The 144,179-nt window shown below is 39.2% G+C and overlaps 1 protein-coding gene across 1 annotated transcript; it reads right to left on the bottom strand.

Annotated features, from left to right (window-relative positions):
• Window positions 1–44,075: 44,075 nt before the first annotated feature.
• On the bottom strand, window positions 44,076–113,836 carry LOC149797370 (uncharacterized). Its single transcript, XM_089960403.1, has 2 exons — window positions 113,596–113,836; window positions 44,076–45,412 (listed from the first exon to the last, which is right to left on the bottom strand). Exon 2 carries the CDS (start codon window positions 45,389–45,391, stop codon window positions 44,279–44,281), a length of 1,113 nt encoding a protein of 370 aa, XP_089816529.1. The 5' UTR covers window positions 45,392–45,412; window positions 113,596–113,836; the 3' UTR covers window positions 44,076–44,278.
• Window positions 113,837–144,179: the final 30,343 nt, after the last annotated feature.

The following is a 144,179-nucleotide window of genomic DNA, read 5'->3' as shown; positions in this document are numbered from 1 at the left end:
CCACTGGATTAATTATTGTGGGTGTGATTTTGCTGAGCGTACATGTTTGTACTGTCCTTAGTTAGTGCCGTTTCATTCATAATCTGAGCTCGCTAATACACTCGATAGGGGCTCTCTTCATTCATTGTATATAACCATTTCATTGTATATAACCATTTCATTGTATGTATGTTATATGTATATCCTCTAAACTTGGTAGATTGCGGTGGCAAGCTACGAGTTTAATGAGGACTGTGCTGTCCTTGTGCTGTCCTTAGTTAGTGCCGTTTCATTCATAATCTGAGCTCGCTAATACACTCGATAGGGGCTCTTCATTCATTGTATATATGTTATATGTATATCCTCTAAGCTTGGTAGATTGCGGTGGCAAGCTACGAGTTTAATGAGGACTGTGCTGTCCTTAGTTAGTTATATGTTATATGTATATCCTCTAAACTTGGTAGATTGCGGTGGCAAGCTACGAGTTTAATGAGGGTTGTGCTGTCCTCCCTCTTGGGCCTCTAGACCGTTGTTTGGCGGGTTAGGGGCTCTCGTAGAGGGAATATTTGCCTAATGAACTTGGTAGATTGCGGTGGCAAGCTACGAGTTCTTGGCTGTGCTGTCCCTGAAACATCCCGACGAACTCGCTAATACACTCGATAGGTGTTCTAGGGATATTTTTTTTATTTTAAAGATTTATATATTATATAATGAACCATGAAAATATCAATGATGTAATTGTCGCTATTAAAAAATTAAAAAAAGATGGAATTAATATATCTGATGAACTTAATCCTGAAAAAATAGTTTCTGACTTTGAGATTTTACAAGAACGTAAAACCATGGGGACACACACACTATCATCTGAATACAGGCTCATGAAACGGATTCAATCGGCAATGTTTCAGTCGCTAGCTACCGTAGAAGATGATCATGTGAAGGAGTTCGTTCCTCTTTCTACCGCCGTAGAAAGAATTAAGTCGTTATTATCCCACGAGTATGAGGCAAAGAAAACGATTAGTACTCGCATAAGACTATTAAGAAAAATTATGTCAGAGAGTAACCCCGTTACTGATGAAACGATCCAAGGTAACTTCGTTACTGGTGATAATGAAAATGAAAGTTTTGGTAACTGGGGTCCAAGTCAACGCTGACCACGTGTATTGGTAGTCAAAATCAAGAAAGTTCTAACCTTGTCAAATTTGTTCCTAATAAATTTTATTTATTATAAATTTTATTTTTACTGAGGATTTATTTTTTTTTACTAAAATCAAGAAAAATGCACAAATTACTTGATTCTGACGGGGTAGTTGGTAGTCAAAATCAAAGAAAAATGCACGAATTACTTGATTTCTGACGGGGTAGTTGGTAGTCAAAATCAGGAAAATTGAGCAATTTCGTTGTATTTTAGTAAAAAAAAAATAAAAATCTCAGTAAAAATAATATTATTAATAAATAAAATTAATTTATAATAAATAAAATTTATTAGGAACAATTTGACAAGGTTAGAACTTTCTTGATTTTGACGGGGTAGTTGGTAGTCAAAATCAAGTAGTTCGTGCATTTTTATGTTTCTGAGGGGGTAGTTGGTAGTCAAAATCAAGTAGTTCGTGCATTTTTATGTTTCTGAGGGGGTAGTTGATAGTCAAAATCAAGTAATTTGTACAATTTCAGTAAAAATCAGGAAAATTAATAAATATTATTTTTTTTATTTTTTTAAGTTGATCGAATTTGATTCTGATCTCTGTTACAAATGTTCTTCTAACTGTTAAGAAATCCTCGCTTGTAAAACCCTCCTCCACATGAAGATCTACAACAAAAGTCCTTACGACAAAAGTCTTACGACGGAAGTCTTAGGACAGAAATCCTTAAGATTTCACATACAGATTTATTACAAGCTCTTCTTCACGTATGTCAATCAAGCGATTAAGGTGGTCTGTGAGTTTAAAATTGATTCGTGTTAACATATTATTGTGACACCGTAAATACACGGGATTAGTTGGTTCTTGCACGATTAAATTTCCAGGGGGAACTTGTGGTGTGAACGTGTATAGGATGTATCCTTGTTGAGCCTGATTTGATCTTCCGAGATCTATTTGATAGCTGCCATCGATTACGTCACAAACCAGATTGACCGCGACCGTCGGTGTTATATTAACGATCCGCGGGGATACGTGTCTTCCGCCGCCATGTGGATCATTATCATGTCTAAGAACAACTGCTAATGGTGCTAGTTTTTTCCACGCATCGAGTATTTTAGGAAAAAACTCATCAATGACATCATTGACAGATTTTCTTAACTCGGTTACACTATACCCCGGGAATTTATAATTCGGTACATCGGCTTCTGTTAATTTATATTTTTCTAACCATTTATATGCATCAAATTTTTTAAATGATCCTAAACTAACCATCGCTTGAACTATTCGGTTATTAAAATATTCCATATCTGATATAAGCTGATTTAATATTTCCACACGCGTGATGATTTTTTCACGCGATGACGCTGATATGTCAAACATATGTTCGTTAAAATATTGATTCAGTTGATCTAGTTGTTTTTTACATTTTTGATTGATTTCCTGAAAATATATAATAATATCACTCCGATCAAAACCCAAAACATGTCCTGTTTCCCCCTCCCGACTTAGAAAAATCCATGCCTCCACGGGAGTATGAAAGAGAAAATGGCTAAATATTAATTTATTTTTAAAAACACGTAGTTTTTCCCCGTATGATGGATTAATTTCATGATATGATTGTCTATCCGTGACATAATCAGACTTTTTCGGTTCTGGTGGTCCTTCATGCACCGGGGGAACATCCGGCCATCCTAGCACGGATCTGATTGAAGATTGATAAATATCAACGGCATAATCAGGCGAGTTTATTTCAACCGTCGAGGACAACGTCGGCTCATGAACGTTTATTGATATTTTTGATTCCTTTCCCGTTATTGATTTTATTCTACGCGCAAATTCCTCACTGATATCTTCAATCTGGTAACTGCCGGTTGGTATTCCAACAACAACCCAGTCAGGTGTTCCATCGGATTTATTTTTACTAGCAAATACAAGCGAATTATTTGCTGGTGTACCATTAAATGATTTTGATCTGATATTTGGCCAGCTGTAATATACTCGTAATTGTGCTAGTGCTATTTCTTTTACTGGAATTGCAATAGGAAAATTAACACTAAATTCAGGATTAATTGAACTTACCGAGATCATCGTTATCTTTGGCGGAGTTGTGTTGGTCACGATCTGCTGGAGTAATTCTGTCATTATTGATACTTGTATCTTTAATACCTTCATCGTATATTTTGGTCATCATTGAAAATTCGAAATCAGATATAATTCCATCACTGAGACTCGCTGATAACAACGAGGATAATTTCGAGTATGCTACCGTCGCTGTATGTAATTTTATTTTGTAATCGGATAATTTTTCGTTCGTACAAGTACATATTTTTTTTCTGATGATACCAAGCACACCTGCAATAGTTGTTGCTGCTGAAATACAAATAGTTACAGCTACTGGTGCCATCGTTGTCAACGCTGATAATATTACACCGGTTGCAGCAACAACAGCGGATACTGAATAAACAATCACATCAACGATAACCAATCGTCGTCGATATTTTTTTACTTTTACTGTATATTGATCAACTTGATCTTTTAGCGTCGCCTGCCATTCACGCGCTTGATTGTATCTGTATTGTGCACCGTCCATATATATTTTTATGCAGTAACCAATTGAGGTGTTTCAGCTACAAATTCCAAACACCACCAGTAAGATGTTGCGGTTAATGTCTTATCATCTGCATCCAGGATAAATATTTCTTCGGTTCCGCTATTTAATACAACAGATACAACCCCGGAAAACCTGTCGGTGGAATGACGCCATGGAAACATTGTAAATATTTTAAATTTTGCAGCACTAAACACAGATAGCCTGTACACGCCAGTGACTGTTGCGGTATATTTGATAGTATTATTTTGCTGCGACCATGTTGCAAATCCCGATGATACCGTGCATACGATGTTTGTAATATGCCCGGGAGTTATTGCAGCTGAAATTTTAATCAAATTGGTTTTACTGATAATCTCAGGAATTCCCGCTACGATGTCTAGTTGTGTTCGTTTGATCGTGTCTAGGTTACTTTTGATATCAGAAAGTTTTATATCGATGACGGAAGGAGTTCCAAAGAACTTATTTATGGCATCATCGGTTTTCTGAAAATTTCTTCGAAGCCTTGTAAAACCGGTTACGTGAACATCATATTCGGCCCGTAGCGTGGATAGTTTTCCATCCACGTCGTCGACGTATAGTTTGTTTGCGACGTCGTTGTCAGATTTTGGAGCTGTTACAGCTACTATTTTGTTCCCGCTCATGTTGAGTTCACCTGTCATTGTATCACCGGTGTTTCTCACGCGATTAGCAACACTTCTTGCAATTTCATCTCTGATGGTTTTAAGTGACATACTTGAATCTCTGATTTTGCCGCTATCAGTAAACACGGGAATATTATCTGCAACTGCACCGAGTACTCGCCGGACTATATCATTCCATTTGATATTGCTGGTTTTTAGTTTACCATATCGATCTTGAAAAATAACAACTTCATCTGGGTCAACTCCAGCAAGGTTCATAATATCAGCGAGGTCATCTTTAGTCGCATACTTTGACAGATCAACGTCGGATTTTATTTTCTTACTAGTAGAAGATCTTCCGTAAATATCAACCATTATAATAAGATCCGTTGTTTAAAATGCTTTACGCGCAACATATCGGTTGCTTGTATAATCGTGCACGACTTTATGTGGCGGCTTGGATGATTTTGATATAGCGTCGAGTACATTAATTACTTCACGGCCGCATATTGACGGATCTGTCATTGTTTGTGTGGGTAGCGTTGAATACCAAACTTTGTAACCAAAAGTTGTTGCGTGGAGTGGTGCGACATACTTGATAAATTCAACAGGTGGAGCTAACCCGTACGAATCAAAATAAACAATTCCACGTGGATCAACCGCGTATGATACCCAATGAGTACCAGGTCCGGAACGTTTGTCAAGATTAATAATACCTGTTTCTAGTTTGTTTGGTTGTTTCGGTAATTGATCTCGCATAAAAACACCTCTAAAGGCGGATATTTTTAATTTTTTAGCAGCATCAAGTAAATCAAAATTTGATGCTGGAACGTCTAACGAAATGATCCTGGAAGCCTTAGGCCTCTCCCCCAACGAGATCCCGGTAATCTTAGACCGCGTCCCTTTTTTTTGTTATATCGTCCACCAGTAACTTTTTCGAAAACTTTTTTTACCCGCCGCTCCAGCAACACCTCCAGCAACACCTAACGCGGCCGCTTTTGCTAAGGCTGGAGCAGCTGCAGCTATTAATGCCGGAATGGCCGCAAGAAATGGAAATATACCACCCGTTTTAACCATGTCTTTGATGGCGCTCGGGGAGAGATGGAATTGAACTCCAGTTTTTGATTCTAGAGCTTTATTGAAATGTTTAATCTGATTATTTGTCAGCGATAATTTGTTTGGACCACCACCAATCTGATCTCGTTTTAGTGATATTTTAGTTCCGCATTTGTTGGCGGTTTTTGATTGAAGCTTTTTTACCTGACCCGGGGTCAGAGTAACATTAACATGACCATACGACATTTTTATATAAAATATATTTTTCTAAAAAGCACGATTAAAGATTTTCCACCGGTGCATCAACGACCCTCATTCGACCACTGCCACCTTCAAGTAGCATGGCCTTGTCGCTAAGTATGACCGCGATCGCTCTGTAAAAGGCACCAGCACCTGGCGGGGCAGTAACATGAGCTCGAAAGTGTATATCAACAACAGATTGTTTGGATAAATCAAGATGTTCTAATGAAAAATAATAAATCGGATATAGACCTGTAAAATCTAGTTGTGATATTTGCAAACCAGTATCTATATTTTGATTACGTCCCATGAATGACATTAAACGATGATATGCGCGCGCTACATGATTTTGTGCATAATTTAACAATATATCCTCGGATGGTTCTTGATGTCCATTTATCCGTAAAGAAACTTCACTAACTCCAAAGTTGTCAAATATCATATGTGAACGTTCTTGATTATTTATCCGGTCATTATTTTGTAGTGCAATAAAAATATGTCGTGGTGCAGAAACACCCTGTTGTGATGCTATATTCCATGTAAATAAACCATTAATATTGCTTTGAGCAGCATCTGTGGTTACTGTTAACCATGATAGCAATGATTTACCGCCTTGATCCATAAAAGATAGTAATTTTTGTTCCTCAGTAATAGATGGAGTCATTACTGGCATCCACAATGAAAGTTTTGATATATTTACTTTACCAGCATCAGCAACACCAGCACCTCGCCAGATTGCATCATTATCATTACCTTTTCTTACGAGCACAATTGTGTGTTTAGCTCCAAAGATGACTTTTCTAACATTTCTGCAAAATCCAAAGATGTGAGATAATGGAATTGCACACGAAAAATTTCTATCACCTCCCGACAGCGCTGATCGGCGTGTTGCAAATCCTAGGTTGTAAGTCGCACTAACACTTTTTATAATATCAAAAGCAGCACCCGGTCTGTCTTCGTGTTCAAAATCAGCTGGTTGTGGATTAACTGCAGTATCTTGATCTGCTCGTAACTTAATATACTGAACATGATCAGCGTTGTTGGTAATATCCTTAGCAAACATCATTGTTGGACCAGCTGATCTTGTAAAGTCGTCAGAATATCTCGCCAGACCAATTATTGTTGTAGCAACATCAACATCCTTCTGAATTGATTCAATATTTTTTCCATCAATCATGTATGTGGCGCTATCAAACAACGCCATAATCCCGTTGTTGACAAAACCAACACGCAAATTAGCAGCATATGGCGTATTAGCTACAACATTCGTTACAAGTGTACCTTCTACTTCAATAAACGCTTCAGCGGGCAAGAAATATCTACTTGTATCATGAACCTGTAATTCGATTCTCCCCTGATGATTTGGTTGTCTTGCGTCATAAGAATAAAATTGATAATCACGTACTGACTCGTACTTAAGGACAGGTGCCTCCATATCAAATGCTGGGTCTGATTCGCGCCTGAACATTTTATTATAGTTACCATTTTTCCAAATGATGATCATCGTCGACGAAAACCGCCCCCTGCTATTAAATTTGCTGTTATATTTTTTTCTGCTTCTTCAGATATCGCCGCTAGTTTTTGATTTGCAGCCTGATTTATTATTTTACTTACGTCTGCAGGCATCACCTCAGTACTTGCCAGTTTCACCGGTGGTTGTTGTTTTCGTCGCAATAATCGTGCTAATCTTTCTTTGATCGCCGAGAACGCCTTACCAGCAACATTGACATTTGCACCAGGAGCTTTATCACGAACAATATCAATAGCCTTCATCGATAATTGTTTTGCGACGGGTGCTACTTTTGGAGCTATCCTCGTGAATAATCCTCGAATGACATCACCAAGTCCATTTCCGTAAATAACACTATAGATTGGTAATCGTGAGTTTACCGCTCTAACCTGTGTGGGTTTACGATGATTATCATGCACAATCATCTTATTTTATTTACCATTTATCTAACAACTAGTCATCAACGAGCTCATCAATAAGTTCTCGGTAAACGCCGATATCCATGATACCACCTTGAAATAGTCGCCGACAAATATCAGCTGCTTCATTGGTTATTTCTGGTGAATTATTTCCGGCACGTTTTCCTCCTATGAGAACCTCTAACCGTGACACGTCATTGATGATATTATCAGGACATAAACCAGATCCTGTTTTAGGTTCATCTTGGGGTGGTGGTTGCATTACCGGAGTAGGTACTTCAGTGGTGTCCGGGGGTGATTCACCTTCTCGAAATCCATGTGGTGAACCTGTCGGTGTAAATGTCATTTTCGGTGCAGAAATTTTCTTCGAGAAGGGTGATTTAAGTGACTCTTTAGCCTTTTTAATTTTCGACAACAACCTTTGCTGTGGCGAAGAAGATTGTTGTTGTTGTTCTATTTGTTGCAGAGGTGGAGGAAGCTGATACTGGGAGGACTCTCCTTGTTTTGGTTGTTCCCGTCCCCCTCTAAATCTTTCTACTTCTTCTTTAAGTCTTTTAAATTCTTGACCTCTAGCTTGTTTTTTATTGTAATATACGCGATATATCCATTTAATGAAATCATCATCAGTTGTTTTTCCATAAAAGGGTTTTAAAAAATTAGATTTATTAGATATATTTTTTGATATCAACTCAGGTAATCTCTCTCTTTCAGTGTTTCTAATTTCCTCAACAACTCCTTCGTTAAATCTTGCAATTAATCTTAAGCTCTCTTCTACTGTTTTGGGTTCAGATGCAAGTTTTTTTCTCACATCGGCGACTTCAGTACGAAGTTTTCCAATACCTTCAAGTATTTCCTCACCAACAGGTGGAGGCTGAGCCGCAGCTATATTAGTTGGAAGATTTCGTAAAATCTCCCTCGTCTGTTCAGTCAGCGCTGCAGTTTGTTTTGATACCGGAAGAAGATCTTCTTTGATGACAGTTCTAACTTTCTTAGTAGCTGCAGTGACGGGCTTAAACAGTTTTTTAGTGTCCTCTTCATACTCAACTTTTGCTTCTTGCTGCGCTTGCAGATTTTTTCTAAATGAGTCTCTGACAGGAAGAAATTTTTTAATTGTTTCTAATCGTTCTCGTGCTGTTCTTGCAGTATGAGATTCTGGATGTATCATTTTATTATAACATAATAATTTAATTAATATCAGCAGAAGAGGAATACAGAAGTTTGATGATATATTATAAACACAGAAAGAACATAAATCCAAAAATAGAAAAACCACCATCAGAACTTGAATATTACTTGAAACATAGAACAAATTCCGAAGATTCAGATGAAGATGAAACAGATGAAGATTCCCATGATTCAGATGATGATTCCCAATATTGATAGCAGCAGAGAGGGGCGTCTACGGTTCTGTTTGGGACAAACAATAATCGTAGACGTGGTAATTGACCTCTATGAGTGGTCACTATTTTTTTTGGCAAAACACAAGGGTGACCATTCCCCTAAGTGGTCTGTTCACCCTCTCTGCTGCTAAGTATCAGCTCACATTTATGAAGGTCATACATGAGAAGGGCATTGGCAGTTGACTAGAGTGACGCCAGAAATACAATATCTTAGTTTTTCTAATGATTGCGTGTCTCAGCCTGAATTATGATATTAACACAAGATAACCGCAAGATATCTTTCATTCGAGTATACAATTTCAGTACTGGCAGCCTCGTAACGCTTTATCCCTACGAATACCTGGAATCTGATCATGCGTGAGCAGTTCCATCTTTCTGCTTTAGAAGTTACATACACTAATGTATATTCAACTAGTTATATCCTCTGTCTTGGGAAAAGGGCGTGGACATTGAGTCTATTTATGGTCATTTAATGCCATTGGACTGGTTGTAATATTTCCTTTCTTAAAAACTTAATTACCATACGATTGTGGGCCACGCTATTTTTTAATTATGCCTGGAAAATCGCCCGAAATGTCTTTCCAGATACTGTCTAAAAGTTTGGTTTAAAGTTTTGCCTAATAAATCACTAACTGAACTGGTAAACGGTATGGTGGAAGTGACACAGGTGCTGCTCAGGAGATTTAGAAGTATAAAAGTCATGTGACTAGCTTGTACACAGGGCTAATATGTATTGCGTGTAAATAACTACAGTTTGCCTGACCCTAACAGTTGCACCAATTCGCCGATACTCATCACATGGTTACTATTCTCACCGCTGTTCCTCGTGCAGAAACAAAGTTGTTGTTGGGTTAAACATTTTTAACTAGTTTTCTGTTGTTCAAATAGTACTTGCTACATCTGCTTGGGTAGTCATTTTCTTCACACTCAATCACACAAACTCTCTCTGTCTCTCTCTGTCTCTCTCTCTCTCTCTCTCTCTATATATATATATATATAGAGAGAGAGAGAGAGAGAGAGAGAGAATCTACTGGTACCAAGACATCTCGCACGACCCCCATTTATCTAAGGTGCAACGGTATTTGAGGGCAATTGAATAGTATACTGTTCAATGTGTTAGTAACTGTCAATTCAGAATATTAAATGCGGTTAGGAGAAATTAGAGACAGCCAAGAATAGGATTACGAAATCATTGGCATACTGTATATTGTGATTCCGATACAACATATACAGATGATTATACTGTTAAGATCAGTGATTAAGATGAATTAGTTGGTGCATTTTTATTTGCAGACTCATCCAATACTTATAGGTTACTGCATTTGTATGGGAAAATATGAACGAGTTTTGGGATGGAATACTGCACGACCTTGGGAGTGAAGTATATCCTTCCGACAAAACGAGTTCATATTTTCCCATACAAATGCAGTAACCATTTTATTATATGCTCATTTTTTATGCTACCTAAGGTTTAATGATATAAACAAAATACACTACAAGAAACAACGTAAATGAATGAATGCCGTATTCCAAACTAAATACACAAGCGCAGATATGTCATTACACAATGACATCAGTATTAATGCGCACATAACTCCGTCCAGATAAATCTGAACTTAGTTGCGCGCTCGACATAACTTTCGAAAGAAAATGGCGTGTCTAGTTAAAAGTGAAATCTGCATGAATGCGCATTGCAGCAACTGTTCCATTTGATCTGGAATGAATATATTTTGGTATTTTGTTTCGATTCGACGAATGTTTGTGATTTTGGACTGGATTCATCTAGGCAAATTATACATGAAATACATCGGATTGAAGTGGCGCGGGAGAAGCGTGTTTACGTCTGCAAATGTGTTTCTGTTTCTGTCACTGAATGTTTGAAATCAAATGTGGGAAAAATATGAAGTCTTTCAATTGCAATTATCAAAAAGACGCTATTGGAATTTAATGCTTATTTTATTCTGAGTGCAGTAAGGAGGATGCAGTTGCACTTATCATCGAAATTAAGCACAATTTCGAAATGTGTAATCCAGATTGAAAACCTATGACATGGCTCATGTAATTCGGATTTGCAGAATTAAGAAAATATATTTTGAGGAAATTCAGGATGTAAAACTGGAGGTATATTTTATTTAGCCATTCTTACAACCAGCTAAAGAAGACACTATATGCCTTGTCACTTGTATGTTATTTGTAAGGACCTTATCTTCCGTCTTTTATATAATGTAGCAAGCTTTAATCCGTAACATTGTATCAACGCTGAATGTACAAAAACAATTTTTTGGCAATCCACGAAACATGTTTTAGTTCATTCAGAAACAAATTTAAACAACCACAACGTAAAGAGCCTCTTACGCGAGTGTACACGATTTGTTTACAAATCAAAAGTGCTGGCGTCTTCGTCCATTATTTATTTACAATAGAAAGTAGTTCCTTTATGCACGTGACCGCCATATGTGTATTGTCGCTCGCGTTCAGTATCGGGGAATACTGAACAATTCTGACAATGTAAAGTTAACGGGGAAAAATGAGCATATAATAAGAACCTCTTATAAGTTGATTAAACCAATGCACACCACGCTAATAGTTACTCCATCGTGGGAGCATATTTCTTTTCAGACAGCTTAACTGATGATATTAAGCAGAGTGATCATGCTGAATAAATAACCTATAGTTATCATCATAAGAACCTGCTTTACCATATAATACTAGGTTCGACAGTACAGATAAAACATTAGATTAATTGTGTTCTGAGTTCCGTAGCTGTCCAAGCACTTCAACTTTCCAGTCGACTGACCAAAGTACCTTCGAGATGCCCTTGGAAGTGTATGTGATATAATAATCACGTAATGAACTAGACTGGCTGACAAAAGTTCGAATTCTAGAACCATTACACCCAAAAGGAGGCTTTAGCAATATGTTTGAACGAACCGTATAAGCTACACGAACTTTATATTTATATGTCGTAAGAAAAGTGTAGCACGATCATATATATTATCATATTATATAATATTGATTTGTTAATTGTAATAAAGTGGAACGAAGCATGTACAGTATTATTCTTCGTGTGTTCTACCTCTTGAGTCGTTTTGGCAACCTTTTGTCAGGATTTCCAGTTCAAGTAGTTTGCTTTCCTTCTAGGGTGTTAAGGCCACCCTAATTAGCTTTTCAAGTTGTTTTGTTCAAGTTCCAGGACAATCATCGAGTACCAGAAGCTTATCAGCAAATTGGTAATTTATTTTAGCCATTGATTCTCCACTTTGCGAATGACCGTGTAGCCAGTCAGTCTCATAATAGTCTGAAAACATATGAGCTCAGAATTAATTCGTACCTCTCCCATTCATTAATATTTAAAATATATACATAAAGGTAACATTAAAGCCAATATATAATGGTGGTAAGGTAGATTGACAGTCAGGTAGAAGCAGGAAGACACGTTACACATTACAGGCGCATGAGCAGTCAGCATGACAGTACAATAAAGGGACATAAGTATAAATCATATATCTGTACCACTACATGTTTACAATACGTAGACCAATAGACATGTACATGGACAGAACGTTACATCCGAATAACAACAGGCAGAATGAGAGCCTATTACGTGAACACAAAGTTGAACAACATGCAATAATTTTGTCGGAATATATAAACATCCTTTATCATATAGCTTTCATAGAGAAATATGCAAACTAAAAAAAGCTGATACATAAAACATGCATAGATGTCAGAGAAATCTAGGTAGTGTACAAAGGTCACATATCAAGTAATCTCAATGAAATATTACTGAACTCAATTGTGGGAAAGCAAAGACAATGAACATATTGTACTATATATCTAAACATTGTCTACAAAGTATATTTTGCAACATACGGAAATGACTATTAAAGGAGTGATCAACCATAGGAAAATAAAATACGATTATGCCACCATTTTCTTACTGCACAAAGAAACAATTTATATTTTATAATGTAAAATGTGTGTTGTCAACTATAGTACAGTGATTAAATTTCATGAAATTAATAAAGGAAACAAATTAAATAAAATTATTGCCCAATGGGATATTTCAAAATATTTATCACTCAATATTTTGTTCACCACCAGCAGATTGGTTATCTCGCTTTGAACTAATTAGGGCCCGATATATCTAACATCCATACCAATGGGAATTACCTTGCATATTAACCTACAAACATAACACTTCAAGAAACGGCCTTGTGATCCTTTTCAGCGACGTATAATTCATCATTTGAACTTTGAGACTTTTACAGTCATATTCATGCTGAGTTGCACGAAAAATATTTTTCTTAATTTAATTACATTTAATTTATATTTAATTATATTTATTAACTTATTAGAACAATTTATGAATTTTTTCCATTCATCATATCGATGAAGTAAGGTATACTTTGTTTTACCATTGGTCAGATTGATAGGATGAGTGTTTAATACGAATAAAATCGTGATTTATTAAACTGAATAAATTGTTCTACCTGCAAGCTTGAAGTGCACATTGGAAGTTTAGATAGGACGGATCATGCTTAGATATCGACTTTTGTTTTACAAAGAAACTGTGTGCTGCAGTTAAGAAAGTGATTCGTTATGTCAAATGTGTCTATTATTAGAATTTTCCCCCTATGCCTTCTATTAACTTAGCTGATTACATTTAGTTCGTATCACTTATTACTCCTGGGAAGTCATGATTTTCCACCTCTTGCAAAATGCGTTTTATATCCTTAGAAAGCTTGAATGTTGTACTGCCTCAGTAGAGTGAACTAGATAATATTCTCATTAGATTGTATTTTCAGGCTATATAAAAGGCTCCTCTTGAAAAACAAGCTCTTATTGTATGATTTTCTGTTACATAAAAGACCCTCTTTCCCATCTTTTTCCATTTTCTAACAACTTCTTGAATAGTTGAATTTTATATTGAAAAAAAAATCAAGCACCACTTTAAGCAAATTGTTCACGTAATAGATTTTAGTTTCAAATACGTTTTAATTTTGAGAAATTAAAGTACTTTAAAACAGAGGGAAAATTTTTAAACGAAGTTACCGTGGTATACCCCATTCAGCGTGCAGCGAGATGACATACTATCGTAGCCACCAACTTGCTAGCGAAGTGTTCGTCGCATAGGCCTTAGGCACGTCATTTCGTCATATTGAGACAGATGAATTGAAAACCTTGCTTCTGGGTTGATTTTAGCTAGTTGAATAAGACGAGACTCGCTGATTCCCATGTCTTGCCATTGATTGAAGATATCTTTGATATGTTGGCTGGATCAAAATAGTTTGCTGTACTAGATTTGAAGTCACAGTATTATAAGTTTGAAGCAGCGAATCCAGTTAAGAGAAAATAAACATTTACAGAGGATCCACTACGATTCTATCAGTTTGAGAAGCTATCAATGGGACTCTTTAATATACCATATACATACCAGAGATTCGCCGAGGCTTGCAACAGAGACATGCATGTGACATTCTGGTGAACAGATGTCTGGAAATGACCCTGAAAAGGATTTGGGAATGAGGCTTGATTTTATCTTTGAAGATCTGCAGATTTTTAAAAAAGGTGCAGATTATTCAAGAAAAATGTATATTATGTTTGTCATGTTGAAGAAGAGCCAGATGATCAGGCACACCCATTCAAAGTTTCAAAAGATCCTGCACTCGCCAGCTCCTCATTTCCTACACAAATTAGTCAGTTCCTTGGATTGGTTGGCTATTAATGCGTTGTGTAGAAAGCGAGGAAGATAACCAGACCATTATTTCAATTGATTTCAATCGCGCGTTAACAGTTTATAAAATATCGAAAGGAGATTCAATGCAGGCAGTGAAAGCGAGCAGAGGAGACAAGCACATGAGAATATTTTCCACAGCTGTGTGACGACCTCTCTTCACCACTTGTTCTAGAATCTGTTGACAATGAGCAACAATTTGAGCTGTACAGAAGCCAGCCATGCTAGTCTCGGCGCAGTTCAATAAATTATGGAGCGATTGATCTTGCAAGCAGATAGTTAATATAGCATGCGCGAAACTACTGAGCTCCTCGACTGGAGTTTGTCGCTTTAGTGTGGGTACTCACGGAGAAATAATCTGACTACTTTTATGGACGGTGCTTCAATTTGTGCACTGACAACAACCCCTTCCAGTGTGTTTTACATCAGCCAAACTTGGTTCAATGGGCCATTGATATTTGGCCCTCCTAGCTGAGTACGATTTTGTCATCATTTACAGACCAAGATATGAAAACTTGGATGTTGATAGTCTCTCTCGCTTGTTCTGTTGGGAAAACAAAATTGGCAGCAAAGGTCTGAAAACTAATATCAAAGACACCATACATGGTCTCTGCAATTTAACTTTTGCCCAGTCATTTGTGGAATGACTTGTCTGTCAGCAAATATTGTTGATGATATTAAGTGAGTCCTCATCTATCAAGATAGGTATAGATTAATCCAGACGACGGTGTGATCAGTCACAATAACAATCCGTCGGTTCCAGATGACACCAGGTTTGATAGTACCAATAACACTACTGATGCTAAGCAATTAAGCTCTGATCTGCGTAGAATTCCGTACCTGTCGCAGCAGATCGGCCTTCACCCGCTTGACTAAGCACATTCATGTATGAACTCTGGAGACAATCTGATGTCCTAATCAGGTCATGAACAAGAGTGGCTGAGAGTTCGAGACATCTAGACATTGAACTCAGAAGAAGGCCTTAGAGTATGAGTGAAACAATTGCAAAAGCAATTATTTCAGAAATGGCAGACTCCTAAATAATGAGAGTGCCATTTATGTGTGGGCAAAATCAGAAATTTGATCGTTGTATATAATATTCATATTTTATTCTCAATAAGTATGTCTTGGTTCGTTCTACCCATTAAGTCAGTTACGCTACCAAGAGCCATCATTGCCTTTTCAAGTGGTTTTGTTTTCCTTCTAGGCAGTTAAGCAGCAATGCTTACCTGTTCAAGCAATTATGTTTAAAGTAGAAGACAAGTAATAACCAACTTTCTCATTGGTCAGTTTAAAATTATTCACATATTTTTCTCAATAAATTCATTTATTAGTTTGTGCAAAACATCCGTCATTCTGATAAATTGTTTCCTGAGGTGTTCTGATGGTAATTGTGTTTTGCAATGTAAATTTTTTATTATTATTCTTTTGTTATTCGTAATATGTACATTTTTTGTATTCAGATACAAGATGTTAGGCATAAAGTATACAATCACTTTAAATTACTCCTTTTGATACTGTGCGATATTGCTCAGTCATTTCTTTGTGACAATGCGAAAAAAATTGTTTTTCTTCTACAACATCTAGAATTAACCAGACCTACCCCAAAACCGAAGCGAAAGAGCACGTCTTAAACTTTGGTAGGCCAACTGACACGGATGGATTCATTTGATCTTTACAACATTAAATAATAATGGTGTGGGTAGAGAGTTTAAGGCATTCTCACAACCTTCATTCAATATTCAATAAATCGTAAATGAGACGAGGTACAAAATGGCTATCTACCGCACGTTCTTAACACTATCGCAATATTGGTGGTTTCAGGAACACCTAAATAATATTTGCAAACGTTATATTGCAAACTTTCAATATTTATCCTAAATTAATAACCCCAAATTTCTGACCCATGGCAAGCAGCTGGTTCTATCAAAATTTTGTTTTAAAACACATCCTCTACGCAAAAACAGTCAAAACTTTTTTGATAATTCAAAATTCTTGTAGTTACTTTCTTTCCCTGACCCGCTAGTATGTGCTTTAATTTTGTTAACACTAATTTAAGGGTGAAATATATACCCATATATTTGTAGTAACCCAAACATTCCATACGTCTTTCTTTGAAAACCCAAACTTCTGCTTGCGGTCGACGAAGATTACTTAATTGTTCAAATCAGAAGTATGACGAGACCGTTCAAGAGGATTAGTTCAAGAAATGTTTTACTTGGTTTTGTTCAGAATGGCGTTTTACGGCAAAAAAACACATAAACGTTATTCACTGGGGTTAAAGGCTTTTTCCAGTTAATACCGCTAAACCAATGAACGAATTTGAATAACTTTGTGCCAATCGCATGGCCTCAAGCCGGCGAAGTATCTTTCAAATGTCTGTCATATCAACTTTCGATGGTACGTGAGATGCCTATCATATGCTTGTCTCAGAGATTAAGCCATGAAAGTCACAAAGTAATCGCTTTTGTAACAGGATTTGACTTGAATCGATGCCTGGATTAAATGACAACACAACACAATGTGATGAAAGATTGAAGTTTATGAAATGAATTGATAAATATATGTATATTCTCTACAACATATACAGCGATTCTTTCACGCTCTAAACACATGACTCATTCAACTGCTTCACACATACATTTGTTATATGTGAATGAATTCGTGACTTTATGAAACCTTAAGACATAAAAACCAAATGTGATTCATATATTCAAAAATTGTAGACACACGATACAGTAAAACCAAAATGTGATTCATATAATCTCATGCAATGAAGGTAACTCAATTGTACTCGAATGTACTGAATTGAAACACATGTTCCATGTCCTCAATTGAAACAAACATGTTAAATTGTGCTAAACATAATGGTATCAAACATGACTCATCACTCATGATATCATTTGTACAGCATGTGCGATTCATAACAACGTATGACTCATTCAAATACTTGTAAACCTGGTAGACGAGAAATTCTGACCTGGATCACATGCCCATTGTCAACTCGTACCTTCTCCAGAATTCTTGGGTTAGCCCACACTTGCATTGGCCACACACCTCTTCATGAATCCACCAATCGCACAAGTATACAGATCATCACTTCCGTCATGGTATGGCCTTGATTGTCGCACATGCTTCCATCCCCATGCAGACAGACATACAAACCGTCAGACCGACAGCCAGATACACACACAGCTAAAATAGAACCAAACTGGTCGTAATAACAGGTATGGAATTATAAGTTATAAACACATGTTACTAATTAAATTCTTACTATCAACTTGTAACAGTACAAAAGTTCATAATGTTTTAAATACGCGTATTGATAAAGGCAACAATTCACGCAATGTCATTAAAACTGAACATGCTTCACATATTTAAAAATAAAATACAATTTAACACTTACCCCTAAAGCTGTATAATGAAATAGAGAGCATACACTCATTGACAAGATCCCAAACGACCAATGTGTCAATTAGAATAGAAATTTGCCTTATATCTACTGGAGAAAGAATATTAGCAAGGGTAAAATACCTGTGCTTACCATGCTTTTGTGTCTCACGCCATGAGCGATCTACGACGAGATACATGCTAGTTCCGTCACTTAACTAGAAAAAAACAGTTATCCACCCTAGTTAACGTTGTACGCATGTACAACGAAAATGATCAAGTCGTTCTAAGGCAAAACCAAGTTATTTTTTGCCTTATTCTGAGACAAATTTCACATGGTAAAACTGTTAATTACTCATTAAATAAGCTATGGTTCCTTGGGTTGTACAATCCTACTTGGATTACTGTAACAATTCTAGAACTAATAGATAGATCACAACTCAAACTTCCGGGAAAGCGCATTTAGTTCAAAACCTATTCGGCCACGAGACCGGTTACACTGGTGATATATATATATATATATATATATATATATATATATATATATATATATATATATATATATGCAAGTACAAAAAATTATCAATTCGTTCTCTGCTGTGAATCGAACCAAGGAATCAGCATGTTACTGCACAGAGTGCCTGACACCTATTTTCATTCTTTCAACTAAACACACAAAGCGATGTATCATTAACACAACGTCATGCTTGCGCCTAGGATGGGTTTCTGTTATGAAAATACTTCCCGCACTTGCTAATTAGAAACTTGTTCTATGTCCATTTAAATAAATGACTTTCTTTATTCTCCTTGTAATACACTAATATCAACTTTTTATGTGGCAATGCGGTGTTGTCTGACAGGTTACAGTTATTGCTCTCATGAACTATCTTATTTCCTCAGTATTTCTGAGATTAAAAGTCATTTTGATATTTTCGGTAACTCTAATATATGAATCATGACAATCGGTCAAATGGAAATACTATGCAAATAGGATAATGTGACTGGGTGGGACATGATGCTACATGTCTGCGGCATGATGCCCCAGTGCTAGACATCACTATAAACTGCCACACTGCAGACATCGTAGCGATATGACTGAACAATTGCTAAAGCTACGTTAAAAATCCAAATCACACAAACACACACACACATCAAATACTATAAAATACACTAATCTTATGGTGGACATGTATTACGTGTTCCGAGATGCCGGGGATGATAACATTCGTAAAGTTTTCTCCAGATATGATTAATCACCACCAGTTGCTCAACGCCATTGGTTCATACCTTCCGCAAAACCTACTTCAAATATGCTTCAAAATGAAAATGTCACTGGGTATCTTTTCTTCATGAATCAGAAGAATAATATGCAATGTTTGGGAATGAGTGTCTCTTAATTATATTTTTTGGAATGGCTCATTGATGACATTTGGTTTAGAGCTCTACACCCGTCTCATCTTTGTGGCTTTTCACAAGTCACGAGTTAACACCGAGTTCTACATCCACAGTTCCTGTAAAGATCGCCGAATAAAAACGTTTGACTATGTAGTATCACCTGTTGGTCAACTATTCAAAATCTGATTGACCGTTGACCAATCGCAAGAAACGCAATGTGAAACATAACGTAATCATATCACGTCCACTTGCAATGTTTTCATTGCACCAAACTGATGATCAAGGCGACATAAGACAAATGCGGGTATCATATCATATTAATCTAATACCAAGCCATGGAGGGCACACTTTATTGAATGTCCTTAAAGCGTACGTCATGTTTCAGTCATTCTCCTGTTCTCACCATGAAAGTAAGTCAGCATATGTACTTTGTATAAAACTGCTCAAATAGACGTATTTTCCTCAATACAATACCCGCACTTGGGAGAAGTAGACGGTTAAGGGTTTGGAGTTTCAACTCGGGGATGGGGTTGGGAAAGGAATGTGCTGTTCCTTCAGCCATTATTACATCTGTAAGTGTACTGATTGTAGAGGGGAAGAAAAAAATGCAGTTATTGTCTGTGAATTTAGCATGGGAAAATTTCTTATTGTCCTGCATGCCGACTACCAATCCAACATAATGCAAGACATTATTTTGTTAAGAGACTTTTTATATGAAGTGGTGGGTGTGGTAAGTTGGGTAATTTAAAAAGTAACGGTATAGTGATATGCGACAAGGTAAACAAATCAGCTGAGGAACTCACTCCAATAATCCAGAACCCTTTATTTGCTATAAGTCATGAAATAAAAATGTAGGAAATTAATAGCAATGGAATATAATTACAGAGTTATCCGGATTTCGGTGAGTTATTCGGGTTTCTGTAGATGTCAATGAATGATGCAGTGAAGTTGTTGTTGTTGTTGTTCTAGGGTTTAACGCCATTTTTCAGCTTAAGATAGGCTATATATAGCTGCCAGTATAACTGGTGGTGGAAGAACCCTGGAAAACCCAGGGAAGAACCCACGAGAAGCTACTGGCAGGCTTTCCCACGTACCCACGCTAGTCGAGCCTTGGACTTGCAGTGAAGTAAGAACATCGGGATTCAACAGAACATCTGATAAGTCTTTGTTAACTGAATACTGCATGAAAACTTCCATTTGCATGCTCAGTAGTAAATCATACATTTAAAATTAAGTATCCCTAAGCATCGATTATATTTATACTGAATGCTTTTCCAACCACTTTATTCTCTACCTCCCCCCCCCCAATTTTTAATAAAAATGGATTTACACAATTTGAAAGATCGACCAGTGTGGAAATTCTGAAGATGGATTTTCCATCATCTGATGAAGAACATTCACCCATGCATTCAGGAAATTCTGTGTTAAATAGCAGAAGTGGGATGAAATAAAAAGATGAAGTGTGCTTACTATTTGCAAATAGAGTAACAAAAGACTTGCACGACACTAATCAACGTGTGATCTAACGATACGATTCAAGCAAGTTTTCAAAAGTGACCTGGTTAGTGGTTGATACAGTATACCAAGAAGTACATCTTTCTGAAATTCAGTATGAGTTCTGTAGAATAGCGTTGGCTTTTAGTGTGTTTATAATGGATAGGTTATAGTTCTTGTCAGCAGGACGAACTGTTTCATACAAAGTAATATTTATGTGCTGGCAAGAAACTAACATTTAGCAGCCAAGTCTATTTTAAGGTGTTTTAATTACTACAAGGACTCCAATTATAACTTACTGGTCAATGAATGGAAAAAAGACTTTAATTCAACAACAATGCTGTGATTGGTGAAATATGCTACTGATATATGTGAAATTATTTTGCTGAGCGTCTTCTGCTGAGGTATAACTTATTTAAGTCCAACAAGACTTTATATGGTAAAGACCATTTTTACAACGCTCTTATGGGCTTTATGTGTTGGCAATATTAATGAGAGTGGATAAACCAAGAGCTTGGATGATAATGTCTTAAACCAATCAGCCACCAGGGGCCTGTTTATAGTGGTCTCATGCACTGGGGTCTGAGTCATCACGATGCAGACATGTGGCATGATATCTCTCTCAGTCACGTTATCCTGTCACTATCCCGTCACACTAGAGCAGCCTGAGAAAATAGTAGTCTTGTAAATAAATAAATAAATAAATATATATATATATATATATATATATATATATATATATATATATATATATATATGCATCTCTTGTTATGGAAAATAATTTTAGGAAAGGAAATTATTGTGCCTTAATTCTCATTTTCCATTATTAATTTTATATCTAGGCCTGTGCACTCTGTACATAGTGACTAATCTGGATTTCATTTTGATGATAAACCTACATTTGATAATTGTGAGAAGGTAATTGTGAGAAGATAGTAGACATACAATCAAGAATGGAAACAGATAATTCAAGAAAATAATTTATTTTGACTCAATTATTTCCCTATTTGAAGAAATATATATTGTAGATGCTTAGAATTATGACAACGACTCGCCTATACGTATGGTTTTATGTACATGCAAGTAATAAAACAAATATAATATGATTTGAAATATTTTATAAACTTTTTATTTTACACTGAAACAGTAAAGACAACAACATCTGAATACAAACAGAAAATGAAATCATGCAATGAAATAGATTTTAAATATAATTATTACAGAGACTGTTATTTGCTTTTTTTTTCATTTCCTCCTTAATACTTAATACAAGACCTCTTACCATGTGAAACAAGTCTTAATTTAAATACAAAAGCTCAAATACCAAAAATGCAACTTCTTTCTATATAAAGTTTAAATATGGTTGCAATGAAATCAATGGTGTTTACAAATACGATATAACTCATCAGAGGCTGTCCAGGTGTGTAGGATTGTTTCTTTAAATCTTTGAAAAACCTTTGGGATACATTGGGGGACAATGGAGGTGGGAGACTAGTAAAATGTTATTGAAAAGCAGGACATCTTCTATGGACAGCAACTTATCTACTTAAAAAAACCCATTATTAAAGCACATGCTGAATGGAATGATAGCAAATAATGAAGAATGCAGTACAACTTGCCATTCATAAAAATCACTGTTGTAGACATGAATGACAGATATTGTATGCACTTGTAGGCTGGGAAAAAGCCTTTCATAGAGTGTCCAGGGAAGCCATATTATGGTGGCTGTGACAAAAAGCCATCCCTAAATATTTATAATGGTAATATTGGAGTACAGTTCCTGCATTCATTATGTATATACTTTTTAAGCTTAATTCCTCAAATATTCATTTGCAAACACGCAATGTAACTTTTATTGCATTACTGTGTAGAGGTTTAAAGTCTATAGAGCAGTTTAAAGCCAAATACTGTTGTCACGGAATTGTATGAATCCTTTAATTTATTAAATATATGTACTAGGGTTTCTTTTTTTGTGTACAACGATACCCGAGGGTGATTTATGTATATTGTACAATATTTCGAAATAGTGAGTTCGGTTCAACCTATGTCGCACGTGCGAAGTGCTTTCAATGGGAAAAAAGAATGCTTCCAGCGCGCATACAATGTATGACGACTGCGGCTGTGTATAAATGCCTCAACGTAAGATTAAATTTTGACATTACGGAACGTCTTGTAAGTGAGCGCTCTACTATAGTGATGCAGGAATTAATCTGTGTCTATCATAGCAGACATAATGTCGGGTTTTGCGGACGGTCCTGACCCGTAAGCAAGGTTGATCTCAAATTGATTCATTAATACTTCTAAGGGGTACAAAACGCAAAACAAACAAACTACTTAACCATACGGAATAACGATTCAAGACACGGAAAATCTGGACCAACACAACTATACATGGACAAGACATTCTAAAATAACGACATTCGTTAAAGAATACTATGGTACTTCGTCTGAACTATACCCTGCTTAGCTCTGACTATGTAACGGAGACATCCCCCAGAAAACTCAAAATAAAGGAGGAAAATATTGGTACCCACAAAACAAACCAAAGGAAAGAAGAACATATTGGATAACACTTTTGATGGATTACTTTCAAAATTGCCATGGGATTAACATATTAATTAGAACATCATAAATATTTACTACCAACTTGTGATTATTCACATTTCATATCGATTTAATTACTTTAAAATTGCCGAAGCAAGACCTTGCTAAATACTAGTATTTGCAGTTTAAAACACAGCCAATAATTTGATTATAAATATTAATTACAACAACATATTTTGGGGCCCCGAGTGGCCGAGTGGTCTAAAGCGCTCTCCGTTACGGATCACTGCAAACTCACCTCTGTCTGCGTGGGTTCGAGTCTAGGATTCGGCTAATGTGGGTATGTGAGAAAGCTTGCCGGTAGCTTCTCGTGGGTCGGTGGTTCTTCCTGGGGTTTTCCCGGGTTCTTCCTCCACCATTAATACTGGCCGCCATGCGTAGCCTATCGTGTGCTGAAAAATGGCGTTAAACCCCACAACAACAACAACAACAACGACATATTTTTACTACCAACTAGTGATTTTCACAATTCAGCTAGATTGAATTACTTTTAATTTGCCGAAGCAAGACTTACTATTTACTATTATCGGCAATACTTACTATTTTATTTTATTTTGATAACGAACTTTAATAATCTGAATATACTTTAAAATCTTGGAAGGGAATAATTCTCTATTCTTGATTTTTGGCTTTCATCATGCAACTAAGTACTACTGATTGACAGTATAAAACGATCTAACAACAGCCACAGTATGCTAAGGCATATACAATAAATAGAACACCAGTAATCCTATTTACCTAACAGTCACAGTATGCTAAGGCATATAGAATAACTTGAACACCAGTAATACTATTTACTTAACAGCCACAGTATGCTAAGGCATATAGAATAACTAGAACACCAGTAATACTATGCACCACATGCAATGACCAAACAAACTCAAGCACTTAAACACTTTATTATTTTTCAAACGCTAAATATTTTATTTTCGGCTTTAAATACTTATTCAAAATTTTCTTTGACACAAATAGGTTTAGATAAGAACGTACATCTATAATGAATTTGACCTAGACAGTGTCGTCTTTACATCTAAAGGGGGAGCAACTACAGCACAAGACACATCACTGCACAACACAAGACAAAACGAATTTGGCAGAGTCAATTTAAAACAAGTAACCACCAACAACAAAAGGAAAGGAACCCCTCCCTTGGACATAATAGTCCTAAGGGAAGATAGTACTATCCTAAGTTCAACCGAGGGTGGTTAGAGATCGGGCCCATTGCCAGCCAAGGCACAGGGAAGACAGAATAACTACGTAAGCATTATTTGGATAACGGAAAACTCTATTATTTGACAAACAAAACATAGAATAACCCTAACTAAATTACACTTGTTTTATTATTAATTTTCTTCATTTGACACGTATACTTATGCCATCAAAAGGGTTTACAGGGAGACACTCACCACATAGCACGTTTGGAAAACCAGGGTGTCATTTCTAAGTCCGGACCAGCAAATATGCTGAGGTGTGGCTAAGAGGTGTCAACAACTACTTTGAAGACTTGCACATCTTTAGCTGTAGTGGTATGTGAATTATTAATTTCTTGTGTATAAGTTATAACTATTGTATTACCACGTTTATCTGTGCATGTTTGCTATGTAGCTTTCGGCTTACGTAGTGAAATGCAAATATTTTCTATTCTGGTTTGTGACTTAGCAAAAGATTTATATTAGCAATATAAAGCTGCATTTTTAAGAAACGTTTAGTACCGTAGAATTCTTGTCGGGCACAGTTAGGTTTACTTCTGAACATGTTTGTTCTTTTGTAATTATTGTGCCGATAATGTAATCTGTATAACTTACCGAACATAACTTAATTACATTTTATCATATATGCCAGTGTCATGCATAGTGAACGGTGTTAGATGTATTTTCAGCTGATCCGAGTGACCAGAGTCATTGGAGTGATACGAGTACCAGCTGCAGAGCTAACCACAGAAGTTGACCATAGCAGCTGTGAAGCTGAACCATAGCAGCCGTAGAGCTGAATAAACAGTGTTACTGGTCGAGTAGCAGGTGATAGGGCGTCGCTGACCGAGATTGGCGGGCGCTGACTGCTTGATTGACCAACGGCGTGATTGGCCAGTGTGGCTGGTAGCCGATTGTGCTGGTGACGGAGTAACTCCATACATGTAATCTTTTAGGCGTGGGCTAATTTTTTGGGTTTGTTGTTGTTGTTGTTGTTGGGTTTAACGCCATTTTTCAGCACACGATAGGCTATGCATGGCGGCCAGTATTAATGGTGGCGGAAGAACCCTGGAAAACCCCGGGAAGAACCACCGACCCACGAGAAGCTACTGGCAAGCTTTCTCACATACCCACATTGGCCGAATCCTAGACTCGAACCCACGCAGACAGAGGTGAGATGGCAGTGATCCGTAACGGAGAGCGCTTTAGACCACTCGGCCACTCGGGGCCCCTTTGGGGTTTGTAAAAACCAGTGTGTTTTTGGGACTGTAAAGATAATTTGTATATATGTCACTTTTGTTTACATATTTTCAATTATTTGAGTGAATACATTTTACTATATGAGTAAAATGCTACATTTCTTTACTAGTTGAATAAAACACATAATTCTTTCGTTGTGAATTATTCACCCCTTGTGCTTTTACTGAGTAAAGCCATTTATTCGTATTTTCATTATTATATTTTCATTATTAAGTCCGTGAGGTTTATGTTAATTGATCCAATATTTGGATCATATACAAGCACATATTGATGATAATTAATTGCTTGTTCGTGTCGTTTGTTATTAAACATTGTATGTGCATCACCATCAAAAGTGTTCTGTTGTAAATCCGAAATCCCACCAGTTTATCTCTTTACAATTGTATGCTTACTGAAACAATTTACACTTACAAGGAGTGTACCTCAAAAAGTTTAATATGTACCCACGTTTTTTTCTCCATAGGTACATTATACCATTATTTAAAGTTCAGGTGGAACCCTTAACACTTACACTGTTCTTACATTAAAGAACTGTCAAGTTTGTGACTGCAAAATTACTTGCAGTCACGATTAGAAAATCTCAATGGCAATGTTTGGACTGAATACAGAAAATATATACATTTCAAAACATGTTAAACTAGATAAGTAAATTATGAAACAACAACGTACATGTTTTATACACAATGGCTTTTTGTTACCAAAATGAACAATTTTTCATGGAAATTCATCAGACTAAATTTTTACCACGAAACGTCGGTCATTTGGATGGCATTTGTCTAGAAAATGAATAAATTAAATTTATGGTATCCAAAAGTGGTTTACTGTTGCAAAGGCAACATGATTTCATGCCTGTTTATATTGTTCACTTTGTGACATAGAAGGATGAACACATCTACTACCCATTGTTTTGTGCTTTAGGCAACTACTTTCTACTCAGCAAGCCGCCAAAATCATTTATGTGAGTACTCTTTGGATAACAATTAGTACCCATGGTTTGGTGTATGTTCATGTTTCATATATTTATGAACATATATACAGATTTAGTGCCTTTTGCTAATTACTGACACAAGTACAAGATAAAAGGCATGCACATATGATAATCTAATTATTTAAATAGTGGAGTTTTTTCCCCTCCCCCCAAATTCTTTCAAATTTAGCTTATTCACTATATGTTCCATATTTGTAAGCTTTGCGTTTAAGACTGTTCCATGTAAACATACATGGTACTCAGGGAAGGCAGTTAAAAAAATATATGCCAGGGTACATTGATTTCACACATTTCATATTATAATGAAAAAATTCTAAACTGCATCTATAGGGTGAGTATTTCACTTTGAAAGTGCCTTGCTGGGTCCCATGTATGTTTTACTTGAACAGCCCATAATATTGCTGCCATCATTTAAGTTTAATCGGCAATCAGAAGCAATCTGTAATATGTTTTTTACATTTCCCTTACTTTTTTACCAAGCTGAAATAATAAGCAACATCTTAACCATTACTCATTAACACAATCATGTACAATACAGTTAGATCAGACGCCCTTGCTAAACAAGAAAGGTAAAAAAGAATGCAAAATATACCTGTATTAATTGCTCTTGCAACAGAGCAACATTATAACATTAGTAAACCAGTACTGCTTTGTTAATAGTGATATCATGGGAACAGCAGAAAGTATGGTCAGAAATGTACATCCCTTTTATTATTACTGTATAATGAATTAGCAATACAAATAACATGTTTAGTACTAATAATTGGTGATTCTAGAGAATTAGTGCTGTTGAAGATGAAGAATTCCGCTTGTGCTCTGACAGACTTAGTAGAGGTCACATTCTCTGTGTAAATCTGCAATCTGTAGCAGGTACATGGATTTCAGTGGAGCATAACCTTGCTCTTCTGAATCATGAGAATGACATTCAGCTCTGGATCTGAAAGATACACACTTTCAGTGAGGAATTATCATTAAGGAAAAACCGAATTTGTACAGGATTTCTTTTTAATTTACAAAGGTTACTAAAAAGAGATACAATAATACAGACCTCTGGTTCCGAACCTAAAATCACATTTTAAGGATTTTATTACACTGTTTTGATTAGCTAATTATTTATTCGTTTTTCTCCCATTTAGCAGCATTTTGTCAAAGAGGTAAAAGTGAGGATGAAATTTAACGAGAAATTTGTTTATTGAAATAGCTGATGTTTATTTGTTGATGCTGTTTCTTACATTTAAGGTTCTGATTTTGACAGAAGAACGTTTGAAACATTGAAAACAGCCAGCAGACCAATACTACTACCTGCACAGACCTTCTGGGTTTGAAGAATTATGGTTGAGGAAAACAAATTTGTTTTAATCATCTGCTGTGGAGAGGAAAGTTGATGTAGCTGCCTGGCCATGGAATCAGCTGAATCTAAATTATGCATTTTTAACCCCCAAAGTGTGAACATGAGTACACCTAATTTGTGTTCACTTTCTCAGATGACAGAAGATTTTCATCTTTGAATATATGAAATTTCATTAACACCATAAAAGCCAACTCAGGACAGTAATTGCAAGTTAATGCCAAACTGCCAGTCTGTGACTTTTTTGCATGTTTTGTGACTTACAAAAATAATGACGTATGTTATTTATTTACAAAAGCAGAGATCCCTGAACAAGTCAACAGTATATTTTATCCTTGGAACTGCTTTTCTTCAAATAAATTTCTAAGTAACAGCTGAATAAGTGACTTATTACAATCTGACTGAAATAAATAAAAGCAATTTATATTCGGTGTATATTTCTCTATAAAAATGTTTTGATGTACTTAATGTCATACCCCCTATACACATTTTAGTCATCACACTTTGTCTTTTGACATGAATAGTTGAAGTTGAAAAAGAAAAATCACTGGATGTATATGTACATGTATGCTTTGTATTATTTCCTTGTGGACACTTAGAAGGAGGATGTCTAATTGCCCCCTCCCCCCCCATTTCCAGTTTCATTTGGATATGACGTAGAAAAAAATATGTTTAAATTCTATTTCCCATATTTAATTCCTAACAAATAGAATTTTTCTTCATAAAAAACCATATCTCTCCCTGCCACTCTTGTGGTAGGTACCGAGATCATTGGTAAGGCTATAACTTAGTTCAATTTGACCAACAAGGCCTCATGATGCCAATTCATACCACTGAAATGTGTGATCTTAAATATGTTCATATAAGCTATTCCACAAATAGTTGTCAAAATGTGTAAGGCATTTGAAAGTTACAGCCTAGACAAGACTGGATTAAGCAACTCTTAACTGCAGCTACGACAATGACATTAAATGTTTCCGGGTGGGAGACTATGCAACAAATGGCCTTATTCATGCGAATAATGCTACCAAATATTTGTAAAAACCAGCATGTCATTGAAAAGTTACGACTGAAACAAGCCAACGGCAAGCTTAATTTGACCTTGCACATAATGGAACATGGGCATCCAAAGCTCAGACTTGCATGTGAGGTGATATAAATAATTCCACCAAATATTGCAAACCCATCCGAAAATTGGCTTCTTTTGACTTTTGACCTTAATGATATCATCAATAGTGGGCATGAATATTTATTGACACTTTGACTTTAAGATGAATATCAAATACCAAATTACTTAGGACCATATCATCATTTTAGAGCTATGACCTGGATAGGTAAGTATGACAGCTGGACAGACAGCAAAGGATAAAATAATGTATTTCCCCAGAAAGGCGGAATGGACGGGTGAAAATAATGGCATTGAAGCAAGATGATTTTATTTAGCAAACAGAACATGCATTCCTCTTTTTCTTAAATTCTATGAAGGAATGAAGCGTTGAAAGATTTTTTCAGATCATTCCAACAGAGTTTTTCTTTTACAAATATCTTAATAAATGGAACAGTAATGGCAATAAACATTTCAGATGAAATGTTACTTATTAGGAATTGTTATGTTAATAGATTTTAATGTGGCTCTCATCAAGAAAAGGAACAATATTTATTTTCTGCAAAATTGCAGCAACTTTTTTCCACTTTTAGAAACATTTTGGTGAAATTTATAACAGATATAGAGTTTAGTGAAATGCATCAAAGTGTGCTAAAAATCAATTTTATGCTGCCAAATAATAAATAAATAACTATATCACTCTTTAATGACTAGTAAACAATTCATACACTGACAATAGTAATATTTGTGTGTCAGAGCATGGAAGAACTATAGCAGTTTCACTTACATTTAGCTATGCAACTCAATCAACAGTTTATTATTCATAAACAGTTATATCTATCGTATCTACCATGTATGTTGGGACACCATAAATTAATTCTGAATGTAAATTGTTGTGCACTGTATGTTCTGGGACACGTAGTTTCTTTTCTAGTTTTAGGTTATGAGCACATTTTAAATCATTTGAAAATTGCATGTCGGAAAATGTACTCCAACTTAAATTTTTATGTAAAAAAAATATAAAACTGTGTATTTGTGATAATTTGTTAAACTCTACTGCAGCATCATCGCATAAATCCAATCCTTCTCCTGCACACATATGATCTATTCTTTCAGTGCACGGATATCTTTGTAGCTTTCGCATACTGTGAAAATTTATTGTTGGAGGCAACCCATCTCCTTAAGCGGAAACTGCAAGGACTAAAGTCATTTTTTAAAGATCTCCACCATTCGTGCTAATTCTCATCCTTTCAACCCCGATCTTATTGACAGTCCATCCAGGAATGAGATCAAAGCACACTAAAATTTCATCCATATTGAAGATCATATTGTTTGCGAAATCATCATCTTCTCTTCTGGCCTTCACAAATTCACAGAATGATTTTATTTTCCCATATTCTTCTATGTGACTCTAGGTCATCGATGTCTATGCACGAAATACTATATTGTGTTACTTTAAAAATTGTTTCATTGTTTCATTTCCAAAATTCCTGTGAATACTGGTCAAAAGTAAGCTGAGTTAGCTTCCCTATGTGGACCGACTTTGTAAATTAAAAATAATAAATCAGCACGCGTAAAAGAATCTACAGTCGGCTTACACGGTTGGCTTGCTTTGAAACAATAACCGTTTCATTGATATCCTTTAAAAAATAATTGGCTTGAAAGTATCCAAAGTTGGCTTCCTTGGTCAGCTTGCTTTGCAATAAAAAGTAACCTTTGTCTTTGATATCCTGTCGGCAAGTTGAAACAATGAGGTTACTGCTCCTGCCAGTTGTGTTTATTCACCACCTGGGCTTCTATTTGTTTGGCATCTAGAGTCATAATTAATACAAATAGGAATTGATTTGTGTGGTTAAATAGTATACACATCATCATCATTTTTATTTCGTGCTAATTCTCATCCTTTCAACCCCGATCTTATTGACAGTCCATCCAGGAATGAGATCAAAGCACACTAAAATTTCATCCATATTGAAGATCATATTGTTTGCGAAATCATCATCTTCTCTTCTGGCCTTCACAAATTCACAGAATGATTTTATTTTCCCATATTCTTCTATGTGACTCTAGGTCATCGATGTCTATGCACGAAATACTATATTGTGTTACTTTAAAAATTGTTTCATTGTTTCATTTCCAAAATTCCTGTGAATACTGGTCAAAAGTAAGCTGAGTTAGCTTCCCTATGTGGACCGACTTTGTAAATTAAAAATAATAAATCAGCACGCGTAAAAGAATCTACAGTCGGCTTACACGGTTGGCTTGCTTTGAAACAATAACCGTTTCATTGATATCCTTTAAAAAATAATTGGCTTGAAAGTATCCAAAGTTGGCTTCCTTGGTCAGCTTGCTTTGCAATAAAAAGTAACCTTTGTCTTTGATATCCTGTCGGCAAGTTGAAACAATGAGGTTACTGCTCCTGCCAGTTGTGTTTATTCACCACCTGGGCTTCTATTTGTTTGGCATCTAGAGTCATAATTAATACAAATAGGAATTGATTTGTGTGGTTAAATAGTATACACATCATCATCATTTTTATTTCCTTGCATGGGCGATTACATGATATAAGAATGCATCATCTGAATACAATCGTTAAATAAGTATTTGTAAAAATTTTTTTAGAATCTTAAAAATTCTAACACTATATCATTCAACAAAGTGTTCGTCAACTGCATAAGTTGCAAGTTTCAGGACCTTATTTTCAGAAGATAGCTGCACACTGCATGACAAAGTATGCTGCATACAGGACGAAGAGCTTGGAGTTTTCTTTGTCGATTACACCTGATGGTAACCTCATCCATGAATGGCACATACTTTCAAGCAATCATTTCATTTTTTCGCCCTCGTTTGTGATTTTGTTGGATCCAGTTTTCAGTTGGATAACACATTCAGACCTTGAAGTACAACTAAACACAATTCGTTTATCTATGTTCATGTCAGTGAACAAGTGTCTTGTGTAATCTGATGTAAGTGATAATCCTACAACGTGGATGTCTACGCTACATATATGGGGACTGTAGATACATTTTCTTAAATGGACATGATGGAAAAAAGAATAAGTGATAACAATACAATGTTAATTTATTTCATTTTACTATCAAATAAGCATTTTGTTTATCATTTTAATTGCAACATGGGGGGGGGGGCAAATTAAACACAAATTATTTCTTTTCTTTAGTCTTGGAACATATTACGTAGGCGTAAAAATGTTTCGCCATAAGGTCTAGTGCGGTGGAAAATAATTTATTTTCATCAATATATACGGTTTTTTATTAAAACTGTTAAAGTCAAGTAGCACTAATTTATAGTAATATTGGTAAACAACGAAGCCTCTGCAATACCAATAATGATAAATGTTCTCCGTGTATATGTTCGAAATAGATCATCAGTTTATTAGAACCACCCCAATTTCTATCTAAAATGCTGAGAAATGTTGTAGATTTTTGTATATGTTACAGTTTAATATTTCGATTACATAACACAGAGACAAAAGGTCTCTAATAAATATATACTTTGTAATGAAGCAACATTGAACACTGATAAAATGAACTTATTTATTTTCTTCAGTAGTTTAAACTATAAAAATTGATGTTAGAAAGTAACTAAATTCAAGCTGCTGTCAATAATGCTAATTATATTGCTATTGAGACAGATGAAGTCTATAACTTGTATAATCTTGTTTCAGACCAAAACGTTTTAACTGTATTCAAATACATGAAATTTGAGTCTTATCCATAGAACTGAACATGAATGATTGCAGTGAAAGTGTGCATTGTCCAGTGTGTTCAAGAAACAAAAATCTTAACATCCAAACACCACTTGTCATTCTGATTAACTTACCCCAAAAATCTACTGTAGTCTGGTAACGCAGCATTTACATTTGACTTTGATGATATAATCCTTCTGGAATTGCCCACTGCCTTTAAGCGATCACTGAACAAATGAACACCTTGTATCCCAATGGTGGAGACAAAAAGGAATCAAAACCTACATATCTTACATACTTTATTTCACCGACATAAAGCAGAGGTCACATTTAATAGCTTAAAGAGGTACCAAGTCTATTTGTAGCTATCAGAAAAACCAGGTGATTACTGTTTACATCTGAGTTAACATTAAGTGAGTACTCAGAATTCAGTCCCTACCTTTCTTTACACTGACCACCCTCCTGCTGGCTCAATAATGTAATCATATTGTTTCTTTATTGGCTGGAAAGAATTTTAGTTACTCTTTGTAACAGTGTCGTTTTGGTACAGTTGTCTTTAACTTGGAAGCTATATAATTCAAAATGGCCATCCATAGCTTAAGGAAATGAAAATGTATAATTCTTTATGACAAATTAAAATATTTTCATTCTATTACACAATGAATAATATTTCTCCTTTTATACATTAGTGTATAGCATATATGTAATAAGATATGGCAGACAACTTTAGATAGCTTTGTCTCTCTTATGTAGAGTAATGGGATAGTCGGTCACGTACATATAATTCTAGAATTCTGGTATGGATACTGATACCTGATAGAGTCATCTTTGATATATTAAATGGAAAATATACATTTGCTGTATCACATATCGCAGCTTGTTCTTAGCCTCGGACTCATCTAGAAAACTTTATCAGAGGAATGGTCATGTGAACATCTTTCGACTATCAGGTTACGCGGCCTATTTCTAAAAGTCCATATAATTACCAAAATAAGCCTAAATCTACAAGTACTCTGCAAAAAAAGTTAATAAAAAGAGGGGGAAATAGTTATAATGTAGAATGATATTTCATGCACAAATGAACTATTATGACGGTAAAACATTTTAACAAAACATCGATTCAATAACTTTACCTAAGAACATTTACCTTGGCGATAACAGTATTGTGATAATGATGTTAGGGGTTGTCCATAAGGCTCATATGCAAAAACATTGGTCATTTATTTGTACCCTCTTTCCCTTTACTCATTCATGGATTCCATGCTATTCTAAATATAAATTTCGAAGTCTTTTCCACTTTTATTTTTCCAAGGATGAAATTAATTTTTTTCATGGTTAAAATATGACCATTAGTGAATTGAATTAAAGAACATTTTTGGATTATAAAACATGCATTTTCAGAATCTGAAGATGTTTCTTTCTAAATACCCTCCAAAAAGCATGCCTCAAAAGATAATCATGTGCAAAACCACAAAATGAGTCACACGAAAACATCTGACTATATTCCTATAAATTGGCATTTAAAGCCATCTCAATGTACAGAATACAAATTCTAAATTTACTTTGCTGACCTGCATTATGTTGCTACGTGGAAACAACATAATGAGCATAAATGATTTTGTTCCATTTCAAAACTTTAATTCCAAAGAATTCTAGAGCAAAATATGTGCATGTTATACAAAGTAAACATTTCCTATCTCATTATAAAAAAAAACAAACAATAAATGCAAAATATTAGAATCTTGTCTTGTAACGAAAAACGTTTAACCCTGAATTTATGTGTGCCAATAAAATCTATTTTTCAACCAACCTAATCTCCGTAAGACGACTTGGTTAAAAATTCCATCATTTAAAGACATTCACAAATGGGTTGATTTAAATTTTGACAAAAGACCTTCAAAATTATATATTGTTATATAAACAAGGACTGAAGTTTCTGTAAAATCATCTTGTCTTATTGTAGTTCAATAGACCAGTCCAAAAACCCGCATTGATACACACACACACACACACACACACACACACACACACACACATATATATATATATATATATATATATATATATATATATATATATATATATGTAGAGAGAGAGAGAGAGAGAGAAAAGAGGACGACACTTTCCCATTTCACATGGGTTCTATTTAAGATCTGAAACCAACGCATCAAGCTACATGTCACTGTGATAGTTTTGCACCAAAGTTGAGCTCAGAGATTCGAAAGTTTTCTAATCTGGATTTCCTTCGAATATTACAAGCCCATTTTTCACATTTGGACATTTAGGATGGAGTGCGGTTTCAGAGCAATTAAATGTAAAATATTTGGAATCTTCCGCCACAAGATAGCTGACCAGCGGGCCTAGCAAATTTAAACTATGTTATATCGACTTATACTTGTATGAAATCGATAGGACAATAATTCATTTTCTAATAAATGGTAATTATTATAATCGTTGTCTTTAATCTGCTGACAGAATAGACAAAACTCGGTATAAATGAAACCTGACCATGTACTCACCATTTGCATTAATAGTCACATGACTTCACAACTCTCAAACAACGACATTGAAGTCCATTAATAACGCGATATCAACAATTAACTCATTTTTAATGTCGTTGTACAAACTTTCAATTATATTAAATGAAAGTCTGATACCTTTTGTAAAAACCAGAAAGAATATATAATTCTTAACATATTTATTGCGAGAACAACTACTTTAAACTTGGCCAGTCTGATTCCTCAAGCAGAGTAGTCTGGTTCCCTGCTTCGTAAGCTCCCTGCGTGAAAGAGCACATGTCAATGTGGTAGTAACGTGATACAACAAAACCATGAACGTTTTTCTAGGAATAAATAGAGAATTTTGTGCTCCTTCGTTTTTTATTTTTATTACAACCAGTACACGACTTTTCTTTAATATTTTTTCTACAATATTTGAAAATGACGGTTGTAAGATTCTGTGTGCTCGTACGACTAACAATCAAAATCGCTAGTAACAGCTAAAATTTCATCAACGCATTAGTTTTATCGTCTTTCAGCAGACTAAAGACATAACGATTCTAATACTTGCAATTTCTGAGAAAATAAATAGTTTTCATAACGATCTCATGCAGGTATAACTCGATTTAACAACGTATATGTTTGCTAGCCCATCCTCAAAGTGGCTATGCTTTAACGCCACCATGAAGGCTTCTTGTGATGCTAGACCAATTTTCATACCTTCCATATAAAAAATATTAAAAAAATACGGATATCGAACTGTCTGTGAAACAAAAAGTCTACAAGACGAATCTAATCCACTGAGCGTTTGGAATGTCTCAACAAATTAATTTATGGCAAGCACCCATATGACCATACTGCAGCCTCCTAATATTCTGGTTAGAACTCGATAAATTTAACTCACGATCAGTTCAGTTACGACTCAATTATGTAATTGTTTCGGGATTAAAGTCGTGGAATACAATTCCCGCGTTTTCCTGACTTTCCTCAATATTTGCAAAATTCAAGGACATTTCACGGTAGTGAATTTTTTATATAATTTTCCCCGACTTTTCCCCGATTTCCCGGTAGCGTGGGAACCATACTCATTGCATAGCATACATTCTTGTACCCCCTTGTATCTGTACATTGGTGAGTCACCACCCCCTTTCCAAGAATAGCTTGCACAATTGACTTTTAAAAGATGAAGTCATTAGTACAGTCATTAAAGCAGAGACTTCAATTAATAACATGTACAAAAACCTGTGAAAATGAAAGTATGAAAGTATTAACATCAACTATAATAGTAATACGTAGCTTGAATTTGACACATAAATCATAACAAATGCTTTTCTAAGGCAAATGTAAATTTAACACTGACAAAACTTTAATAGTCAAATATCAGCCATTGACTAAAATTATGATTTCAACCAATCAGATTGTGGGATATTGAAATATTATCAGCCTTGTCATCATTTGGAATGATTGGAGCTCAGTTTGTATCATCAGCTTTGATATCATCCAGATGATGAACTTTAACAGTTCTTTTCTTGGGTGACAATTGTTGTAAAGTGTGTGCGATCATGTGACATTTCACTTTGGACTAGGCTGAGTAAAAAATTTAAGACACCCTTCTGAATCTCATTATTATAAAAGTAAAGGACAATATTTGTCAAAAAGGCAATCTATGTGTCTGTTTGGTCATCCAAATACAATACACTGTCCCAGTCTGGCAATGTATAGTTTCACACATTCGCATGAGGCATCAGGGTCTGGAATGCATAATATATCGGAATCATGAGACAAAAAACGGTTCATGTCAGAAAATAAAGAGGGCAATACAACTACAACATATCACACTTCATAATTTTAAGTGGATATTGGCTCTACCTGACATGTCATACCAGCCACTCTGCATCTAACTCAGCCGCTGGTTATGTTTCTGACTTGACTACTCTTCATACACATTACCGTTATCTAGGAATATTGACCCCTAATGCTGCAGAACATACTTAACAGTCACCCTGCGGCATACACAGGCTAATGCGTTTTGAACTTTTTTCAAAACCTCCCACCTCCCCTCAGTGAATACATACTTTATGCACGACCTATTAGTGTTGCATGAAAAAATTAAGTGACAGAATGAACTAATCATGTCACTATCACAATATTTACCAGTACATCAATTATTATATAATATACAAGCGACAGCTCTGGTGGAATAGTGGTTAGAGTGTCCGCATTAGATGTGAGACGTCGACGGTTCGAAACCCGACCGATTCATAACAAAGACTTCTAAAAATGTTACAAACAGCTGCCCTAGTGGCCGGGTGGTCTAAAGCGCTCTCCGTTACGGATCACTGCCATCTCACCTCTGTCTGCGTGGATTCGAGTCTCAGATTCGGCCAATGTGGGTATGTGAGAAAGCTTGCCAGTAGCTTCTTGTGGTTCGGTGGTTCTTCCTGGGGTTTTCCCGGGTTCTCCCTCCACCATTAATACTGGCCGCCATGTATAGCCTATCGTGTGCTGAAAAATTGCGTTAAACCCTACAAACAACAACAACAACAACATAAAACTGCCTAATTTGGAGCTCAGCATTAAGAGGTGAGTGTTAGGACTGGTCGGCTTGGTGTCAGGATAATGTGTCTGGGTGGCACATGATACTACATATCTGCGGCATGATGCCCCAGTGCCATACATTACTATAAGCTGCCACACTGCATATATCGTAGCGATATGACATACAAATTATTAAAGCTAAGTTAAAAATCTAAAACACACACTATGATATACGGGCAACAATACATTTATATGGTCGTGTAATTTGCAAAAGTCTAACAGTAATGATTGTTGTTGTCACCAGACATTGATGACCACGGACAAAGGGTTATCATTCAACGTACCGCATCGTTTAAGCAGACCGCAAATGATCTGAAAACTTGTTTAGTTATGTCACATAATTTATGCGAATCAGATTATTAAGTTTTTGATTTAAAATGATTCAAAATTAGTTTTTTCTTTCCTTTTGTTTTGATTTTCTGTTCTCCACTATACGTGAGTGCTACGATATTTCAGGTCTTAAAGTCTGCAATCAGCAGGTAATTAAATAAAAACAATGACACTCATGATATAATTTAAGTCTGTTTGCTGTTGTTTGTATTAAAATGAATTTAATTTCCACTTTAAATCAGAGGACTGTGGGAAAAATAATAGACATAACAGTCCAAGTTATGAAAGGGTAGTTACTCTGATGTCGCAGTAAGACCAACAGCAACAAAAATAATCTGATGATGGCATATACTTGTCTTAATGTTGGAAACTTAATTATGCATGTGTTGCACAAAGTGTAATCAACTGGAAAAATGGATGCTACTTCTATGGCACTCAGTATGCCACCTGTACCCTACAGCAGCAGAAACGTATCAGAAAGATATAAAAAAATGCATTTGCATTTGTTGCTGAGAATGGACAATCAACATGAGCATGAAAGTACATATCAACCTAAGACTGTTTGAACAACAACCGGTATTCCAATGAAAAGTAATAAATCGTGCACAACACAGCTTTCACGTCAACGCCTGTTCAATGATAAAGCCACCAAAAAACGACATTAACAAGCTTCACATTTTAACTCTTATATGCTACCAAATATTCGATCTCCTAGTCCTTGACCAATACAGTAATCATGTGATCTAACTCATGTATAATATCACTGGACTTTATCAGACGACAAACTGGCTAAACACTTTGTTACATTGATAGCAATTTAAAGAAGATTCTATCTGAGAGCATGGGGTAAGGATATTATTTTGAAACAGTAGTATTCATAGGTTTATTTTTAAAATAGTGTACCCGTCAGCAATCCCCACATTTACAAAAAAAAAAAAAAAAAAACCTGGTCATGCAGAACTTATGATCATGTGGTGTATAGAAGTACACGATAAGTGGCGCTATAGAGAACAAATACCGAAAAGTTCAAATACTGAGATACCATAGAACCAATATCGTCGGAAGCTAGGCCACACTATATTGGTTTTTCATGTACCAGTCCTCAAAAAATAATAACGGTACTAAACTAATGTGGATCGGTCAAAAAGAAATGTAATTGCCAGTACCCAAAGAAAAGATAACTTAGTTCTTAGTAACGGTTTCAGTATACATACTACTACGAGTATTGCCGTGCATGTAAAATATTGCGATATTATTATTAAACCACGAAAACTGAGAACGGTAACAGTTGGGTATGGGGCGTGTACTGTATGGTTTAATTTCAATTCTAACTTAAAAAAGTATCTATTAAGAAATATAAACATACGAAGAATTGATAGTTACGGTTAAAATAATAATAATATAACTAATAGCGAAATAACCATGCAGTCCAACCAATCCACGTAAATTGAAAACACCACCAATGGCGGTCCAACTTCAGATAGTGCTTTAAAAATTATAATAGTAAAAAAAATAAAAAATAATAATCAGCTCTGAAATGAAACGTACAATGGATTATTAGAAATGGTTAAAGTACATACTAACGGTCAGATAACATAATACTAAACTGATAGGAGCACAATTCTCAATGTCAAAGCTATTTTTTAAAAACCACAATGTCCAATAAAAACCATCGTTTCTATCAAAGTCATTTGATTTTTTTTTCATAAATGAATTTATAATGACTGGCAGGATTTCTCAGATGTCCCAAGTGTTAGTATATGTGACTGTTGGTATATAAACCATAAGAAAACTCTTCAGCTCTGTGGCACACAGTTTTAAATTCTAAACATGCTCTTTTAGTCAATGAAACATGTAATGAATTTGCGACGGTGACATTTTATGCAATCAAGGTATGAAGGAAGAAAAACTTAGATTTTTTTCCTTCCTTATATATTAGATATAAACTATAACTCTGAATTTATTGATCATATAAATTTTTATTTAGTCCATATTCAAACTGCAGTTATTTTATAATAAAAAATATGATCGAAAATTTGATGCAGTTACATATACCATATATATTCGCCTATAAGACGAGTCCAACTGCAAACAACGTAGATCCAGATCTTCCGTGGCATAATGCGCATGCAGATGAGTGTTTATGGTGTTTTGCTCTACCGATTACTCTTAACAACTGCAAACTCCCACATCTGTCGGCATTATGTATGGCATGCATTTTAAAATAGAAAACTAGGGTAGCATAATAAGAAAATATACTTTTATAAAAATGTCAGTAATTTCAATCGGCTGACGCAAATGAGTGACTGAATCGAAAAATTCAAGACATTGTTTGTGAATAGCATTGTAAGGAATATAAAAATATACATATATGCTGAGATTGCATTTGCTTGACAATTTTGAATAATCTTCCATTGTCCCAAGCCTGCCACCCATTAGCTTGTCCTCATTAAGGTCTCCCTGGATAGTCTCGTATTTTGAAACCTCTCTAATATTTAAGGTAGAAGGCATGAGCCTAATTAGCATAAGCCTAGCGTTTATAAATTCACACAGAAGCTAAATCTGTAATGTTGTTTACATTTACTTTGAGTTAGGTTTGAAAATAGTTTGGCTTGTTTGGTGACTACCTGTCACAGACTAGCATTGGAGATTAATTGCGCAACTTGGGCTGGAAATGAATAGCCGACATGGCTTACGTATTATGATCTAGAGGTAAATAACTAAAAATCGATTGCTGATGAGCGATGAAATATATCATAATTTGTTACAGTACAAGTGAACGTTTATCATGCATACGGCACATACTGATTTTTTTAGCCGCCGTGTCATTGGAAAATATTCAAAATAGCTCTTTGCTGTCACAAATGAATGTAAAAGGAGCGGTTCAGAATCAAAGCCACCAGTTATATAAGGAATAAACCTGAATACCTCAGGCAAAGTCATAAGCATGCTTTCCACAAAGCTCATAAATTAGTTTTTATTTGTATCTTTAATGTAAAATTATGCTCATTTTTCTGTAGTTAGTCATTGTCGTACGAACATGCAGCAAAAACCCTCAAAAATTAAAAACTGTCAGATGAGACCTGAGACTGTGTAAGCTTCTATTTTTTGCAATGCATTCTCTACTAGAACATGGATCGATGTCAGGTTCTGGAGAAACGTGACTTCTCCAACATCTAGGCCACGTGCGTTTAAACAAAAATAAGCTCTTCTCCCCGAAAACTACATTGTTTGTTGTGCACAAATATGTGTCAGTTAAGTAAACAGAAAAATGACTTGTACAATGAATAGCAATCGCATATTGCCTGTGCTGTATTCACGAAGATGTTATGGAACACATCCGGGTATGTAGGCTATGACAATACTACTACTACTACTACTACCACTACTGCTACTACTATTACTACTACTACTAATCCTACTACTACTACTATTAATAATAATAAGAAGAAATAAAATTACATTTGTGAGGGTGGCACATTAAGTACAAAAACTAAATTTTGTTGTGGTCCTCAATTATTTACATATGTAAAAATATGTAAAAATATATTGTAGATGTGTGTACACAAAAGCAACAGAGTACGCATTCATCGCACGTGTGTACACAAACAAGCATGAGTGAACTGTTTTCATACACATACACAGCTATACAACTAGATTCATTATAAATTGGAAATGACCTGTTTCGACAATATCTGGATTGTTTCCATTGCATATCAGTACAACTCTGAAGACGATTAATAACATATCGATTTCATGAAGGCACAAAGACCAATGAAGATAAATAGCTGATAACTTTAAAAAATAAGAGAAATATACTCGAATAAACCAAATACTTGATTCCGTATGCCCAATTATGACAGTGGTATAATGGTGTTGTAGTTTTCCGTCCATGAGTGACATCTCTGTTAGGTATTCAGTCTGTGCAGGTGTTCATTTACTACGGGGTAGGGTGGGACATTGCATCTCTGTCTACTAGTATAGAATAGCAGCTGTTTAAAAAGAGCTGTATACTTTACAAATCCTTTTGCATAGATGTTGTATTCTTATGAGTAGCGTGAGTGTACTGGTTATTTTCTAACGAGAACTTTTTCTTTTGAGAAATGCTTGGATGATCTGACTTTTTGTCGGTTGGGATGAAAGTTGTTAACAATGTGAAGATTATCAGTAATATGTTCCAAGAAGAAAAAAAAATGAAAATGCTAACTTAAATACTGAACGCCAGACGAGGCTGTTATTTGTAACATTTTATAAGGAGGATTGGGAAAGAAAATAATCCCAGAATAACCAGGCTTGTCTACGCAGACAGCAATCCATGAATATAAGCCTTGTAGTTGAAAGTTTTATTTGTGGAGGTGTTAAAGCTAAACAGTGCAAAGGGAATATTATAAGTTTTATTGGGATATATATTCGATTACGTTTTCAAAGAAGAACTGGCCTAAAATGTGTTTGGTTGGTTTAGTACACAAGTTGATTATTTAGTACTTATGTTTACACACGCGTAAAGAATCCACATGCACACCATTCGGACCACAACATCTATTTCTGCCACTCAAAAGAATGCCTATCTTTTGTATTGGTGTAGTAATTTACAGAAAATCATACATTTCAGTGGCCATAAATTTCTCCGTAAAAATAAATTGCAATCTTTTTGGTTCATCTTGTGTCTTAAATAGTCTGTGTAATACGATTGGCAGTCTTTTTTAAAGTGCCCTTTCTTGTTTGGTGGTTGAACTCTGGCTTTGATTTGGGCATGCTTAGCATTATTTGGCGAAAGAGCAAAGCGAGTAATTAGGCATGGGTGCATGCTAGGAAGGCACGTTTGTGACCATAGGCACGCTAAGTTGTTTATAGTTTAGCCGCTCTGTCTGTCTCTCTCCCTAAATTCAAGTTAACCACGATTTCATCTTTAAATATACCTTAGATTAATATCTGATTGATCAATATATAATAAGCAAATGTGACTTCATTCCATGCAATGAGTTTATGATAAGTAGGATTGATTTCAAAGTTGCGAATGACTTGCAAAAAATACCCATTGTCTAAAGGAGGTATTTTATTAAGGTTTGAGCGCTTCATGATAATTTGTGAGGTATAAAAGAACGAAAACAACAACAAAACCGTAGGAAAAACAGCAAAAATATAAAAGTCAGTTTTATGAACTGCAAACACCATCACTGAAAATATCAACTGAACGAGAAAATGGCGTTCTAAATCTTTGCTTACCTGGTTTGATAAAAGAGTAATATCAAGTCAAGAACCGTAATAAATATAAGAAAATGAACGAAATAAAATCTTCACTGCCAATTGTTAATGCTAATTGTACCAGATAAAAAAAGCTTTAGAATTGTAGCATTTCTTTAATCAAACACATTTAACCGTGGCAGCGACATTTAATGTCTATTTTTAGCTTTAAGATTTCCGATTTAATACATAGAAACAATGACTAAATCTGTTTGATCTAAAGAGTTTCAGAATTATTTTATTCATAAGTGACATCAATGGAAAATGCAATTCTGTCCTTAAACACGTTTCACTGTACACGGTCCAGCACTGGGTGCAATCTTTTGTGTTGGCGGACTGCATAAATAACATATTATCATACTGAATTATTTATGTAGAACCCGAGGTGTAAGTTTTATTAGTATAAGCCTGTGTCTATTCGTCTTGCATGTAAAATTTTGCATCATGGAAGATCTCCGTGATAGGAAATGTTTTTCTTTTCCTTTTTGCAGACAGGGTTACATGAGCCCACCTATGATCAGTAAATGTAGCATTTGTGGGACCTCCCAAACCGTGCTTTTCTAACCTTTCGCATGCCCAGTTTTGTAAGTGAGTACGATTTTTCTTAGAACATAAGGTTTTCATTCCCTTTTTGATGCTAGGGTCTGAAGACGGCATGAAGTATTCAGGTGGTGCTAAATAAACTCCTTCGTTATCCGTTTTGTAGATGTGAGGATGTTCGGCTATATAGTTTCTGTACAGCATTGTAACGAATCTTGGCCCCGTGGAATCAAGTGTCTCTACAGCCACAAAGAACGAAGGAAGATTGTCTACCAAGATCTTCATGAAGGGGTGATGACGGCGACAAGCCATGAATGCATTACATGCCAGACCATAGAAATTACTATAATATATAGGATGGAGGTAGGGTTCTTGTGAGAGGACGCATGAGTATTTCCTCAAGATTGGATCGAGAGGACGGAGACTCACAATGTCAAGATCGGCATAAACTCCTCCATATTCATACAAAATCATGTATCGTACAGCATCAGCTCGCTGGAGATTACGCGGATAGTTGATGTAGAACGGTAGGATCTTTGGAAACATAACCTCCACAAACTTCATTGCTGTTTCATCTGTCCAGAACATATACACATAACTAGGGTGGTTTTCTTTCAATGAGGAGACGTACTTTCGGAAATCTTCTAAGATATTTTTGTCAATCCAGGTTTGGTGGATAGTTGTTTCTATTTTGAAAGATCCTTCAATCGGCAAGACTTCGGCTGAATTCTCATATGGCGGCGGGGTATCATGAAACCTGATGAATGTTTGTTCTTCCAAGATTACCTTCTCAGAAGCATATGATACTTTTATATTGCTAGACTCGCTTACGCTGGTCATATTATTGTGTCTTTTGTGTGCAAATACTTTCTGCAACTGTTGCTGGAATACATCGGCAATCAATAAAATGCCGTAATAGGAAATCAAGATTAAAACACAGACGAGCACTATCCTTTTAAGAATATTCCTTCTTATCATTACAGCCATTATTCTTGCTATTTAATCAATCTGAAATATAAAGCAATATTGAATAGTTAAGTTTCTTACCGAAATAAAACAACAGTTTTATTTCTTATATATATATATATATATATATATATATATATATATATATATATATATATATATATATATATAATTTTTCTCATTGTCAGTTTTGCAAATAGTCAGATAGAGGTATAGGTTTTTCGCTTTCCGTCCAGTTTAGGCAAGCTCTTTCACTCTCTCTCTGTCTCTGTATGTATGTATGTATGTATGTATGTATATATATATATATATATATATATATATATATATATATATATATATATATATATATATATATATATATATATATATAATTTGCAGAACTAAACACAAAATCAACTATATCCCCAGATCTTCAGGCAGATGTCAACATAATGGTTCGAAAATCATTATTAATTTAACTCTATTCCTGACATTTACCTGATTTACAAATAGTAAGAAAACATTGAATAAAGTAGGAAATATATAACGAAGCTTTAACTATTTGTTTGCTTTAACAGTACATTTGGACATGCCTGGTTTTTCAGCACTTTAGATGTCTCCAAAAAGAAGATTTAACTATTTGTTTGCTTTAACGATACGTTTGGACATGCCTAGTTTTTCAGCACTTTATATTTATCCCAAAAGAATATTTAACTATTTGGTTGCTTTAACAATACATTTGGACATTCCTGGTTATTCAGCGAATTTCAAGTTTTCAAGCCTGTATGTTGTGGTTTCTCTTGCCAGTATGTGAGCATCCTTTTGGTTTCTTTCTGGTCCCTTTTCATGGACACTTTTGGCTCTATTCTCGACATGTTCATTTGTTTGGGAGGCAAACCGTTTCGCCATATTGACATAGCAGGTTTTTTCCCATTGATATTACGTGGCGTCCTAATATAATACATATATGATTACATTAGGTTGACCTGTTAAAAAATACTGCAACTATTTTGAAAAATGTATTGGCTAATTAATTAATTAAATTTCATATAGATACAATGGAGGCGGTCTTTCTAATTACATTTCGCTTTGCGATTAATGCTGTTAGTACACCCAGTGAATTTCAAACCCCGTCCAAAATTCCGTACCTCTGTGTGAAGTGTAAATATCGAAACCTATGCATTTTCTTTGACCAGACAAAATATATATATACATATATACCACATATATATTCGTTTATTGGACAGGTTTTATATAATACCCTAGTATTATGTCCATTGTGATAAAAGTAAAGTAACTTTCTTTAATATATTTTTACCTTCCATGCACAATACCGATTGACATGATAATATAATAACTAAGCTAATGCTTATTAGAATTAATAATAATAGTGATAATACTAATACTAATAAACTTTAACGAAAACAACACATTAGGTCATAATTGGTCCATCTGCCACGTGGTCCTCAACTTTTGCAATTGGCTAGGTTAATAAGTATAAACAAAAAATACAAAATCATACACATAATCTGCATATCGCCCTTGCCCCAGTAATGAAACTACTCCTCTAAAAGTAGTTAATTACATTCTCTCTGCCTTGGATAGCGGAAAGATCACAGTCCTCACCCTCCTTGATTTGTCTGCAGCATTTGACACAATATACCATGCTATATTACTTCACTATCTACAGCATGTATTTGGCATTCATTATACAGCCTTACTGTGTTTCAAGTCCTACTTGGTCAACAGGACACAAATTGTGCCTGCAAATGGAATACACTCCAGCCCAGTTAATCTATTCTGTGGTGTTCCACAGGGGTGGTTCTTGGACACGTTCTTTTTGTTCTATACACTCAGCCGCTCTCAAGTGTAATAGATCATCATCCAGTGTCTCACCAATTGTACACTGATGCCACCCAAATATACAAATCTAGCCACCCTACTGAAGTTGATGCTACCATCCAAGGTGTAGAGAGGTGCATTTCTGATGTGAAATCATGGATGACTTGTAACAAGCTGCAGATGAATGATGATAAAACTGAGGCCATTCTAATCACAACACAAAGACTTTCTCATTTACATCCTTTACCTCAAACAATAAATATCAGCAACATCGACATTAAATTCACACACTCAGTAAGAAACCTAGGTGTTACTCTGGATAGTAATTGCATTGAACCAACATTCCATGAACATATGCAAGGCTGCATATCTTGAGCTGAGACGCATCAGCTCCATTGGCAAATATCTTTCTTTAAAACACTTGTGTGTTCATTAGTACTTTCAAGACTGGACTATTGTAACTCAGTTATGTCTGGTTCATCTCAATATCTACTCCAAAAACTTCAAAAAGTTCAAAACACAGCTGCTCGGATCATAATTACAGTACCACGGCCAGAGCACACCTCCCCGCTGCTCTGTAACCTTCACTGGCTATCCATTTGATCCAGAATCAAACACAAACATTGTTCTTTGTTCTACGTTTCACTGACTGACTCTAGTCCAACATACCTATCCGATCTCACCCATGTGTACACTTCAGCATGACACTTGCGCTCCTCTTCTGACAATCGTATACTCACTATTCCCACTATGAAATCAATGTCGTATGGACAGCGTTCTTTTGCATACCAGGGCCCAGCAACGTGGAATGAATTTCCCACTGAACTTAGACACAAAGATACAGTGATCACATTCAAGAGATCTCTCAAAACTCAATTATTTCGACTGCAAGAACAAACTTAAAGACTTAATAATGTTTCCAACCTTAAATATTCTCAGCATATTTTTTCTATGTATTCTAATTTCATGGTGTTTGTGTTTGTAATCATATCATTATATATGCTTTTTTATCTTATTGGTGTTGTCTAATTTTGTACAGCCCCTAGAGCTTCGAAAGATTAGGCGCTATACAAAGTCCTCCTCCTTATTATTATTATTATTATACACATCTTCACCTGGTCAATAAAGAATTTATTTAATGATATTTTAAAAGAAGCAAGGGAATTTGAATTACGTATCGTCAGTGGTAAGGAATGCCATACAGTAGGTGCTGATACAGTAAATCAGCTTTTTTAATAGTTGGTTTTCGACCACGGAATCTGGAGATCGTTGCTAGTCATCGATCGGGGATTACGCTCAGTGTTTGATGATCATAATTTAATAGGTGAAATATATAATCTGAAGAAAGATCGGTTAAAGACTTAACTGTAATGATTCCTTTAAAATAATGTGTATTAACGTGTATTAAATCGTTTGATGAGAACTGAGGATCCATGTAAGAGGTGATTTTTCATTCTCTTAGAGACTTGAAATGTTTGTCCAACATACTGCTGTTTTTACAGTTATCAAATCAATTACAACAGTTAATAAGAGTCAGTGTCTTAACTTAGAGAAAATAATTCCTTTGCATTAGACCTACTAAAATAGGTACCTAATGTAATATTTTTACATCGAGATCACCAGCGTAGGTTACATTTAGAGGATGAAATACATATACATTTTTTCATGCTAGTCCTGTTGAAAACAGAGGTCTTCTGTTAGCAAGAAATGCATGCTTTTGCAACGGCGGCTGTAGGGCTGTACGGACCTGTTGGTAAATGAAGACAATGTGCCATATAAATCTAATTTCTTTGCCACTGAATACATTCTGTAAAATATTCATAGGAAAATACACGTTCGTTTTCAAAATTACATTTATTTAAAAAATAATCTGCTTTAAAATAATCTGTTTTAAAGAAACTCCAAACTTTTCGGGTTCCTTAGCTTGCTGGTCCGGTGCGATTATATCTTTTGCATCTCGCTAAGGTCGGTGCTGTCGTTTTTAACAAAAATGGTTTCATGATGTTTTATTAAAGAAACTAATACGTGACAGAAACTTTATTCCATGTAAGCTGATGAAGGCTGGTACACGAACAACAAATATTACGAGATCTAACGGTCATAACATGGATTAGAATAGCGTAAATTATAGCTGCGAGTTAATGATTCGAATTAAAGGTATATGTTTCAAAATTGCATATGGCAGTTATATATGGATTGCTGATTGCAGTCATAATTAGAATTATGTTACCATTCATCACGACCGTTTGACATCATTTATTACTTTGGAGAGACCTTATTGATATCAGTATGATAACGTGAAGTGTGGAATTAATAGGAATATCGCGCAAAATATTGGCTGTTTCTAACTCTGCTGCAGTCAAAAATAATTTAATAAAAGTCATAACATCTCGGAGAAAACCAAGTAGTATACAAGTTCTGGTCAAATGTATTGACAAAAAAAAAAACAAAAAAAAAAAACAACTAGGTTTACTGTCAAAAGGTTTAGGGTTTGTAACGATGCGAAAAGTATTAAATAGGTGAGTATCTTTCGTACATTAAGGACTAGGAATGGAAAAGAGGTTCAGGTTAAGACAATACGAAATCGGAAAGGCCGATGAAATTAAGACATTACGGAATAGGAAAGGTGGAGGAGGTTAAGACATTACGGAATAGGAAATGCGGACAATGAGCTTAAGTCAGAAAGGAATGGTGAATCCGCATAACGTTAATAGAATACTGTGATGATTTAAATGTAAACAAAGAGGAAATTCAATTTGACAAATGCAGAAATCACAGTGACTGGACACCAGAAGTGGGTAGAGGTCGATGACTGGACACCGAGATCCCGCTATATCTATCTATCTATCTATCTATCTATCTATCTATCTATAGATATTGAAACAATCCTGACTACCTATCAGTTTATATTCTTATAAAGTGCGTTTGCACATATCATAAATGATGAGGATAATTATAATCTCCTTTTATTGTTCACGTTTCCTTCATGTGGAAAACTTGTACCTCTGTTTCAAATGCAAATAATAGTAACCGCAGTGACAGTTTTTGGAATAATACCCTTGTACAAAAGAAAGGTAATTTGTTACAATATGTAAATCCTACAACAAGGATTTATTTAAATAATACTGATCTGGGAAATTATTTTTGAAGCCCACTGAGAGACAAATAGGCAATATATCCATTGTTCTCCATGATTAAGGTAATACTCATGTAAGCTCATAATTGTTGTCACCAGTGTGATGAATCTGTTCTTCATGAATGTTGAATCTTTGTATAATTTATTGTGAAATAATTGCTTTTTTTGTCGTTTGAAATCGGACTCCATTTTTACTACCGTGTGTATTGGGCGTTCGGCTTTCCACTAGAAGGCCCTCAGGTTAATCTCTCCGAATTCATATTCATGAAAACTGTGTCATGAATTTCCCGAGTCTGTTACCAAAACCTATAAATAGAGATGAGATCCGCCGTTTTGGCAGTTGTGGTTCTATTGGACTCCAGTAAAGGTCTCAAGACCAAGCAAACCGAATTAAAGTCTGTTATCATCTCAACTGATAATTTCAAGTATTAATACAATAGCAAGGTAGACTAGTCGCTACTGATACGTTAAATTTAGTACTCATAATGGCTATAATGTTCCTCTGAATTTGTTTCTAAGTTTATTTCCTAGTTATATCAGAGAAAAGTTCCCATAGAAGATTTATCTGACGACACTGTCACTGTTTCGTCATCAACACTGCCGTCTGCTATCCATTGGAAATTTAGTTTTCCGATTGGCATTATTGAATTTCCTACTCATGTACATGTATCATTTTCAAATCACAAATTTCCATCCATTTTATAGTCGTTGCGTCATTTAGATATCGAAATAATATACCCGACACAACGACACACTTTATTGCTGCAAAACGACACACATTGTCGCATTCAACTCACTCGGCACACTATCGACATCGGGTTCCAGACTGTATCTCTCAAAACGACAAACTGTATCTCAGTCAACAAACATAATACACATTTAACATCTGGTTCCAGACTGTGCTTCGAACAATATTTACCATTGGACTATAAAACACAAACCTGGATCCGGTTCCGAACCTTGACTGAATGCACAAAAACATTACGGCTTCGTTATTATATGAACACATTTTGAAAACCATTGACTTATTTTTCTGTGCAAGATTAGTATGGAAATTTGGCTTGTCTGAGTTAGAGATTATGTGAATTAGGAAAAATGGGACATCTACGCTGATTTTCATGTGAAATTTACCACTGAAACTATTATTGTCATTTCAACATGCTTTATCACACATCTGTTCTGCGTATTTGTAAATAATAAATTTGTTCTGTGGTTGTAAGACAGTCCCCGTTTCAGTCCTAGATGTTCTAGACACAGTTTCAGAAAGTCAATAACTTTCCCTTCGAAACATGGTATTTGCAAACTGAGAGCACAGCCATAGAATCACACCAATGTATGAATTATGAGAGTACATAAATGGGAGAGTGGGACAAGCCACTGTTGCAGCAATGAAAGCAATTACCAGGTCCATATTGGCTATTTTTTTAACGATATCTTGGGTGTTTGAACAATGGACATGATAAATACATAACGATATTTGGGGTGTTTGCATACATGGTCTTGATAAGCGTATGACGATATTTGGGATATTTGGATCAAACTCATGGAATTTTACAGGCTAGCAAATTCAATATAACCAAAACCTCAAGTAGAGATGCATTATTCTTCTGGAAGGGAAATGATTCCTGGACACTGACAATCCTAGTCAAAAGCAGCAACAAAACCAGTGACGTACGGAAAAATGACGTTCAGGGCGTAGGTCAGAAATATCACCCTCTGCAGCTTATTTTAGGGCGTCGCCATCATCAAGGGCGGAATCACCAAATTTAAAAAACTATTATCAGCTTTTACCCCTCTTTCTCTTTCTTTCTTACTTTCCTTCCCTTTATATTTTCCTCTTTCCTTATTCCCCCCTTTCTTGCCGCCCATACAGAAGTGCCACCCCTTCAGAAGTGGGGCGATTCACCCCCCCCCCCTCATGCACCATATTCAGTACGCCAGTGATTAAAACAAACCTACATATCAAACCAACTGAGAACTACAGCACATATATCGCTATATTAACTCAGAATAAAATTAAAACGAATTTGCTAGGAGAAAGAAGGTTACATGAAGCATTGATGGTAACGATACGTAATTTGCAAAAGCAGAAATACCAGAGGAACAAATGTAAAGGGTTCATCTCTTAGATGGAAATTATCTTTTAAGGAATGGCGGAAAAAAGAGAACTATGTTCAACTTTTTATAACATTATGTAAAGGACTACCAAAATATACATGAAATATTAAAAGAAAGAGCTAAACATCTTCATTTATCGTAGTGACAAAAACATATTTTCACACATTCACCGCTTGTATTTTCATCTTGATAACCTGAGGGTCATTTGAGTTCACAAATTACACAATCTACTCTTTCACACGAAACAAGAAAATTTGTGTAAACCATGGGGGAAAGGAGTCTGCTATATGCAAATATGTGAAAAAATCCATTCATTGCTACTGAACGAACGGGAAAGAATACAGAATCCAAGCCATATAGATTATTAGACGCTGGGGCTTTTTTTCTGAGTTTTCTGTAAGAAATATGGATAACGGTTGTGTGTAGGAAAAACGGGAAAGGGTTTATCAAAGAGCGCAGCGAAACCTTTATAAGGGAGAACACAAATGATGGAACTGTTAAAATGAGCGATGTGTAATAGAGTACTTTTCTTTCTTTCAGAAATAAATTATAAATAATAAATTATGACACAAAAATGTTTAATCGGTTTATAAAGGTAAACAAACACATATAAGGGTTCATATATATGTATTACTTTGTTCACGCCTATAAAACTTACAGAAAAAAATTAACTTTTTATTTTGTAATACGATACTCATGCAGAATGTAAAACTATTGTATATTTAGCAAGCCATTTGTTTTAAAACGAGCTTTTAAAGTCAATACAAATTTAGCACCTTTGAAAATAGTTTACATTAATAAAAACACTATTTAAACAAGGAATGTTTACTTCCTAATTATTTGTGTTCCATAAACAAACAAACAAAAAAAGCCCAAAACAACTGGAAATGAAATAAATACAAAGTATCAACAACAAGCAAACCCACACTATTTTTAACTTATTGCTTGAAAAGAAGGTTGGGGTTTGGGGTTCAAAAGGGGGCACAAGGGATTTGCGACGCTGCGGAGAGGTATAACGTTTTGCCAAACAAAATACCATTTCTGCTATAATTGCAGTTTATATGATAAGCATATACAATACAGTTAAATGATCTAAACTATACAATTTGTTTTAATGAGTTTTAGTGTCAGCCTAGGATATCTGGGCAACTTCGGTAGATCGGTATCGCAAATCCCTACGCGTTTTATTAAATATTTCTTTCTTTTGATACCGAATCTCGAAATGGTGCATATATATATATATATATATATATATATATATATATATATATATATATATATATATATATATATATATATGACATGTAGGTTTGAGACAGAGAGAGAGAGAGAGAGAGAGAGAGAGACTAAAAGAAACATTTATTCAATTTCCACTAGGGTTCCTTATACAAAAAGCGAAAAACCTGTACCTCTCTTATGCGAAATGTGTAATGTGTGTAATGCCAAGAATGAGTGAAATAAGTAAATAAAGATAGTGCATGCTGTTTTGCTGATGCTGGGCTGAGATCGCTAGAACGATAAATAATAAATAGGATATCTCTGTCTCTCTGTCTGTCTGTCTCTCTCTCTCTCTCTCTCTCTCTCTCTCTCTCTCAAGTTAACAAATGGTTGTTCATGGAATAGGAGCTTTGTGGCTATGTCTTTCATGCTTAGAATGCAATATGCTTGACCCAGGATAGTTTTGATTCTTCATTGATTAGTCTAACAGCTCCATATTTTGTCATAATGGGTTATTACAGTAAAACCCCATTATGAGAACAGATAGCATTGATTACAATATAAAACATGCATTATGCTAAAATCTTAGTTGTAACTTTCACTGTGCTAAATTGTAACTTCTGCAATGTTATATATTTTTACAGTTTGGATGATTAATATATAATAAAATAAACTGTCATAATGCGATTAGGACAGTAAGGAATTGAACAATGACGCGGACAACTTTGTTGTGTGTAATGTTAACATGGAATTCTAAGGGATGGCAGCATTCCGGTATCGCGCACAACAAACTGAGTAAGAACTATTGGCATACATAACGATGCCATCTGAATAGTACATCTTACACACATATAAAAAAGAAAAGAAAATAACGCAGAAAAGAATATACAGTATATACTATTAGAAAATACATGCAGAGAATTACAGTGGTAACAGCTCCATAAACTCCAAAATTGGAATCTTCTATGTACTTCAACAAACTGCTGACGTGGCAATATATTATGAGAACGTGTCAAACAACTTTAACGTTATCTTAATATGGTAGAAAATCCTATTATTTATGAGACGTACATATTTTGCACAGATTAAGAGAAATGACGTCGCAGTTTCTGCTACTCTGCATGAACATTAATTGCGAGATGGCATATGGTTTTTGAAAAGACCGACGTTTAAGAAACTACAAGGAAGTTGAAGTCTTGTGTGCAGAATTTGTGAGGGTATCTCTAATTGACAATAATATGTTTTTGCCTTTTCTTAGTTCGTGCTTAAGTGTGATTTAAACCAGTAGAACGAATATTTGTTTAGATTTTCCAAAGACAGAATTTTCCATTCCGCAACACACTTTGGAAAATGAGCTCCGATATAGATATGTCCTAGCGAAGGGCGTTTGAAGATTTGTTATATTACATTCCTGCTGGGCAATTGGCAGAGACAAAGTCTGCATTTATCCTGGAGCCACGTCATTATTTATTTTAAATACATTATCGTTCTATATTTGTAGCGCCTTGTTGAAATTTTTTCTCATTTCGACTCATTTCGATTAGATTCCTCTAAGACTGTACAAAATATGTTACACTCAGAAACCGAACAGAAGGAATTGTGCTCCTTTTACAGTTATAACTTTGTTTTTAATGGATATCCCTTTGCAATCGCTTGACGTCAACGAGCAGATCTTCCAAGGTGGTCCATAAGTACATAATTACAACGAAGATGTTTGCAGGTACCCGAGCAGAGGCTAATAGTTGTTGTCAATATATCATCACCCCGTTTCATCAAAGGTCAATATCTTGAGATTCTGTTTTTTCTTCTTTTTTTTCTCGTTGATTTGGTTTGGCAAGTTACTGACTGACATTACTAATAAAATGTATGTAAAATGTCCTTTCATAACGCATTATCATGTTTCAATGTTTGCAATATTATACCTTCATTAATATTGGTCAGCCACATTATTTTAGCCAATATTACCGTTAATGAGCAGAGGGCTTGAAACAAGCTTAAGCTCAATCCGCTCTCTATATATAGTGTTGGATTTTATTTTCCGCGATGACGTCCGTAAATAAATACTGTTTCAATAAGAACTCAGATCAATGTAGCTATCAGTGTTCAATAGATTAAGATATTCATGAACATGCGTTGTCTTATATTGTGAATTATTGAATTCTACTTGTAAACGGAATTGATTTTGCCTGATGTCCTCATGGCTTATGTCAATCCATCGTAGGGCCATTCATTACCTATTTCCATTTTTACCTGCCTTAACTGCATTAACAATCATATCGGTTTAGGTGAGGTCGGGTGCAAAATATAGACTTGGCTAGATAAATCACATGAGGATAAAATGTCTTAGCTTCCACTATACTGTCTATACCGAGTTAAAATTATATTCGTATAATAATCTGGGATGGAGGAGGTAGGATGGGGTGGGGTGGGGTGGGGTGGGTGAGTGGGAATATATAATACTATTCCGAAGTATTTATGTAGTGTAATCTTGGCTATCTCAATCTATGTTCAGGGTATGATCTAGGCTATCCTGGATTATGCCCTCATATAGAATGGTTCTGGGAGAGTGGAGACAAGCTCGGTTGTACACTGGAGGTAGAAAAGCAACTTTTGGAGTAGTAAGCTGACAAAGGAAATATGCAGAATAAAGCCACTGTTCGGGCATCATAAGGTCATCTTGGATATCTCAGTTTTGCGCTTTTGGCATTTGTTTGTAAGACTAAGAGCTATGAGATTAATACACTCCCACCTCGTAAGGTCCAAATTTGTTATAATAATAATAATAATAATAATACTTAATAGTAACAGCAACAACAACGTTGGTGCTTTATAATAGCCACAGTTGTTTAATACAATAACAGTACTAATTACTGTTGTAAACACTGAACTAGTATGGGCCTAAATACTAAACTACACTCGACCTTTAAGTCCATCATAACTGTGCTAAGCTGATATGCTAGGGACACACCCATAAATGTGACACCTATTTAAATCAATAGGCACCCCCATTATTTCTTTTCTTTGGACCTTTATTATTGCTTAGCCATCAAGAAAGAACATAAGGAGAAGAGGAAAACAACAACAACAACAACAACAATGTATTCAATATAAAAGAGGATGCATGTATAAATAAGAATGCAACTGAAGTCACGTGTTATGAAAAGTTGAAATTCATGAAGTGATTCTAGATTTAAAGGTAGACAAAGCTAATGATAAACACACAATTATAATGAAACCATAACCCACACCACCATAGAATAAATTTAAATTAAGTAGGTAACATATCTGGATGTAAAGGACAAATATGTTTTAAAGAAGACAGGTGTACTGTAGATAGTGGGACCACTAGATAGACACAACCTTATAAGAATCTTCGAAAACAAGGACAAAACACAATTATAATAAATAATTACAGCTCCAAAATAAATATAGCATGCAGAAACACAGTACAGAAAGATGAAATATTATTCGCAAATATTAATAGTTTTATCTTAATTACATTAAGATGGACAACTAAAGAATTTGACCACAAATTACGAGAGTCCTTGCCAACAATATAAACCAGAGAAGAAATAAAAGGAGAAACTAACGAAGGAACAACAGGTGAATAAGAAAATAATCATATACTCAAAGGACGTACTAGAAGGGTACCTGGCAAGGCTTACTATACAATTTATAGCATAGACCGGTGAGCAAACAAGCATAAGGATTTAATGTTCCAGAGGAGTGGGTACAAGCCCCAATTAAATATATTTTACTCCCAATGGATGGTAACCAGAAAATTAAACAAATTAACCCTATTCAAAATTATTTTCTCAAAATTAAAAATAAAAGAAGACACTCATTAGTCACATACACTGCTGCTAGCAAACATATGTATTATATTAAAGCCTTTGATTTTCGGAACGGGGGTGGGAGTCACCTACTAAGTCTGCTAGCTTCGTCATGGCTTGAAATCTTGAGGTGTCCACAAATAAATGAAGATATAATGAAATACGTTACTAACGGTTATTATCGGGTAGAGATTAAGGGGTCGTGTAAAAATATCGCACTTTAGAGACTGCGCCAAAATACAATGTACGCAATCAATCAATAACAGGTCAACTATGCAAGCAGGGGACTCCAAGTGGCCGAGCGCTCACCTTTACGAATCACCACCATTTCACCTCTGTCTGCGTGGGTTCGAGTCCCGGACTCGGTCAATGTGGGTACGTAAGAAAGCTCGCCATTAGCTTCTCGTGGGTCGGTGGTTCTTTCCGGGCTTTTACATACATACATACATACATACATACATACATGCATGCATGCATGCATGCTGACAGACAGACAGACAGACATGCATGCATGCATGGATGCATACATACATACATACATACATACATGCATGCATATGAACAGATGGACGGAAGGATATATATATATATATATATATATATATATATATATATATAGATAGATAGATAGATAGATAGATAGATAGATAAAGGATGAAATATGCCAAGTTATACCTATGGTTTTCACATGTTTATTATACATCACGTTGTCTACTGCATTGGGAAAAGTCAATCTGATACATTTTTGATTGCTGAGATAACAGTAAAAAAAATGCATTAACTATTTATACCAATGACCTGTTATAAGTTTTAAAGATGTTTTTATTATATTTAGATTTGATTGTATCACTTTTAATATTTCGGTTTGTACATATCTTACTGGTTCTTATTTTAACAAATGAGGAAAGTAAAGAACGTGGGATCAGTACATATCACAGATAACACCTTTTATTATACGTTAGTTTTAAATCCAGTTGGTCAATGGTTCAATCTGAAACATGTGGAGCATAACATTATGTTATATTTATCGAAAAATATCTGTGCCCTCAAATGTCCTTATATTACCTTCAAGGTCATGTCGTCCTTATGTCACATTGTATTATATTAGCATTACCGGCATGTCATACTATGATTGTTCGAAATAAACTACAAGTAATTCAAAAAGGTGTTTGACCATTCATAAAAAATACTCAAATTCTGTGATTTTCCCCGTGGTAATTTAACTTTTCTTCGGTATAATAAAACAAAGAATGCTTCATTCAGATTTATTCTATATTAAAAGTCTGATATTGCCTTGTAACTCCATCAAAAAAGAATTACAATAGAAAATAGTTCTGTTGTTCCCTAATTAATTAGATGTATTAAAAAGTTTCTAAACTTGTGTACAATGTCAAATATGTACATATTGTGTACGATGATATATAAGCACACCTTGTGTACGATGGCATATATAGAAACTTGTGTGCAATGGCATACAAGTACGCATTGTGTACAATGATATATATGCACACCTTGTACACGGTGGCATATATCGAAACTTGTGTACGATGACATATATGTATACTTCATTATTTATGAGAGGCATCGATGTTATTCATATTTAAATTTATGATTATCTCCATTGCCAGGTATGGTTCAGTTATTTACCATGGCAAACGTATATCACTAACGCCTCATATTTTGCAACTAACGACCTAAAGCATGATTTTAATGCGTTAATTTATACTTTTAATGCGTTTAATCCTAGCCTGTTAAAGATGATTAACTATGCCTTATTAACATACACAAGATTGTGGACTCGATATAACTTCTGTTTTTTTCGTGTTAGATCTAAAGACTGAATAAAACTTCTTTGTTTACCGCGTTAGTGCTAGTGAATTACAAATATCGGCACTAAGGTATCAATTATAAATTATAAATTTGTTTAACAGGAGTAGTGAATAGGGTCACCCTAGGGACAATGGGAATTAGCATTACAGACACCCCTGGGTCACTCTGGGGACTATGTAAATTTAACATGGAGACAAATCGTGGGTCACTCTAGGGACAAGGGGAATTAGCATTACATGGGGAATAGAGTTTGGGTCTGTCTAGGGACAAGGGGAATTGAACATGGGGAATAGAGTTTGGGTCTGTCTAGGGACAAGGGGAATTTAACATGGGAGAAAAAATAAAATAAAAAAAAAATAAAAAAATGGGCTAAGCAATTGAAAGTCATTCTCTTTTCGAGAAATATGGGTGGCCCTGAAAAGGGCCTTTGGGTTTTTTCTTCTTTTTCTTCTAACTCCTTAACTTCTTCCACCATCCTCTTATTTTTTCCATCATTCCTTTCTTCTTCTTCTTTTCTGTTTCTGGCATCCAGTCCGGGTGACCCATGGCTCGGAACTTCTCTTGGATTTTCATCCAGTTAGCGTTTAATTTCTCTAGTTTTTCCTTTTTCTTTCTATTTTCTTCTTCTTTTCTTTCCTTTGACCACTTTTCTTTGATCTTCTTGACCTCTTCGGTCAGCACATTCCTCATTACTTCTTCCGCTTTCTTAAGCTTGTCTAAGCCCCACTTCACAAAAGACCAATCTGTCCATTCTACAATGTCTTCTAAAAAACACCTTACACTCGTCACATAAACTATCGCTTCTTTCAACTTACCCACTTTCACATACGGTGGGTTAATTAAACCTCTGATTCTCTTCTCCTCATCCTCTATCATTTCTTTTACAATATCGATGGTTAAGTGGAGGCTGGTTACTTGTCTTGAGACGAAGTCTTTTGTCACTGCATGCCTCCATTCCTGTTCAAGCCTTTCTGCTACATTCAATCCATCCATCATCCAATACCAACTTCCCATAAGGTTGTTATACAAAGCTGAAGCTGCTGGCATCTTCTTGTTTGCTTATTCCGTAGAATGGGCTCCAATGGCAAACACTGTTAGTTTTATACTTAAAGCGCGGACGTGATTGAAAACATCCCCCTAAGACATAAAATTGATCTTACCTAGATCATGACCAAACAACGCGCGGACGTGAAGGAAAATATACCCCTACTTTCTCATTTCATATAATAAAACCCAAACTATACTCTCCACATACGCAAAGAAACAATAAAGAAACCCATAATCTACTATTCACACAAACTTACGTGAACCGTTACAAACACAAACACTAACACACAAACACATACACTCGCACTATGAAAAAAGAGTTAGTGTTTATATTCACATTACTCTACCTACACACATTGGCAAATGGATAGTTATTTCTTTTCTAGAGTATTGGGTAGCCCTGAAAAGGGCTGTTTTTTTTGTTTGGAACTTCATGGACACCTGGTTAATGGTGGCACCTTCCAGGCCTGGCGCCACATACACATCTTGTTCCCCAGTTGCTTTTTACTTTTTTTGGGGAGAGAGCAGAGGCAGGATATGTGGCTTCAGAATCCCAATTTTCGGTGTCTGGGATTCTGAAATTTCTTCTTCTTCTCTCCTTTTCCTCCTCTTCTTTGTTTCTTCTCTCCTCCTCCTCTTCTTTGTATCTTCTCTCCGCCACTTCTTTGTATCTTCTCTCCTCCTCTTCTTTGTTTCTTCTTTCCTCCTGCTCTCTCATCCTTCCCTCTTCGACAATGGTCTCCGCGGCCAGTTCGTTCAACAGGCGCCTGGCATATTCCAGATGCACATGAAGTTCCAACAGTTTCGCCAGTCTCGTGTTCATTCTGGTGTTGATCAATCAACAAGGGTAGCTGAACTGCCGAACGAGTTTCAATTTATACTAAAAGTGCGGACGTGAAGGAAAACATCCCCCCTAAAAAACATAAAATTGATCTTACCTAGATCATGACCAAAAACAACGCGCGGACCTAAAAGAAACACTCACTTTTTTATACGTCCCATTCCTATTCTAAAAAAATTTTTTCATTAATCACTTCAATAGACTATTCACATACGCAAAGCAAAACAATCAAACCCCAAATCTACTCTCCCCACACCTCAAACAGCCAAAAAACCCCCCCAAAAACATCATCTTAATCTACTATCCACACCAACGTACGTGAGCACTTACAAACACACAATCTTATACACAAACACATACACTCACACTATTTAAAAAAGAGTTAGTGTTTATATTCACACTACTCTACCTACACACATTGGCAAATGGATGGTCATTTCTTTTCTAGAGTATTGGGGTAGCCCTGAAAAGGGCTGTTTTTTTTTTGTTTTTTTGTTTGCTATGGCAATCTTTTAGTTTCTAAGAATGCGATGTCCTCTGAGGATAGACTTTCTGGCGATAGGTCTGCTTCTTCGGAAAGAGAAGAAGAACTCTTTGGTGTCGATACGGCAATCGACAAAGCCTCTGTCAGGTTCAGGTTGCTGCTGCTGTTGTTGTTGCTGTTGCTGTTGCTGCTGTTGCTGCTGTCTCTGAAGTCTGTACTTCTCTGTCCATTCTTCTTTCTCCCTGTTCACTTCTTCTCTGAAGAGCTCTTCTATCAGGTCTTCAGTGACTTTTAGCATTCTCACATTCTCTATCTCTTCCGGCTTCGGTATCAGACTGTGTCTGACCCTATGCAAATTCACGTAGGCTTCGTTTAGCTTAGCTAGTTTGGAGCACATCTTCGTAGGAGGATGAGTCGACAATGGATGGTTAGACTGGAAACTTCCCCGGTTCTTAAAGTCAAAGCGCGGACTTGAAGGAAAACATCCCCCATACGGTTTTCAAGTCGCAACGTTCAATGAGTGTCATGAGAGGGATAGTAAGAAGTCAAAGAGCATGAATCAAACATTCTTATAGCCAAACAAAAGACAAAGGCATTTTTTTCAAAACACAACATTTTTTTTATTCAAAAATCACTTAACACTAACCAACAACAACTCTAGCATTTTTTTTAACAATAATCCAACCATATAACATCAAACAATTTTTCAAATCTTTAACAATTTTTTTTTAATCACAAACATTTTTTTTAATTCACACTCTACTTTAAACAGGGCTGACAACGTTGTGAATGAAATTGTGATTTCCACTGTTGGAAGTCATTAGACCATTGATGGACACCACGTTTCCTAGCTTGAGACAAAAGATAAGCATAATGGTCACAAAACCATCGATCTACTTGAAGAAGAACGAGGATCAAAATGAGTTACTAAATGTTCTAAGGAATAGCCCAGGCTGCGATGATGCAGAAAATACACACAGTACTGTCCACACACCAAGGAATCTGTGTCTTGTAATTTCACATTATTGAATCGGGTGGTTTGAGCATTTCTTCTCATAAAGTCAATGATATCGTCTTCCAAAGGGGGCAATCCGTACGAATCGAAATATTCCACACATCCTTCTTGAGGAAAGTAGACGGCTACCCAGTGGGTTCCTGGGAGATGACTGTCGTCCGTGTTGATCACGTAAGCTAGATGGTCTTGAGGTTTGCGATGAGGGAGTACATCTTTAGCACAGACGACAGGATTCCAAGAAGCCGCATACGAACTGTGGTTCAAAAGGTAATAAAGTTCCCAGGTATCCATGTTTTGTGTGTTGTTTTTTTTCTTTTCTTCACAGGTAATAATAAGTCATCAATTCGATCCTGACTTTTTGTTTGAAAATGTCTGACAAATAACCGTTTCTTCGTTGCGTCTCCTCACTCTGATTCAGGAGAGCTTCGATACGATGGATCTCTTGAGTGGTTAATGGTGGACAAGAATGTTCACGCAAGTCTTTATACCACTGGTGCCACACGTCTTCGTCCGAGATGAGACTCCAAGCTTCGTCCAGATACTCGTCCAATTTTTCTTCTTGACTCAGCATCAGGCATTTATCGTGTTGAATTTGACTGGGATGATCGTTTTGACATCCATAACACTCTTTCTTGATCAATTCCGTCATTTTTTCGACCAAGTGTTTGGCAAAACAGCAGACTAAATGGGCTTCTTGTTCTGGCCATCTCGACTTCATCAAAACTTCATCGCCTTTGTCTTGTGATTCTTCTTTTTCCACGGTCTCCTCCCATTCCATCTTCAAAGCTTCTCCACTAGGTAAAGAGGGATAACAGTCTTCCATGGTTTCTAGTAATCTAGAATGACTTCTCTCAAACTGTTGATTTCTATGGTATTGTCGAATTCTGCATACAGGATGACGTTCACTGTGTGCCCTGCTTCCAGTGGACACGCAAACTGAATTTCCACACGAATTTGGCCGGATTTTATAGGGTGGAAATGTCCCTCGTCGCTGCCTTGGTCTGGAGTGAAATCGAAAGCCCACAAAGCATAGCCTCCTTCATAATCATCGTACGTAATACCGTGACTGGTGTTGGTTCCTAACTGTCCGGTGGCTTCGTACAGGGATAAGTACGATCACAAGTAATTCTTCTGGGTAAAGTTAGGTTCGAAAGGTCGGGTACACAAGGTCTTGCCATCACGACTGACATTAATCTTGGACACATTGTAATGCTTAAACTCAAAAGGATTTTCATGGTAGGCTCCATTGAAGGCTGAATTCTTGACGATACCAACAATCAAACGTTTGGGTAACTGTCCTTGGAACAGATGATCTTCGATCATGGATCGCTGCCCAGAAAGAATGGTGAAGGTTTTCACTTCCACGCGACGTATCGGATACTTGGCGGTCGTTCTGCTCAACGTCTGACTGATGTCGTTACCTACTTTAGGTAACACTTCCACACGACGCACGTAGAGTCTGGCTTCTTGGATGATGGTTTTGTAAGTGGAACCATCAGCAGCCATCAAATGGAAAGCGGCACTGATGCGATTCAGTCTCAAGCGGACATCCACCCCGTTTAGCAAATACTTTTCTTGTAACCACATGTCCAAATGCAAGCGATCCATCAGTTCTAAACTACGACTTAGATGAATTTTCTTTCGTCTTTCTACAAATCCCGTTGGATTTTGAGCATCCACAGCAAGTGTAATACCGTTGAACTTAGTCGCTTGGTCAAGTTTCCATACCACGCAAGCATCCAGATGAGTGTTCTTGGCTTCTTTTCCGTACGTCAAGAGATTTTCCAGGTAGGCACGGTAAGGGTAAGTATCCATGCTGCTGCTGACCAGTTTGTTATTCAAGTACAAGTCCACTTCGCTAAACAAGGAATGCATGAAATTATTGACGGGAGCTACTACATCATCATTGTCTATGTTAGCGTTGGGTGGTTCGATCACTTTCACTTTCAAGTACAGGTAACTGCTATTCAGATCGATGTAATTTTCGGGTTGTCCTTTGATTTCAAACTCGATGGGAGCGGAATCCGTCAAAGAGGAGACGGAATGCAATTCCACCCATTGGGATTCTTGCATCGTCATCATGGTGGGTGGCATGGCAAACAGATCCAGTTCCGTCTTGGAACAAGCGCAAGACTCTCGGTGCATCATTTTTTTCCGTGTCTCAATACTTTAATAATCGAAAACGTCTAAGTCTCGAACGGTTCTTCTTTTCTTTGTCTTTCTAGCTTGAAGTCTGGTGAAAGGGTGTTTTCTTCGTCGTCTCTTTCTGCCTTGTCCTTGCTGAATGCTTGACTCGGTAGCGTGCAGGGTATTTATAGGTGTGTTTCGTCGGCCCAAAATGTCTTTGCCCGTTTGCAGCAAGACATTTTTGCTTGCCCTCATGATGGCTTCTTTAGGGTTTTGTTTGTCGATGATGACATTTTGGAGAAATTCTTTGCCTTGCGTCAGTGCCGCATCTTTCAAGGCGTGCAATCCACGTGTCAACATCGGTTTCAACACCGGGGCCACCGAACGAAAGGCTGATTTTAACATATCTCCTAAACCGTGTCCTCGCTGTCGAGCAACCCCTCGGTACACTGGATACATGACTTACGAGTCGTGAGAGAACCGTTTTCGAAAATGGAGTTTCACCGTGACTTTTCCTTTGGTGAATGCAATATTTTGTCCCAAATCTCCTTTTATAGTGATGTTGACCGTGTCCAAATACGACATGCTGACAGGCAAATAGTGAGGATGTACAAATTAGCGGTGGACGTGATAAGTGTTTCCACCTTCCTCGTCAGCGTTCGTGGCAGAATCCACTTTGAAAGGAATGACACGCAGTAACGGCACGGAGGTGTGTCCCACCACGTTGTACTCCACCACATCGGAATACGCGAACATCAAATTCAGTCCTTGGTTCAGTTCTACCGGGGTACGAAATAACTTGATAAAAGACTCGTTGTCGTAAATGATGGGTAATTCGTTTTTCTTCATCATGACCATTCTCATGTTCATGTCTCCGCCCAACATGTCATACAATTCTGGACAAAATAAGAAAGACAGGATTTTACTTCCGTCAAATCTCATTGAGAAGCGACGAGCTGCTTTGTGGTATTCCATGGTGACACTTTTTCTGACACTCTCCAAAGCTTTAAGAAACACGCTATTAAACCTGGTGTCTATGGTGCTGACCAAATGTTGACCACTAAAATAATAGCCTGGGGGAATGAACAAGTGGTAGGTCCACGTTTGATTTTGTGTACGGGTTTTCTTGTCATATTTGACATTCTTATCCAAGTACTCTTGCACTTGCCCGTCATGAACTTCCACATCAAATTTATTTTGATTGGGAAGGACATTGAGGACTTGAGTCGGGTGAACGATTTCCACTAAAGCCACTTCCCAATGGGCTGGGATGGCCTGAGGTAATTTGGCTGTGTAACAGCACAAAGTGTTGTTGAGAAACACCTCCATGGAACTGTCACTGGGTAAGGTTAAGTAAAATTGGTTTTGGTGACTCATAATTCCAGAGTTCTGTGGCTGTCCGAGGGGTTACTAGACGTCAGAGGCGTGTCTCCGCCCAAAATGGGGTTCTGGTTGTGGTTGTTGTTGGAGTAGTGACTGGCACTGGCACTGGACACAAGGTTCCCGTGGTTCCCGTTCGAGGAGAATTTCAGGGAGGGATTGGGAAGCAGGTAACCGATGCAACTGCTCAATAAAATGGTCCACAATTGTTTGTCTCCTTGTTGCAAACTCAGATTGGCAATGGCTGCCCCGATGACACAATACACAACGAAGATTTGCCAAAAAAAGACGATTTGCGTTTTAGGCACACGTTCTCCGCACCACACCCACAAGGGTTGTTTTTGTAAATCTTGCACAGAAGAACTAGGTGAAGGAGTGGTCGACGTAGCTGCGTCTGTGTGAAAGGGCATGATGGTCACTTCTTTTTATAGTCGATGACTTGCGAAGCGTCGATCCAAGAATCAAAACTGGGTGGATATCCTTTCCAACGTACTTTGACTTCTTTGACACGTCGTTTGCCCACTTTACGGGTTCTGCGTTCGAGAATGCTTTCGATGTCGTACACGTCGTCTTGTTTTTTGGTCACTCGTTGTAACTCGGGCAAATAAAACGTTCCTTTGAGCACTTCTCCGTTCATGTCTTCCAATTTATAGACAGCAGGATGACGGCCATGCACTCGTCCAGTGACGCGAAACAATTCGGTCGTCCAGTTAGGTAAGTAACCTTTGTCGAAAGTGCGTTTGGTTTTGCCAATGCGCACCCAATCTCCTACGGCCAACATTCCACTTTTCTTGGGGACAGCCCTCGTCGGGGACGTACCAAACAGGCGCTGAAACACCAGCACTTCGTTGTCGGGAGTCACGTCTTGCGGGGCACGTCGATGGTAAGATTGGTTGTACGCTTGCACCAGGTGCGGTAAGATGTCGATGTACTTCAGAGTGTGGTGATGCGTAAAATATTTCCACATGCGTTCTTTCAATGTGAGCTGAAAACGTTCCACGATGCTGGCTTTGGTTTCGGGATTCTCGGTGGTAAAAAAATGAATGTTACGTTTCTTTAGTTCTTTTTGGAAAGCTTGGTTCAGAAATTCGGTGCCTTTGTCCGTTTGCCATCGAAGAGGGTGACGACCGCTTTGTTTCAACACCCGTTGCAGGGCTCGCACTAACTCGCTACTCGATTTGGAAGTCAAGGGCACGACCCAGGCAAATTTGGAAAAGACGTCGATGACACAAAACAAATATTTGTAGCCACGATTGTAGCTGGCCAAATGAGAGACATCGGCTAAATCGGCTTGCCATTGATGATCGATGCCTTCCACTTGGGTGCGACTTCTGGCAAACTTGCGTCGAATGGGTTTGTGTAAAGTGTAGGTAGCTTGTTCTTGTAACCGTCATTGCACTTGAGGTAAACGGAGACTTTTCAGTCGAGTTTTGGCAGCACGATACAATTTTTGAACTCCTGCGTAACCTGCAGGATGGGAGGGATTGTAGTAAATGCTGGCTAAGACTTTTTCCATTTTTTTGGTGTGTTAATAAGTCACCCACTCTTCGGTGATGCTACTTTGGGTGGGTCGAAAGGGTGGTTTAGAAACGGATTTACGTGTCCGATGGGCCACGGGAGTAGAAGTCGAAGGTAGTGGTGGTGGAGGTGGCAATGAAATGGCTTTGGTTTTCTTTTCTTTTTTCACTTCTGGTTTCCCTTCTTTCTTTTTCACTTCTGTCGAAGGAGGAGTGGACATCATCTTTTTAACCCAAGCTTTCATTTCTTCTCGTTGGGGTGTGGGGGACGGGGTCAACAAGGATGCTGCAATCTTACTCGAAATGGGAGCTGCTGACGGTGTTTGAAACACTTCTCGCATCTCTTCTTCCTCAGGTCTTCGTGGGGTAGCATCTCTGGTGACCCCTGGGGATGGTAGTAGTGGTGGTGGTGGTGGTGGTAGTGATGATGGTGCTGGACTTTTCATCAAGGTCTTAAAATCTTTCAGAGTGGGTAGAGCTGTTTCGTCTAAAGCTTTCTGGTGAAAGAGTTTCAGTCGTTGCAAGAGTTGGCCGTACTTTTGCGATTTTTCTGTTTCGGACAAATCTTGGCGAGCCATCAAGGACTGCAGTTCGTGTTGTAACTGGGACATTTCGCTCAAATTGGGATTGGGAGGTAAATGCGGGGTGCGTTGTTCTTGCCACCGATGGTATTCCATCCATCGTTTGTAAGGCACTAAAGCTAGTTTTCGTCCTTCCATGGGGTTGTCAGGGGTCGATTCTGAGATCTTGGGACTTCCGAGGGCCTTTTTATCTTGCTCCCACCAGTCCTCCCAACATGGTTCCCAAGACTCCTTTCAGCAAGGGACCTAACAAGAGAGGTAAAATGCCTCCACGTTGGACCAACATCTTCTTCTTTTGACGAATGGGAATTTTCTTTTGAACCATTTGGCGAAGAACGTGACGATGTTTGCTTAAGCATTGTTTCTGGTGTTTGGACAAAGGGATCGTGCCTTTCAAGACGTTCAAACAACATTCGCACACGGTATCGATGACCTCTTAGGAGGCCGATTGGATGAGTTTTTTTCGTAGGGGTGGAGAAGCTTTGGACAGGACAGATAACATGTCCCCATGTTTGACTAAACGAGGAGGCAGTCCTTTCCTTTTCTTTCCTTGGGGTTTTCTGGAGGGTGACATCTTCAGGAGCACCAAAACACTGATACCCCCGACTTGGTCACAGACCTTTTTTATACTGGAACGCGTCGCCACTGATTGTCTTTACGTGTATCAGTTTGAGGACAGGCATGACACGTCATGCAGGGGTACGTAACGGACTAAATCGAGCCAGTTCTTGCTTGGACAAATCCAGTAAACTTTGTAACATGCCCGATCTTTCTTGAACTTTGATTTTGGGAGAAGGTACTTTGTGAGCAGCAGCCACTGCCACTAAATTGGAGGGTCCTGCCACTGGGGAAGTTCTTTTTGGGGTCATCAACGGAGATGTTCTTGGTGTGATCAACGTCTCCAAGTACTCTTCAGTTCTTGGTGTGATCAACGGAGAAGTGGATGAACGTGAGGCTGCCGGAGACGCGGTCACCGCCGTGTCAGGTCGTGGTTTGCGAGTGTAAAATTGCGTGCTGGCCGAAGTGCCTCTCTTGCGACTAGTTTTCTTTTGTGGACTTTTCTTTTTCTGGGGACTTTTTCTCTGCTTATTTTTCTGGGGGCTTCTTTTCTTTTTCCGGGGTGGTGTCTGGTAAGAGGAGGGTCCCGCCACTGGAGATGTTCTCCTTGGGGAGCTGGTCTTTTTCTTCTTCTTGGAGCTTCGTTTGACTTTTTTCTTGGGGAGAAGTTTGGGGGCATTAGGATCCCATCTTAAGAGAGAGCGAATGATGACCCCTCCTAGAGTACCGCTCCCTCCAGGTTTCAAAATGATTTGTTTTTTGGTTTGAGTGTCGATGCGGGGATCGGCCAGTTGGACCAAAGCGACTTTGTTTCGATCGAAAAAGCGTTTGGTTTGATGAGGAATCTGAATGATTCCTTGGAGTAATTGACGTGCCGTCACCGTGAACCATCGTAAGACTTCTTTGAGACTAGCTTCTAAGACACGAGCTCGTATTTGTGGATTTTTTTCTCGACTGATGCCATACAAGGCACGAATCAATTTGACGGGAAGATGCGACTGAAGGGACGTCATGTTCAAAATGTGTGAGACAGACGAAAAAGGGTCTGAGGTTTTTATAGATTTTTTTATGTGGAGTGAAATTAAGTCGATGACGGAGACGTGTACAGGACAGGCCCTCCGTCTTGGTACCAGTGGTGAAACAAGTGGGTACGAAATCGCAAATCTTCGGGGGTCGTAGGTTTCAAATCGACGAATAAATAGGCGTGTGGCGTTTGAGTGGCATCGTCGTACGCCTGAGTCAGCCAAGGCGTCCCTAACTGTTTGGCTAAGACTTGCACTTGCGATTTATCTCGAGGGCTTTTAAACAAGACCACGTAATGCGCATTGAGACTGATGGTGCGATGGGCTTTACTTTGTTGAAACAAATTTTGGGTGATGTAAACGACACTGGCATTACGGTGATGCCCTTTGCGCGTGAACCACAGTTTAATTTCTTCTTCGTCTTCTCCTAACATGTCGTCGAAAATGACCAAATGGGTTTGACGGGAGTCAGAGACGATGCCGTCGTCTTCTTTAGGAATGCCTTCCACAAACACGATGGAATCGCCTTGACTTTCTCGCAAGAGGCTGTACGCCGATTGCCACTCTTTGTAACACCACACGATCCGCTGAGGTGGCCGATCGATCAAATGATATTTATGTTCGATCAAACGTTTGACGAATTCGGTTTTGCCTGAACCGCTAGGTCCAGCAATGAGCATGTTAAAAGGATGACGAAGATACAAAGCCTCCCAACTGGCACGATCTAAGTGTTCGTCGATGACTTTGACAGTAGAGGAAGAGGGAGCAGAGACAGCAGAGGTAGCCATAGTGTGAGAAATGTCACTTGTGACACGAAAACAAACAAGACAAGAGTTTATATACTTTTTTCAGAACACGTTTATTGAATGTTTCAAACATGAACACGAAAGACAAAAATACATAAAAGCCAAAGGCTTAAGTACAAGGATAAAAGGCACATGATAACCATTATCGTGGAATAAACACAAGTGTCTGTACAACATGTTTTGGGTAATGTTCTAACCAGTTCTATAGTAGGGGGTAAGGTCACACAAGTGTCCTCCCGAAAGGGTCTTTTAGGCCTGTCCACGACAGTCCTGTCCTGGGTGACGGGTTCTTCTGGCACCGTCACTAACACGGGGTGAAAAGTAACTTTTTTCCTTGAACAACTCTCGTGCATACTGGGCCACTTCTTTGGTCCAAGCCTCAAAATCCCATTCTTTACAGGCACGGACATCTGTCCAATGGGGATGTAAGTCACAAGCTACACACACATCGTCATACACGTCTTGGGTACTTAAAAGTTGACGAATCTTTTTTTCCTGTTGAGGTCGAGAAGTATCCAGATGAAAACGCAAGGCTTTGAGTAAAAGGAGTCTTTCGTGACCATTTAAGGCCATTGGGGTGGTAAGTACTGATCGTAAAGAGTCCACAAGGAATCGGCTGGTAAACGAAATCCCAGAAAACAAGTCACTTAGACACACACCACTTGTCGACCCAAATTGAATGGATACAGTTCTTGTAATAATCGATGGTAATGATCCACGGTTTGAATATGGTCATTGAGTTCCTTCCACGGAATCTGTTCAATAATATGCGACATAATCCGTGGCATGGCAACCTGATTTTATAGTCTCTTTTTTTCGGAAGTTATAAAGGTAATTTCTAACTAGACATGTTCGTTCTCCAGTAAGGAATTTAAATGTTACATACTGTAACCGAAACGTCAGAGTTTGTCTAGATGTTTCGTCTTTCGCTAAGCAGATTCCATGTAACAAATGTTGGTAATTCTTTAACTCGTCTTCCTCAATACGTTGCAGTAAGTGAATCTCGAAGTAACCAAAATTACGAACGTCTAGTTCATCATCATTCACAAACTGAAAGTGTTCAACAAGGTCTGACCACTGAAAAAATTTCTGACGAATCAGTCCTCTTATACCATTCAGGTACCAGTGGTTAAAGATCTGGTGACGTAACGGATGCAATTGTTCTTTACGTTTGACTTGTATTTTGACCAGCTCTCGGTAAATCCTTTCTCTCAACTCCTCAGGCAAGCCCAAAATGTTCTCTTGTAAAGTATCCATAAGTATATACACTGTTTTTGGAATCCTTGGGTGGTTGCCAATAGCCTCGTTTACCTTTGAGCCTGATGTAATATCCACTCATAATCAGTCTTCTTATACTTTGGAACGGAGCATAATTTAAAAACGGTTCAATAACTTTGCGTTTGCGTTTCACTTGTATTTTGATCAGTTCTCGGTAAATGCGTTCTCTCAACTCCATAGGCAAGGCACGAATGTTCTCTAGCAAAGTATCCATGAATAGGTCACACTAAATCCTCTTTTGTCTGACAAAAGACATGTACTGTTTGCACAGACATGGTTTCAATTCATTGTCGAATCTAAATCGTTTAGTTACTAATTTACACGTTACAATTCGTTCAGAAGTTTCCTCTTTCACTAAGTTGACATTGTGTACAAGATGTTGGTAATTCGTTAACTCTTCCTCTGGAATTCGATGCAGTACGTTTACAATGTAGTAGATAGAATCGTCAATACCAAACCATTCCTTTTTAAAACCAGGGGGTCGTTGATCAATGTCTGTCCAATGGAACACTTTCAACTCAATCAGTCCTTGTATAGCATTCAGGTACCAGTGGTTCAAACACCGGTGACGTAACGGATGCAATTGTTCTTTACGTTTCACTTGTATTTTCACCAGCTCTCGGTAAATGCGTTCTCTCAACTCCACAGGCAAAGCACGAATGTTCTCCTGTAAAGTATCCATGAACAGATTATGGTGAGTTACTTCAATGTCTCGGTCCCACTAAGGGTAAGTAATGACAATTCGGTGACCATCGAGCATGTTCTACGTAGGCCGAATCTTGCGGTTCCCAGTGGTGAAGTGACACACCGCAACTGAAGCACTTGACTTTATCTCCTTCGCCCAAGTAGAAAAATCCGGCTCTGGCTAATTCTTCGGGAGTCGGGCCTCCCAGATACTTAGGCAATTTTCCTTTGAACGATTGAAGACGATTTTCAAAGTCGCAGTATTCCGACAAACGCACAGGAAACGAATATTCGTCTTTCACAGGTTCGTTTCGATGAGGGTTGAGTGACATGGGCAGGAGTTTGCTCAGGGCTGGATGACATCCGTAGGGGGGTAGACGTGAAGGTGAACATCCCCTTTAAAACGAAACCCAGTAAAATGTCCAAGAGGACGAGTGGCATCGCTTTCGCATCCCTCAGGTTTGACACGCACAGCATCACTTTCCATGATAGGGGTAGTGAGAACAAAGTTCCCATGATGCTTTACGGCATCGCTAAGGTCACAGCGTACAGCATTGTTCCCATCGCAAGGCTCACAATCGCATTCCACTTCCGAAGCCTCACAGTTGAATTGTGCCTTTCTAAACAACTTGTTGTGTGTTTCTCTGAAAGTATTCATCTTGTTCGCTCAGTCTTGGTAGTCCCAATGAACTATCGATCTTGACCATAGCCCCTTTTTATACTAGTCGCAATGCAGTCTCCAGCTTGTACATCTTTCCTTTTTATGTTTTTATGTCTTGTTCTGGAAGGTACCGTCTCTAAGGTACCGTCAACATTGTACCGTAGTGTGATGGGTGGAAAGGCCATAGAAAGGTAAGGGCAGTGCGGAGACCATCGAGTATGTTCCAGAATAGCTGAATCTTTATAGATACATAGATCCATTCGCAACTTCAGTCCGCAAGCGAAACACTGTACCTCGTATCCCAATCCTGACTCAGGTCCCAAGTAGACAAATCCTGTTCTAGCTAAAACATGCGAAGAAGGTAATCCTTCCCTATCCGTAGGCCATTTCTGAAACGTGTCCAATCGACGGGCACAATCACAATAGTCAGGTAAGAAGACTGGAAAATGGTAGGGTTTGAACTTGGAGTTCTCATCGGGTTTCTCACTCGATTCTTGCTGTGGCGAAGTCATCCTTCTAGCGGGTGACTATCCTCTTACAACCAATGTTTTATACCAACGTGTCCATACGGTAAGGTGAAATGATTGGGAAGTCGAACTCGCTTCTGGTACACGATTTGATAGACTTTTTCCAAGGGTCGACTGACGATGTGGTGAGTGGGTAAACGTACAATCTTGTTCGGTTGATAGGTGGTCACTTTAAAGTGTTCATCCTCTCCCGATTGCAAGGCTTCTTTCAATACCCCAAAGTTCACCACACGACTGGTGCGATAATTCAGAGTCAGTCCTTTCACTTTGCACGTCGTGTGCACTTCTCCTTGTTTGTCCCGGTATTCGTAGCCGTAATTTTTGGGACCGCCACTGACGAAACTTAGAATCTTGTCGTCGGGATGCTCGTCTCTCCAGGCTCCTAAACGGTCTCCTTCGATGTCAGGGTGCTGTTGACTCGGGTGATGAATGTAAATGCAGCTGTCCGTGTCAAAGTACAGGACGCGTTCCCCTAACAGTTCTAAAGCTTTGTACAATTTTAAGCGAGCATGAGCTGTCACGTAAGCCGCAATGATGACATTTCCAAAAGGGTCGTCTTGTACAAAGTCCAGATCTTCTTCGTAATTGACCAAGATCAAATCCTCACGAACGACGTCCACGTGTTTCATGTATCTGGTTTTGTCGTGAATCTGTCAAATATTCATTCTTGGGTAAACACGGTCGTTGTGCCATTTTACCCCACAAGCAATTTAACATCACTTTGGCAAACGATCGCCTGCCTTCGTTTTTCTCGATGTGGTCTAAAGAGATGCCTTCTTGTTCATAGTATTTCTCTTTGAATTGTATTTGGTCTTCGGGAGTGTGACACCAGGAAGGATAGCCGCTGGCTTCTTGTTTCAGTTTCAAAAAGGCATCCACGTAGTCAGCGAAAATGCCTTTCTGACTGGGGTCACCCTTGTGGTATTGTTGTGTCTTGGGAAAGTGGCAAATTTCGTACACTTCTAACAGTTGGTATCCCATGTCCAGAGCTTTGAACAATTCTACGCTGACCCAGGTTCCCGTCAAGGCACGTTCTTCCTGGGTGTGCTGACAAGGTTTGTCTTGGTTGCACGTTTCGGCACAAGTACGGCACAATGGAAACATCAGTTTGCCTTGACAATGGTGAGGTAAGACGGGATGGTACAAGTCCGTGGGCGGCAAAACTTTACACTTGATCAAGCCTTCGTATTGTCGAATGTTTTTCAGGTCGATGTGTTGCGTCAACAATTGCGGGTGCCCTACAGGAAAGCGACAATATTTGCACACGTAGGGATACAGCGAACACACGTTCAAGTATTTGATTTCTTCTCCTTTCTCTTCGTCGGCTTGGTACAGCAAACAGGTGGCATTGGTCCTTCCTCCGTAAAAACTATCCCTCAGGTTCAGCGGGTCCATGAACTTTTAACTTTCCACGAGGCGTTTAAACTCGGGATCGGTTTTCATACGGTGATCGTACTCGTGTTCCCACATTTCCACCACTTGGTATCCTTGCTGTTCTAACTTCAGGCATCGCTGACAAGTGGCCTGGTACAAGTCTTCCATGGTTCGTTGTAAAAACTGATTTTTAGTGCTACGATCAGGGTAACAGACGGGACATCCGTGAAATAAGCAACCGTTAAACTCGTACACGATCTTGGGGTTTTCTAAGTCCCAGCCATCGACCGAATACGTTCCGATGGTCTTTTCACCCCCTCCGTTGCAAGCATGCTGAATCCACTTGTCTTCCTTGTCGCACAAGTAATGTAACCAACGTATGGCTTTGACCGAGTATTGACGTTTGACATAGTGGGTCGTTTGAGGACTGATGACAGCTACGGTGTTTTCAGGCATGAATCGTTGTCGATACACTAAGGAACACGCTTGGGCAATGGTGCAAGCTTCTTTCAAAGGATCGACCCCTCCGTGTTCCATGAACAGTTCTCGAAATTTTCCACAACAACGCCGTAAAAGGTCCACCTCGGAACGACAATACTTTAGCATTTCTTCCTGAAAGTCGAAAGGGTCCGAGGCGTGAGCCTGGTACCAAGCGTAGAACGCTTCTCGTTGTTCGGTACGCATGTTGTCGGGGTCGTAATAGTGAGCCTCAGGTAAATGGGGTAGAACGGCGTGTTGATTGGCTTCCGTATTGAAAAAGTGTGGAAAGTACCCTTTAGCCATTTCTGTCGTTCCAAACGTTTTAGGCATTCGGCTCAAAGGCATGGCCAAATAGCTCATCGAATCTTTAAACTGTACTTGTCCCACTTGCATGAAAATGATTTTGGCTCCGTTCAAAGTCACTTTAGGACTCTCGGTGCCTTGTTCCGTATAGTATCTCAAAAGAAACTGTCCATCGTATCCGGAGAAATGGTGAGCCATCACCGTGACATGACGATGACAATCTCCGTAACGTTCGATATCCTCTTGGCTCCACGTCTTGTCGATGGGGTCTAAAACACATTGGGCAAAATCGGCTAACGTGTTCGGTCCCCGAAAGATTTTTTCACGCCCTCCGGGAATTTTAATGCAGTGAGGGCAATGACTGAAGATAGGTTCCTGAATGCACTTCCCGCACGCTCGATGAGCCACGCAGAAATTAGGAATGTGAATACCGGTCTCTTGCATGCATTCGAAATCGAAAAAGATGAAATTGCCTTTCTTCTTGTGACCGTCCTCTTTCTCTGGTGGAGGTTGGTATTTTTGCACATAGCATTGGTGTTCCAAGTCCACGATGTGGTGACAAATGTGACATTTTTTCTTTCCTCGACATACGTGTGCCTTGGCAGCATTGGTACATATGCCTTGTCCACACGTAGGGCACAATCTCAGGAGTTGACAAGCACATTTCTTCTGTGAACCTTGTGTCTTCTGATGTTGTTGGTAACAGGTAGGGCTGTCAAACTTGCGCAGCAAGTTGAACAAGGCACTGGTTCTTCGTTCAGACAGGGTGGAGAGGCCAAACATCCTGAGCATTTCAATCCACAATGCTTGTGTTGCTCTCGATTATTAAAACCATAATCACATTTCTCACAATAATAAACATATCCCAGGAATGCAGTGATACTGGTAATGGTATCGAAATGTTCATCGTGATAATAGACATGAATGTATTTTCCGTCCTTAAAATCTTGGCCTCGAAAGAACAGAGACCACGCATTTCTTGAGGGTGCACTTTCAAGGTGTATCGTGGAGCTAGGGCATCTTGCAATTTTTGCATCTCAGGAATGCCACAGGGTATGTCTTTGGACAGTCCGGCTTGTTGTAACAGGAGTTCTGCTTCGTTTCGTTGTTTGGCTCGGTTCGATTTTCGAATGTTCTCCCAGGTTCTTTTCCATTCTACCGTATCGTTCTTGTTGGCATAGGTTCGTCCCACCACGATGGCACGGGCTAAACACATCTGGTCTTGAGGGTTGTTAATTCGGACGAGACTTGTTTTGGTGTTGCGAAGGTCGTCCACCAATAACATCTTTCTTGTTCCAGTACCTTGAGGAGGAGAAACGTGGGTCATGTCCAGTGTGGCTTTACCATCGGTGATGTCAAACTGATCATTAGATTGTTGTACGTGTTGAATCTTGTCCATGACTTTGGAAGCGGTCAATTCTGCAGGGGTGCTAAACTCGATCCAAACAGGGGATTTCAAACCGTCGTGTTGTATGGAAAGTCTCAAGCGATCGTCTTCTTTGGGTTGACATTGTCGCTTGAGTGCGGTGAGCAAAGAATCCCACATCTCGGTGATGAACCCTTCTGCTTTCTCCAAGGGAACGTCGGCCTTGAAATCTTTAAACTTCACCGTGTAGGTGTAAGCCGTGGTTCTAAATTTTCTAGAGGAGCGCTTTTCCGTCTCTCGAATGGAATAGTATTTTTCAGGGTTGACTAAGGGTGGTGAACTTGGTTTAGAGGGTTCAAATTCTGGTTCACTCATGTCCTCTTCAAAATCACTGGCATGAATTTGTGCCAAGATTTCAGCCCTGGTACGAGGCGATAGATCACGTTTCTGCCTCTTACTTTCTTCTTCTTTCTTCTCGAATGAATAGGATCGTTTCATCTTAAGTGCAAAACGTCAAATGACTCAAGTTTAAACACCATAGACTAATTTATAGTCATGGCAGACCAGCGTATATAAAAGGGTGTGTGTCTTGTCCTTTCGCTATTCATTTCACTCTCAAGCCGAGCACAACGATGGAAGAGACTAGCCAAATCGAGCGTTTCGTCAGAGCTTTGGGAGGGGTCATTAGAAAATTCTCTTCAGACCAGCCCACGGACTACTCTCCTTCCTTTCGAGATAAAAGTCAAGATACTTGCTATATCTGTCAGAAGAAAGGGCATTGGTCTTCAGAGTGTCCAGACCGTCAAAAAAGAAAAAAAAGGGCTAAAAAAGACAAAAGTAAAGATACCTGTTATTATTGTCAAGAAAAAGGACATTGGTCTCCAGATTGCCCAAAAAAGAAACAAGAGGAGTCAGAAGAAAAGAGGAATTCTTCAGAAGAAGAGAGGGATTCTTCAGAGGAAGAGAGGGATTCTTCAGAGGAAGAAGAGGAAGAAAGAAGACAATTCTATTTACAAGAGGCAAAGAAACAGGAGAAGAAAAGAAGAAGGGAAGAAAATGAGGAGAAAGAAGAGGAAAAGACGGTGAAGAAATTCAAAAAAACAGAGAGACTAAACAAGGAAAAAGAAGAAGTCAATGAACTTTATATTAAAGTGTTATGTTGTGAATTGTGAATTGGATTGTAACAATGGATAAAAGAATAAATTAATGATATAAGGTAAGTGTCTTTGAGTTATGATTTTAAAATAAGAACGTACACTCACGCACTCATACAAAGACACGTACTATAGGGGTAAAATGGGTTGTTTTTTTGAGTTATTGGCAAATTGAAAGGCTATCTCTTTTCGAGAAATGTGGGTGGCCCTGAAAAGGGCCTTTTTTGGTGTAGGGGTGAGTTTAAGCAATCAACTTTAACTGCCTTAAGCCTTTGCCACGGCCAAGGCCTACTTCTGGACTGCGTAATGTTGATGATGATGATGATGATTGGGTTGAAATCACTAAGGGTGGTACGGTAGGCTTAGTCACAGGGTTAACGTGTTTAGCTCGGGAAGGTCGTATTCTCTTCGGTCGTAATAAAGAAGTCTGATACATTTATTTCAGACTTCTTAACTTCGCTAAAATGTCCAGCATTACCGTGACCGTTTGATTTTCACCCTCTTGTTTCTTTGCTGCTACTTCTTCTTGCTGTTGTTTTTTTCTTACCTCTTCTTCTTGCTGCTGCTGTGGGAGAAAAGCTTGTTCCGCTTCCTTTTGTCGTTCTATAAATTTCTCCAATTCTTCTTTCTGTCTCTGTCTAAAATTCTCCACTTGCGGTAATGAAGAAGGTAACGAAGGTTCCGGAACAAATTCTTGCGAGGTAAGAAAATCCACAAAATCCTATTTCACCTCTTCTGAAAGTAAGTCCGGGTTCCCTTGGGCGGTCTCCCCTGCTGGTGCACCCCAATGGATCGTTTTCTGAGTTTCCGTCATGTTGAATCACTGTCGCATAGATTGACTGCACACAAGCGCTAGCGAATCTATATAGACCACGTGACGTCACAGACTGTTCTCTTCGGATTGGATGCGGGCTGACTGAATTTTGTAACGCGTGTTCGGATTGGTGAATGAACTCAATCCGTTTCAATCCTTCCTCTACCTATAAATAAGCGCAGTTCACTGCATTGATTCACCTGTTCTCGTCGCTTCAAGATGTGGACCACAGTCGAATCATCCACCCTTGTGTCTTCCATGATGTTTAGGACGGACATACTCATGTATGTCCGGTCCAAGTGGACCGTTGTCGACAAGTCAGACACTAGTCTGTGGATACGAAGAGTGTACGTAGAAAGACAAGGTTGCCTCAAGAGGACACTGATTTATGGCCCTCGAGTAAGACGCAGCTTGAGGACAAGAAGATGCCGCAGATGCCTTTATGTTAATGGATACATTAACATAAACCCAAAGGCCCTTTTCAGGGCCACGCATATTTCTCAAAAAGAGAATGACTTTCAGTTGCGTAGCCCATTTTTTAAAATTTTTTTTTATTTTATTTTTTCTCCCATGTTCAATTCCCCTTGTCCCTAGACAGACCCAAACTCTATTCCCCATGTTCAATTCCTATTGTCCCTAGGGTGACGCTATTCACTACTAACAGGTGACACGTATGTTTTAATGTGTTAAAAGTATACTCTAACGCGTTATAATTCTAACACCAACACACACCCACACGCATATATATATATATATATATATATATATATATATATATATATATATATATATATATATATATATATATATATATATATATATATATATATATATATATATATATATATATATATATATATATATATATATATATATATATATATATTAATTGTTTATGCATAGGCAAGTTTCACTATTATAATCTTTTGAGATCACGGCGTACCACTCTTTTTCTGCGTCTCTACAGTTAATAAGTGCGTGGCGCTGGTTGTTTCGATTGTAAATCTAACGTTTACAAAAGGCAGCCATGGCTACACTCAATCCAAGATCGAACACACACACACACACTCACATGCATACATACACACACAACATACATACCTACATACATACATGCATGCATGCATGCATGCATGCATACATACATACATACATACATACATACATACATACATGCATACATACATACATACATACATACATACATACGTACATACATACATACATACATACATACATACATACATACATACATACATACATACATACATACATACATACATACATACATACATACACACATACATACATACTGTAATAAATATGGAGTATGCATATTTGGTTATAGCGCCCCGTTTTAAGGAATTCTTAGATTTGTGTGACTACTTGTGTGATTATTGGAATTCGGCGCAATGGAAATATTCCTAGCCTGAAATAATTAGCCAATTATTAGGAGCAAACGTCACGGAGTGAAGTGTTAGTGAGTTTACATGATGCCATGGTTCACTAGTAGTGAATTCCCGCCAAAACCGAATGAATGTCCCTGAGTAAGATAGTCCATATTAAAATCTAGTGGTGTACATTAGTGGTGGATTGCAGTGGCAGTATTTACGGTAGGAAACCAGTAAATTACACACGGGAATACATAAGAAGGGACTTGGCAGATACCGTTTATGTCGACATGGGGGCAAATGTGGTGTAGTTATATTGGTGAAATGTGCCTGTAAAGCATACATTGACTTGCCTAAGGTGGCGGAGTTAAAATGGTCCCCATTGTTAGGAGATACTCGTATATTTTCTAAGGCGTGATCGGTTGGCGGTACGGAAATATGATGAAGATAAACCATGCAGATGTACGGTTGATAGGTATTTGGCAAGTTATTTTATCTGTGGTCTTACATTAATTAGAGTAAAATTTAGGTATAGAATGGACACGCCGGGCTTTCTAATTTACAACTGAAGTTGTATAGAAGTCTTTGGAAAGTTGGGGTAAACTTTTGACTTCTAGCGAGAATCGCGCCAGGGTCTGACAACCGCTCGGTCAAGTCAATACCCCTGTGCGTGTAACAATACATGCATACATACATTCATACACGCATACATACATGCATACGTACATAAATGCATGCATACATGCATGCATACATGCATACATACATACATACATACATACATACATAGCGAGTATGAATGGTTTAAACTTTTTATTAAACTTGTGTTAAGATTAACGCATGTACTATACGTCTAAGGGTTTCAAAGGTGGAAAATCACACATATATAGGCAAAACACGTTCAAAATGAAAAAAAGTAAAGTTTAGATCTTTGCCTGCAAATTTTTTATTAATCTCCAAAAGAAAAGTCAGATAATGATTCTGAGATCTGAGTTTGAATGTCTGGGAGTTATTCGGCTTAAATAAATTTCAACTGAAAAAATTGGCAAGAGTAGTTGCATTAAAGTGGGTACATGTGTGTGCAACAGAGAGAGAGAGAGAGAGAGAGAGAGAGAGAGAGAGAGTAGTGGTATTTTAGGACTTAGTTTTAAGAACATTGGGGACATATTTATTTCATGCTAAATTGTTTAAAACCCAAGAAAGCATTAACAGAATACGATGTATTGGGCAAGGTCATAAAGGAAACACGCAAAAGATCGGTAGAAGCGATGACACAAGATAAAATGTATTTAGTCTTGCCAACATACCCTGTATTTAGTCTCGTCAAAGTTAGCATACTCGTATATCAAATTTAAATGTGATTGAATGAAGGTACTTCCTGCTTGTTTTATAAGTACGTTGACTACCAGTCACATAGCCTTACATGAAACACGATACCTTTTGTTTCGGATGGCATGGTGACTTAACGACCTACGTGATTTAACCATTTAAACCCTCTGATGGGAAAAAGGGTCAATGACAAAAACTGCTACTTGTTTTCCTCACTGCTTTTGTTGCTTAACCAATCTCTGTTTAAAATCTTTGCCGATTGTTCTTCGCCTTCTCAATTCATTTTTTTCCTAGATACCCAACCTCATGTTTCGACCTCAAATTCCAGGTGTTTATTGCTAAATTTAGTTGCATATGTATTGCGTTTCTAACCACGAAAATGAACCCTTTTCGTTTTGCTCAATTGCAGGAGATGTTGGTGGAGATATTAAATGAGTGGTTAAAGAGAGAAAGAGAGAATGAGTTAATAAATGAGTGAATGCTTTAGTGGGTGGGTGAATTAATCGCATTGCACGGGTGATAATTTGTTTCTAGTTTGTTAGATTGAAATGTATGATACTAAAATTTCTCATAACAAAATTCCTTCAAGAGCGGAACAAAATACCATAATCTGATGAAACCTTGTTGGTTCTTAAATTTGTAAATGAAGTTGACTAGGATGCAGAAAATCAGAGATTAGGCTGCTAATAGGTGCACCTATTTTGTCTTAAGAGAAAACTAATGTCGTTTGCATTTTTCGATAAAATTTATGATGGAATTTTCTTTATGAGGGAGAATTGTAATTTTTGTGCACATTTCTGACAGATTCTCCCGCCATATACTACATATTTTTAGAACGATCAATGTAATTGCTAAGGTGGATTTTATGCTGAGAAGATTTATATTTTTGGTGAATATTCTATGCATATATCGATCATAGGTGAAAGAGATAAAATCTTTTTAACTGAAAGGGTTATATCTTAATGCGAATAGTTTTGTTTTGCATAAACATTTCCAGCAGTTTATCAGGTGATGTTACAATAACCCTATTTTCATAGTCTATGCAATTGTCTTCAGATATATTAAAATGGGAAGTATTCAGAAGAAACAGTCGCATTATTTACTGCAAGATACAAAAAGCATTTCTTTGAAAGATCCGAACTTTAATTGATTTGAGAAATTTCCTAATCTTTAACTATGAAGCAACCAACATTTAACAAAATGAAAATATATTCCTGGAATATTTATTAACTCCGGGTCCGCACAATTATTCTGCATATTGCTTTCATTGAGAAAACATGTCATCGTGATTGCAGACGATAAATTACGTATCACAATGACTGACATATGAATTGAACACCTGAATGATCGCCTGTCAATCTTAAATGACCATTAGAGAAAGACCAATAGTACACCACATGAAATACAGCGTTTTTTGTCTTACATCTTTTAGGGGCGGATCCAAAATTTGTTTTGTGGGATAGAAAGACAAAGAGTTGTCCTGAATTCCCTACTCTCTGATTTTCAATCTATAAATGCTGGAATTTCTGAATGACTGTTCCTTACACCATTATTGTTTTTAAAGTATATATAAATGATATCGTAAATTATATACAATCATCATTACCAATATTCACAGTTGATACTAAACTATATATATAGTTGAAAATCCAAATGAGACTGGCAAAATATTAAATTTTGACATTCAAAAATTACAGGACTGGTCACAACATGTAAATAAAATTCAAAGTACCATCCTAGACTGCAGCTGTCCAGTAAATATATTCAAGAAGTACTCCAACATAAGCACTTAGGAATTTTATTGTATTGTGATATCGCATGGCAAGCCCATGTCAAGCATTGGTCTGAAAAGGCTTGGGAGAAATAAATATTATTACAAATTTGAAATATAGAGTGGATCGCTTGTCCTTGGAAAGAATGTATACGTCTTTAATACTTCCCGTGTTTGACTACACTGACTGTATTTTGGATAATTGTCCTATGCAAGAAAAATAATCATCGAAAAACAAATTTAAGGCTATGAGAATAGTCACAGGTGCTACCAAGAGTGTGGCTCAGACACTATTATATTAGGGAACCGAGTGGGATAGCAGGAATCATCGAAATTATAAACATAAATTAATTCATTTCTTTAAAATGTAAAATGCTTCTGGTCCAAATTACTTCATCCTTTTGTTGTTAAAAATGATACTTACACCACTCGATCATCGAATACTAATCAGACCTCTTTTGTGCCGAACGACACTTTATCAAAATTCAGTTTTGTTTTCCACAATTTTCAATCGTGGAACACGTTGCCGAGTGAAATCTCAAACAACCATTCATTCAAAATTTTCAAATAGGACAAACATAAAACTCCCTCGTAGTATTTTGTTGGTGATCGGGTTGTTACGACTCTATGGTCTTAAATTTAGTAACAGAATAGAGCAAACACTAGCAAGTTATGTAAAATTCAAAAAATAATTTATTTCCGTGGAAGATGAAGCAAATATTTAAATGAACTTACAGTATTGTAAATTAAATCCCACATAATCATAAAATGTTATCTCAAGTCGAAACGTATGAAGTTCCAATTGAATTCCAGTGGTATTCCAAATAAGTTCCAATATTGAATGTGTTGATGTGCATGAAGTCTCGAACGTGATAATATGTCAATGCTTTGGAGTGTGATGATGTACTCACAATCTTTTGATGTATCAAAATAATACATTCTAAAATGTCCTTGTCTGAATTAACTCTAATTCCAAATAATGTTTTCGTCCAAGAATATTATTGATGAGCACTTTGTATTTACAGTGAATAATATTTGAAATTAAATAAATCCATCGAAATGAAGAACTTAGCACAACAATAACACTGATTTTCCTTGAAAATATTAAGGCAATAATAAGTAATTCCTTAAGTACACTATATCATATAACAATCTAAGAAATAGAATAGAACCAGGACAAGGGCCAAATTTCATTTCTAGAACATTCTAAGTTGTCAACAAGATAAGGTCTATTACTAAAATTATAATGAAGAACATGACAAACATCAGGTACACCAGGTTTTCCATACCAATGTCCTATACTCAGATTAAGATAAACACCTCCATTAATAATGATACTAATATTTAATCTATAATCACATAGAATTATTATCTATGTATTATGTTGTTTACAAAAACAATATCCATACTAAGGTACACAGTGAACTTAATTTTGGACTGAGGTCAGTTACAAAATACAATTATACATAGTATATAACTATAGAGAAAAATCACACAAAACAATTAAAATTAAATATACATAACGTAATAAAAAGATAAATAAGGGTGATTAATAATACGAATGTTCGTTGAAATATTCAAAATAAAAGGATTGCACATCAGGTAAATTTTTCAATAAATGTTAACTTACTTCAAGAAATTTAAAATATAAGTCATATTTACGGTATCAAAATGTTCCATCATGCGCTGAAGATTGTAGTAATGATCGCATGTATGATGTAAATCGAAGAAACTATCGGTCATAAAGTAATCACAGTGTAAAGGTCATTGCATGAAGCTCACTTGGGCGGGTCCTCGCCTTTCAAGATGTAGGAGTGGGTTCTATAAGTATGGCCTATTCTGATTCTTGAAATAATTACGGATGCATCTGTAGGAAATAGGCCTATCGCCCAGGACTGGTTGATCGCAAGGAGTTTGTTATTTATAGCATCATTCCATAGTGACTGCCACTTACCAAATAAAAGATATTTTGATACTAGGTTTCAAACCAGCGTATGGTATATAAAAATCAGATGTTTGCAGAGATATGGTATATAAAAATCAGATGTTTCCAGATATAGGACCTTTTGTGAGTACCGGCTGCTTTTTCATTTCCTTCAGTATCGACGTGGCTGGGTTACCAACAGTATACTATATTGTGAGAGATACAGTGCTTACCCGAGTTACTCAAAGTAGTAGCAAACACTGACGGAGGTGCTGATAGGAAAGTCGTTTTCAACCTATAAAAAAAAACTTTATTCGATCGATACTGGACTACGTTAAGTTGTCTACAGTTCAGACAACAAGTCTTACTTAAAGATGCTCGACCCGATTCGCCAGAAAGCATTGCGACTTGTTCTGGGAGTATTCATTACATCTCCGTGTGAAAGCCGTTTGGCTAAAGCGATTGAGGCATCTCTATCACATCGTAGAGAAATACTATGTATACAATAAGACCTAAAATTAAGATATATCCCTTTGAACCCAGACCGCTTCGGTGGCCTAGTAGTTAGAGCGTCCGCCCCGGATGCGGGAGGTCGTGGGTTCGAACCCCGGCCGAGTCATACCAAAAGCTTCTAAAAATAGTACTTACAGCTTCCTCGCTGGGTGCTCATCATTAAGAAGCTAGTATTAGGACTGGTCGGACTGGTGTGAGGATAATGTGACTGGGTGGGACATAATGCTACATGTCTGCGGCATAATGCCCCAGTGTTAGACATCACTTTAAACTGCCACACTGCAGACATCAAGGCGATATGACTGGAAAATTGTTAAAACTACGTTAAATTTCTAGATCACACACACACACACACACACACACACACACACACACACACACACCGTTTGAACCCTGCTTTGCTATTGTATTTCAACCCAAATACAAAACACTATACCAAAACAAGCCAAATGACATACCTACCAATGGAATTAAAATATATCCGTGCCTTGATAATACAAAATTTAACCTTTCAAAGATCCAAAAGTTACCCTTTTCTGAAACAACTCCATGGATAATCAAACAACTCAAAGTAATTTTATAGCTACATTAGTAGTATATAGGGACACTAGAGCGACAATGGGAATTAGCATTACAGACCCCCCCCCCCCCGGGCAAATATAGCGACAATGGAAATTTAACATGGAGAAAAATCGTGGGCAAATATAGCGACAAGGGGAATTTAACATGGAGAAAAAAAATCGTGGGCCACTCTAGCGACAAGGGGAATTGAACATGGGGGGGGGGGGAAATAAAGTGTGGGTCTATCTAGGGACAAGTGGGAATTGAACATGGGATTTTTTTTTTAAAAAAGGGGTAGGCAATGGAAAGTCATTCTCTTTTCGAGAAATGTGGGTGGCCCTGAAAAGGGCCTTTGGGTTTATGTTAATGTATCCATTAACATAAAGGGCATCTGCGGCATCTTCTTGTCCTCAAGCTGCGTCTTACTCGAAGGCCATAAATCTGTGTCCTCTTGAGGCAACCTTGTCTTTCTACGTACACTCTTCGTATCCACAGACTGGTGTCTGACTTGTCGACAACGGTCCACTTGGACCGGACATGCATGAGCATGTCCGTCCTAAACATCATGGAAGACACAAGGGTGGATGATTCGACTGTGGTCCACATCTTGAAGCGACGAGAACAGGTGAATCAATGCAGTGAACTGCGCTTATTTATAGGTAGAGGAAGGATTGAAACGGATTGAGTTCATTCACCAATCCGAACACGCGTTACAAAATTCAGTCAGCCCGCATCCAATCCGAAGAGAGCAGTCTGTAACGTCACGTGGTCTATATAGATTCGCAAGCGCTTGTGTACAGTCAATCTATGCGACAGTGATTCAACATGACAGAAACTCAGAAAACGATCCATTGGGGTGCACCAGCAGGGGAGACTGCCCAAGGGAACCCGGACTTACTTTCAGAAGAGGTGAATTGGGATTTTGTGGATTTTCTTACCTCGCAAGAATTTGTTCCGGAACCTTCGTTACCTTCTTTGTTACCCCAAGTGGAGAATTTTAGACAGAGACAGAAAGAAGAATTGGAGAAATTTATACAACGACAAAAGGAAGCGGAACAAGCTTTTCTCCTACAGCAGCAGCAGCAAGAAGAAGAGGTAAGAAAAAAACAACAACAACAACAGCAAGAAGAAGTAGCAGCAAATTAACAAGAGGGTGAAAATCAAACGGTTACGGTACTGTTGGACATTTTAGCGGAGTTAAGAAGTCTGAAACAAATGTATCAGACTTCTTTATTACGACCGAAGAGAATACGACCTTCCCGAGCTTTAACCGACATTGCAGAAGAATCTATCCCCAAGTCCTCAGCAAACTGTAAAAGAACCCTAAAACCTTGGCTCACTAAGGAATGTAAGGAAGCCATACGGCAACGCCGAGAAGCCTTGAAAAAATTTAACAATCATCCGACGCCCGAGAATTTAAGTAAATATCGTATTCTCCGGGCCAAAGCTCGCCGCACAATCAAAGAAAGTAAACGAGCATCATGGATGAAATATGTTTCCTCTTTAAACTCTCGTTCCTCAATTAAGAAAGTTTGGGACACGATCCGAAAAATAAACGGAAAGAGAAAACACAATTCTTTCCGACATCTAAAAGTGAACAATAACAATCTTAGCTCAAAACGTGACATAGCAAATGTTCTTGCTGATACATTCTCTAAAAATTCGTCATCATCTAATTATTCCGAAGCCTTCCAAAAATTGAAAACTCAAAAAGAAAAGTCACGTTTAAAATTCACATCCAACAACTCGGAAAGCTACAACCAGCTGTTTTCACTATCAGAACTTATGGAGGCTTTAGACAAGGCCCATGATACTTCCGCTGGGCCTGACAAAATACATTACCAGTTTTTAAAACATCTTCCAGAATCATCTTTAACATCTCTTTTAAAACTCTTCAATGATTTATGGATTACTGGTAACCTACCTAAAATATGGAAAGAAGCAACAGTAATACCAGTTCCCAAACCCGGTAAAGATAGTGAAGATCCTACCAACTATCGACCTATTGCACTCACAAGCTGCATGTGCAAAACAATGGAACGAATGATCAATTCTCGGCTTGTATGGTACCTGGAAACTAACAATTTAATATCTCCTTTCCAAAGTGGCTTTCGTTATGGACGGAGCACCAACGATCATCTGGTTAGACTAGAAACATTCATTCGCGATGCATTTATCAAGAAAGAACATTTAGTAGCGGTTTTCTTTGATTTAGAAAAGGCCTATGACACAACATGGAAGTACGGGATACTAAAAGACCTGCACGATCTAGGTCTAAAAGGCCGTCTGCCCTCTTTCATATCCAACTTCCTCTCCGACAGAGAATTCAAGGTACGAGTGGGCTGTACTCTCTCAGATTTGCACGAGCAAGAGATGGGTGTGCCCCAGGGCAGTATTTTATCTGTGACACTTTTCAATATCAAAATTAATAACATCACCAAGTGTTTGACTCCTGGTGTGGATTGCTCACTATATGTTGATGATTTTCTCATATGTTATCGGTCAAAGCACATGCATACAATTGAAAGACAACTACAGCAAAATATCAACAAGATTCAAAATTGGTCTAGTACGAACGGTTTCAAATTCTCGAAATCAAAAACTGTATGTATGCATTTCTGTCAATTACGACGACACTACGATGAACCTAAACTCACGCTGGACGGAACACCTATTCCAGTTGTTGAGGAAACAAAATTTTTGGGTATTATCTTTGACAGAAAACTGACCTTTATTCCACACCTAAAAAACTTGAAAGCCAAATGCTTAAAAGCACTTGACCTACTTAAAGTAGTAGCACACACTGACTGGGGTGCTGATAGAAAAGTCATCCTGAATTTATATAGAACGTTTATTCGCTCCAAACTAGACTATGGTTGCGTTGTGTATGGTTCTGCCAGAAAATCGTATCTTAAAATGCTTGATCCAATTCATCATCAGGGAATAAGACTGGCTCTGGGAGCATTTAAAACATCCCCGTGTGAAAGCCTTCTAGCTGAGGCGAATGAACCACCGTTATCGCATCGCAGAGAAATGCTTTCAGCACAGTATGCTCTCAAATTAAAATCAAACCCTCTGAATCCTGCTTTTTCGGCTGTTTTTCAACCCAAATACAAAACTTTATACGAAAATAAACCAAACGCCATACCTTCCTTTGGCATTAGAATATCATCCAGCCTTGACACTACAAATATAGATCTTTCAAAAATTCAGAAAACATCCATCTCCGAAACACCACCCTGGCTAATTAAACAACCAAAAGTACGTTTTACGCTACACCATAGAAAAAAATCCGAAACAAACCCTTCTATCTTCCACAACTCTTACCATGAACTCCTCACCGAATTTAAAAACTACACGAGAATTTGCACTGATGGATCAAAGGATGAGGAAAAGGCTGCTGCAGCCTTTGTTTGTGGAAATCACACAACGCAAGTTCGCTTACCAAATGGAGCATCAATTTTTACAGCCGAAATCAGAGCAATAGACCTTGCTCTGCAACATATAGAAAAGAATCGTATTTCAAACTGTATCATCTTCTCCGACTCGCTATCAGTACTTCAGTCACTACACAATAGAAAACTGGAGAACCCATTATTGAAAAACATACTCGTAAAAAATACCGAGCTGAGTGTCTCCCACAATATAATATACTGTTGGTTACCTAGCCACATTGGTATTAAAGGTAACGAAAAAGCAGATCGCGCTGCTAAAATGGCCCTTTCTCAAGAACCATCTGATTTTAAAATACCATATACAGATTTTAAACCTTGTATCAGAAAGTTCTTACGTCAGAAGTGGCAGGCATCATGGAATGATGCTGTAAATAACAAACTTCATGCAATCAAACCAACTCTAGGAGAATGGACTCCTTCCTACAGAACCATTCGTAGGGAGGAGGTAGTCATTGCAAGAATCCGAATTGGTCATACTTATATCACCCACACCCACATACTAAAAGGTGAAGACCCACCAGAGTGCGTTTCTTGCAATGAACCATTCACTGTCAAGCACTTTATGATAGAGTGCTTTGACCTACAACCTACGCGCGATCGTTATTACGTTGTGCATGATATGAAAGAACTTTTTGATAATATAAACATCACTCGTATTATCGAGTTCTTGAAAGCCGTAAATATTTACTCTAAACTCTGACTTTTATGCTATCACCTTGTGCAGTTTTATGCAATATACATTCCGTCCCATTTTAATACCTATTCATCTTTTTTACATCTCCCGTTGATCGGGAAGCTTTATTTTGCACCGTTACCATCTTACCGTTTTTAATTTCAACCATTTGTTCTTTTATATCGCTGGTCGATGTAGAACCTTTTATAAGTTTTAAAAGATCATACAAGTAACACTTTGTTTGGAGCTAAATAGCCTAAGAGTGCTGATGCGCCGTTAAAAAAAAAAACAATCAATCAATCAACCTTCCCGAGCTAAACACGTTAACCCTGTGACTAAGCCTACCGTACCACCCTTAGTGATTTCAACCCAATCATCAACATTACGCAGTCCAGAAGTAGGCCTTGGCCGTGGCAAAGGCTTAAGGCAGTTAAAGTTGATTGCTTGAACTCACCCCTGCACCAAAATAAAAAGGCCCTTTTCAGGGCCACCCACATTTCTCGAAAAGAAATACAATTTCAATTGCCAATAACTCAAAAAAACCAACCCATTTTACCCCCTATAGTACGTGTCTTTGTATGAGTGCGTGAGTGTAGCTTCTTATTTTAAAATCAAAACTCAGAGACACTTACCTTATATCATTAATTTATTCTTTTATCCATTGTTACAATCCAATTCACAATTCACAACACAACACTTTAATAAAAAGTTCATTGACTTCTTCTGTCTCCTTGTTTAGTCTCTCTGTTTTTCAAATTTCTTCACCGTCACACTCTTTTCCGCTTCTTCCTCCTCACTTTTTTCCCTTCTTCTTTTCTTCTCCTGTTTCTTTTTCTTCACCTGTCTGCTTTCTTCCTCTGAAAAATCCCTCTCTTCTTCCGAAGAATCCCTCTCTTCTTCTGAAGAATTCCTCTTTTCTTCTGACTCCTCTTGTTTCTTTTTTGGGCAATCTGGAGACCAATGTCCTTTTTCTTGACAATAATAACAGGTATCTTGACTTTTGTCTTTTTTAGCCCCTGTTTTTTTCTTTTTTGACGGTCTGGACACTCTGAAGACCAATGCCCTTTCTTCTGACAGATATAGCAAGTATCTTGACTTTTATCTCGAAAGGAAGGAGAGTAGTCCGTGGGCTGGTCTGAAGAGAATTTTCTAATGACCCCTCCCAAAGCTCTGACGAAACGTTCGATTTGGTTAGTCTCTTCCTTCGTTCTGCTCGGCTTGAGAGTGAAATGAATAGTGAAAGGACAAGACACACACCCTTTTATATACGCTGGTCTGCCATGACTATAAATTAGTCTATGGTGTTTACACTTGAGTCATTTGACGTTTTTCTCTCAAGATGAAACGATCCTATTCATTCGAGAAGAAAGAAGAAGAAGAAAGTAAGAGGCAGAAACGTGATCTATCGCCTCGTACCAGAGCTGAAGTCTTGGCACAAATTCATGCCAGTGATTTTGAAGAGGACATGAGTGAACCAGAATCCGAACCCTCTAAACCAAGTTCACCACCCTTAGCCAACCCTGAAAAATACTATTCCATTCGAGAGACGGAAAAGCGCTCCTCTAGAAAATTTAGAACCACGGCTTACAAATACACGGTGAAGTTTAAAGATTTCAAGGCTGAAGTACCGTTAGAGAAAGCAGAATGGTTCATCACTGGGGTGTGGGATTCTTTGCTCACCGCACTCAAGCGACAATGTCAACCCAAAGAAGACGATCGCTTGAGACTTTCCATACAACACGACGGTTTGAAATCCCCTGTTTGGATCGAGTTTAGCAGCCCTGCAGAATTGACCGCTTCCAAAGTCATGGACAAGATTCAACACGTGCAACAATCCAATGACCAGTTTGACATCACCGATGGAAAAGCCACACTGGACATGACCCACGTCTCTCCTCCTCAAGGGACCGGACGCAAAAAGATGTTATTGGTGAACGAGCTTCGCAGCATTAAGCGTAGCCTTGTCCAAATTCACAATCCTCAAGACCAGATGTGTTTAGCTCGAGCCATCGTGGTGGGACGAACCTATGCCAACAAGAACGACACGACAGAATGGAAAAGAGCCTGGAAAACTATTCAACGATCCGATCAAGCCAAACAGCGAAACGAAGCAGAACTCCTGTTACAACAAGCCGGACTGTCCAAAGACACACCCTGTGGCATTCCTGAGATGCAAAAATTGCAAGATGCCATAGCTCCACGATACACCTTGAAAGTGCACCCTCAAGAAGTGCGCGGACCTCTGTTGTTTCGAGGCCAAGACTTTAAGGACGGAAAATACATTCATGTCTATTATCACGATGAACATTTCGATACCATTACCAGTATCACCGGATTCCTGGGATACAGTTATTACTGTGACAAATGTGACCATGGTTATAATAATCGAGAGTAACACAAGCATTGTGGATTGAAATGCTCAGGATGTTTGGTCTCTTCACCCTGTCTGAGCGAAGGACCAGTGCCTTGTTCAACTTGTCTGCGCACGTTTGTCAGCCCTACCTGTTACCAACAACATCTGAAGACGCAAGGTTAACAGCAGAAATGTGCTTGTCAACTCCTGAGATTGTGCCCTACGTGTGGACAAGGCATATGTACCAATGCTGCCAAGGCACACGTATGTTCAGGAAAGAAAAAATGTCACATTTGTCACCACATCGTGGACTTGGAACACCAATGCTATGTGCAAAAATACCAACCCCTACCAGAGAAAGAGGACGGTCACAAGAAGAAAGGCAATTTCATTTTTTTCGATTTCGAATGCATGCAAGAGACCGGCATTCACATTCCTAATTTCTGCGTGGCTCATCAAGCGTGCGAGAAGTGCATTCAAGAACCTATCTTCAGTCATTGCTCTCACTGCAGCAAGATTCCTGGAGGGCGTGAAAAAATCTTTCGGGGACCGAACACGTTAGCCGATTTTGCCCAATGGGTCTTAGACCCCATCGACAAGACGTGGAGCCAAGAGGACATCGAACGTTACGGAGATTGTCATCGTCATGCCACGGTGATGGCTCACAATTTCTCCGGATACGATGGACAGTTTCTTCTCAGATACTATACGGAACATGGCACCGAACGTCCTAAAGTGACTTTGAACGGAGCCAAAATCATTTTCATGCAAGTGGGACAAGTACAGTTAAAAGATTCGATGAGCTATTTGGCCATGCCTTTGAGTCGAATGCCTAAACGTTTGGAATGACAGAAATGGCTAAAGGGTACTTTCCACACTTTTTCAATACGGAAGCCAATCAACACGCCGTTCTACCCCATTTACCTGAGGCTCACTATTACGACCCTGACAACATGCGTGCCGAACAACGAGAAGCTTTCTACGCTTGGTACCAGGCTCACGCCTCGGATCCTTTCGACTTTCAGGAAGAAATGCTAAAGTATTGTCGTTCCGACGTGGACATTTTACGGCGTTGCTGTGGAAAATTTCGAGAACTGTTCATGGAACACGGAGGGGTCGATCCTTTGAAAGAAGCTTGCACCATTGCCAAAGCGTGTTCCTTAGTGTATCGACAACGATTCATGCCTGAAAACACCGTGGCTGTCATCAGCCCTCAAACGACCAACTTTGTCAAACGTCAATACTCGGTCAAAGCCCTACGTTGGTTACATTACTTGTGCGACAAGGAAGACAAGTGGATTCAGCATGCTCGCAACGGAGGGGGTGAAAAGACCATCGGAACGTATTCGGTCGATGGCTGGGACTTAGAAAACCACAAGATCGTGTACGAATTTAACGGCTGCTTATTTCACGGATGTCCCGTCTGTTACCCTGACCGTAGCACTAAAAATCAGTTTTTACAACGAACCATGGAAGACTTGTACCAGGACACATGTCAGCGGCGCCTAAAGTTGGAACAGCAAGGATACCAAGTGGTGGAAATGTGGGAACACGAGTACGAAGACCGTATGAAAACCGATCCCGAGTTTAAACGCCTCGTGGAAAGTTACCAGTTCATGGACCCGCTGAACCCGAGGGATAGTTTGTACGGAGGAAAGACCAATGCCACCTGTTTGCTGTACCAAGCCGACGAAGAGAAAGGAGAAGAAATCAAATACTTGGACGTGTGTTCGCTGTATCCCTACGTGTGCAAATATTGTCGCTTTCCTGTAGGGCACCCACAATTGCTGACGGAACACATCGACCTGAAAAACATTCGTCAATACGAAGGCTTGATCAAGTGTAAAGTTTTGCCTCCCACGAACCTATACCATCCCGTCTTACCTCACCATTGCCAAGACAAACTGATGTTTCCTTTGTGCCGTACTTGTGCCGAAAGGTGCAACCAAGACCAGCCTTGCCATCACACCCAGGAAGAACGCGCCTTGACGGGAACCTGGGTCAGCGTAGAATTGTTCAAAGCTCTGGACATGGGATACCAACTGTTAGAAGTGTACGAAATTTGCCACTTTCCCAAGACACAACAATACCACAAGCGTGACCCCACTCAGAAAGGCATTTTCGCCGACTACGTGGATGCCTTTTTGAAACTGAAGCAAGAAGCCAGCGGCTATCCGTCCTGGTGTCACACTCCCGAAGACCAAATACAATTCAAAGAGAAATACTATGAACAAGAAGGCATCTCTTTAGACCACATCGAGAAAAACGAAGGCAGGCGATCGTTTGCCAAAGTGATGTTAAATTGCTTGTGGGGTAAAATGGCACAACGACCGTGTTTACCCAAGACGGAATATTTGACAGAACCTTCCCGCTACTTCCAGATGATTCACGACAAAACCAAATACATGAAACACGTGGACGTCGTTCGCGAGGATTTGATCTTGGTCAATTACGAAGAAGATCTGGACTTTGTACAAGACGACCCTTTTGGAAATGTCATCATTGCGGCTTACGTGACAGCCCATGCTCGCTTAAAATTGTACGAAGCTTTAGAACTGTTAAGAGAACGCGTCCTGTACTTTGACATGGACAGTTGCATTTACATCCATCACCCGAGTCAACAGCACCCTAACATCGAAGGAGACCGTTTAGGAGCCTGGACAGACGAGCATCCCGACGACAAGATTCTAAGTTTCGTCAGTGGCGGTCCCAAAAATTACGGCTACGAATATCGGGACCCACAAGGAGAAGTGCACACGACGTGCAAAGTGAAAGGACTGACTTTGAATTATCGTACCAGTCGTGTGGTCAACTTTGGGGTATTGAAAGAAGCCTTGCAATCGGGAGAGGATGGAAACTTTAAAGTGACCACCTATCAACCGAACAAGATTGTACGTTTACCCACTCATCACATCGTCAGTCGACCCTTGGAAAAAGTTTATCAAATCGTGTACCAGAAGCGAGTGCGACTACCCAACCACTTTACTTTGCCGTATGGACACGTTGGTATAAAACATTGGTTGTAAGAGGATAGTTACCCACGAGAAAGATGACTTCGCCACAGCAAGAATCGAGTGAGAAACCCGATGAGAACTCCAAGTCAAACCCTACCATTTTCCAGTCTTCTTACCTGACTATTGTGATTGTGCCCGTCGATTGGACACGTTTCAGAAATGGCCTACGGATAGGGAAGGATTACCTTCTTCGCATGTTTTAGCTAGAACAGGATTTGTCTACTTGGGACCTGAGTCAGGATTGGGATACGAGGTACAGTGTTTCGCTTGCGGACTGAAGTTACGAATGGATCTATGTATCTATAAAGATTCAGCTATTCTGGAACATACTCGATGGTCTCCGCTCTGCCCTTACCTTTCTATGGCCTTTCCACCCATCACACTACGGTACAATGTTGACGGTACCTTAGAGACGGTACCTTCCAGAACAGGACATAAAAAACGTAAAAAAGGAAAGATGTACAAGCTGGAGACTGCATTGCGACTAGTATAAAAAGGCGCTATGGTCAAGATCGATAGTTCATTGGGACTACCAAGACCGAGCGAACAAGATGAATACTTCCAGAGAAACACAAAACAAGTTGTTTAGAAAGGCACAATTCAAGTGTGAGGCTTCTGAAGTGGAATGCGATTGTGAGCCTTGCGATGGGTACGATGCTGTACGTTGTGACCTTAGCGATGCCGTAAAGCATCATGGGAACTTTAGTGTCACTACCCCTATTATGGAAAGGGATGCTGTGCGTGTCCAACCTGAGGGATGCGAAAGCGATGCCGCTCGTCCTCTTGGACATTTTACTGGGTTTCGTTTTAAAGGGGAATGTTCACCTTCACGTCTACCCCCCTACGGATGTCATCCAGCCCTGAGCAAACTTCTGTTCATATCACCCAACCTTCATCGAAACGAACCTGTGAAAGACGAATATTCGTTTCTTGTGCGTTTGTCGGAATACTGCGACTTTGAAAATCGTCTTCAATCGTTCAAAGGAAAATGGCCTAAGTATCTGGGAGGACCGACCCCCGAAGAATTAGCCAGAAACGGATTTTTCTACTTGGGCGAAGGAGATAAAGTCAAGTGCTTCAGTTGCGGTGTGTCACTTCATTACTGGGAACCGCAAGATTCGGCCTACGTAGAACATGCTCGATGGTCACCGAATTGTCATTACTTACCCTTAGTGGGACCGAGACATTGAAGTAACTTACCATAATCTGTTCATGGATACTTTACAAGAGAACATTCGTGCTTTGCCTGTGGAGTTGAGAGAACGCATTTACCGAGAGCTGGTGAAAATACAAGTGAAACGTAAAGAACAATTGCATCCGTTACGTCACCGGTGTTTGAACCACTGGTACCTGAATGCTTTACAAGGACTGATTGAGTTGAAAGAGTTCCATTGGACAGACATTGATCAACGACCCCCTGGTTTTAAAAAGGAATGGTTTGGTATTGACGATTCTCTCTACTACATTGTAAACGTACTGCATCGAATTCCAGAGAAAGAGTTAACGAATTACCAACATCTTGAACACAATGTCAACTTGGTGAAAGAGGAAACTTCTGAACGAATTGTAACGTGTAAATTAGTAACTAAACGATTTAGATTCGACAATGAATTGAAACCATGTCTGTGCAAACAGTACATGTCTTTTGTCAGACCAAAGAGGATTTAGCATGACCTATTCATGGATACTTTACAAGAGAACATTCGTGCTTTGCCTGTGGAGTTGAGAGAACGCATTTACCGAGAACTGATCAAAATACAAGTGAAACGCAAACTCAAAGTTATTGAACCGTTTTTAAATTATGCTCTGTTTCAAAGTATAAGAAGACTGATTATGAGTGGATATTACACCAGGCACAAAGGTAAACGAGGCTATTGGCCACCACCCAAGGATTCCAAAAACAGTGTATATACTTATGGATGCTTTACAAGAGAACATTTTGGGCTTGCCTGAGGAGTTGAGAGAAAGGATTTACCGAGAGCTGGTGAAAATACAAGTCAAACGTAAAGAACAATTGCATCCGTTACGTCACCAGATCTTTAACCACTGGTACCTGAATGGTATAAAAGAACTGATTCGTCAGAAATTGTTTCAGTGGTCAGACATTGTTGAAAATTTTGAGGTCGCCAATGATCGACATGTTCATAATTTTGGTTACTTCGAGACTCACCTAGTGCAACGCATTGAGGAAGACAAATTAAAGGATTACAAACATATTTTACGTGGAATCTACTTAACGGAAGAAGAAACTCCTAAACGAAGTTTGAAGTTTAGGTTACAGTTTGGAGCATTTAAATTTCCTACTGGAGAACGAAGATGTCTGGCTAGAAAGTACGTGTATTGCATCCGAAAAAAAGAGAATATAAAGACAGGCTGTCATGCCGAGGTTTTTAGCACATGTAATCCAACAGATTCCGTGAAAGGAACTCAATGACCATATTCAAACCGTGGATCATTACCATCGATTATTACGAGAACTGTATCCATTCAATTGGGGTCGACAAGTGGTGTGTGTCTTAGTGACTTGTTTTCTGGGATTTCGTTTACCAGCCGATTCTTTGTGGACTCTTTACGATCAGTACTTACCACATCCCCCATGGCCTTAAATGGTCACGAAAAACTCTTTTTGCTCAAAGCTTTACGTTTTCATCTGGATACTTCTCGACCTCTACGGGAAAAAAAGATTCGTCAACTTTTAGCTACCCAAGACGTGTATGACGATGTGTGTGTAGCTTGGGACTTACATCCCCATTGGACAGATGTCCGTGCCTGGAAAGAATGGGATTTTGAGGCTTGGACCCAAGAAGTGGCCCAGTATGCACGAGAGTTGTTCAAGGAAAAAAGTTACTTTTCAACCCGTGTTAGTGACGGTGCCAGAAGAACCCGTCACCCAGGACGGGACTGTCGTGGACATGCCTGAAAGACCCTTTCAGGAGGACACTTGTGTGACCTTACCTCCTACTATAGAACTGGTTAGAACATTACCCAAAACATGTTGTTGTACAGACACTTGTGTTTATTCCACGTTAATGGTTATCATGAGCCTTTTATTCTTGTACTTAAGCCTTTGGCTTTTATGTATTTTTGTCTTTCGTATTCATGTTTGAAACATTCATTAAACGTGTTCTGAAAAAAGTATATAAACTCTCGTCTTGTTTGTTTTCGTGTCACAAGTGACATTTCTCACACTATGGCTACCTCTGCTGTCTCTACTCCCTCTTCCTCTATTGTCAAAGTCATCGACGAACACTTAGATCGTGCCAGTTGGGAGGCTTTGTATCTTCGCCATCCCTTTAACATGATCATTGATGGACCTAGCGGTTCAGGCAAAACCGAATTCGTCAAACGTTTGATCGAACATAAATATCATTTGATCGATCGGCCACCTCAACGGATCGTGTGGTGTTACAAAGAGTGGCAATCGACGTACAGCCTCTTGCGAGAAAGTCAAGGCGATTCCATCGTGTTTGTGGAAGGCATTCCTAAAGAAGACGACGGCATCATCTCTGACTCCCGTCTAACCCATTTGGTCATTTTCGACGACATGTTAGGAGAAGACGAAGAAGAAATTAAACTGTGGTTCACGCGCAAAGGGCATCACCGTAATGCCAGTGTCGTTTACATCACCCAAAATTTGTTTCAACAAAGTAAAGCCCATCGCACCATCAGTCTCAATGCGCATTACGTGGTCTTGTTTAAAAGCCCTCGAGATAAATCGCAAGTGCAAGTCTTAGCCAAACAGTTAGGGACGCCTTGGCTGACTCAGGCGTACGACGATGCCACTCAAACGCCACACGCCTATTTACTCGTCGATTTGAAACCTACGACCCCCGAAGATTTGCGATTTCGTACCCACTTGTTTCACCACTGGTGCCAAGACGGAGGGCCTGTCCTGTACACGTCTCCGTCATCGACTTAATTTCACTCCACATAAAAAAATCTATAAAAACCTCAGACCCTTTTCGTCTGTCTCACACAGTGTGAACATGACGTCCCTTCAGTCGCATCTTCCCGTCAAATTGATTCGTGCCGTGTATGGCATCAGTCGAGAAAAAAATCCACAAATACGAGCTCGTGTCTTAGAAGCTAGTCTCAAAGAAGTCTTACGATGGTTCACGGTGACGGCACGTCAATTACTCCAAGGAATCATTCAGATTCCTCATCAAACCAAACGCTTTTTCGATCGAAACAAAGTCGCTTTGGTCCAACTGGCCGATCCCCGCATCGACACTCAAACCAAAAAACAAATCATTTTGAAACCTGGAGGGAGCGGTACTTTAGGAGGGGTCATCATTCGCTCTCTCTTAAGATGGGATCCTAATGCCCCCAAAGTTCTCCCCAAGAAAAAAGTCAAACGAAGCTCCAAGAAGAAGAAGAAAAAGACCAGGTCCCCAAGAAGAAGAACTTCTCCAGTGGCGGGACCCTCCTCTTACCAGACACCACCCCGGAAAAAGAAAAGAAGCCCCCAGAAAAAGAAACAGAGAAAAAGTCCCCAGAAAAAGAAAAGTCCACAGAAGAAAACTAGTCGCAAGAGAGGCACTTCGGCCAGGACGCAACTTTACACTCGCAAACCACGTCCTGCCACGGCGGTGACACAGTCACCGGCAGCCTCACGTTCATCCACTTCTCCATTGATGACACCAAGAACTGAAGAGTACTTGGAGACGTTGATCACACCAAGAACTTCTCCGTTGATGACCCCAAAAAGAACTTCCCCAGTGGCAGGACCCTCCAATTTAGCGGCAGTGGCTGCTGCTCACAAAGTACCTTCTCCCAAAATCAAAGTCCAAGAAAGATCGGGCATGTTACAAAGTTTACTGGATTTGTCCAAGCAAGAAGTGGCTCGATTTAGTCCGTTGCGTACCCCTGCACGACGTGTCATGCCTGTCCTCAAACTGATACGACGTAAAGACAATCAGTGGCGACGCGTTCCAGTATAAAAAAGGTCTGTGACCAAGTAGGGTATCAGTGTTTTTTGGTGTTCCTGAAGACTCAAAGATGTCACCCTCTAGAAAACCCCAAGGAAAGAAAAGGAAAGGACTGCATTCTCGTTTAGTCAAACATGGGGACATGTTATCTGTCCTGTCCAAAGCTTCTTCACCTCTACGAAAAAAACTCATTCAATCAGCCTCCAAAGAGGTCATCGATACCGTGTGCGAATGTTGTTTGAACGTCTTGAAAGGCACGATCCCTTTGTCCAAACACCAGAAACAATGCTTAGGTAAACATCGTCACGTTCTTCGCCAAATTGTTCAAAAGAAAATTCCCATTCGTCAAAAGATGAAGATGTTAGTCCAACGTGGAGGCATTTTACCCCTCTTGTTAGGTCCCTTACTGAAAGGAGTCTTGGGAACCATGTTGGGAGGACTGAATCGACCCCTGACAACCCCATGGAAGGACGAAAACTAGCTTTAGTACCTTACAAACGATGGATGGAATACCATCGGTGGCAAGAACAACGTACCCCGCATTTACCTCCCAATCCCCATTTGAGCGAGATGTCCCAGTTACAACACGAATTGCAGTCCTTGATGGATCGCCAAGATTTGTCCGAAACAGAAAAATCGCAAAAGTACGGTCAACTTTTGCAACGACTGCAACTCTTTCACCAGAAAGCTTTAGACGAAACAGCTCTACCCACTCTGAAAGATTTTAAGACCTTGATGAAAAGTCCAGCACCATCACCAGTACCAGTACCAGTACCACCACTACCAGTGACCAAGACAGAAAAAGGAAAAGAAGAAGAAGAAGGGTTTCAAACTCCACCAGAAAAAGTACGCAAGTTAACAACACCACCTACCTCCAGAATTGGATGGATTAAAAAGATGATGGCCACCCCTTCTTCATCACAAGAGAAAAAGAAAGTGAAGACGGAAGTGAAGACAGAAGTGAAACAAGAGCCGATATCCCCCGCTCAGACATCCTCCTTTTCAACACCTATTGCCGGTCGCACACGCAAAGCATTGCAATCCAAGAAAGTACCCCAAGAGAAAAAGAGTAGCATCCTCCAAGAGTGGGTGCCTTATTAACACACCAACCAACCAACACAAAAAAGAAAAAAATGGAAAAAGTCTTAGCCAACATTTACTACGATCCCTCGCATCCTGCAGGTTACGCAGGAGTTCAAAAATTGTATCGTGCTGCCAAAACTCGACTGAAAAGTCTCCGTTTACCTCAGATGCAACGATGGTTACAAGAACAAGCTACCTACACTTTACACAAACCCATTCGACGCAAGTTTGCCAGAAGTCGCACCCGAGTGGAAGGCATCGATCATCAATGGCAAGCCGATTAAGCCGATGTCTCTCATTTGGCCAGCTAAAATCGTGGCTACAAATATTTGTTTTGTGTCATCGACGCCTTTTCCAAATTTGCCTGGGTCGTGCCCTTGACTTCCAAATCGATCAGCGAGTTAGTGCGAGCCCTGCAACGGGTGTTGAAACAAAGCGGTCGTCACCCTCTTCGATGGCAAACGGACAAAGGCACCGAATTTCTAAACCAAGCTTTCCAAAAAGAATTAAAGAAACGTGACATTCATTTTTTTACCACCGAGAATCCCGAAACCAAAGCGAGCATCGTGGAACGTTTTCAACGGACTTTGAAAGAACGCATGTGGAAATATTTTACGCATCACCACACTCTGAAGTACATCGACATCTTACCGCACCTGGTGCAAGCGTACAACCAATCTTACCATCGACGTGCCCCGCAAGACGTGACTCCCGACAACGAAGTGCTGGTGTTTGAGCGCCTGTTTGGTACGTCCCCGACGAGGGCTGTCCCCAAGAAAAGTGGTGAGTTGGCCGTAGGAGATTGGGTGCGCATTGGCAAAACCAAACGCACTTTCGACAAAGGTTACTTACCTAACTGGACGACCGAATTGTTTCGTGTCACTGGACGAATGCATGGCCGTCATCCTACCGTCTATAAATTGGAAGACATGAACGGAGAAGTGCTCAAAGGAACGTTTTATTTGTCCGAGTTACAACGTGTCACCAAAAAAGAAGACGTGTACGACATCGAAAGCATTCTTGAACGCAGAACCCGTAAAGTGGGTAAACGACGTGTCAAAGAAGTCAAAGTACGTTGGAAAGGATATCCACCCAGTTTTGATTCTTGGATCGACGCTTCGCAAGTCATCGACTATAAAAAGAAGTGACCATCATGCCCTTTCACACAGATGCAGCTACGTCGACCACTCCTCCTTCACCTAGTTCTTCTGTGCAAGATTTACAAAAACAAACTTTGTGGGTGTGGTGCGGAGAACGTGTGCCTAAAACGCAAATCGTCTTTTTCTGCCAAATCTTCGTGGTGTATTGTGTTATCGGGGCAGCCATTGCCAATTTGAGTTTGCAACAAGGAGACAAACAATTGTGGACCATTTTATTGAGCAGTTGCATCGGTTACCTGCTTCCCAATCCCTCCCTGAAATTCTCTTCGAACGGGAACCACGGGAACCTTGTGTCCAGTGCCAGTGCCAGTCACCACTCCAACAACAACAACCACAATCAGAACCCCATTTTGGGCGGAGACACGCCTCTGACGTCCAGTAAGCCCTCGGACACCCACAGAACTCTGGAATTATGAGTCACCAAAACCAATTTTACTTAACCTTACCCAGTGACAGTTCCATGGAGGTGTTTCCCCACAACACGTTGTGCTGTTACACAGCCAAATTACCTCAGGCCATCCCTTTAGATCACGAAGCCCATTGGGATGTGGCTTTAGTGGAAATCATTCACCCAACCCAAGTCCTCAATGTCCTTCCCAATCAAAATTTTTTTGATGTGGAAGTTTATGACGAGCAAATGCAACAGTACTTGGATACCCATGGCAAATATGACAAGAAAACCCGTTCACAAAACCAAAAGTACACCACCTATCACTTGTTCATTCCCCCAGGCTATTATTTTAGCGGTCAACATTTGGTCAGCACCATTACCTCCAGGTTTAATGTCGTGTTTCTGAAAGCTTTGGAGAGTGTCAAAAAAAGTGTCACCCTGGAATACCACAAAACAGCTCGTCGCTTCTTGATGAAATTTGACGGGAGTAAAATCCTGTCCATTTTATTTTGTTCTGAATTGTTTGACATGTTGGGCGGAGACATGGACATGAGAATGGCCATGATCAAGAAAAACGAATTACCCATCGTTTACGACAACGAGTCTTTTAGCAAGTTATTTCGTGCCCCGGTAGAAATGAACCAAGGACTGAATTTGATGTTTGTGTACTCCGATGTGGTGGAGTACAACGTGGTGGGACACACCTCTGTACCGTTACTGCGTGTCATTCCTTTCAAAGTGGATTCTGCCACGAACGCTGACGAGGAAGGTGGAAACACTTACCACGTTCACCGCGAATTTGTCCATCCTCACTATTTGCCTGTCAGTAAGTCTTATTTGGACACGGTCAACATTGCTATAAAAGGAGATTTGGGACAAAATATTCCATTCACCAAAGGAAAGGTCACGGTGAAACTCCATTTTCGAAAACGGTTTTCTCACGACTCGTAGGTCATGTATCCAGTGTACAGAGGGGTTGCACGACAGCGAGGACACGGTTTAGGAGATATGTTAAAATCGGCTTTTCGTTCGGTGGCCCCAGTGTTGAAACCGATGGTGACACGCGGATTGCACGCCTTGAAAGATGCGGCACTGACGCAAGGCAAAGAATTTCTCCAAAATGTCATCATCGACAAACAAAACCCTAAAGAAGCCTTCTTGAGGGCAGGCAAAAATGTCTTGCTGCAAACGGGCAAAGACCTTTTGGGCCGACGAGACACACCTATAAATGCCCTGCACGCTACCGAATCAGGCATTCAGCAAGGACAAGGCAGAAAGAGACGACGAAGAAAATACCCTTTCACCAGACTTCAAGCGAGAAAGGCCAAGAAAAGAAGAACCGTTCGAGACTTAGACGTTTTCGATTATTGAGAAAGAGAAAAAAAATGATGCACCGAGAGTCTTGCGCTTGTTCCAAGTCGGAACTGGATCTGTTTCCATGCCACCCACGATGATGACCATGCAAGAATCCCAGTGGGTAGAATTTCATCCCATCTCCTCTTTGACGGATTCCGCTCCCATCGAGTTTGAAATCAAAGGACAGCCCGAAGATTACATCGATCTGAATAGCAGTTACTTGTACCTGAAAGTCAAAGTTGTAGATAAGAATGGAGGTGATATAGACGATGAAGCAGTAGCTCCCGTCAACAATTTCATGCATTCCTTGTTCAGTGGAGTGGACTTGTACTTGAATAACAAACTAGTCAGTAGCAGCATGGATACTTATCCTTATCGAGCATACCTGGAAAATCTCTTGACGTACGGAATAGACGCCAAGGACATTCATCTGAATGCCTGTGTGGTATGGGAAGCTGACGATGCTAACGAGTTTGAAACATTCGAAACTGATACAAAGAAAGACCACAATGAGGGATTTGTAGAAGGAAGAAAGAAAATTGATGAAAGTCATAGTTCAGAACTGATGGATCGTTTGCATTTGGACATGTGGTTGCAAGAAAAGTATTTGCTGAACGGGGTGGATGTCCGCCTGAGACTGAATCGTAGCAGTACCGCTTTCCATTTATTGGCATTAACTGACGATAATTACAAAACCAAAATCCAAGAAGCCAGACTCTACGTACGCCGTGTGGACGTGTTACCTAAAGTGGGTAACGACATCAGTCAGAAGTTGAGCAGAACGACCGCCAAGTATCCGATCCGACGCGTGGAAGTGAAAACCTTCACCATTCCTAGGGGACAGCGATCCATGATCGAAGATCATCTGTTCCAAGGACAGTCACCCAAACGTTTTATCGTTGGTATCGTCGAGAATACAGCCTTCAACGGAGCTATCGCTAAAAATCCTTTCAACTTTCATCACTTCAACGTGTCCAAGATTGAAGTCAGTCGCGATGGCAAGACCTTGTGTACCCGACCTTTCGAACCTAACTTTGCCCAGAACAATTACTTGAGATCGTACTTGTCCCTGTACGAAGCCACGGGACAGTTAGGAACCAACACCAGTCACGGCATTACGTACGAGGATTACGCAGGAGGTTATGCTTTGTGGGCTTTCGATTTCACTCCAGACCAAGGCAGCGACGAGGGACATTTCCACCCTATAAAATCCGGCCAGATTCGTGTGGAACTTCAGTTTGCAAATCCTCTGCCAGAGACAGTGAACGTCATCCTGTATGCCGAATTCGATAATACCATAGAAATCAACAGTTTTAGAGAAGTTATTCTAGGTTACTAGAAACCATGGAAGACTGTTATCCCTCTTTACCTAGTGGAGAAACTTTGGACATGGAATGTGAGGAGACCGTGGAAGGAGAATCCCTAGACAAAGACGAAGAAGTTGTCATGATGAAATCGAGATGGCCAGAACAAGAAGCCCATTTAGTCTCCTGTTTTGCCAAACACTTGGTGGAAAAAATGATGGAATTGATCAAGAAAGAGTGTTATGGATGTCAAAACGATCATCCCAGTCAAATTCAACACGATAAATGCCTGATGTTGAGTCAAGAAAAAAAATTGGACGAGTATCTGGACGAAGCTTGGAGTCTCATCTCGGACGAAGACGTGTTGCACCAGTGGTATAAAGACTTGCGTGAACATTCTTGTCCACCATTAACCACTCAAGAGATCCATCGTATCGAAGCTCTCCTGAATCAGAGTGAGGAGACGAAACGAAGAAACGGTTATTCGTCAGACATTTTCAAGCAAAAAGTCAGGATCGAATTGATGACTTATTATTACCTGTGAAGAAGAAGAAAAAACCACACAAAACATGGATACCTGGGAACTTTATTACCTTTTGAACCACAGTTCGTATACGGCTTCTTGGAATCCTGTCGTCTGTGCTAAAGATGAACTCCCTCATCGCAAACCTAAAGACCATCAAGCTTACGTGATCAACACGGACGACAGTCATCTCCCAGGAACCCACTGGGTAGCCGTTTACTTTCCTCAAGAAGGATGTGTGGAATATTTCGATTCGTACGGATTGCCTCCTTTGGAAGACGATATCATTGACTTTATGAGAAGAAATGCTCAGACCACCCGATTCAATAATGTGAAATTACAAGGGACAGATTCCTTGGTGTGTGGACAGTACTGTGTGTATTTTCTGCATCATCGCAGCCTGGGCTATTCCTTAGAACATTTAGTGACTCATTTTGATCCTCGTCATTCTTCTAGAAACGATGTGAAAGTAGATCGATGGTTTTGTGACCATTATGCTTATCTTTTGTCTCAAGCTAGGAAACGTAGTGTCCATCAATGGCCTAATGACTTCCAACAGTGGAAATCACAATTTCATTCACAACGTTGTCAGCCCTGTTTAAAGTAGAGTGTGAATTGAAATAAAATGTTTGTCATTAGAAAAAAAAGTTTGATGTCATAATGTTGGATTATTGTTAAAAATGTTAGAGTTGTTGATGTTTAGTGTTAAGTGATTTTTGAATAAAAAATGTTGTGTTTTAAATAAAATGCCATTGTCTTTCGTTTGGCTATAAGAATGTTTGATTGATGCTCTTTCATTTCTTGCTATCCCTCTCATGTCACTCATTCAACGTTGCGGCTCGAAAACCGTAGAGGGATGTTTTCCTTCACGTCCGCGCTTTGACTTTAAGAACCGGGGAAGTTTCCAGTCTAACCATCCATTGTCGACTCATCCTCCTACGAAGATGTGCTCCAAACTAGCTAAGCTAAACGAAGCCTACGTGAATTTGCATAGGGTCAGACACAGTCTGATACCGAAACCAGAAGAGATAGAGAATGTGAGAATGCTAAAAGTCGCTGAAGACCTGATAGAAGAGCTCTTCAGAGAAGAAGTGAACAGGGAGAAAGAAGAATGGACAGAGAAGTACAGACTTCAGAGACAGCAGCAGCAACAGCAACAACAACAACAACAACAACAACAGCAGCAGCAGCAGCAGCAGCAACCTGAAGCTGACAGAGGCTTTGTCGATTGTCGTATCGACACCGAAGAGTTCTTCTTCTCTTTCCGAAGAAGCAGACCTATCGCCAGAAAGTCTATCCTCAGAGGACATCGCATTCTTAGAAACTAAAAGATTGCCATAGCAAACAAAAAAAAAAAAAAACAAAAAAAAACAGCCCTCTTCAGGGCTACCCCAATACTCTAGAAAAGAAATAACGATCCATTTGCCAATGTGTGTAGGTGGAGTAGTGTGAATATAAACACTAACTCTTTTTTTAAATAGTGTGAGTGTATGTGTTTGTGTGTTTGTGTGTTTGTGTTTGTAACCGCTCACGTACGTTGGTGTGGATAGTAGATTAAGATGATTTTTTTTGGTGTTTGAGGTGTGGGGAGAGTAGATATGGGGGTTGAATTGGACTGCTTTGCGTATGTGGATAGTATATTGAAGTGATTAATGAAAAATTTTTTTTAGAATAGTGATGGGTAGTATAAAAAAAGTGAGTGAGTGTTTCTTTTAGGACTGCGTGTTGTTTTTTTTTGGTCATGATCTAGGTAAGATCAATTTTATGTTTTTAGGGGATGTTTTCCTTCACGTCCGCGCTTTCACTATAAATTGAAACTCGCTGGAGAGTCTAGCTACCCCGTTCATTCGTTGACAAAACAATGAATACCAGAATTGTGAAACTGCTAGAACTCCAGATGCACCTGGAATATGCCAGGCGCATACTAAATGAACTGGCCGCGGAGGCCATTGTCGAAGAAGCAAGAATGAAAGAGGAGGAGGAGGAGGAAAGAAGAAGAAAAGAAGAGGAGGAGAGAAGAAACAAAGAAGAGGAGAGAGGAAATTTCAGAATCCCAGAGACAGAAAATTGGGATTCTGAAGCCACATATCCCGCCTCTGCACTCCCAAGACGAAAGGTGAAAGGAGACTGGGGAAGAAGATGCGTGTGTGGCGCCAGGCCAGGAAGGTGCCATCATTAGATAGGTGCATCTGGAGTTCAAAAAAAAAAAAACCAACAGCCCTTTTCAGGGCTACCCAATACTCTAGAAAAGAAATAACAATCAATTTACCAATGTGTGAAGGTAGAGTAGTGTGAATATAAACACTGACTCTTTTTTAATAGTGTGAGGGTATGTGTTTGTGTGTTCGTGTTTGTAAGCGCTCAGGTATGTTTGTGTGAATAGTAGATTATGGGTTGGTTCATTGTTTCTTAGCGTATGTCGAGAATATAGTTAGGGTTCTGTAAAAGCTCAAGTAGGATTGTGTGGATAGTAGATTATGGATTTGGTTTTAATGATTTGCGTGTGTAAATAGTAGATTTGGGGATTGTTCATTGATGGTTCACGTATGTGGATAGTAGATCATATGAAATGAGAAAAGTAGGGGATGTTTTCCTTCACGTCCGCGCGTTGTTTGGTCATGATCTAGGTAAGATCAATTTTATGTTTTAGGGGGATGTTTTCCTTCACGTCCGCGCTTTTCGTATAAGAACCCACAGTATTCGTCGTTCAAACCATTCTACAAAGAAGATGGCTTCGAACCACCATGACAAAATGCAAAAATTACAAGACGTTTTGGACAATTTAGGAATAATGGAGCAGATGTTAGTGAGACTCAATGAAGACCACTATTCCTATAGTCCCCATCGAGTAAAGATGGAGATTAATAACTTAAGAAAAGTAAAGGACATAATAAGTAGTGTCATGAAAGAGATAAAGGAGGAGAAGGAGGATGAAGAGGAAGGGATAAGGATAAGAGAATGGAACGAAAAAATTGAAAAAGAAGAAGAAAATGAGAAGAGGAAGAAAGAAGAGGAGGAAGAGAAGAAGAAAGAAGAGGAGGAGGAAAAAAAAGAAAGAAAAGAAGAGAAAGAGTGTAGGAGAGAAAATAAGAAGTTGGTGGAGAAAAAAAAGAAATTAGAAACAGAAGAAGAAAAATCAAAGGCCCTTTTCAGGGCCACGCATATTTCTCGAAAAGAGAATGACATTCCATTGCCTACCCTTTTTTTTAAAAAAAAATTTAAAAAAAAAAAAAAAATCCCATGTTCAATTCCCCCTTGTCCCTAGATAGACCCACACTTTATTTCCCCCCCCCATGTTCAATTCCCCTTGTCGCTAGAGTGGCCCACGATTTTTTTTCTCCATGTTAAATTCCCCTTGTCGCTATATTTGCCCACGATTTTTCTCCATGTTAAATTTCCATTGTCGCTATATTTGCCCAGGGGGGGGTGGTCTGTAATGCTAATTCCCATTGTCGCTCTAGTGCCCCTATATACTGTTTACATTAATTAAACAATTATGAGAGAAATCATTAGAGTTTTATAACCCTTATAAAAGACCTCTTCCCCGAATTTAAGAACTATACGAGAATTTCCACCGATGGGTGAAAGGAAGAGGAAAATGCTGCTGCAGCCATCATTAGAGGAAACCACACTACAAAAGTTCGCTTGCCAGATATTGCATCAATATTTTCAGCCGTAATCAAAGCAATAACCTGACCTTGAAATATATCTAAAGCAAACATATTTTAAACTTTATCATCTTCACCTAATCACTGTCAGAACTTCAGTGACTACACAGTGACTTCAGTGGACACATGGACGCCCGAGCATAGAGGCAAGAGGGTCGATCTGTGGGCGGGCACTTTTTTGGTGGGTGCAGTTCAAAATATGTTATAGATAATTTATAATAATTCGCAGAAATATGTTCAAATTTGATATGGTAAAGTTTAGACTTTATGAATACGTTTTGACTGGGTACGTTTTGGTCAAAGTACATTTTGTCATTGAAAGATTTGACTGTAACTCGTTCCCTTGGTTAGAAGTTGATTTTCTCCCTTCGGGTGCAGTAAATACATTCCTTTCCCTGTGTTTGTCAAGGAATGTGTCTATTCGCTGTCTATACCTCTTACCAAAAGTAAATTTAGTACATCACCGCAGGTCGGTCTTTCTTATATTCTTAAGCCTGATATGTGAGCAGCAAACTGCTGAAAAAGGACACCACCCAAAACACCGGAAACCAAAGAAGGAAAGTGCTACCACAGAACTGAACAAAGAGGAAATATACAATGAACCTTTTCTCACTGGAAGATAATCGATGGGAGAGAAAAAATCCAGAAGTTAACATAGAAGCGTCCCAAATTTGATTACATATACTAGCCAGTGATAGAACAAAACTAAATTCAAACTTTAACGAACCTTGAGACAGCGAGAGAGAGAGAGAGAGAGAGAGAGAGAGAGAGAGAGAGAGAGAGAGAGAGAGAGAGAGAGAAGGGGGGGGAGGGGGGCTTGCACCAAAAACAAGATTAAACGTCATAAGTATATACCATCTCGAACAACTTGATCTGTACAAGCCAACAAAAAGTATTATAAAATGATAACATATAATAAATGGGACCAAGTAAAACAAATAGTGCAAGTTTAAAACGACCCAAATGCAAACGTCACTGACGATTCTAAACTCACGGAAATACAGAGGAACGGCAAGGTAAACCGCTCAATAGGAAATACCTATGGTAGCAGGGTACAAACCCAGAAACGAAAACCACTGGAAAATCTAAAAATTAAAGAAATATCAGAAATAGAAAAATCTCATTAAAATTTTGTTTCCAAAATTTAGAAAGTAAAAGCCTTTGGTATTTAGAATGTTAGGAGGTTGTTGTTGTTGTTGTTGTGGGGTTTAACGCCATATTTCAGCACACGATAGGCTATGCATGGCGGCCAGTATTAATGGTGGAGGAAGAACCCGGGAAAACCCCGGGAAGAACCACCGATCCACGAGAAGCTACTGGTGAGCTTTCTCACATACCCACGTTAACCGAATCCTAGACTCGAACCCACGCAGACAGAGGTGAGAAGGCAGTGATCCGTAACAGAGAGAGCTTTAGACCACTCGGCCACTCGGGGACCCAATGTTAGGAGGAGTCGCATGTAAAGTTCTAACCTGCTCCAAATGCTGCGACGGACATGGAGGTGATTACAGATAACATTGAACCTGAGAGATACATCATGGCAAGCTGCTGTGGACAAAATAGCATTTCCAAATATGACGATACTAATTTTCTAATATTTGAAGAGCCTAATTCCTGAAATAAAATATGCAGGGTTTATACTGTTAGGAAATCTCTCCTTTAAAGTGTGATATCGATTTTTATTTAATATTAGAAATCACTGTCTAATATTGGATAATTAATTTTTAATGTTATTGATGAGTACTAATATTAGAAAACGGGACAGTCATTTTTATGCCATTAGACATTGTCTTTTTATAATCAGAGAATCATTGTCTAATTTTCGAAAAACATTTCTTGATGAATGTATTAGCAAACAATAAATATTTTCTAATAATTGAAATCCATATTTTAATACGAAACCCAAAGTGAATCTCAACAGAAAATGGTTTTCTATTTAGAATTACTTTTTTTTTCAATATAAAAATTGAATTCCTGATATTTGAAAAGGCCCATTTTTGTTCACATCGGCATGACATAGAGAATGACTTGAAGTTTTGAGTTCTCACAGTGCTTTTCAGATCATACTATGGATTACTGTCCATGATTTAAACTGTTTTCGTGATTGTCAGTGACACCATGGATTACTGTCCATGATTTAACTGTTTTCGTGATTGTAAGTCACACTATGGACTACTGCCCATGATGTAACTGTTATCGTGATTGTCAGTCACACTATCGATTACTGTCCATGATTTAACTGTTTTTGTGATTGTCAGTCACTCTATGGATTATTCGTCAATGATGTAACTGTTATCGTGATAATCAGTCACATCATAGATTAATTGTCGATGGCATAACTGTCTCGTTATTGTCAGTCACACTATGGATTACTGGTCGATGATGTAACTGTTATCGTGATAATCAGTCACATCATATATTACTTGTCGATGGTATAACTGTCTCGTGATTGTCAGTCACACTATGGACTACTCGTCGATGATATAACTGTCTCGTGATTGTCGTTCACAACATTGATTACTTGTTGATGTTGTAACAGTCTTGTGATTGTCAGTCATATTATGGATTACATGTCGATGATGTGACTGTCTCGTGATTGATATTCAGGACAATCATAGGATTAAAATATTTTACAAGAAAATCCACGAAAACCAGATTGTGAATAAGGGTGCAATAATGGCAAGAATAATATATGTTCACAATCTAACTTTGTAGACTAGGAGAAGACCAAGAAAGTTGAATAATCAGAAAACGAACGCAGCTACCAGCATGAATATTTTTTGCTCAGTAGCATCGTATGCATTTGTCGTTTTCTTGACAGAAATGTCGGAATTTGATGAGTGTACTTACCTTTGAAACTGATGTCTTTTGGAGGACGAAGTTCTGTTTTCAAATTATAATCTGGCAATTTGTATTACACAAATTATATTAATATCCAGGAATATTTTCGTTGCACTTAATAAAGGACTGAAGATGGGAATCAACGTCTAACTTGGCTAACTGAACTAACAATCATCAAACTACGCTATATTCGACCTCTTCAGAGAAGGAATGCAACTGCGGCAATAGTATGCATTTAGCGACACTATCTCGTGACGCAACTGTTAACTGCCAGCCATGCGCACAGATCGATCCAATACAGGTAGTGTCACCGTTCTCGAGTATTCTTCTCGCGTTTCACTGGCTAAAAACAATCGAGTATTCTTCTCGCGTTTCACTGGCTAAAAACAATCTGTTGACATTTTAATTGCTAGAGAACAGTGCATTTGAACAAAATGTCGATGGCAGTCTTTTGTTCCTTGTGACGTTTAGAGGAAATGGACAGTTATCCTTTCTAGCATTATTAATGAAAAGCAACGTCTCCACCCTGGAATTAAGTTCTTTTTCTTCCAAAAAGCAGTTAAACATTTACGAAGCTTATCATATGTGGACACTTAAAGCTTTTATATAACATACCATTTGCTTGATTTTTCTGTCTATTCTTTGCTATATTAGACTCCGTTATCACACACACACACACACACACACACACACACACACACACACACACACACACACACATGCTCGCAGTTTCTCTCGCTCTTAAGAGCGTTCCGGTGGGTGGCCTAAGTGGTAAGAGCGTCCGCCTCGGATGCGGGAGGTCGTGGAGTCTAACCCTGACGGAGTTAAACCAAAGACTTATAAAAAATAGTAATAGCAGCTGCCTCGCTTGGTGCTCAGCATTAAGAGGTTATTGTTAGGATTGGTTGGCCTGGTGTCAGGATAATGTGAGTGGATGGGGGGGGGACATAATGCTACATGTATGCAGCATGATGTCCCTGTGCTAGACATCACTAAACTGCCACACTGCAGACATCGCAGCGACTAAACTGGATAATTGTTAAACCTACGTTAAAAATCTAAGTCATATACACACTCTCCCTTATATAATAATAATAATAATAATAATAATAATAATAATAATAATAATGACTTTGTATTGCGCATAATCTTTAGAATCTTTAAGCGCTTTACAACATTAGACAACGCCTATAACATAAAAATTATTACAAGAAAAAAAAAACACACCATGAAATTTAAAAACAAAAAATATGCTGAAAATATTTAAGGTAGGGAGCATTGTTAGGTCTTTAAGTTTGTTCTTGCAGTCGAAATAAGTGAGTTTTAAGAGCCCTCTTGAATGGTATTACTGTGTCTTTGTGTCTAAGTTCTGTGTGCAATTCATTTCACGTTGCTAGGCCCTGGTATGCATAAGAACGTTGTCCATATGACTTTGTTTTCGTAGTGGGAATAATGAATCCACGACTGTCAGAAGAAGAGCAAAGTATCTTGCTGGTGTGTACACATGGGTGAGGTCGGATAGGTATGTTGGGCTGGAGTCGGTCAGTGAAACATAGCACAGAGATGATGATCTATGACACTTGAGAGCGGCTGAGTGTATAGAATGAAGATAGTAGGTCCAAGAACAGACCCCTGTGGAACACCACAACACAGATTAACTGGGCTGGAGTATATATCATTTTCAGACACAATTTGTGTCCTGTTGATCAAGTAGTATTTGATCCACAGTAAGGCTGTATCATGAATGCCAAATACATGCTGGAGACGGTGAAGTAATATATCATGGTCTATTGTGTCAAATGGTGCAGACAAATTAAGGAGGGTGATGACTGTAATATTTCCGCTATCCAAAGCAGAGAGAATGTCATTAACTACTTTTAGAAGAGTAGTTTCAGTAATGTGGCAAGGGCTATATGCAGATTGTACATGGCTAAAAAGACAGTTTGAATTCAGATGAGATACAAGCTTGGATAGAACAACCTTTGCTAAGTTCTTTAAGTCGTTATGGTCGAGTGTTGGTTTCTTCAGCAGAGGCTTTACAATGGCAGGCTTGAAAAATGATGCAGATTCCCCGAATGAGAGAGAGGTGTTAATAACATCAGTTAATGAAGGCAATATTAGATGTAAGCACTCAGTCAGCAGTTATGTTGCAATTGGATCAAGTTCAGATGACTTTGGTGCACTCTTCATCACGACTGTACGTATTAAATCCATAGGGACAGGTTCAAATTCTGCTAATGGTTGCCGCTGAAATTCTCTATCCAACTGTATGTTAACGACGAGTCATTTGAAATTGTGTTGTCAAACTTAACTATAATGGTTTGTACTTTGTCACGGAAGAAATTTGCAAACAGGTCCGGAAGGTCGACTAGAGAGATGGTAGTTGGAAGTGGTGTACATTTGTTCCTTGACATTAGCTTGTTAGTAATTTCGAAGAGCTCTTTGCAACTGAACTTTCCATGATCTTAGTACTGTAGTGGGCTGATTTCGCTGCATGGACTATGTTTGTGACGTTTTTCTTAGCAGCTTCATATATTTGTTTACGAATAGTGATTCTGGTGGAAAGCCAAAGCCTCTCAGCTTTACGGCGATCTCTTTTAGCAGTGCGAAGTTGGTCCCTAACAGTACCATACCATGGAGAACACTTTTGAATTAATACTCTGCACTTGGTGGCTGAGCATGTTTGTCGAGCAATGAACGCAGGCAGCTGTCGAGTTGTTCTGCTGTAGGAGGTAGGCAAATTGTTAGGTTTGTTTGGATGTTATGCTTTAGTTTGGTTCTATTTTTCATATGGAGGTTTCTCTTAGTAGCAAAAAATGGTGGAAGGTTAGGAACTGATACGACAAAATGACATATAATGCAAGGGTGATCTGATGCAAGTTCGTGGAATACCAGGGAGGAATGTAGAATACTCTCATCAGGTCTATGAAGAATCCAGTAACTTGATGTTTGATAACACTTATCAATATAACGTATACGCCGTTCTCGAGAATCAATAAGTATAAATCTTATACAGAATGAAGAAGTGAAAGGCATTAACAGTGAAAAATGAAATGCCGGAAGTTCGCCCCAAAACACCTGTATACTGTTATTAGATTTAAATTGCTTGCCGTATTCATTCATCATCTTATTCGTGCACATGTTGAATGCAGATGTTGAATGTTATTTTGTTGTGTTTTTTTCACACATTGGTAATCATGTAATTTGAAAGTGGTATATTCCTATTGGTCCTGTAAACATGTAAGCGTTTCTTGGATTCAGTAATAATATTCAGTGCCAACCCTTAAAATGAAATATACATTGGTTTGTAAGAAATAAAAGATCATAGTGAAAAAGTCTAAGGTGTTACAGTTAGATTGTTATTCCTATATTTAGCACATTGAATGAAGTTCCCTGAAGACGAAAAATCGGTGAAAGATAACAATTTTTTTTTGCATGATGAGCCAATAAAATGAACACCTTATATAACCATATATGTATAGACAAAATTATTTTTAATTTATGCAGGTTTCACACATTGTCTACACCATGTATTTCAAGACGACACCGACTTTGCATTTTTGTTTTAAATGTCAAGAGCCAAGCAGAAGTGGGTCAGAAGAATTTCGTGTTCTTTGTGCATTTCACAGAATGGGCTAGAGTGATGTGCAGAATTGGAAAGAGGCATTGCAACAGTACTTTAATATCCTGGAAATCAATCTTTAGCAAATATTTCAATGTGTACTTTGAAACGATGGAAACTACTTTCCACCCCTCAGTCCATACTTTAGAAGTAGTGTATAGGGGCGGATTAGGGACAATGGGACCTACTATTAAAAACAGGGTCCCGTCCCTTTGGGGACTATGTAAATTTAACATGGGGAAAACTGGCCCGTCCCTTTATGGACAATGGGAATTAACATGGGAATTTATTTTTGGGTCAGTCTAGGGACAAGGGAAATTGAACATGGGAGAAAAAAGCAATTCTAGGGACAAATGGAATTTAACATGGGATTTTGTTTTTGTTGTTTTCTTTAAAAAATAAAAAAATAAAAATGGATAGGCAAAGAAAGTCAAGGTCTTTTCGAGTGATTGGAGTGGCCCTGAAAAGGGCCTTTGGGTTTCTTCTTCTTCTTCTTCTAATTTCTTCTATTTCTCCACCAGCTTCTTATTTTCTGTCCTACACTTTTTCTATTCTTTTCTTTCTTTTATTCCTCCTTTTTCTTCTTTTTTCTCTTCTTTCTGCTTCTCCTCCTCTTCTTTTTTTCTCTTCTCATTTTCTTCTTCTTTTTCAATTTTGTGGTTCCATGCTCTCATCCTTATCCTTTCCTCTTCATCCTCCTTCTCCTCCTTTATTTCTTTCAACAGATCACTGATGATTTCCTTTTGTTTTCGTAAGTTGTTAATCTCCATCTTCACTCGATGAGGGCTATAAGAATAGTGATCCTCGTTTAGCCTAACTAACATTTGCTCCATCATGCCCAAATTGTCCAGGACGTCTTGCAATTTTTTCATTTTATCAAGGTGGTTCGAAGCCATCTTCTTTTTTATTCTTTGCAGAATGGTATGAATGACGAACTTTGGTGGGTTCTTATAGTTAAAGCGCGGACGTGAAGGAAATCATCCCCCTAAGACTCAGATCTTATATTACCAAGATCATCACTTAAAACGCGCGGACGTGAATGAAAACATCCCCTATTTTTCTCATTTCAGATTATCTACTATCCACATACGTGAAGCAGCAATAAACAAACCCAAAATCTACTATCCACACACGCAAAGCATTAAAATGAAACCCAAATTTACTATCCACACAAACCAACTTAAGCGCTTTCAAACCCAATAATCTACTATCCACACAAACTTACGTGAGTGCTTACAAACACATACACTCACACTAGGAAAAAAAGAGTCAGTGTTTATATTCACACTACTCTACATACACACATTGGCAAATGGATTACTATTTCTGTTCTAAAGGTTTGGGTAGCCCTGAAAAGGACTGTGTTTTTGAACTCCATGGCACCTGGTTAATGATGGCACCTTCCAGGCCTGGCACCACACACACATCTCCTACTCCAATCTCCTTTCACTCTTTTTGGGGGGAGAGCAGAGGCGGAATGAGTGGCTTCAGAATCCCAATCTTCTGTCTCTGGGATTCTGAAATTTCCTTCTTGTGGCTGTGGTACAGCCATTCTTCTCTCCTTTTCCTCCTCTTCTTTTTTCTTCTCTTCTCCTCTTCTTTCTTTCTTCTCTCCTCCTTTTTCATCCTTCCCTCTTCGACGATGGCCTCATCGGCCAGTTCATTTAGTATGAGCCTGGCATATTCCAGGTGCACATGAAGTCCCAACAGTTTCGCTAGCCTTCTGCTCATTCTCTAGTGTTGATCAATCAACAAGGGTAGCTAGACTGCCGAGAGATTTTCAATTTATACTAAAAGCGCGGACGTGAAGGAAAACATCCCCTAAAACAAAATTTCTCTTACCTAGATCATAGCCAAGCAACGCGCGGACCTAAAAGAAACACTCACTCACTTTTTTACTACCCATTACTATTTTAAAATTTTCATTAAAAACAATATACTATCCACATACGCGGAGCAGCAATAAACAAACCCCAAATCTACTATTCCCACACGTCAAACATCAAAAAACATTATCATTATCTACTATCCTCACAAACGTACGTGAGTGCTTACAAACACAAACACATACAATCACACCAGAAAAGAGTCAGTGTTTATATTCACACTACTCTACATACACACATTGGCAAATCGATTGTTATTTCTTTTCTAGAGATTGGGGTAGCCCTGAAAAGGGCTGATTTTTTGTGTGCGAAGTTGAAGCTAGGGCGATCTTTTATATTCTAAGAATGCGACGTCCTCTGACGATAGACTTTCTGACGATAGGTCTGCTTCTTCGGAAAGAGAAGAAGAACTCTTTGGTGTCAATACGACAATCGACAAAGCCTCTGTCAGGTTCAGGTTGCTGCTGCTGCTGCTGTTGTTGTTGCTGTTGCTGCTCTCTCTGCTGTTTCTGAAGTCTGTACTTCTCTGTCCATTCTTCTTTCTCCCTGTTCACTTCTTCTCTGAAGAGCTCTTCTATCAGGTCTTCAGTGACTTTTAACATTCTCACATTCTCTGTTTCTTCTGGCTTCGGTATGAGACTGTGTCTGACCCTCTGCAAATTCACGTAGGTTTCGTTTAGCTTAGCTAGTCTGGAGTACATCTTCGTAGGAGGATGAGTCGACAATGGATGGTTAGACTGGAGGCTACCCCGGCTTTAAAGTCAAAGCGCGGACGTGAAGGAAAACATCCCTCCACGGTTTACGAGCCGCAACGTTCAATGTGTGTCATGAGAGGGATAGTAAGAAGTCAAAGAGCATGAATCAAGATTCCTATAGCCAAACAAAAGACAAAGGCATTTTTTCAAAACACACCATTTTTTTTTAATTCAAAATCACTTGACACTAACAAACAACTCAAACATTTTTTAACAATAACCCAACAATATAACATCAAACATATTTTTTTTCAAATGACAAACATTTTTTCTCAACTATCACATTATTGTGGACAAGGGTGACAACGTTGTGAATGAAATTGTGATTTCCACTGTTGGAAGTCATTAGGCCATTGATGGACACCACGTTTCCTAGCTTGAGACAAAAGATAAGCATAATGGTCACAAAATCATTGATCTACTTTCACATCGTTTCTAGAAGAAGAACGAGGATCAAAATGAGTCACTAAATGTTCTAAGGAATAGCCCAGGCTGCGGTGATGCAGAAAATACACACAATATTGTCCACACACCAATCTGTGCCTTGTAATTTCACATTATTGAATCGGGTGGTCTGAGCATTTCCTCTCATAAAGTCGATGATATCGTCTTCCAAAGGAGGCAATCCATAGGAATCGAAATATTCCACACATCCTTCTTGAGGAAAGTAGACGGCTACCCAGTGGGTTCCTGGGAGATGACTGTCGTCCGTGTTGATCACATAAGCTTGATGGTCTTGAGGTTTGCGATGAGGGAGTTCATCTTTAGCACAGACGACAGGATTCCAAGAAGCAGTATACGAACAGTGGTTCAAAAGGTAATAAAGTTCCCAGGTATCCATGTTTTGTTTTTCTTCTTCACAGGTAATAATAAGTGATCAATTCGATCCTGAATTTTTGCTTGAAAATGTCTGACAAGTAACCGTTTCTTCGGGTGGTCGGGATGGGCCCGGTTCCGACAAATCGGCTGGTCACGCCGAGCCCTAGGAAGTCTTTATTAACTTTCTCACCTTTTTTATCTTTCTCCTTGTATCTCTCTTGATACCACCGTTGCCCCTATATTCTATTCCTTTATCTTTCCCTTTTCCAAGTCTTAGAAGACTTCCTAGATGGCGGTGGCTTAACGGGTCAATCGGGGGGTAATTTTACCGACCTTAGAAATTGGCGACTTCAAGGTCAATCAAACGTAATTTTATCAACTGAGTATGGCATCTGTGTATCCCTGGCACTTTAAAAGTGTCCCCTTGTTGGGCTCCTTGGTGGGCGGGGAGCACGGGTGCTGAATTTTTAATCTACCCATCATGGATAATTCCAAAAAAATTCAAAATAAAAGATCGAAACCCTTATCAGAGTCTGACGATGAACCATGTAGTGTGGAATCATTTCCACGCTTCATGGTCATACAGTCCAAAGATGCCACGAAACCGCTTGCCGCACTATCTCCATTTGTCATCGAAAAGACTATCACAGGATCGATTGGCACACCTAAAAGTGTTAAAAAGTTGAAATCGGGTTGTCTTCTTATTGAGTGTGAGCGACGAGGTCAATCAGACAATATCAGGAAAATGAAAACGTTCTTTGATATCCCAGTAACCTCATTCGTTCACACCACACTGAATACGTCCAAAGGCGTGATTCGCTGTCGTAACTTGGCTGGAGTCACCGACGCTGATATCATCGAAGGAATGAAAGGTGAAGGTGTCACTGCAGTCCGACGAATACGTATTAAACGTAATAACAATCTGCAGGACACCAACACCATTGTACTCACCTTCAACAGGCCAACTGTACCCAAAGTGGTAAAAGTTGGCTTTTTGCAAGTAAAGGTAGAGATTTACATTCCCAACCCCCTTCGGTGTTATAAGTGTCAAAAATACGGCCATCACGAAGACCGCTGCTCTAAAACCCAAATATGTGGCCGATGCAGAGAAAATTCTTATCAGGAAGCTGACTGTAGAGCAACTCCGCGTTGTGTCAACTGTGGAAAAGAGCACCACGCAAATTCCAAGGATTGCGATACCTGGAAACAGCAGAAGGAAATTCAGAGGGTAAATTACACAAATAAAATTCCCTATCCAGAAGCCAGAAAACTTGTACAGGCGAAAACAGCCCATCCTGGCCCATCCTTCTCTATTGTAGTGAAGAGCAATCCTAAAACAACGAAGGACGCTCAAACACAAACAGAAGCACCCGAGTCAACACCAAATTCAAACCCCACCCCATTACCAAACTCAGAAAAACACGGCATCTACTCAAACTACATTTAATAATACCGAACCACCGAAATCACCAAAAAGTAAAATATCTCACGGAAACAGACAACAAAATGGGTCAGGTGACCCCATAAAACTATATAACAGGTTTGGAGACATTGAGAGCATGGATGCAGAAGAATCTGCTCTATGCGCTCAAGGTAGCTCCAGACCTAACAACAAAAAATTCACCCCGGTACTTCCTCCAGAGAAATAACCAAACAAATAACCTCTGCGAAAGGTCTAACCTAGTTCCACAATCTTTAATTTAAATTTATAATGAAAAACACTATCATACAATGGAATTGTCGAGGACTTAAAGCAAATTACAATGATATTCTCCTGCTTTTAAACGAACATGATCCTGCGGTACTATGCCTTCAAGAAACATTCTTGAAAGATACGGACAATATCACATTTAAAAACTACTCCCTGTTTAACACCTGCTCTCCAAATGTTGATAGGGCATCAGGAGGAGTTTCTGTTATTGTGAACAACAGAGCTCCTCATAGCTTCATTCATTTAAATACCAATTTACAAGCCATTGCTGTAAGCGTCACTCTACGTCGAGTAATTACATTTTGCTCTATTTATTTACCACCAAACACTAAACTAGTACCAAACGAACTCGACAATCTTGTTCAACAGCTTCCCGCACCCTTTGTTTTACTCGGGGATTTTAATGCCCATAACATTTTATGGGGATCAAATCATATAAGTGACAGAGGTCACAAAGTTGAAGACTTTATTTCTAGACGCGATCTGTGTCTATATAATACCAAAACACTTACATATTTACACCCAGGCACGGGTACATACACATGCATCGATTTGACAATTTGTTCTCCTTCGCTGCTTTTGGACTATGAATGGAAGGTCGCTGATGACCTTCACAGCAGCGCTCACTTCCCAATCTCCCTTGTAAATCATAACTCTACAACTGATGAAGTAATTCCACAATGGAACTTAAAGAAGGCCGACTGGGCAAAGTTTGAAACACTCTGTAAAACTATGCTGAATGAGAATACAGTTTTCAATGTTAACGACCCCATTCAGCATTTTACATCTATTTTAACCGACATTGCAGAAGAATCTATCCCCATGTCCTCAACAAACTGTAAAAGAACCCTAAAACCTTGGCTCACTAAGGAATGTAAGGAAGCCATACGGCATCGGCGAGAAGCCTTGAAAAAATTTAACAAGCATCCGACGCCCGAGAATTTAAGTAAATATCGTATTCACCGGGCCAAATCTCGCCGCACAATCAAAGAAAGTAAATGAGCATCATGGATGAAATATGTTTCCTCTTTAAACTCTCGTTCCTCAATTAGGAAAGTTTGGGACACGATCCGCAAAATAACCGGAAAGAGAAAACACAATTCTTTCCGACATCTAAAAGTGAACAATAACAATTTTAGCTTAAAACGTGACATAGGAAATGTTGTTGCTGATACATTCTCTAAAAATTCGTCATCATTGAAAACTCAAAAAGAAAAGTCACGTTTAAAATTCACATCCAACAACTCGGAAAGCTACAACCAACTGTTTTCACTATCAGAACTTATGGAGGCTTTAGACAAGGCCCATGATACTTCCGCTGGGCCTGACAAAATACATTACCAGTTTTTAAAACATCTTCCAGAATCGTCTTTAACATCTCTTTTGAAACTCTTCAATGATTTATGGATTACTGGTAACCTACCTAAAATATGGAAAGAAGCAACAGTAATTCAAGTTCCCAAACCCGGTAAAGATAGCGAAGATCCTACCAACTATCGACCTATTGCACTCACAAGCTGCATGTGCAAAACAAAGGAACGAATGATCAATTCTCGGCTTGTATGGTACCTGGAAACTAACAATTTAATATCTCCATTCCAAAGTGGCTTTCGTTATGGACGGAGCACCAACGATCATCTGGTTAGACTAGAATCATTCATTCGCGATGCATTTATCAAGAAAGAACATTTAGTAGCGGTTTTCTTTGATTTAGAAAAGGCCTATGACACAACATGGAAGTACGGGATAATAAAAGACCTGCACGATCTAGGTCTAAAAGGCCGTCTGCCCTCTTTCATATCCAACTTCCTCTTCGACAGAGAATTCAAGGTACGAGTGGGCTCTACTCTCTCAGATTTGCACGAGCAAGAGATGGGTGTACCCCCGGGCAGTATTTTATCTGTGACACTTTTCAATATCAAAATTAATAACATCACCAAGTGTTTGACTCCTGGTGTGGATTGCTCACTATATGTTGATGATTTTCTCATATGTTATCGGTCAAAGCGCATGCATACAATTGAAAGACAACTGCAGCAAAATATCAACAAGATTCAAAATTGGGCTAGTACGAACGGTTTCAAATTCTCGAAATCAAAAACGGTATGTATGCATTTCTGTCAATTACGTCGACACCACGATGAACCTAAACTCACGCTGGACGGAACATCTATTCAAGTTGTTGAGGAAACAAAATGTTTGGGTATTATCTTTGACAGAAAACTGACTTTTATTCCACACCTAAAGAACTTGAAAGCCTAATGCTGAAAAGCACTTGACCTACTTAAAGTAGTAGCGCACACTGACTGGGGTGCTGATAGAAAAGTCATCCTGAATTTATATAGAACGTTTATTCGCTCCAAACTAGACTATGGTTGCGTTGTGTATGGTTCAGCCCGAAAGTCATATCTTAAAATGCTTGATCTAATTCATCATCAGGGAATACGATTGGCTCTGGGAGCATTTAAAACATCCCCGTGTGAAAGCCTTTTAGCTGAGGCGAATGAACCACCGTTATCACATCGTAGAGAAATGCTTTCCGCACAGTATGCTCTCAAATTAAAATCAAACCCTCTGAATCCTGCTTTTTCGGCTGTTTTTCAACCCAAATACAAAACTTTATACGAAAATAAACCAAACGCCATACCTTCCTTTGGCATTAGAATATCATCCAGCCTTGACACTACAGATATAGATCTTTCTAAAATTCAGAAAACGTCCATCTCCAAAACACCACCCTGGCTAATTAAACAACCAAAAGTATGTTTTACGCTACACGATGGAAAAAAATCCTAAACAAACCCTTCTATCTTCCACAACTCTTACTATGAACTCCTCACCGAATTTAAAAACTATACCAGAATTTACACTGATGGATCAAAGGATGAGGAAAAGGCTGCTGTAGCCTTTGTTTGTGGAAATCACACAACGCAAGTTCGCTTACCAAATGGAGCATCAATTTTTACAGCCGAAATCAGAGCAATAGACCTTGCTCTGCAACATATAGAAAAGAAACATATTTTAAACAGTATCATCTTCTCCGACTCGCTATCAGTACTCCAGTCACTACACAATAGAAAACTGGAGAACCCATTATTGAAAAACATACTCGTCAAAAATACCGAGCTGAGTGTCTCCCACAATATAATATACTGTTGGTTACCTAGCCACGTTGGTATTAAAGGTAATGAAAAGCAGATCGCGCTGCTAAAATGGCCCTTTCTCAAGAACCATCTGATTTTAAAATACCGTATACTGATTTTAAACCTTGTATCAGAAAGTTCTTACGTCAGAAGTGGCAGGCATCATGGAATGATGCTGTAAATAACAAACTTCACGCAATCAAGCCAACTCTAGGAGAATGGAATCCTTCCTACAGAACCATTCGTAGGTAGGAGATAGTCATTGCAAGAATCCGAATTGGTCATACTCATATCACCCTCTCCCACATGCTAAAAGGTGAGGACCCACCAGAGTGCGTTTCTTGTAATGAACCATTCACTGTCAAGCACTTTATGATAGAGTGCTTTGACCTGCAACCTACGCGCGATCATTATTACATAGTTCATGACATGAAAGAACTTTTTGATACTATAGACATCACTCATATTATAGAGTTCCTGAAAGCCGTAAATATTTATTGTAAACTCTGACTTTTATGCTATCACCGTGTGCAGTTTTATGCAATATATATATACCGTCCCATCTTAATACCTTTTCATACTTTTTCATTAACATAGAACATTTACATCTCCCGTTGATCGGGAAGCTTTATTTTGCACCGTTACCATCTTACCGTTTTTAATTTCAACCATTTGTTCTTTTATATCGCTGGTCGATATAGGACCTTTTATAATTTTAAAAAAAGAGTATACAAATAACTTTTTGTTTGGAGCTAAATAGCCTAACAGTGCTGATGCGCCGTTAAAAAATCAATAAATCAATCAATCAATCAATTATTGTTTCGACCAAGTGTTTGGCAAAACAGGAGACTAAATGTGCTTCTTGTTCTGGCCATCTTGACTTCATCATGATAACTTCTTCTTCCACAGTCTCCTCACATTCGATGGCTAAAGTTTCTCCACTAGCGAAAGAGGGATAACAGTCTTCCACGACTTCTAATAATCTAGAATGACTTCTCTCAAACTGTTGATTTCTATGGTATTATCGAATTCTGCATACAGGATGACGTTCACCGTTTTATCAGGGGTTCAGGTTGCAAACTGAATTTCCACACGAATCTGGCCTGATTTTATAAGGTGGAAATGTTCCTGGTCGCTGCCTTGGTCTGGAGTGAAATCAAAAACCCACAAAGCATAGCCTCCTGCATAATCCTCGCCAAAGCTCCGTTGAAGGCTTCATTGCTCACGATACCAACGATTAAACGTTTGGGTAGCTGTCCTTGGAACAGATGATCTTTGATCATGGATCGTTGGCCCTTGGGAATGGTGAAGGTTTTCACTTCCACGCGTCGTATCGGATACTTAGCGGTCGTTCTGCTCAACGTCTGACCAGTGTCGTTTCCCACTTTAGGTAACACTTCCACGCGTCGTACGTAGAGCCTGGCTTCCTCGATGACAGTTTTGCAAGCAGTAGTACCCATCAAATGGTTGATTGATTGATTGATTGTTTGTTTTTAACGGCGCATCAGCACTTTTAGGCTATTTAGCGCCAAACAAAGTGTTATTTGTATAATCTTTTAAAATTTATAAAAGGTCCTATATCGACCAGCGATATAAAAGATGAAATGGTTGAAATTAAAAACGGTAAGATGGTAACGGTGCAAAATAAAGCTTCCCGATCAACGGGAGATGTAAAAAAGATTAATAGGTATTAAAATGGGACGGTATGTATATTGCATAAAACTGCACAAGGTGATAGCATAAAAGTCAGAGTTTAGAGTAAATATTTACGGCTTTCAAGAACTCGATAATACGAGTGATGTTTATATTATCAAAAAGTTCTTTCATGTCATGCACAACGTAATAACGATCGCGCGTAGGTTGTAGGTCAAAGCACTCTATCATAAAGTGCTTGACAGTGAATGGTTCATTGCAAGAAACGCACTCTGGTGGGTCTTCACCTTTTAGTATGTGGGTGTGGGTGATATAAGTATGACCAATTCGGATTCTTGCAATGACTACCTCCTCCCTACGAATGGTTCTGTAGGAAGGTATCCATTCTCCTAGAGTTGGTTTGATTGCATGTAGTTTGTTATTTACAGCATCATTCCATGATGCCTGCCACTTCTGACGTAAGAACTTTCTGATACAAGGTTTAAAATCAGTATATGGTATTTTAAAATCAGATGGTTCTTGAGAAAGGGCCATTTTAGCAGCGCGATCTGCTTTTTCGTTACCTTTAATACCAATGTGGCTAGGTAACCAACAGTATATTATATTGTGGGAGACACTCAGCTCGGTATTTTTTACGAGTATGTTTTTCAATAATAGGTTCTCCAGTTTTCTATTGTGTAGCGACTGGAGTACTGATAGCGAGTCGGAGAAGATGATACTGTTTAAAATACGGTTCTTTTCTATATGTTGCAGAGCAAGGTCTATTGCTCTGATTTCGGCTGTAAAAATTGATGCTCCATTTGGTAATCGACATTGCGTTGTGTGATTTGCACAAACAAAGGCTGCAGCAGCCTTTTCCTCATCCTTTGATCCATCAGTGTAAATTCTGGTATAGTTTTTAAATTCGGTGAGGAGTTCATGGTAAGAGTTGTGGAAGACAGAAGGGTTTGTTTCGGACTTTTTCCCATCGTGTAGCGTAAAACGTACTTTTGGTTGTTTAATTAGCCAGGGTGGTGTTTCGGAGATGGATGTTTTCTGAATTTTTGAAAGATCTATATTTGTAGTGTCAAGGCTGGATGATATTCGAATTCCAAAGGAAGGTATGGCGTTTGGTTTATTTTCGTATAAAGTTTTGTATTTGGGTTGAAAAACAGCCGAAAAAGCAGGATTCAGAGGGTTTGATTTTAATTTGAGAGCATACTGTGCGGAAAGCATTTCTCTACGAAGCGATAACGGTGGTTCATTCGCCTCAGTTAGAAGGCTTTCACAGGGGGATGTTTTAAATGCTCCCAGAGCCAGTCTTATTCCCTGATGATGAATTGGATCAAGCATTTTAAGATACGATTTTCTGGCTGAACCATACACAACGCATCCATAGTCTAGTTTGGAGCGAATAAACGTTCTGTATAAATTTAGGATGACTTTTCTATCAGCACCCCAGTCAGTGTGCGCTACTACTTTAAGTAGGTTAAGTGCTTTTAAGCATTTAGCTTTTAAGTTCTTTAGGTGTGGAATAAAGGTCAGTTTTCTGTCAAAGATTATACCTAAAAATTTGGTTTCCTCAACAACTGGAATAGGTGTTCCATCCAGTGTGAGGTTCGGTTCATCGTGATGTTTTCGTAACTGACAGAAATGCATGCATACCGTTTTTGATTTCGAGAATTTGAAACCGTTTGCATTGGCCCAATTTTGAATTTTGTTTATATTTTGCTGCAGTTGTCTTTCAATTGTATGCATGTGCTTTGACCGATAACATATTAGAAAATCATCAACGTATAACGAACAATCCACACCAGGAGTCAAACACTTGGTGATGCTATTAATTTTGATGTTAAAGAGCGTCACAGATAAAATACTGCCCTGGGGCACACCCATCTCTTGCTCGTGCAGATCTGAGAGGGTAGAGCCCACTCGTACTTTGAATTCTCTGTCGGAGAGAAAGTTGGATATGAAAGAGGGCAGACGGCCTTTTAGACCTAGATCGTTCAGGTCATTTAGTATCCCGTACTTCCATGTCGTGTCATACGCCTTTTCTAAATCAAAGAAAACCGCTACTAAATGTTCTTTCTTAATAAATGCATCGCGAATGAATGTTTCTAGTCTAACCAGATGATCATTGGTGCTCCGGCCATATCGAAAGCCACTTTGGAAAGGAGATATTAAATTGTTAGTTTCCAAATACCAGACAAGCCGAGAATTGATCATTCGTTCCATTGTTTTGCACACACAGCTTGTGAGTGCAATTGGTCGATAGCTGTTGGGGTCTTCGCTATCTTTACCGGGTTTGGGGACTGGTATTACAGTTGCTTCTTTCCAGATTTTTGGCACATTACCAGTAATCCATAAATCATTGAAGAGTTTCAAAAGAGATGTTAATGATGATTCTGGAAGGTGTTTCAGAAACTGGTAATGTATCTCGTCAGGCCCAGCGGATGTATCATGGGCCTTATCTAAAGCCTCCCTAAGCTCCGATAGTGAGAACAATTGATTATAACTTTCCGAGTTGTTGGATGTGAATTTTAAACGTGACTTTTCTTTTTGAGTTTTAAGTTTTCGGAAGGCTTCTGAATAATTAGATGATGAGGAATTTTTCGAGAAACTGTCAGCAAGAATATTTGCAATGTCACGTTTTGAAATAAAGTTGTTATTGTTCAGTGTCAGATGTCGGAGAGGGTTTTGCTTTCTCTTTCCGTTTATTTTGCGTATAGTGTCCCAAACTTTTTTAACAGAGGAACGAGAGTTTAAAGAAGAAACATACTTCTTCCATGATGCTCGTTTACTTTCTTTGATTATGCGGCGAGCTTTGGCCCGGGTAATGCGATATATATTTAAGTTTTCGGGCGTCGGTTGATTATTAAATTTCCTTAATGCTTCTCGGCGTAGTTTAATGGCTTCCTTACATTCCTTTGTGAGCCAAGGTTTTAGGGTTCTTTTACAGTTTGCTGAGGACTTGGGGATAGATTCTTCTGCAATGTCGGTTAAAATAGATGTAAAATGCTGAATGGGGTCGTTAACATTGAAAACTGTATCCTCATTCAGCCTGGTTTTACAGAGTGTTTCGAATTTGGCCCAGTCGGCCTTCTTTAAATTCCATTGTGGAATTACTTCATCAATTGTAGAGTTATGATTTACAAGGGAGATTGGGAAGTGATCGCTGCTGTGAAGGTCATCAGCGACCTTCCAGTCATAGTCCAAAAGCAGCGAAGGAGAACAAATTGTCAAATCGATGCATGTGTATGTACCCGTGCCTGGGTGTAAATATGTAGGTGTTTTGGTATTATATAGACACAGATCGTGTCTAGAAATAAAGTCTTCAACTTTGTGACCTCTGTCACTTACATGATTCGATCCCCATAAAATGTTATGGGCATTAAAATCCCCGAGTAAAACAAAGGGTGCGGGAAGCTGTTGAACAAGATTATCGAGTTCGTTTGGTACTAGGTTAGTGTTTGGTGGTAAATAAATAGAGCAAAATGTAATCACTCGATGTAGAGTGACGCTTACAGCAATGGCTTGTAAATTGGTGTTTAAAGGAATGAAACTATGAGGAGCTCTGTTGTTCACAATAAAAGAAACTCCTCCTGATGCCCTGTCAACATTTGGAGAGCAGGTGTTAAACAGGGAGTAGTTTTTAAATGTGATATTGTCTGTATCTTTCAAGAAGGTTTCTTGAAGGCACAGTACCGCAGGATCATGTTCGTTTAAAAGCAGGAGAATATCATTGTAATTTGCTTTAAGTCCTCGACAATTCCATTGTATGATAGTGTTTTTCATTATAAATTTAAATTAAAGATTGTGGAGCTAGGTTAGACCTTTCGCAGAGGGAATTTGTTTTGTTATTTCTCTGGAGGAAGTACGGGGGTGAATTTTTTGTTTGTAGGTCTGGAGTTCCCTTGTGCGCATGGAGCAGATTCTTCTGCATCCATGCTCTCGATGTCTCCAAACCTGTTATAAAGTTTGATGGGGTCATCTGACCCCTTTTGTTGCCTGTTTCCGTGAGATTTTTTATTCTTTGGTGATTTAGGTTGTTGGGTATTATTAAATGTAGTCTGAGTAGATGCCGTGTTTTTCTGTGCTTGGTAATGGGGGGTGTTTGAATTTGGTGTTGACTCGGGTGCTTCTGTTTGTGTTTGAGCGTCCTTCGTTGTTTTAGGATTGCTCTTCACTACAGTGGAGAAGGATGGGCCAGGATGGGCTGTTTTCGCCTGTACAAGTTTTCTGGCTTCTGGATAGGGAATATTATTTGTGTATTTTACCCTCTGAATTTCCTTCTCCTGTTTCCAGGTATCGCAATCCTTGGAATTTGCGTGGTGCTCTTTTCCGCAGTTGACACAATGCGGAGTTGCTCTACAATCAGATTCCTGATGAGCATTGTCTCCGCATCGGCCACATATTTGGCTCTTGGAGCAGCGGTCTTCGTGATGGCCGTATTTTTGACACTTATAACACCGAAGGGGGTTGGGAATGTAAATTTCTACCTTTACTTGCAAAAAGCCAACTTTTACCACTTTGGGTACAGTTGGCCTGTTGAAGGTGAGTACAATGGTGTTGGTGTCCTGCAGATTGTTATTACGTTTAATACGTATTCGTCGGACTGCAGTGACACCTTCATCTTTCATTCCTTCGATGATGTCAGCGTCGGTGACTCCAGCCAAGTCACGGCAGCGAATCACGCCTTTGGACGTATTCAGTGTGGTGTGAGCGAATGAGGTTACTGGGATATCAAAGAACGTTTTCATTTTCCTGATATTGTCTGATTGACCTCGTCGCTCACACTCAATAAGAAGACAACCCGATTTCAACTTTTTAACACTTTTAGGTGTGCCAATCGATCCTGTGATAGTCTTTTCGATGACAAATGGAGATAGTGCGGCAAGCGGTTTTGTGGCATCTTTTGACTGTATGACCATGAAGCGTGGAAATGACTCCACACTACATGGTTCATCGTCAGACTCTGATAAGGGTTTCGATCTTTTATTTTGATTTTTTTTGGAATTATCCATGATGGCTAGATTAAAAATTCAGCACCCGTGCTCCCCACCCACCAAGGAGCCCAACAAGGGGACACTTTTCAAGTGTCAGGGATACACAGATGCCATGCTCAGTTGATAAAATTACCTTTGAATGACCCTGAAGTCGCCAATTTCTAAGGTCGGTAAAATTACCCCCCGATTGACCCGTTAAGCCACCGCCTTCTAGGAAGCCTTCTAAGACTTGGAAAAGGAAAATATAAAGGAAAAGAATATAGGGGCAACGGTGGTATCAAGAGAGATACAAGGAGAGAGAGAAAGAAGGTGAGAAAGTTAATAAAGACCTCCTAGGGCTCGGCGTGACCAGCCGATTTGTCGGAACCAGGCCCATCCCGACCACCCGTCTAAGAGAAGTAGAGGCCAAAGTAGTGTATTGCAGGGAACTGCTCAACTACCAGGATCCTTTCCTCCCCCGACACGGGACGCAACCCACGGCAAACAGGTTGCCTCTACTTAGTCGCCTTTTACGACACGTAGCGAGGCACGTCGGGCCAATTCTACAACCCCGGACCCGCAGGGGGCCCCATCAAATGGAAAGAGGCACTGCTACGAGTCAGTCTCAGGCGAACATCCACCCCATTCAGCAAATACTTTTCTTGCAACCACATGTCCAAATGCAAACGATCCATCAGTTCTAAACTTGTGTTGACTCCAATGATTCTGTTTCTTCGTTCTACAAATACCTCATTGTATTTTTATTTTTATCAGTTGTAATAATTTCGAATTCTTTAAACTCGCCAGCTTCGTCAGCTTCCCATACCACACAGGCATTGAGATGAGTGTTCTCTGCGTCTATTCCGTACGTCAAGAGATTTTCCAGGTAGGCACGATAAGGGTAAGTATCCATGCTGCTACTGACTAGTTTGTTATTCAAGTACAAGTCCACTCCACTGAACAAGGAATGCATGAAATTGTTTACGGGAGCTATTACCTCATCGCCATCTAGGGCCGTATTGTTATTATTATTTACAACTTTGACTTTCATGTACAAGTAACTGCTATTCAGATCGATGTAATCTTCGGGCTGTCCTTTGATTTCAAACTCGATGGGAGTGGAGGCTGTCAAAGAGGAGACGGGGTGAAATTCCACCCACTGGGATTCTTGCATGGTCATCATGATAGGTGGTATGGCAAACAGATCCAGTTCCGACTTGGAACAAGCGCAAGACTCTCGGTGCATCATTTTTTCTCTTTCTCAATAATCGAAAACGTCTAAGTCTCGAACGGTTCTTCTTTTCTGTGTCTTTCTAGCTTTAGACGTGTGAAGTCTGGTGAAAGGGTGTTTCTTCGTCGTCTCTTTCTGCCTTGTCCTTGCTGAATGCCCGACTAGGTAGCGTGCAGGGCATTTATAGGTGTTTCTCGTCGGCCCAAAAGGTCTTTACCAGTTTGCATCAAGACATTTTTGCCTGCCCTCAAGAAGGCTTCTTTGGGGTTTTGTTTGTCGATGATGACATTTTGGAGAAATTCTTTGCCTTGCGTTAGTGTGGCATCTTTCAAGGCGTGCAATCCGCGTGTCACCATCGGTTTCAAGACTGGGGCCACCGAACGAAAGGCTGATTTTAGCATATATCCTAAACCGTCTCCTCGCTGTCGAGCAACCCCTCGGTACACTGGATACATGACTTACGAATCGTGAGACAACCGTTTTCTAAAATGGAGTTTCACCGTGACTTTTCCTTTGGTGAATGGAATATTTTGTCCCAGATCTCCTTTTATAGCAATGTTGACCGTGTCCAAATACGACTTACTGACAGGCAAATCGTGAGGATGTACAAATTCGCGGTGGACGTGATAGGTGTTTCCACCTTCCTGGTCACTGGTCGTGGCAGAATCCACTTTGAAAGGAATGACACGCAGTAACGGCACGGAGGTGTGTCCCACCACGTTATACTCCACCACATCGGAGTACACAAAGATCAAATTCAGTCCTTGGTTCAGTTCTACAGGGAATCGAAAAAACTTGTAAAATTCCATATTGCTGTTGATCTTCGGTTTAAAATTCGGAGCCATTTTTGTGTCTCCACCTAAAATATCAAACAAGTCACGATTAAAACTGATGGACAACGTTTGGGTATCCTGAAATTTCATCAGTAAGCGACGAGCCACTTTATGGTACTCCAGGGTGACAATTTTTCTTTTATTCTGTTCAGGGCTTTGCCAAAGGCTAACTCGAACCTGAAGCAATGGTATCCACCAAATGTTGGCCATTAAAATAAAACCCTGACGTAATTTTCAAGGTGTACATATTGAAGGGTGGATTGTTAGATGGTCTTGTGTCCCCTGAAAACCCTATTTCATTCATGGTTTCTTGCAATTGTTGGTTCCGGATTTCGACCTCAAAAGTGTTTTGCTTTTCAGTGATGTTTTGGATTTGTTTAGGGTGAATCATTTCTACCAAAGCAACTTCCCAATGGGCTTCGTGATCTAATTGGATGGCCTGAGGTAATTTGGCCGTGCAACAGCACAACGTGTTGTTGGGAAACACCTCCAAGGAACTGTCACTGGGTAAGGTTAAGTAAAATTGGTTTTGGTGACTCATAATTCCAGAGTTCTGTGGCTGTCCGAGGGGTTACTGGACGTCAGAGGCGTGTCTCCGCCCAAAATGGGATTGTTGTTGTTGTTGGAGTGGTGACTGACACTGGCACTGGACACAAGGTTCCCGTTGTTCCCGTTCGAGGAGAATTTCAGGGAGGGATTGGGAAGCAGGTAACCAATGCAACTGCTTAATAAAATGGTCCACAATTGTTTGTCTCCTTGTTGCAAACTCAAATTGGCGATGGCTGCCCCGATGACACAATACACCACGAAGATTTGGCAGAAAAAGACGATTTGCGTTTTAGGCACACGTTCTCCACATGACACCCACAAGGGTTGTTTTTATAAATCTTGCAGAGAAGAACTGGGTGAAGGAGTGGTAGCACTAGTAGCTGCGTCTGTGTGAAAGGGCATGATGGTCACTTCTTTTTATAGTCGATGACTTGCGAAGCGTCGATGCAAGAATCAAAACTGGGTGGATATCCTTTCCAACGTACTTTGACTTCTTTGACACGTCGTTTGCCCACTTTACGGGTTCTGCGTTCGAGAATGCTTTCGATGTCGTACACGTCGTCTTCTTTTTTGGTGACAAGTTGTAACTTGGGCAAATAAAACGTTCCTTTGAGCACTTCTCCGTTCATGTCTTCCAATTTATAGACAGCAGGATGACGGCCATGCACTCGTCCAGTGACACGAAACAATTCGGTAGTCCAGTTAGGTAAGTAAACTTTGTCGAAAGTGTGTTTGGTTTTGCCAATGCGCACCCAATCTCCTACGGCCAACACTCCACTTTTCTTGGGGACAGTCCTCGTCGGGGACGTACCAAACAGGCGCTCAAACACAAGCACTTCGTTCTCGGGAGTCACCTCTTTCGGGGCACGTCCAATGCTTCGATGGTAAGATTGGTTGTACCCTTGCATCAGGTGTGGTAAGATGTCGATGTACTTCAGAGTGTGGTGATGCGTAAAATATTTCCATATGAGTTCTTTCAAAGTGCGTTGAAAACGTTCCACGATGCTCGCTTTGGTTTCGGGATTCTCGGTGGTAAAAAAATGAATGTCACGTTTCTTTAATTCTTTTTGGAAAGCTTGGTTTAGAAATTCGGTACCTTTGTCCGTTTGCCATCGAAGAGGGTGACGACCGCTTTGTTTCAACACTCGTTGCAGGGCTCGCACTAACTCGCTGCTCGATTTGAAAGTCAAAGGTGCGACCCAGGCAAATTTGGAAAAGACGTCGATGACACAAAACAAATATTTGTAGCCACGATTATAGCTGGCCAAATGAGAGACATCGGCTAAATCGGCTTGCCATTGATGATCGATGCCTTCCACTCGGGTGCGACGTCTGGCAAACTTGCGTCGAATGGGTTTGTGTAAAGTGTAGGTAGCTTGTTCTTGTAACCATCGTTGCACTTGAGGTAAACGGAGACTTTTCAGTCGAGTTTTGGCAGCACGATACAATTTTTGAACTCCTGCGTAACCTGCAGGATGGGAGGGATCGTAGTAAATGCTGGCTAACACCTTCTCCATTTTGTGTGTGTTAATAAGTCACCCACTCTTCGGTGATGATACTTTGGGTGGGACGAAAGGGTGGTTTGGAAACGGATTTACGTGTCCGATGGGCTACGGGAGTAGAAGTCGAACGTAGTGGTGGTGGACGTGGCAATGGAATGACTTTGGTCTTCTTTTCTTTTTTCACTTCTGGTTTCCCTTCTTTCTTTTTCACTTCTGTCGAAGGAGGAGTGGACATCATCTTTTTAACCTAAGCTTTCATTTCTTCTCGTTGGGGTGTGGGGGACGGGGTCAACAAGGATGCTGCAATCTTACATGAAATGGGAGCTGCTGACGGTGTTTGAAACACTTCTCGTATCTCTTCTTCCTCAGGTCTTCGTGGGGTAGCATTTCTGGTGACCCCTGCTGGTGATGGTAGTGATGGTGGTGCCTGACTTTTCATCAAGGTCTTAAAATCTTTCAGAGTGGGTAGAGCTGTTTCGTCTAAAGCTTTCTGGTGAAAGAGTTGCAGTCGTTGCAAGAGTTGACCGTACTTTTGCGATTTTTCTGTTTCGGACAAATCTTGGCGATCCATCAAGGACTGCAATTGGTGTTGTAACTGGGACATCTCGCTCAAATTAGGATTGGGAGGTAAATGCGGGATGCGTTGTTCTTGCCAACGATGGTATTCCATCCATCGTTTGTAAGGTACTAAAGCTAGTTTTCGTCCTTCCATGGGATGTCAGGGGTCGATTCTGAGATCTTGGGACTTCAATGAGCCTTTTTATCTTGCTCCCATCAGTCCTCCCAACATGGTTCCCAAGACTCTTTTTAGCAATGGGTCTAACAAGAGGGGTAAAATTCCTCCACGTTGGACCAACATCTTCTTCTTTTGAGGAATGGGGATTTTCTTTTGAACCATTTGGAGAAGAACGTGACGATGTTTGTCTAAGCATTGTTTCTGGTGTTTGGACAAAGGGATCGTGCCTTTCAAGACGTTCAAACAACATTCGCACACGGTATCAATGACCTCTTTGGAGGCTGATTGAATGAGTTTTTTTCGTAGGGGTGGAGAAGCTTTGGACAGGACAGATAACATGTCCCCATGTTTGACTAAACGAGGAGGCAGTCCTTTCCTTTTCTTTCCTTGGGGTTGTTTAGAAGAGGGATGTTTTTTGGAGGGTGACATCTTTGAGTCTTCAGAAGCACCAAAAACACTGATACCCCTACTTGGTCAGAGGCCTTTTTTATACTGGAACGCGTCGCCACTGGTTGCCTTTGAGAACAGGCATGACACGTCGTGCAGGGGTACGTAACGGACTAAATCGAGCCAGTTCTTGCTTGGACAAATCCAGTAAGCTTTGTAACATACCGGATCTTGCTTGAACTTTGATTTTGGGAGAAGGTACTTTGTGAGCAGTAGCCACTGCCGCTAAATTGGAGGGTCCTGCTACTGGAGAAGTTCTTGGGGTCATCAACGGAGAAGTTCTTGGTGTGATCAACGTCTCCAAGTACTCTTCAGTTCTTGGTGTCATTAACGGGGAAGTGGATGAACCTGAGGCTGCCGGAGACGCGGTCACCGCCGTTGCAGGTCGTGGTTTGCGAGTGTAAGGTTGCGTCCTGGCCGAAGTGCCTCTCTTGCGACTAGTTTTCTTCTGTGGGCTTTTCTTTTTCTGGGGACTTTTTCTCTGCTGCTTCTTTTTCTGGGGGCTTTTCTTTTTCCGGGGTGATGTCTGGTAAGAGGAGGGTCTCGCCACTGGAGAAGTTCTTGGAGACTTGGTCTTGACACCGTGGCTCTTTTTCTTCTTCTTGGAGCTTCGTTTGACTTTTTTCTTGGGAAGAAGTTTGGGATCATTAGGATCCCATCTTAAGAGAGCGCGAATGATGACCCCTCCTAGAGTACCGCTCCCTCCAGGTTTCAAAATGATTTGTTTTTTGGTTTGAGTGTTGATGCGAGGATCGGCCAGTTGGGTGAAAGCGACTTTGTTTCGATCAAAAAAGCGTTTGGTTTGATGAGGAATCTGAATGATTCCTTGGAGTAATTGACGTGCTGTCACCGTGAACCATCGTAAGACTTCTTTGAGGCTAGCTTCTAAGATACGAGCTCGTATTTGTGGATTTTTTTTCTCGGCTGATGCCATATAAGGCACGAATCAATTTGACGGGAAGATGCGAATGAAGGGACGTCATGTTCAAAACTGTGTGAGACAGACGAAAAGTGTCTGAGGTTTTTATAGATTTTTTTGTTGAGTGAAGTTAAGTCGAGGACGGAGACGTGTACAGGACAGGCCCTCCGTCTTGGCACCAGTGGTGAAACAAGTGGGTACGAAATCGCAAATCATCGGGGGTCGTAGGTTTCAAATCGACGAGTAAATAAGCGTGTGGAGTTTGAGTGGCATCGTCGTACGCCTGAGTCAGCCAAGGCGTTCCTAACTGTTTGGCTAAGACTTGCACTTGCGATTTATCTCGAGGGCTTTTAAACAAGACCACGTAATGCGCATTGAGACTGATGGTGCGATGGGCTTTACTTTGTTGAAACAAATTTTGAGTGATGTAAACGACACTGGCATTACGGTGATGCCATTTGCGCGTAAACCACAGTTTAATTTCTTCTTCCTCTTCTCCTAACATGTCGCCGAAAATGACCAAATGGGTTTGATGGGAGTCAGAGACGATGCCGTCGTGTTCTTTAGGAATGCCTTCCACAAACACAATGGAATCGCCTTGACTTTCTCGCACGAGGCTGTACGCCGATTGCCACTCTTTGTAACACCAAACGATGCGTTGAGGTGGTCGATGGATCAAATGATGTTTATGTTCGATCAAACGTTTGACGAATTCGGTTTTGCCTGAACCGCTAGGTCCAGCAATGAGCATGTTAAAGGGATGGCGAAGATACAAAGCCTCCCAACTGGCACGATCTAAGTGTTCGTCGATGACTTTGACAGTGGAGGAAGAGGGAGGAGAGACAGCAGAAGTAGCCATAGTGTTAGGAATGTCACTTGTGACACGAAAACAGACAAGACAAGAGTTTATATACTTTTTCAGGACACGTTTATTGAATGTTTTAAACATGAACACGAAAGACAAAAATACATAAAAGCCAAAGGCTTAAGTACACCGATAAAAGGCACATGATAACCATCATCGTGGAATAAAAACAAGTGTCTGTACAACATGTTTTGGGTAATGTTCTGACCAGTACTATAGGGGGTAAGGTCACACAAGTGTCCTCCCGAAAGGGTCTTTCAGGCATGTCCACGACAGTCCTGTCCTGGGTGACGGGTTCTTCTTCTGGCACTATCACTAACACAGGTTGAAAAGTAACTTTTTTCCTTGAACAACTCTCGTGCATACTGGGCCGCTTCTTGGGTCCAAGCCTCAAAACCCCCTTTTTTCCAGGCACGGACATCTGTCCAATGGGGGTGTAAGTCACAAGCTACATACACATCGTCATACACGTCTTGGGTAGCTAAAAGTTGACGAATCTTTTTTTCCTGTTGAGGTCGAGAAGTATCCAGATGAAAACGCAAGGCTTTGAGCAAAATGAGTCTTTCGTGACCATTTAACGCCATTGGGGTGGTAAGTACTATCCGTAAAGAGTCCACAAGGAATCGGCTGGTAAACGAAATTCCAGAAAACAATTCACTAAGACACACACTATGCGTCGTCCCAAATTGAATGGATACATTTCTTGTAATAATTGATGGTAATGATCCACGGTTTGAATATGGTCATTGAGTTCCTTCCACGGAATCTGTTCAATCACATGTGATAAAAGTCGCGGCATGGATTCCTGTTTTTATACTCTCTTTGTTTCGGAAGCAATACACGTACTTTCTAGCCAGAGATCTTCGTTCTCCAGTGGAGAATCTAAATCTTGCATACTGTAACCTAAACTTCAGAGTTTGTTTAGAAGTTTCCTCTTCCTGTAAGAAGATTCCACGTAAAATATGTTGGTAATCCTTTAACTCGTCTTCCTCAATGCGTTGCACTAGGTAAATCTCGAAGTAACCGAAATGATGAACATTTCGTTCATTCACTAACTCAAAGTGTTGAACAAGGTCTGACCACTGAAACAATTTCTGACGAATCAGTTCTCTCTATACCATTCAGGTACCAATGGTTAAACATCTGGTGACGTAACGGATGCAACTGTTCTTTACGTTTGACTTGTATTTTGACCAGCTCTCGGTAAATGCGTTCTCTCAACTCCACAGGCAAAGGACGAATGTTCTCTTGTCAAGTATCCATGAATAGGTCAGTCCGTACAATTGACAATCTTCTCCTAGAGCAAACGTAATCCACATAGTGAGTAATTTCTGACCACTGCCATTCCGGGTAACGTCCAAGAATGTCACTGAACTCTTTTGATGTAAACGGTCTAGAGTAAGATAATAGGACTAATGCCCACTTGACCCAGAGAAATCTAACGCACTGGTTGACTTTTTTCACTTTCCTCTTGTGAATTTCTCGGCACAAAAGTTCTACAGTCACCCATTGAGATTTCACTCTGGCAAACCGATGCCAAACTTCCTTGTAAATCTTCTCTTGCAGTTCTTTAGGAATTGATTCAATATCGTTTTTGAAATGAAGTTTAAATACTGGTCTCGGTGATGTCCAACATTTGACTCCTAACCAATTTGGTTTCTTCTTCAACGACATGGTAAGTTACTTCAATGTCTCGGTCCCACTAAGGGTAAGTAATGACAATTCGGTGACCAACGAGCATGTTCTAGGTAGGCCGAATCTTGTGGTTCCCAGTGGTGAAGTGACACACCGCAACTGAAGCACTTGACTTTATCCCCTTCGCCCAAGTAGAAAAATCCGGCTCTGGCTAATTCTTCAGGGGTTGGTCCTTCCAGATACTTGGGCCATTTTCCTTTAAACGATTGAAGACGATTTTCAAAGTCGCAGTATTCCGACAAACGCACAGGAAACGAATATTCGTCTTTCACAGGTTCGTTTCGATGAGGGTTGGGTGACATGGACAGGAGTTTGCTCAGGGCTGGATGACATCCGTAGGGGGGTAGACGTGAAGGTTGACATCCACATTTAAAACGAAACCCAGTAAAGCGTCCAAGAGGACAAGCGGCATCGCTTTTGCATCAGTCAAGTTTGACACGCACATCATCACTTTCCATGATAGGAGCAGTGAGAACAAAGTTCCCATGATGCTTTACGGCATCGCTAAGGTCACAACGTACAGTATCGTTCCCATCGCAAGGCTCACAATCGCATTCCACTTCAGAAGCCCCAAACTTGAATTGTGCCTTTCTGAACTTGTTTTGTGTTTCTCTGAAAGTATTCATCTTGTTCGCTTGGTCTTGGTAGTCACAATGAACTATCGATCTTGCCTAGGGTTCCTTTTTATATACAGACCAATACCGACGTGTCCATACGGTAAGGTGAAATGATTGGGAAGTCGCACTCGCTTCTGGTACACGATTTGATAGACTTTTTCAAGGGTCGACTGACGATGTGGTGAGTGGATAAACGTACAATCTTGTTGGGTTGATAGGTGGTCACTTTAAATCACCACTCGACTGGTACGAGTCAGTCCTTTCACTTTGCACTTCGTGTGCACTTCTCCTTGTTTGTCCCGGTATTCGTAGCCGTAATTTTTAGGACCACCACTGACAAAACTTAAAATCTTGTCGCCGGGGTGCTCGTCTATCCAGGCTCCTAAACGGTCTCCTTCGATGTCAGGGTGATGTTGACTCGGGTGATGGATGTAAATGCAACTGTCCGTGTCAAAGTACAAGACACGTTCCCCTAACAGTTCTAAAGCTTCGTACAATTTTAAGCGAGCATGAGCATGAGCATAAGCTGCAATGATGACATTTCCAAAGGGGTCGTCTTGTACAAAGTCCAGATCTTCTTTGTAATTGACCAAGATCAAATTCTCGCGAACGACGTCCACGTGTTTGATGAATTTGGTTTTGTCGTGAAGCATCTGAAAGTAACGGGAAGGTTCGGTCAAATATTCCGTCTTGGGTAAACACGGTCGTTGTGCCATTTTGCCCCACAAGCAATATAACATCACTCTGGCAAACGATCGCCTGCCTTCGTTTTTCTAGATGCGATCTAAAGTGATGCCTTCTTGTGCCCAGTATTTCTCTTTGAATGTCTTTTGGTCTTCAGGAGTGTGACACCAGGACGGATAGCCACTGGCTTCTTGCTTCAGTTTCAAAAAGGCATCCACGTAGTCTGCGAAAACGCCTTTCTGAGTGGGGTCACCCTTGTGGTATTGTTGTGTCTTGGGAAAGTGGCAAATTTCGTACACTTCTAACAGTTGGTATCCCATGTCCAGAGCTTTGAACAATTCTACGCTGACCCACGTCCCCGTCAAGACCCGTTGTTCCTGGGTGTGATGACAAGGGTGATCTTGGTTGCACGTTTCGGCACAAGTACGGCACAAAGGAAACATCAGTTTGCCTTGGCAATGGTGAGGTAAGACGGGATGGTATAGGTTCGTGGGAGGCAAAACTTTGTACTTGATCAAGCCTTCGTATTGTCGAATGTTTTTCAGGTCGATGTGTTCCGTCAACAATTGCGGGTGCCCTGCAGGAAAGCGACAATATTTGCACACGTAGGGATACAGCGAACACACGTCCAAGTATTTGATTTCTTCTCCTTTTTCTTCGTCAGCTTGGTAAACAGGTGGCATTGGTTCTTCCTCCGTACAAACTATAACTCGGGTTCAGGGCGTCCATGAACTGGTAACGTTTCACGAGGCGTTTAAACTCGGGATCGGTTTTCAAACGGTGATCGTATTCGTGTTTCCACATTTCCACCACTTGGTATCCTTCCTGTTCTAACTTTAGGCGTCGCTGACAAGTGTCCTGGTACAAGTCTTCCATGGTTCGTTGTAAAAACTGATTTTTAGTGCCACGGTCAGGGCAACAGACGGGACAACCGTGAAATAAGCAACCGTTAAACTCGTACACGATCTTGAGGTTTTCTAAGTCCCAGCCATCGACCGAATGCGTTCCGATGGTCTTTTCGCCTCCTCCGTTGCGGGCATGCTGAATCCATTTGTCTTCCTTGTCACACAAGTAATGTAACCAGCGTAGGGCTTTGACCGAGTATTGACGGTTGACATAGTTGGTCGTTTGAGGACTGATGACAGCCACGGTGTTTTCAGGCATGAATCGTTGTCGGTACACTAAGGAACACGCTTTGGCAATGGTGCAAGCTTCTTTCAAAGGATCGACCCCTCCGTGTTCAATGAACAGTTCTCGAAATTTTCCACAGCATCGACGTAAAATGTCCACGTCGGAGCGACAATACTTTAGAACTTCTTCCTGAAAGTCGAAAGGGTCGGAGGCGTGAGCCTGGTACCAAGCGTAGAAAGCTTCTCATTGTTCGGTACGCATGTTGTCAGGGTCGTAATAGTGAGCCTCAGGTAAATGGGGTAGAACGATGTGTTGATTGGCTTCCGTATTGAAAAAGTTTGGAAAGTACCTTTTAGCCATTTCTGTCATTCCAAACGTTTTAGGCATTCGACTCAAAGGCATGGCTAAGTAGCTCATCGAATCTTTTAACTGCACTTGTCTCACTTGCATGAAAGTGACTTTAGGACGTTCGGTGCCATGTTCCGTATAGTATCTCAAAAGAAACTGTCCATCGTATCCGGAGAAATTGTGAGCCATCACCGTGGCATGACGATGACAATCTCCGTAACGTTTGATGTCCTCTTGGCTCCACGTCTTGTCGATGGGGTCTAAGACCCATCGAGCGAAATCGGCTAGCGTGTTCGGTCCTCGAAAGATTTTTTCACGCCCTCCAGGAATCTTGCTGCAGTGAGGGCAATAACTCAAGATAGGTTCTTGAATGCACTTCTCGCACGCTCGATGAGCCACGCAGAAATTAGGAATGTGAATGCCGGTCTCTTGCATGCATTCGAAATCGAAAAAGATGAAATTGCCTTTCTTCTTGTGTCCATC

The sequence above is a fragment of the Sinohyriopsis cumingii genome, chromosome 6 (assembly GCF_028554795.1).
Source record: "Sinohyriopsis cumingii isolate HCF-2022 chromosome 6, ASM2855479v2, whole genome shotgun sequence".
NCBI lineage: Eukaryota > Metazoa > Mollusca > Bivalvia > Unionida > Unionidae > Sinohyriopsis > Sinohyriopsis cumingii.
Note: the sequence above shows the minus strand (reverse complement) of the source record. Positions and strands in the feature narration are given on the sequence as shown.

Excerpts from the sequence above, each read along its gene's own strand:
- LOC149797370 (XM_089960403.1), bottom strand. The coding sequence starts at position 45,391 with ATGGCTGTAATGATAAGAAGGAATATTCTTAAAAGGATAGTGCTCGTC.